Genomic DNA, 121896 nt, shown 5'->3' with positions numbered 1-121896 from the left:
TGCATTCCTGCCATGTGCACAGTGTTAACCTGGGCAGCTGTACTGTAGTTGAGTAGGCTACGGCTCATCTGGTCAGAACTCCCGGCTTCCATTGAGACCTTAAGACCTTTTACATCCTTGTGCTCTGACCCCAGCGTCCTACATGTAACTATACATTATATGTAGAGAAAAGTATTTCACAGTGCTATGAAGTATATGTGACAAATAAAGGTTAGTTCTTGGGATAGTCTCTAGATCTCTCACCAGACTAGTTGGTGATAATGCCATATTTTATATAGAAAAGAAATCTTATAAAATGCAACTTTATACTACTTCTACTAATGCATTATTTTTCTACATTGGTGCTCATGATGTATTACATTTAATGCCTGGCTGCTAATTTAAAGTCTAATTTGATGCCTGTGTTCACACCATCCATCAATCATACCCCCCTCGCTCCCTTAATTTTGTTGGTGTGCTCCAGAAACACTGTAAATATTTTAACACCTAAGTTAATAATTCACCCTAACTAAGACATACTGCCTTCATTTATTTCATCCTCACATTCAAGGTAATATTAAGCAAAAGTTCTGTCTTTGATGAATGACTTCCTTTAAGCTGTTTACTGCTTTATGGAGTAATTTGTGACATTTATCAAGTATGCAGGTACGTCAGTCACATTTTTATAATCAATTGGTCTTGTGGAAGCTATCTCACTTCAGGTGTTAAAAGAAGGATGGTGTGTATTTTTCTTATGACACCCTGTTAATGCATTTAGCTAATTTTTTGCTAAGTAACAGGATACTACTTAGATATTTGAGTACCATTTTACATTTTTTAATGCAAACAAATATACTAGCACATACAAGCACACTAAGACTAGAATAAGAATATACTAGTGTCAAAAAAATCTTTTTAATTTAAAATAGCTGCATTATAGTGAGAACTCTGACATGTATCAGCAATTATAACATGTATTAATGATAATCTTACAAATTAAACATTTTTAGTCATTTTATTTAAAACTGAAACATAATATTTAATGCTAATGTAATTGGACTACAAAATAAAAGATTAAGTACTAGACTAACAAATGCAATTTAAGGTTTAAACTGAAATAAAACATATAATTTGGTTCTAAACCCTGATTGAAAACATAAACCTGAATGATAGCATCTAATGCTAAAAACTAGATTAACGTAAAAAAAAAAAAAACTGTCCTAAACCTAACCTTAAGTGTTATGCTAAAAACTAGACTAAAACTTAACATTTAATGGTTTAAATGTTACCAAAACATTTATTGTTAGAAACATGACATAAGCACTGGGCTAATCCTCACCACATAATGCTTAAAACTTGGGCATAAACTTAAACTTACAATATAACATTTGAAAACATGCTGTAATGTTTTATGTTAAACCCTGGAACGAAACACAACATTTAATTCTACGCAGTGAAATAAAACATATCCTAGCAAATTTAAGAGTAAAAAAAAATCAACAGACTGGATTAAAACATAACATAAACAATTAATATCCACCAATAAAAATATATCATTTATTATTATGCATTTGCCTAACCTTTAATGATTATTATTGGGTTAACTCCTGTTCCAGTTACCAACAGCTGGCAATTAACAATAAGCACTGCACAGGACGAGAACATCCCACGAGAGCTGCAGTTTTGGAGATGGTCTGATGGTCTAGTCAATACAATTTATCCCTCCTCACAGTACCTACAGTTTCAATATCTTATTACAATGGCAGCTGGAAGTGGGTGGGATGTACAGTATTAGGCAGCAAGTGAACCTGTTGGAAGCAGAAAAAACGGGAAGCGTAAGAATGTGAGTGACTTCGACAAAGGTCAGATTGTGTAGGCTAGAGGACTGGGTCAGGGCGACTCCAAAACCAAAGCCCTTGTGACGTTTCCAGACTGCAGTGGTCAGGACCTACAGTACAGTACCAAAAGTGATTCAAAGAAGAAAAACTAGTGAACTGGCGACAGGGTCATGGGTGGCCAAGACTCACTGATGCACATGGGGAGCGAAGTCTGGCCCGTGTAGTTCGATCCAGTAGAAGATCTACTGTAGCTCTAATTGCTGAAAAGGTTAAGGCTGGTTGTGAAGAACAAGAAGGTGTCAGAACACACAGTGCGTCACTGTTTTGGGGCAAAAGGGGGACCTACTCAATATTAGGCAGGTTGTCATAATATTATGGCTGATCAGTGCACAGGTCCAACATTCAATCCCAAGCATCCTGTTTGTGTAGTTTTACAGTATACGTTTGCTAGGGTTTCCTTTGGGGTTTTTCTACAGTAAAAAAAAAAAAAATGCTAAAAGGTCAATTGGCTATGATAATTTGTCGATCCAGAGTGCAGTCTGGTATATCACTTAGTGTTTCCAGAATATTCTCTGGATTTACCAAGACCATGACCAGAAAATCATCTGACAGCCATAAACAATGCAATTAACCTCAGTTTCATAATAGACAGTAGCACATCTAGACGCACACTCAGCCTGTGTTGTGCTGATGTGTATTGCTGTTAAGAGCAGTGAACAGGAACACATTTGTTGAGCTGAATGTTTAATTTTGTGCATTCAGAGCACATTGAAGCCCCATTGGAGCTCCATTATAGCAGCAGTGAGGGGGCGGATGGAGGACTGAGTGTACTACGTGGGCTGCAGCTGAAGCACAGATGTTTCGCACATTCCTCTCAGAAACATGTACTGTGACCATGGAGCTGTGTGCACTTGTGCTTTTCAATCTCTTCTCATTTCCATTCGTCGTCAGGTAAAAGCCGTTTCTCGCTGCATGGTGATTTACTGTTGACCGTAAATGTGTCACTCTTCATTTTCTCCTGCTTTTGTGAGTGGTAAATAAAATCTCTACTACAACAAGTATATAACTGGCAAAAAATATTCATATAATTGTTCAGAATGTTCAAATTATAATGATTATTATTTAAAAAGGTATGTACCTGGCTTATTTTCATTTTACAAGACGCTGCCTTAATAATGGTGAAATTAAATGATAAACTGGTGATTTTGGTTAATTGTTTTTTTGGATAAATGATCTAAAATTTGTTTAATTAAAATTGGCTAATACAAATGTTTAAAGACCAAAGATTTTCACTGTTTTTGTCCACTTTTTCCATGCCATCATAGGCCTGAAAATTCAGTTGTTGTTTTTCTGCTTCTTTTTTCAAAGATATAGTTTGTATTATTGTTTTGCTTAATTTTTTTAAATGGTAATGAGATTTATTTTAATTATGTAAGTGTTGTAATAAGCAGTGAACAAACTTTTCCTTAAATAGTTTCTTTTTGTGCATTAATGGCAACATCGTAATTTTAATTCCAAGATCATCTAAAGACTAGATTTTTTAGTTTTATTGAGGAAATGTACAACTTGGGACCTCTAGGGGTGTGTTGTGGTGTCCCGCACCAGGACATTGGCAGCAGGTTCTTTATGGGGGGCCTTCGTGGATCTAACTTATTTGTCCTGGGCATCCCATAACCCATCCATGGTGGGTTGTGATGCAGTGAGTGTTCTGATGCCTTTCGTTGTGACCTGCATTAACCCTTTTTCAGTGATTTGTTCTTCATTGACTTTTCTGTGTGATCAGACCAGATAGGTTGGCCTTTAATTGGTCTAACTGATAATCAATATTAATCTGCTAATGTTTTGTGCTGTTAACATTATGGCTGGTCCGTATATATAAGCTCTGGGGGAAAAAATTAGACCACTGCAAAGTAATCAATTTCTTATGTCTTTTTTCTTGCAAGTACATGTATTGGTAAGATGAAGCATTTTTTTTTCTCAGTTTTATTATTTTTTTTGTGAATTGCTGACCATATTTCTTCTAAATTCTACACACAACACCCCATAATGACAACATATAAAAGGTTTACTTGAGATTTTTGCAAATTTATTAAAAATATAAAAAATTAAGAACCCACTAATACAAAAGTATTTACAGTGTTTGCGAAATTGGGCTCAGACTCATCTTGTTTCCTCTGATCATCCTTGAGATGTTTCTGCAGCTTAATTGGAGTCCACCTGTGGTAAATTCAGTTGATTGGACATGATTTGGAAAGGCACACACCCGTCTATACAAGGTCCCACGGTTAACAGTTCATGTCAAAGCACAAACCAAGCATGAAGTGAAAGGAATTGTCTGTAGACCTCCGAAACAGGATCGTCTCGAGGCACAAATCTGGGGAAGGTTACAGAAAAGTTTCTGCTGCTTTGAAGGTCCCAATAAGCACAGTGGCCTCCATCATCCGTAAGTGAAAGAAGTTTGAAACCACCAGGACTCTTCCTAGAGCTGGCCGGCCATCTAAACTGAAGGGAGAAGGGCCTTAGTCAGGGAGGTGACAAAAAACCCGATGGTCCCTCTGTCAGAGCTTCTGAGGTCCTCTGTGGAGAGAGGAGAACCTTCCAGAAGGACAGTCATCTCTGCAGCAATCCACCAATCAGGCCTATATGGAAGAGTGGCCAGAGAGTCTCATCAGACCTGAGAATTTTGTTTCACATGGTCTGAGAGTCCTTTAGGTGCCTTTTAGAAAACTCCAGGCGAGCTGCCATGTGCCTTTTACTAAGGAGTGGCTTCCGTCTGGCCACTCTACCATATAGGCCTGATTGATGGATTGCTGCAGAGATGGCCGGACAGCTCTAGGAAGAGTCCTAATAGTATCAAACTTCTTCCACTTACGGATAATGGAGGCCACTGTGCTCATTGGGACCTTCAAAGCAGCAGAAATTTTTCTGTAATCTTCCACAGATTTGGCCTCGAGAAACTGTGAATACTTATGTACATGTGATTTCTCAATTATTTTTTTTTTTAAATTTGCAAAAATCTTAAGTAAACTTTTTTTATGTTGTCATTAAGGAGTGTTGTGTGTAGAATTCCAATAAAAGAAATGAATTGAATCCATTTTAGAATAAGGCTGTGACATAACAAAATGTGGAAAAAAAATGATGCACTGTGAATTTCCGGATGCACTGTAACCATTGTTATTTAGAGTGTATATTTAAATGAAATGACAACATCACAACACATTAAAATAACCCAAGATCATGCAGTATTTGCACTAATTTAATAACTCAAATAATACAAAATGCAAATAATTTGTAAACAAGTTGTGTTAATGCTTTGGCTAAAGTGCGTTAAGAAATCAGTATTTTGTGGGATATCCCGATTTGCAATTACAGCTTTCATGCATTTTGCTATGCTCTCCACCAGTTTTTCCACATTGCTGTTGGGTACTTTATAACACTTTTTTTATTATTATTATTTTTTTAAGGCAATCAGTTTAGCTGATCTTCCTCTTGATGACATTAGAAGTGGAAGTTAGAAGTTTTCTGGAGTAAATTAAAGTGGTCTCTTATTTTTTTCTTAGAGCTGTACAGTATTTGTAAGAATATCATCAAGTAACTAGTAAACATTAATAATGATACTGATTAGTTTGTTGTTTATTTTTTTATATTGTTTAGTGTCACAGTAAAAGCAAATTTGTTGCAATCATCATATTTATGCTTTAATTATTGAAGTTAAAAGTGGTAATTTATAAACCTTAGTATAAAAAGTACTGGTTTTATGATGCAGATACAGTATGTACATTAATCCAATCCCAAACGTATTGAGGAATTTACGTCTGGAATGACTTCAATAAATACAGTATATATAACATTGGATGGTACATATTTGCATAAAGCATTGTTACATTTTAATTGTTAGAAATAAATGTTTATATTGTTAATAAACGAAAACAATTGAGATGAAATCAGGTGTATACAAACAGATTTTACAATTTTATTGAAAACCATTAATCAAGTTATCAAGTTAGAAGCTTGTGCTATCACATGCAATCTCCTAATACTTTATGACGGTCTATAAGACAGAGCAATAACCTTGTCTTTTAACCGTCTGATAATTACAAGTATCCCTCTCTGTTGGTCTACCTCTCTGTCCATGTTAATCTGATGATGATATCAGCGATGCCATTTTAGCCCGTCTCTTTCTGACAATTTTGTTTCATGTGCCAACCCTTCAGCTCGAATTAAAATATAAAGAGCTGCAGAGGTGGCAGAAGCACACAAACACAATACGCAAATACAAAAGAACAGAGCTGATTTTTCTGGATACTGCTCGAGTAACCGTCAATCACTTCTGTGTGTTAACCAGTCTACGCTTTCATAATGACTTGCCAGTCATTTCTGTAAACTCGGACTGCTTGGAATGAGGGGATTGTTTTGCTCCTGTCCTTCCCACATGGGGTATGGTTCAGTTGTGGTCTGGTATAAATGCTTATGTTTGTATTAAAAAATCAATGCACTTTTCTGTGATCAGCTATTGAAAAGTAAGGGGTCTCTATTTAAAATATAAGGTGTACAAGTACAGGTTTTTCACCAACAAATGTAGTGGGTAGAAGTAAAAAGTATCACATAAAGAAAGTACAATTACACTTAAGTACAGTAATGAAGTAGCTGTAATTTGTTACTTGTCATCATCTCATCCAAGCTATTATCAGATCATATCTGCAATGCTATAAGAACTGGAACAAGGCTTTGCACTAGTTTATACAATAGAGTTTGGTTGTGGGAATTTCTGATCATTCCATAACCAGGGTGTAGTAAGTTCAGTCACTGATGTTGCCTGAGGAGGCGCTTTGAGGAGGCATGTCAATAAGAAATATAACAATAACAATTTGTGCAAATCAGATTTTCACTAGACCCTTGGTTGTCATATGTTTTCAGGCTTTTTAAATGAAACATATTTGCAGAGATGATTTTTCAACGTTGCCATGACAAAAGTGTTGTGCACTAACAATTGGCTGTTGTGACACACTGCTGTAGCCAATCATCAATCAGCACATGGCTGTTAAATGCAAGATCCCATATTCTTACATAAAAAATTTAGTAAGGATAATATTGTGACATTAAAATTTGAACATTAATCAATTACAGTAAAAACAATTAAAATAAAGAATTCACCACACACGCATACACACACATGCCCCATTAAGCTAATGTGCCCCCCCCCTCCCTTTTTTTTCAATTTCTCACCCAGGGTCATAAATGGTTTAATGGTTGCTTTTAAGTATGAAGGGCATTAATGCCTGTGTGTGAAGGCATTGCATATGTCAGATCAGCACCACACAAGTCTAATTACAACTAAACATTTAGTGCAGCTTTTAATTATTTAGGCAACACAAGAGCAAGGGAAACTGGTGGACCTGTAACCGCTCCCTACTGACAAACAAGTGCTGTGTTTAACTCACAAATGGATTAAAATTTCTTTGGCCGGTTGTTGGGCAGGTGATTTAAGAAAACATGACCTGATAACAGCTGCCAAAACATCAAAATGGGTAACCATTACTGCAAGCTGGACAAACTACTTTAAGAAAAAAACAACCATCATTTAGGTTAACAATCTCAATGATTAACATTTAATGATTGGTTTGGCCAAGTAATAATACGGAAGCTGGAAAATAAAGGTGGTGAAGTTCTAATACAGTATATGACTCATGGTTCTTGGCACATTGCAGTTCGTAGCATGTCAAAAGGCTGCTTATGTCATATACAGTATTTTGTTCATACGGCTATGTGCTTGTTGCTTCTGTTTAAGTCCTCATCCTGTTACTGATGGTTCACCCTATTGCAGTCATTCCAAAACCTATGCATGTCACAAATCAATTCAAGAGTGAATGGGTTGTGCTAATAAGAATCAGATGGCTTAGAAAATGGACAAAATGAATATGAGGCAGGACTTAAACTTTCTGATGCAAGGGTGTCCAATGGTGTGAGTGAGTATTGTGTTATATGTTGGTTGTGTGTGTAGAGAGAGAGGGAGAGAGACGCATTTAGAATAAAACCGCGAATTTATTTCCTTTCTTTTTGTTTTGGTTGATGTTTTGTATTCCCGGGCCAGTTGTGAGGGTGGGCCACCTTTGTTCATTATCTGGGCGTGACCGTACTTGTTTAGTACTGTACTCAGATTCTCTTTGTTACAGAAGCCGGGTGCTTATGGCAGCGGTGGAATTCTAGTTTTATTTTTTTCTTTGAGTGGGTGGAACACGAGCACGTGTGTGTATGTGAGTCACTTGTGTGATTGCAGGCTTCTGTGCTGTGTAGGCCGGTTGCGCCATTAGGCCCCGCCGCCCGGCCTCGGTTGCTGAACTTGAGGCTCCGGATGTTCAGGTTGCTCATGAGTGTATTCCATGTGAACCACTGATCCCAGTAATTCTATGTTATTGATTTCTTTTTTTTTTTTGTTATAATTAAATTGTTTTAAACAGTATGTGTAATAAAATGTAATACTTTTGGATATCCTAGTCTCCTGCTTTATCTCGTGAACTGACCTGTGTGCCTTAAGACGAGATTTACTTAATTAGAGTCCCTGGCTTTTATCCAGGGTGGCGTAATCGGAATTCTAATTTTAATAAACCTTTTCTTGCCTCTGCCCTCCACCACAATGGCTAAAACTAAGGAATTGAAAAAGTGGAAATGTCTGTGGCAAAATTTGGTACATCAAGCAATCAATTAAGCATGACACCAGAGTACTTCGGGCAGCTTTATACTAAATATTGGTTGTTGAATAGCATTGTCCTTTCAAAACAAAACGTATTATTCATATTACTGTATTTTGATTGCCATTATAAAAAAAAAAAAGAACTTACTTTTTTGCTTGTTAAGCAACACAAGTAAATGAATTAAATGCAAATGATGCACTGTTAAGCCTGTATTCTGGCTGATTCACAGTGGATAATATTGTTGAGGCTAATTCTCTATTAACAGCCACCATCCCATTTTAATTCTCCCTAAAGAAAAAGTAATAAGATATTCTTTCAATTATGATTCCTCGCCAGTTACGCTGTATAGGACATTATTACTTTTTTTAATTATAAATAGAAAATTTTACTATTTTAAGGTGATGTAAATAACCTCTAGTGTGGCGAGGTGGTAAAGTGCTCGCCCTATTATCTGGAGATCGTGAGTTTGATTCCTGGATGATGCTGCAGCTGAGGGCCTGGAGAGAGCTGATTGTCCAAGCTTTCTTAATGGAATGGGTTGGGAGGCATTTAACGCTCTCACTTCAATCCTGGCACTACAGCCAGCCGAATTTGTTATGCCACCCCCAATGGTGCGTGAGCATGCAGTTTGAAAAGATGCAGTCGGCTGGTGTCATGGGGTTCAGAGGAAACATGAAAAAGTCTTCGACACTCCCTAATTTGGCAGCATCCTTGATGTGGGAGACCCTTAGCGACGGGTATGAATTCGATATGACTGAATTAGAGAGAAAATTTAATTTAAAAAAAACGTTCCAGCCCACTTCCATCCATACAATTATGTCTTACGAGAAGGCCACGGTCCACACTGCCCTACTGTGTACACTTGTTCTGTTCCTCACCTCGATTAGTTTGTCTAATTACATCATCATCTTTAATATATCATGGTCAGCAAACTAGTTAGTGTAGATCAACAACAGCAATTGACATGACACCCACAATTATCAACAACGTCACTTTTTGACATTAAGCAACTTGGATACTGTGACTCTTCACTCTTCCCCCAGAATCTGGGACCTTGATTTCCAAATGAAAAGAGGACAGAAAAAAGGACTTTGGTTTACTAAGTAACGGGCCATTTTTTTCTCCTTATCCAAGGTAAGACACTTCTGAAAATGTCTCTGGTTCAAAAGGAGCTTGATGCAACAACTGTAAACCATTACCTGAAAACATCTGTGCATGGTGGCTTTTGATGCACTGACCGTGATGCACTGACCTTTACTGCTCTTAAGTTCTTGAAAGGGCTTTGACTATGGGCTTGACAATTTTCTTCCTGCTTGTACCTTTTTTCCTTTTACACTTTTCCCTTCCATGAATATTCTTTGATTCAGCACTTTCAGCGATAGCTTACTCTCTTTGTTAAGGGTGTCAGTGAAAGTCTTCTGGACAACTGTCGAATCAGCAGTCTTCCCCACTGAGGGCAAAACTTGCATACACAGTTCTCTCTCCGGCATGTTTTCAGGAGGATGGAAACCTAAAGAAACTAGAAGTAACCCAAATAGAACAGGCTGAAATTCAACACAGAATGGATCGAGATGGAAACTTTGGAGCTGTTCCACCATTCCACCAGAGAAAATGTATTATTTTATAGTGCTTAGAGATCATAAACAACAATAAAAAAAAAAAAGGTTCTTCCTTTAGCACAGCTCTCAACTCTTCAGCCTTGACCCAGTATATCCTCCTTCCTCCTTTCACCAGCACCTCTTCATTTACTCCCTCTTTAAGCATCATTCTATTAACTCCCTTACCCCCCGCCATTTCGGCTAGACGATGTCAGACATGTCAGATTCAACTCTGTAGGACGTACACAGTCTCACACACATACACAGAGTTGCCGCAAACAGTCCTAAAACAGATAAAACAGGGCATGCTGTATAAAAATAGTTCTGCTCTGCTGTCCTCTCTTCCCTCTTTTCCTCTAGAGTGATGAATAATAGAGGGTTGCTTGTTCTCTCTCCCTCCCCCGGTTAATCAGGTCTCGCCTGGCTGCCCTCTCCTCTCCTCCACTCATCTCCCTCTCCATGCTTTAATAAATCATTCATTGCTTCCGGAAGACAGGAGCATCAGTGGCGAGTAGAAGCAGAGAGCTCAGCATCTACTGACCCATCTTCCTCTTTCTCTCTTCATTTCTCCTGCTCACGCATGTCCTGCCTCTTGTGTCTTCTCTGTCTGGTCTTTCTTCACGTCCATCGCTTTGTTTTGCTTACCGATCATTTTGACTCGTAGCTCTTTTTCTCTCTTTCTCTCTCTCATCAGAAGTTCCACAGGCTTTGCTTTACTGAAGTAAAACCCCCGGCAACACACAAACACACACCACTGTGCTTCTCCCATGAAGCATGTCACTGTATATGAATTATAAATGGATCCTAGCTGTGAATGAGTGTGTGAATGTATGTATGCACTGTATCATGCATTCCGATGGCATCTTCTCTTAGTGTTTCTAAAAGAATTAATGAAAAGAACACGCTTCATCTTAAAAAAGGTAATACACTGTAAAAGAAACACAAGTTTCCACTTTCATCTTCCACTTTCTTACAGTACTTTCTTTCTCTCTCCTTTTCTCTGGGTCTCCTGGGGAACTTTCACTTCCTCACTTCCATCTCCTACATATTTAATCTGCCTTTTCTTTATTTCTCCTCGTCCTTTCCTCTCGTTGTATTCTGGGCTCTGTCTTTCCTGGCCTACTCACAGTGATTGCAGCATTGACATCAGCCCCTTTATGGTGCACATGCACACACGCACGCACACACGCACGCACGCACGCACGCACGTATCCCCTTAGAACATAATGAAATGTCAAATGTCATAATCCATGTATGAGAAGCATGCAAGAAAAAGAAAAAGAGAAATAAAAAATACATTTGCTTTTATTTCTATTTTTTTAAATGTGGCAGTTATATTAACCTTCATATATACAGTGATGTGAAAATGTGTTTGGCCCGTAACTGTTTTTTTTTTCCATGTTTGTTACACTTTAATGTTTCAGATCATCAAACAAATTTAAATATTCATCAAAGATAACATAAGTAAACACATCATGCAGTTTTTAAATGCAGGTTTTTATTATTGGAGGAAAACAAAATCTAAAATTACATAGCCCTGTGTGAAAAAGTTTTTCACCAAGAGGTCACATCCAAGAGGTCACATCCAAGAGGTCACAAAGACCCCACAACAACATTCAAAGAACTGCAGGCTTCACTTACCTCAGTTAAGGTTGAGGTTTATGACTCCACCATAAGAAAGTGACTGGACGAAAATGGTTTGCAGGGCAGAGTTCCAAGACGAAAACCACGGCTGAGCAAAAAGAACATAAAGTCTAGTCTCAGTTTTGACAGAAAACATCTTGATGATCCCCAAGACCTTTGGGAAAATACTCTGTGGTCTGATGAGACAAAACTTTTTGGAAGATGTGTATCCCATTAAAAGTAACACCGCATTTCAGAAAAAAAAAAAAAACATCATACCAATAGTAAAATATGGTGGTGGTAGTGTGATGGTCTGGGGCTGTTTTGCTGCTTCAGGACCTGGAAAACTTGTTGTGACGAATGGAACCATGAATTCTGCTGTGTACCAAAATATCCTGAAGGAGAATGTCTGGATGGGCGGCACGGTGGTGTAGTGGTTAGCACTGTCGCCTTGCACGTGAAGTTTGCTTGTTCTCCCTGTGCTTGGTGGGTTTTCTTCTGGGTACTCCGGTTTCCTCCCACAGTCCAAAGATATGCAGGTTAGGCTAATTGGCATTCACAAATTGCCCATAGTGTGTGAATGGATGTGAATGAGTGTGTGTATGGGTGTGCCCTGCGATGAATTGGCATCCTGTACCCTGCCTCGTCCCCTAAGCCTCCTGGGATAGGCTCCAGGTCCCAGCGACCCTGAATACAGGATAAAGCGGTATAGACGGTGAGTGAGAGAATGTCTGGCCATCTGTTTGTGACCTGTGATAAGCTGAAGTGAACTTGGGTTCTGCAGCAAGACAATGGTCCAAAGCACACCAGCAAGTCCACTACTGAATGGCTAAAGAAAAACTACGATTTTGGAGTGGCCTAGTCAAAGACCTGAATCCAATTGAAATGCTGTGCTATGACCTTGAAAAGGCGGTTTATGCTCGAAACCTTCCACTGTGGTTGAATGACAACAATTCTGCAAAGATGCGTGGTCCAGAATTCCTCCACAGCACTGTAACAGACTCCTTGCAAGTTATCGAAAACGCTTGATTGCAGTTGTTGCTGCTAAGGGTGGCCCAACCAGTTATTAGGTTTAGGGGGCACTTTTTCACACAGGGCCATGTAGGTTTGAATGTTGTTTTTCCTTAATAATAAAAATCTTTATTTAAAAACTGCATGATGTGTTTACTTGTGTTATCTTCAAATAATATTTATATTTGTTTGATGATCTGAAACATTAAAGTGTGACAAACATGCAAAAAAAAAAAAAAAGAAATCAGTATGTGGGCAAACACTTTCTCAAACCACTGTATATATCTTAATTACATCTCTATACATTTTAAATAATGCTGGTATACTCTTTTCAGAAACCATTTATTCATCCATTTATCCTGAGTAACAAGGGACCATGGAGCCTGGTGGGACAATGTGTGGTATACCCTGAAGGGGTGCCAATCCATCACAGGGCCAAAGTACACACACTCAGGTACCAGTAATACACTCTATTTGAAAATGCCAGTCAGCCTTTACTGCATGTCTTTGGACTATGGGAGGACCCACCAAGCACTGAGAGAACATGCAAACTCCACGCACACAGATCGGATGCAAGAGTCGAACCTGAAGGCATTAGGCGACATTGCGAAGCCACCATCCTGTGCACAATTATAAGTTAGCTTGTTTACTGCTCCACTTAGATTGTGTAAGAGGTATGAGGAGTGTTCAAGTCAAACCAGGACTTTTGATTGTGAAGAAAAACGAAACACAATTATGAGAGAATAAAAACTAGTTTTATCCCCTGCTTCACTAATGCATGCATTCCAGTATTTCACTAAAGCTTACTTACCATTAATGTAGAACATTTTCTCAGTATGCCAGAGCCAAGATTAGTTCACTTGCTTCACATCTGAAACGCTGGCCTCCCAGGAACTCCTTTAATGGCCCAAACATGTGGAAAGTCAAGGGCAAGACTGCACATGGGATGTGGCAATAACTCCCAGCTGAGGTGTTGTAATGTGCCAGTGGTGCTTGTGAATGACTGTGTGTAGAGTTCCCACAGATAGATGTGTCTCTTACAGAAGCTGATGACAAGTTATCTATGGATATTCTAGGTTCGAGTGGACATTTGCTGGACATTCAAAAGGACCACCTGTAGTGGGCTTTTGCAACATGAAATGTTTACTGCATTGCTGTTACAACACAAAATGTTTCATGCATTTTATCATCTCATGGACAATTTATTTGCACTACCTCAATTTAGCTCTGTGTACTGGTCAGCGATATATTGTCACAGTATATTGCATTGTGTCGTGTTTGCATAAAGTGCACTTTATGTCTTTTTGTATAGTTCCTATCTAGTTTTGTTAATTTACGATATTTACTTATTGTATATTCATATGTAGCACCTTGGACTTTGAGGAACATTGTTTCGTCTCACTGTATACTGAACTGTATAATTTATAAATAACGATACAAGCCTACTTGACTTGACTTGTTTTAAGTCTGAACCATCTCAACCCACGTGAAGTTTTCTGTAAATGTCAGTCAATGTTATGTCATCAAGTCCCCGTCTAGAGTGTAAGAGTTAGGATTGCCTAGTGGTCAAAATAGGAACTGCAACAAAAGCTAACAGGTCTATTGGGGCAGGAAACAAGCAGTAAACCAACACAGTAAAAAAAATGGGGAATGGAATTTTTGTCTAATCGGGCAGAAATATTCCTTAGACATTGCTTTATAATAAATAATCACAATTACATCTAACTGATTTCTAGCAGACAATGTGTCTAAGATGTAAAGGACAATATTCGTTGCAAAGATTTAAAGAGAGAAAATGGGGTGGGAGTGCACACACCAGAAATGGTGAATTTATTTCCCAAGTAAAAATAACTGTTTTTTTTTTTTTTTTTTTAAATGTTCCAGTGCTTTTCGAGTTGTTGTTGTTAGGCAGGACATTTAGCTGAGTCCTTGGGTAGTTAATTACACTGCATTAGCTTGATTATATTAGGTGATGTAAGCCCATCTGCTGCATCGAACACAGTTAAACAAAGCCATGTCTCAAATGGTGAGACAAGATATGCGACACTATCCTGGAACCCATTACTGCACTACTCTAAAAACTCACTTTATCACAGTCTGTAGAGCAAGTGAAGTGTGATAGCCTCTCGACTTAATTTTGTTCGAGGCTGTGCTGTTATTAATTTTGACTGGTCACAAGCATCCTTTGTTTCTTCCTTATCTTCCTCATCTTCTTTGCTTTTCATCACCCCCCATCATTATGTCTTTTATTCTGTCACTCTGCTCTGCAGTGCTCTCAGTCGCAATTGCCCTTAATCTGCCTCCATTAAGAGCTCGTCCTCACTCCTCAGCACACACTATTCATTACTTCCAGTACCAGAGAGGCTGAGAACGCCCCCCCCCCCCCCCAACACCCACCGCTGATACCAAAACCTTTGTTTTCCCTCTTTTTTTCTGTCTTTTAAAGCCTTGAAGGGCTTATAAGAGCATTTTAGCATCTGAGAGCTGCTTGTTTTGTGCCGCTAATCCCTCTAAATGGCTACTTCAGCAATTATTTGATTATTTTTTCCTGTATCTTTCTTACAGTCATCAAATCTTGATGGAGATCAACAGATGCACAGTGTGTGCATGTGTGTATGTGTGCTGTTTTACTTATTTATACTAAATAATCTGATAATATGGAAAAAATTTCTTGCATGGGCATTCGTGTGAGTGGAGTGTCGTGTGTATATGTCGATTGAATATGTAGTGTGAGAGCATGAGCATGTTAGACCATAGAATAACAATTCGTTCCTCTTATTAAGTCTTTGTTCTGCTCTTCCTTGCTTCTCGTTCCTAATGAAGTGCTGGTTCAATTCCCACTGAGGTTAATGGAAAAAAGGAGCAAGGCAAGGAACAAAACTGCTGCGCGTACAGAAAAAACACTCACCTCCAGAGAGAGAAAGAGAGACTGGTGAAACATGATTACCAGCTTTGCTAATTCTTTTGTTTCGCCTACTGATGTACCTCATACTTCATTCAGCCTCCTTTTGCTCCTTTGCATAACTTTATTATGAAACAACCATCACTTGTTCCATTTGCGACCGAGAATTAATAACACCCATGATTGCTAATTAAATATACGCTCTCGCTGGCCATTTTAATAGAATCACTTATTTGTGCACCCAATCATGTGGCGGAAGCACAATGTACAGTTTATAATTACTGAGGTACTAGGTCAAGCACTTCAGGTAATGTTCACATCAACCATCAGAACATGGGAAAATTATGATCTGGATGATATAAACTTTACCAGTGGTGTGGTTGTCTTTGTCTAATGGGGTAATATAGTCACATATAACAGTCTCTAGATATTACTCAGAATGGTGAGAGTAAACAGACTATAGTATAAGTGTTATATGATAACACAAAAAACTCTTTACAGCCATGGTGAGCAGATAATCATCTCAGAATGCACAACATGTTGAATCTTGAGGTGGATTGGCTACAGCAACAGATCATGTTGATATCCAGAAATCTGATGCTACTATACAGAAGGCTTGAATTCACCAAAGATGCCCAGATATGTTTCTGAAATACTCAGCTCATTAGGCACCACCTAACCATACCAAGACACATTTTTTTCCCAATTCTGATATTTGATGTAAAGCTTTTGATCTGCATCTCTTTGATCTTGCATTTGATCTGCGTTTGCACTGCTGCCATATGATCAGCTTCAGCGAAATTGATAGCGGTATTATTATCTATCTTGTGTAAAATTGCCCTTAGAAAGTCAGTGATTGTACAGTGGGTTTAAAAAGTATTCAGATCCCCTTAATTTTTTCACTCTTTGTTATATTGCAGCCATTTGCTAAAATCATTTAAGTTTATTATTTTGCCTCATTAATGTACAGTACACACAGCACCCCATATTGACAAAAAAAACAACACAGAATTGTTGAAATTTTTGCAGATTTATTAAAAAAAGAAAAACTGAAATATCACATGGCCCTAAGTATTTAGACCCTTTGCTGTGACACTCATATACTTCTAATATATAATAATATTCTAATATTATAACTCAGGTGCTGTCCATTTCTTCTGATTATTCTTAAGTTGGTTCTACACCTTTATTTGAGTCCAGCTGTGTTTGATTATACTGATTGGACTTGATTAGAAAAGCCACACACCTGTCTATATAAGACCTTACAGCTCACAATGCATGTCAGAGCAAATGAGAATCATGTGGTCAAAGGAACTGCCCGAAGACCTCAGTGACAGTATTATGGCAAGGCACAGATCTGGCCAAGGTTACAAAAACATTTCTGCTGCACTTAAGGTTCCTAAGAGCACAGTGGCCTCCATAATCCTTAAATGGAAGACATTTGGGACGACCAGAACCCCTCCTAGAGCTATCAGGGGAGAAGAGCCTTGGTGAGAGAGGTAAAGAAGAACCCAAAGATCAATGTGGCTGAGCTCCAGAGATGCAGTCGGGAGATGGAAGAAAGTTATAAAAAGTCAATCATCACTGCAGTCCTCCACAAGTCTGGGCTTTATGGCAGAGTGGCCCAACAGAAGTCTCTCCTCAGTGCAAGACACATTAAAAAACACCTGAAAAACGATCGAAGAAGATGGTGAGAAATTAGATTCTTATTTTGGCTTTAATTCTAAGTGGTATTTGTGGAGAAAACCAGGCACTGCTTATCACCTGTCCAATACAGTCCCAACAGTGAAGCATGGTGGTGGCTGCATCATGCTGTGGGGGTGTTTTTTAGCTGCAGGGACAAGACGACTGGTTGCAATTGAGAAAAAGATGAATGCGGCCAAGTACAGGGATATTCTGGATGAAAACCTTCTCCAGAGTGCTCAGGACCTCAAACTGCTAAAAACTAAGGTTTACCTTCCAACAAGACAATGACCCTAAGCTCACAGCTAAAATAATGAAGGAGTGGTATCACAACAACTCTGTGACTATTCTTGAATGGCCCAGCCAGAGCCCTGACTTAAACCCAATTGAGCATCTCCTGAGAGACCTAAAATGGCTGTCCACCAACGTTTACCATCCAACCTGACAGAACTGGAGAGGATCTGCAAGGAGGAATGGCAGGGGATCCTCAAGTCCAGGTGTGAAAAACTTGTTGTTCTTTATAGAAAAACTTTTCATGAAATTATAGTTTTTACTGTCTGTTTGCAAATTAGGTTATAGTCATTTACATGACTCCAGGCTATCCTTCTCAACAAATTGAATGTTACAGTGTGGGAATTAGTGCATTTCATTAGTGGCTGCCTCATACAAAATGTCCTTGTTAGCGTGCACTCTCACACACACACACACACACACACACACACACACACACACACACACACACACTCACATCAGGCCAGCACAGCCTAAAAATAACACCGCATTACCATTGCAAGCAATTTACCATTATTTTCTATTAATTAAATAGTGAGACAGCATACATTTCTTTTTGTTTATAGCGACGTTTAATGTCACTGTAACAAGCTATGAATAAATCTCCCCTCTTGTTATTCCCTCTCCTGCAGCTAATAAGGCAGGGGGACAAAAAAAAGCTCACAGCTTATGTTATTAAGAAACTTTTCATATGACGGGGAACTTTCAGCTTTTTGTTTTCTCGTACCGAGCACTGATACTGATATCACTTCAACAAATACAAACAGGTTAAGAAAGAAAGAAAAAAAAAAAAAGTTTATTTTATGGCATTTGGAATTAACTTGCCTGTTTAAGCTGTTCTTATAGAAATAGTAACGCATAAAAACTGGTGCATAAAATACTGTATAAACCTTATAAAAGTGCAAAAATGTCAAAGCTGTTGTTTTTTAATCAACACTTTCTGACAAATCAGAAAGGAATATTTAAGAAGAATGTGGTACACTGTATATACTTGTCCAATAATCAATACTGCATGGGTATTTTTTATTTATTGCGTTGCTAAAAGCATTAGTTCTTGCCACAAAGACAGACAGAACAGAGCAAACGTTAAAATTAAATCAGTCATTCTCCTGTATCTGACTGTAGCTTGTGCTGAAGCTCTTGAGACAGTTATTACAAAACACTCTGAGTACTCTGAGTATCATGACCTCCATCTCTTGTTTCTCTCTTTCCCTGTCACTCATTCTCAGTAATAATCGGTTCTTTCAGCTATCTCTATGTCCGACCGCTTGCTTTTTTTTTTATTGATGTGTATTATCTTGCTATCACTGTATCAATCCATACTTATTATTTTTTTCCTCAATTCCCACCTCACACCATCTTGTCTCTTAGTGTTCTGACAGCGTCTGTAGCTTAAAGCTTATAAAAAAAAACACAGTTTATAGTATACCACAGAAGCTTTCAGAACACAGTTATAAGAGTTAAAACAACTCTTTTCATTTTCTTGCTACACTAATCCACCTATCTTAGCTTTTCACTAGTGCTTGGACACCATAAAGGTTGAAAGGTTTCTTAGTACTTCAGAGCAATGCAAGGACTGGCTACTTCGTGTCTGAAATGCTGGCCTACCAGGAAGTCAATTAGTGTCCAAGTGGTGCAGTGGGCAGTAAAAGGTCGTATAGTGTCCTGCAAAAAAAAAAAAAACAGAATGCCTATAGGGATCAAAACAGCCCATTCTGTTCACTGGAGCGTCTGCAGTGGGCTAAGAGCTACCTCCGCCAGGAACCGTCTTCTTTAAAAAGTTTGAACCATTCACATGTTTTACTGTGACTTATATTCTTATCATTGTACTGTGCTTGAAGTCTTCTGTAAATGTCAGTTGGTTTTAAGCCATCAATCATAAGAAAGTTCATCATGAGTCCCAGTTTGCCTTAAATGTCACTCGTATAATAACACAGAGAATATAGTAAATTTAAACACTATGATTAGTGTCTTGGTCCCAGGAAAGGCTTCTTGCATGGAACTTGGGTAAAATACTTCAGATCATGGAGCTGGCATCTAACTGTTGAACCCTGAAACTTTAGAAACTGTGATCTTTGGGCTCTTCTTTGTTTCTCTTAGAATCCTATACACTGTAAGTTGGGATAACATGGAGATAAGTCTACTTCTTGACAAATGTTGAACAGTTCCATGCCTTTTAAACTTCTTTACTTTTGCTTTGGCCCTGATAATTAATAATTCTATTGTAGCCATTTCCCAATTTATGCAGCTCAGCAGCGTTTTTCCCCCCTCATGTCAGCTCAGGGAGTTTTTCCCGGTACCGTTGTCTCTGGTTTACTCATTAGGGATAATCATTTTTTAATTTAAATGCAGAATTTTAATGCCTGTAAACCTGCTTTATGACAATGTCAATAGGTAAAAGTGCTATGCATACAACATTGAATTTTTATTTATTTAAGTTGAAAGCACTTTGATTTTACCCATGTTGACAAAAGAGAAAAGCATTTTCTTTATGTAACTTTATATTTACTGTATGCCCCATTTAACCAGGAAATGGTCAAGATGACAGTAAAAAAAAAAAATAAAAAAAATAATAAAAAAAAAAAAAAAAATATATATATATATATATATATATATATATATATATATATATATATACACACAATAAATCATAAATCATATTATGTACCGTCTATATTATTCAGTTTTTGCTCATTTTAATTATATAATAATAATTCTGCAGCTTAAGTAACTCTTTATATTTTGTCAATTTAAATATGCATAAATATATATTTTTTTTAAAGAAAGAAAAATAAAGACAGTGATGTAATCATTGCCACTTCTGAGCCTTTGTATTACTCAAACTGTTTACAGCAAATATTTAGACCCAGTTTCATGCTGCACATTTAAGTCATGCATTTACTGTAATGTTGGATTAATGAACAACAAGAATGAAAAATGAAGCATGCTGGGATAATGTCAGTGATGTGTAGGAGGAACGCTGTGAGTTTTCTCTAATACTCTTTGATATTGTATGATGTGGCATTGTCACTTTGAAATTCGTTTTTGAAATCCCTACACTGGGGATTTACTTTTACCAGTGCTGTGCGATGCTGTATTGATGCTTGCAAAATGAGAACTAACTGCCTAAGTTCATTACATCTCAAGCTTCTCATGGAATGAATTCAATATCCGTACTATTTTCATGCTGCAACACATTTCAACAAGTCGTCATTATCAGCAAGCGTCACCCTAAAAGGGTTGCTTTTAAAATGAGTTTGTGTAGTCACTATATTTGTTATTTAACATTGTTTATCCCTTTGTGGCAAATTCCTTATGTTTTCCAGCTCTGCTCTAAAGGGTAATAAAGAGGAAATTGCTAAAAAATTATCTATTGTATATCTATTTTAAGGTGTTTCTCTTGAATGGTAATATTTCACCATTCCATTGCATGTCTGTCCATTTAAGAGATAAACCTTTATAATATTTAAAATTGTGCATCCATCCATATTTTCCAGCTGGACTAAACCCCTTCTTTCAATATAAATAGAAGCAATTTTCTGTCTCTTTATTAGAACAGCAGTAATACAGTGATCTGTCCCCCAAAGATGTTCAGCGTCTATGTTTGACTAAAATTGATGCCTTTTGAAAAATTAAACAGAAGAAAGCATGGATTGTCATATGAGATTGAATATTTTATGGATGAAGTGGTAAACAAATTGGACGGTAATGAGATTGTTCATGACACCAATAAATGCAGATTAATAACTGAATGTGTTTCAAATTCATGGCCATCTGTTACAGTTATGCACTCGATTCAAAGGATGACACATTGAGGCAAATGGCTGTATAATGTTAGGCATAAGTGCTTACACACACACACACACACACGCGCACACATACCTGCATGTGCATGTTGGAGGTTGACAAAAGACAACTCAATCACATTTTTGTCAGTAAAATTAGCTCTCTTTTCAGTTTCAATGAAGAGGAAAGAGGCAAGAAGGACAGAATGAGAAATGGTTGCGGTACAGCTAATATGGATAGCAAAAAGCATGACAGCCAATTATATAGACGAGCAAAGGGATTCAATTCTCCCTCCAGCGTCTCCATTCAAATTATTCTTTAATCTCTCAATGTGAAAGAAATGCATAAAGGTTTCTGAGGAATGTTCTAGAAAAGCTCGATGTATGTGTGCATGCATACAGTATACACTTGATAAGAGCTGATACCTTTCTACCTTTTAATATCAGAAAATATCAAGAAGAATGTTTTGTTCACCTCTGTGCTACTATTTTCCTCCATGACTCATGACACTTTAGACTGCTGAGCATGAAATGCCTGCTATTTTTATGCATATGAGTAACCCTCTATTATTATTTTCCATTAATGTTAAAAATAACTACATAAGAATGGCAATAATACCACCAAGCCCCGAGAAGCAGAAAAAAGAGTAATGATTAAACTGACTTGCCTTTTATGAAAAATTTTACCTTTCCTGTCTCAGAAATAATACTCAACCAATAATACTAATACTAATACTAATAATAATAATAATAATAATAATAATAATAATAATAATAATTAAACTACAAAAGTCAAACATGATTTATGGCTGAACAAATCCCTAACAATTTCAAGTTGCTAACTTTAGCCTTTTTAAGAAATGATTGTTTATGAGTGAAGAATGATTTTATATGAGCCCCAAAAATGGCAATGTATTAGTGTTATACTGTCTCGCCTCAAACAATAATCATTTTAAGTGCATTTTTTTTTGTATTAATACTAAAATTTGTGTAAGCTTTTTAAAGCATTTGACCTGTAAAAATTGTTGCTTAAATTGTTTTTTTGGTAAAAGCTTAAAAAGCAAAAACTATTTGTTTTTAAATGTAAAAACTAAATTTACCAAATTTGATCAGAATAACAGTTAAAAATGAAAAGATTTGAATAAAAAAAAAGTTATGTCCCCTTCACAAAAGGGCATGAAGTTGTATTTAGCAAATGTGTTTATTTTTATATGATAAAAATATAAATGTCTATGCATATTTACAAAAAACAAAAGTAAGCATGGATCGAGAGATTAGCGAGTTTATAGCTGTTATAGTGTAAGAAGTGGCATTGATTTGCAAAACTTATCGACAAACATCAATTTATAAGCTATGCTGTGTATCTTCTTGACACACTATCAATTAAATCTATTTCAGTTCCAGGTAGCAACAGTACAAAATGCTGGAACAGTCAAGAAAGGGGCATATTTAAAAGTAACATAAATGCGCTGATCTTATACAAAATTCTTTTTCAATACAAACTCATGTATGTTGTCTGCCAGTGTGTGGGAATGCATGCTTAAATTGGTTACTACAGTACCTATCTTTATTTGTGCGTGTGTGTGTTGGGTGCAGGGGGTGTTCTCAGATGTAATGAACAGCAATATGGATGAGAGCTGAACTCATTTATCTGTGAGTTGTCAGGTGTGTGAGCTTGCTCAGCTGTCGCTGGAGATGATTTCACGCTGTCTGCACTATGTGCTTCATTTGATTCTCTTCAGGATGACGTCTGGTTCAACATACATACACCGTTTTTTTGTATATATATGTGTGTGTGTGGCGAAGTAGTGGGGTGGTAGTGGGTAGGAATCTTTGATGGTTGGGTGGATGTCTTAGTTCCCTCCATCATTATTAGCTTCATATATGTAAAGGTCAGTATCCAGGGGCCAAAATCCAGTGTCCTTTTACTTTTTGTTATCGTTTGCATTTTCTCAGTATAAAGCTGGGTTTTACAGTGTACAGTATAGCTGTTTATTAATGCTGTATAGTAATTTAACTAAATTTAAGTACATTTAATTAAAAGCTGATTTAAAAAAAGTGTAACATTATTCAATAGATTAAAATTTCAGATAGAAATAGATTTTAAATCATTGCAATACTTTTAGGTCTTATAATGGATATACCTGTATTTAGGATATAATAAATACATTTAACCAAATAAAATAATAAAAAAGATAAATAGATAAAATAACCTAACAAAATCTATATGCCTGGCAGGATGTAGATAATGTAGATTGATGTCGATAATTCTCATAAATATATATAAAATTGGCATGTCTGTACATTGAAAATATTTTTTTTTAAATAATTTGACAGTGTATTTCACTTTGGTGTAAGATGAGTAATAAAACACATCAAAATGGTTTGAGGAAATTTTTGTCACTCTGTTTGTCTGATGGTTTGTGCACGCATCACATAAAAACTACTGAGCAAATTTGAATGAGGTTTTCCAGATTTATTTAACCAATCTTGAGGTAGCATATAGGCTTTTTTTCATTGAAATCCGGCCCCGGGAACAGAAGATATGCTGCTTTGAAATTTTAATAGAAAACGCCCTTATATCATAAAAACAAATCTTCAAAAAAAAAAATATATACTTCATCTCAAAAAAGATTTTGAATTCATTCCATGAGAAGCTTGAGATGTAATGAACTTAGGCAGAAAACATTTTTCAATATGTGCTTATGAGTGTGCAATTAAAATCTACTTAATAATAAATATCTCCCTAATTTAGACGTGTCCAATTCCTCCCCGTCACTAGGGGGCTCCTACATTAAGGCTACTACTACCACTCAGTTGGGAGGACTGAAGACTATCACATGTTTCCCCTTGAACCACGTGACGGCAGCCAACCGCATCTTTTCAAACTGCTCGCTCATGCACCGCGTTCGGCAGACGGCGTAACACACTCGGAGGACAGCGCTATCCGCTCCTTCCGCTTGCACAAGCTCACAGACGCCCCCGATTGGCTGTAAAGCCATGATTAATGTGGGAGCACTAAGTACCTCTTACCCCTTCCCTCTGAGCGAGCTCGGCCAATCAGTTCTTTCCAGACCCTCGGATGCGAGAGGTCACAGCATCACCCGGGAACTGAACCAGCAATCTCTGGATGATAGGGCGAAATGCATCTTATGTGGGTGAAATAGAGTATGTTCATAAATAGTTCTAGTACAAATGCACTTGAGGTATTTGGGACCTTTTTTATAAATCAAAGTAAACAGGGTTGTGGCCTGCTTTCTGGGCTGATTTTCTCAAATGCAAACTTAAAAACTTTACTGGCAGTGTTTATTGTGATGCCATTGCTCTACCATGTAATCTTTGCATTGTGGTGTTTTTAAGGAAATCTGAGCATCAAAACCTAAAACCCCCCTTTTTTAAGCTATGCAACCACAAATTACATGTGGTGTCACTGTCAGTGTAGAATATCTTACATGGGCATCATATTTATAACACATTGATCTTATCACCTATTATGAACAGGCTAACTAGGGCAATGAACACGGTAAGGGTTCAAGCAATGTTTTTTTTAAATTATTTATTACACTGAATATTTTACACATTAATGTGGATATGGTTTGATGTGAAAAAAATTTCAGACATTGCACTGTATATTCAGTATGTACAGTATATTCACTATATACTGTACACTATGTTGGTATAATGTATTCACAGAATGGTCGGGATTGTGTGAGTCAGCAGACATGAGTTGAAGCTAGGATCTGCTATAAAGTGTGATGTGTGACTCACTAGGCTCAATCATCATTCCCTGTGAGTTGATTGGACTAATGCGCACTCTACATGCTCACTCTATTTCTGGCACACACACGCACGCACGCACGCACACACACACATGCCCACGCACCCTGTAGTCAGTAGCTGATCCCCTAGTATTTAAACAGTTTTTTGGTAGCTGGATGAGAGAAATATTTGTCATAAATGATACAGTGTGTGTTTATATCCATATCTATCCATCTAGATATACAGTTATTTAATTCTATGATTTTTTTAAGTGTTAAAAAACTAAATAATAATCATCTGATCATAGTGGGCCTTAGTATCATGTACTGTAAATACAACCTCAGATGACAAACCAAATATAACCTTTTAATTATATTTAATAAAGTTATTTAATAAAAATGAAGACAAACCGGAAAAAAAAACACATTTGGGATTTTACACACACACACAGACACACACACACACACAAACAAACAAACAAACAAACAAACAAAAAAGGGAGAGCTAAAACAGGGGGTACTAACTTTTGAACATGACTGTGAAAGCGACCCACATCATCTGCATTTCTGAGAGATTCATCTATCTCTGATCCTTCTTTCTGTAACCACCAGATGTGTTCTCTAGTCATTTCCATGGCATACAGCAGTGCTTGAAAAACATTTTCAACTGCCAAGATCTGCTTAAAGAGATGTCTATATTTCTATAAAGAACTAAGATTACCAGACAAGTTATTGTGAGCTGGAATATATATATATATATATATATATATATATATATATATATATATATATATATATATATTTTTTCCCCTACACTGATTCCGGCTAAATATATATATATTTTTTTTTTTTTTTTTTTTTTTTTTTTCCCCTACACTGATTCCGGCTACCAGGGAAGCTTTTTAAACTGAGCACTAAGTATGTGGAAAGTTTTAACATGTTATAACATTTCTGCAACCTAATAATTAGGCTACATCTATAATATTAGTTTGGCTGACAATATTGTTTTTATTCTTCTGTCCCTAGTTGGCACCTGGAGGAACATGTTGTCAACACAATCAGTATGCTGCAATGGGTGTAAAAGTATTTAAAAACATTTTTGACAACTGGTGGACGTATACAATACTTTGCATCAGTAATGGTGCACCTTCAGATCTTTGATCCTCCTGGACTTGCTTGAGGCATATTTTTTCCTGGTGCGACTTGCTGTAATTTGCAACCTTTATAAATGGCCTTGTCCTTTGACCATCATTTGATATTCACAGCTGTCCTGAATCATTCCAACAAATAATGTCATACTTCTCTAGGTAACCCATTTGGAATACCTCAAGTTTGATCGTATTTCCTCAAGTTCGAATAATATTGATCCAACAGTCTCTTTTTGCTGCCGAGCTTGGGGCCATCCATGACAGAGTTGGACTATTTACTGTATGATGCAGGCTGTGTTTGATCAGTACATATTACTGCATGAAGAACATTCCCAGTTAATAACATGAAATCATGTTTCCTTCATCCAAAATTGTTGCCGCAATATTGTGGGGCATTGTAAGAACATTCTCAAATGACTCAGGAATCATTCACACTAAAATTTCATACAACCCTAAGACTTGTTCTGTTGGTTAAAAAGATGGTCAGGGAGGAAATATCCATAAATAAAATTCCTTAATAATATTCATTATATAAAACAAACACTGGATCAATAATTTCCTAAAAATTCTATTAGAATTCGATCCTGAGCTTGGGTTATCATGTGTGAAGATGTCCAAATTAGTTGTTTTGTTTTCCTCCAAACCTCCCAAAAAGATGCTGGAAGGTGCAAGTAAGACTATATGGTCCTATGATTGACATCCATGACAACTAGGGGGTATTTCACGGCTCATGCCTAGTTTTCCTGGTAGTAATCCAAGATCCATGCCCTGTTCTGTTGGCATTCCTACACTAACAATCTCATACAAAATTTAAAGAAACATAGAATTAGACCATTATATAGACCATTTCTTAAAATACTTGTAAACCTCTTTAAATGCTCTTTGAATCAAAGGGTTTTTAGGCCTGGCATTGGCATAAAACTCTGATATTGCCCAACTTGGTGGAAATCGAATCACAGTGTAGCACTTGTCAAGGATGAAATCATCCCATGTTTAACTAATGGTGTCTAAATTAGCTTAGTCCTCTCTCTATCTTTGTGTTCATCTGTCTGGTGTGTAAACACGGACATGATGCAAATCTGAAAAGGCTATTAATCCATGTCGCGCCACACAGCTGCCACAACAACAGAACTAGACAAATGACATGTCAAACTGATTCTTGCTACGCCACACGAAACAATCCAACAATGGTACAAGACTAGGTGCATGAGACAATAGGAGGGAGAGAGAGTGCACGAGACAGAGTATACAGAGGAGTGAGTGTGGACATTATTAAATTGTCTGTATAATCCCAGAGGACATTTATTGATTATCAGTGTCCGTGTCGTGCTTTGTGCTTTATCCTAAGCAGCATGTACTTCATCCTGGGGAAATCCACAACAGAAAAGAAAGAAATTCCATTTCTAGTTTGCATATATATATATATATATATATATATATATATATATATATATATATACACACACACTCACCTAAAGGATTATTAGGAACACCATACTAATATGGTGTTTGACCCGCCTTCAGAACTGCCTTAATTCTACGTGGCATTGATTCAACAAGGTGCTGAAAGCATTCTTTAGAAATGTTGGCCCATATTGATAGGATAGCATCTTGCAGTTGATGGAGATTTGTGGGATGCACATCCAGGGCACGAAGCTCCCGTTCCACCACATCCCAAAGATGCTCTATTGGGTTGAGATCTGGTGACTGTGGGGGCCATTTTAGTATAGTGAACTCATTGTTCAAGAAACCAATTTAAAATGATTCGAGCTTTGTGGCATGGTGCATTATCCTGCTGGAAGTAGCCATCAGAGGATGGGTACATGGTGGTCATAAAGGTTCAGGAGATTGTCTTGACCAGGACCACCCCCCCAAATGCATTGAAGCAACTGCCATGTGGTTGGTTGATTAGATAATGGCATTAATGAGAAATTGCAGGTGTTCCTAATACTGTAATCCTTTAGGTAAGTGTATATATATATATGATTGGGGAAAAATAAAGTAAAGACTTTAATTTAGGGAACCTAAAGATTTACATAGGGAATAATACAACATTGTTGAAAGCTCTTTCTCTCTCTCTTACATTCTCTAACTGCTTCTCTCGCTTCATTTCTTAGTAACAGTAGCATATTGTGGAAAAGAATGTTTTTTTTAGTATCCTGTGCCTGTCTAATAAACCCTAAGAGCAGCCATGCATAAAAGACCTATTTATACATTTAACAAAAGGAAATAGAGCAGACAAAACATCTCAAGAGAGACCTTTATTATTTAGAGGAATCAGCCATGGTGCATCTGGTTAAAATGATACATTATTCATTCAACCTCAGGCTATAACGTTTGCCAAAAAATGATCAGCAATAGCTACAGTGTGTTGTTTTCCCAATATAAATGCTAGACTTTTTATATCATGTTGAATAGAAGAAAGTTGGATAATTTGCTTCTTGGTGCATATTTTTAACTTGGAATACTGCTCTAAAAGAGGATGGATCTGAATTAGCTGTTAAATGCAGTACATATGGTGTTATTTTAGGTCTTCGTCAATTATTAGAGTCATGACACAGACAAATGTTACCTAATTTATGTGGGATGTTATCTATTTTGCATGCATGAGGACATGAACCCTTTTATATCTGTTACCGCAGGGCTACAACCCCAAGCAGGAGTCCAGTGAATTGTACTAATTAAAAGATCAAAAACTGAAAAGGATGCCATAGGCTATAGTTCTATGTTGGGTTGTGTTGATGGGTTCCTGCCCAAAGGTGTGTTCATGCTAGCTTTTCATTACTGACTGTGTCCCAAACTTAATATTTATAATGTTTAACTCACCTCCAATTTCAACCTTTTATAGTCTAGTGTTAAATAAGCACATGCATTTTGAAAGCTGATGTTATTAGCTACTAGCCAAATGGACTAATACATACATTTGATTTAGAAGTTAATAAATTAGCACCTAAAGAGAATGATGATTATAAATTTATGTGAGTAACAGTAAGTAGCTTACTAGAAAACTGCAGTGTACAGTATCAGTGTTGTATATAATGTCATTGGCAAACAATTTTGAATGGGTTGCATGATTATTATGCGATATGAATGTACATGCAATATAAATGTATATAAAAATATAGATAAAAAAATATAGCTGTATTTACCCAGATTTAGACAGATTGCAAAAAAATAAAAAATAAATGCGACAGTTTTTGAAAAACTGGGACATACTGTAGCACCATGTTTTGAACTTGGTGCTATCACCAACACCATGTGGTGAATGGAGCATGACCACATGCCCAGAGGTAAAAAGGTAACCATTCTTAGTATATTTACCTTGTTACTATAATTAAGTTAATATTTCACATATATCTACTTTACCTAAGTAGTTTTATTAGTGGATACTTATTACTTTTACTGCATATATCCTACAAGAAATATCTGTGCTTTCTACTTCACTACATTTCTGCATGGCGTTGCATTATATAACAAGAGTGTTGTGTAGTATTTGCAGAATTGCATGATTTGCCTTCCCTCCATAAAAGGCTTAATCATGTAGCAGGTGTTTGAAATCTTAAGGAGAGAGAGAGAGAGAGAGAGAGAGAGAGAGAGACTGTTTAACATTGACATAAGGGCTAATGTGAACTATTGTACTACAAGCTCAGTACTTTTGAAACTTAAGTCAATTTGAAAGTACATTTCTACTTCTAGTTAATTAGAATGGAAGAACTGTATCTGAAAGTTAATAATATTTACTTACGTAATATTTTACATACGATATTTAAATTTTTACTCAACTGAAGGATTTGTGTACTTTGTCCACCTCTACACATCTGGGTTCAGCAGAAAATACAACCTGCTAGAAACTTACTCCTCACTTCCCATGGTTACATAGAGAAAATTTCTAAGTAAAGATTCCAACATAACTGTTCACATGGATGCTGAAAAAAAGCATTTAATCAGATTATCATTTTTTGACATGTCCATTGATCTGCACATTGTGACATTTTGAATCTGCAGAAGAAGTAGAGGAAGAAGATTTTGGGGAAAATTCATTTTATTCAATAGATGAAGATGACCAGGATGGACCCACATTATGTCATGAAACAAAAAGATCTGAGAAATTTCTGCCGTATCAAGCAGCAATCTTATAGCACTTACTGCAGTTGCTTAAACAGAAGGGAGGTGCAGGAGGACCTTTTACAGCTTATTAAGAATGCTAAACCTTAGTCCTCCACATAGGACAACCATGCTCTGAAACAATATATTTATACCAATAAAACAGAAACAGAAAATTAGATTAAATGTTCGCATTTGAACGGGGTGTCGAAGGGCCACACCTATACTGCTTTATCCTGTATACAGGGTCATGGGGAGAACATGAAGGCTCCATGCACACAGACCTCAATTTGCAAATGGCAATTAGCCTAATTTGCATGTCTTAGGACTTTAAGGTACCCAGAGTAAACCCACCAAGCACGGGGAGAACATACACACAGAGACAGGAATCAAACCTGGCCAGGAATCGAATCCAGGCCCTGGAGGTGCAAGGCGACAGAGCTAACCACTAAGCCACAGTGCTGCCACCCCTCTTATTTTGATTAAAAATTAATGCGGGCCAGTCTGCTTCAATTGAGGTGATGCATTTAAATTTTTTACCTGGACCCTGGAGATGCAAGGAGACAGAGCTAACCACTAAGCGACCGTGCCGCCACCCCTCTTATTATGATTGAAAATGTATTCAGGCTAGTCTGTTTCAGTTGAGTTGATGCATTTTTATTTTGCCTGGGCGGGGGTAGCTTGGTGGTTAAGGTGTTGGAATTCTGATCAGGAGGTTCCTGGTGCGAGCCCAGACTTTGCTGGGCTGCCACTGTTGGTTGGACCCTTGAGCAAGGTTGTTCACCCCAAGTGTTCAAATACAATCAGACCTATCCCCCTATCCTATTATTCAGATTCCTGCCACCTATCTAGGACTACCTCTGTAGTCCACGTAGAGACTGTTGACCCTAGTGAACATTTTCACCTATTTTCACAGTCGTGGGTAAACATTCATACACGCGTTCACACACTACAGGCAATTTTGGAACACCAATTAGCCTAATCTGCATTTCTGTCTTTGGACTGTGGAAGGAAAACGGTAACTGGAGTACCCAGAGGAAACCCACCAAGCATGGGGAGAACATGCAAACTCCATGCAAAAAAACAAAAAACAAAAACAATATTGTCAATGCAAACATATTCACCCTATGAGGAGAAATGTAGTAAAAAAAACAATCATCAGACATCCTATTAATGACTTAATTCAATTCGAATAGGGCTAGCTTGTAGCTTATAAATTGCATATTTGTACACCTCTGATTTTGGTCATGACACAGATAGAAGAAGCAGGCAGGCAGGCACTAAGACCATGGGCTGCAGTGTTACTCTGGAATATAGCTGAGGACAGAGATAAGAGTGAGAGAGAGAGAGAGAGAGATGAAGAGAGATGGAGAGAGAAGGAGAGAGAGAGCTGCACGAAGGAGCTGCTGAGCTTCGCTGGAGTTTGAAAGTCTTTGCAGAGGGAGTTAAAATGGCAACGGTGATATAAATACCCTGACTGTAACAGGATTAAAGCCATAACACTTCCTTCCCTGAGAAACTCAAAGAGACTGAAGAGAAGGAACCACAACACAGCCTGAACAGCAGGCTGGTGAGATCAGAGCTGGGAACTCAGGTAGCTGGAGATCATCACCTAACACACACACACACACACACACACACACACACACACACACACACACACACACACACTATAGATCATCAGACAAGCAAGCAAGACCACCATCACAGGAGCTAGGTATGATCTTATCTGTTATATTAAACCCTTTTACTGAGAGTAATCATACTCTGCATTCTATTCTATTCTATTCTATTCTATTCTATATGGGCTGGAAACATGGCAATATACCATTGTACCTTAATGATGTTCCTCTTGAATTGTTCAATTTAGCCACTGATGCCTAGGATGCTGTCACACTAATGTATTTATGGACCAAGATCTTTACAACAGGTCTTTAAGACATTAATAATATTCAGTTACGATTATATTGCTCTGAAAAAAAGATGTAAGACATTAGTTTAGTAGTACTAATTATGGATGTTAATAATATTCTATAATCAAGCAGAAGATATAATTGTAAAGGTATTGTTATTATTGTAGCATCTTAAAAATGGCAGTACTCTCAAGAGTACTTCATAAACCTTTAAGTCTTAGATTATACTGTAATAATCTTCCACGCCATATTATATTCCCATTAATTAAAAGTGGGGAAAAAATGTTTAATAGTACAAACAAGTATTTTGAATTGTAGCCCTTAGTTTTGAACATAAAAGTGGTACATTTATGGTGCTTAATAATCTTGTTCTAAATCATATTCCTCTAAAAGAAAAACAAAAAGGGTTCTGCATTAAAATCCATATGTAGTTATTAAAAAAAAAAAAAACAGGATTCTAACCTAGCTGTGTTCTTGTAGCTTTAAAAATATAGAAAGTTTCTACTCATTAAACCGCTCTCGAACACTTCAGATGTGTGAACACTCATCATCATCATCATCATCATCATCATCATCATCATCGTCATCATCAGCAGCAGCAGCAAAAGTGATGCAGAAAGTGCTCATGTAGGTCAATCTGCCCGTATGTTTTTCCATCGATCAATGTCCAGTCCTGCAAAAAAACAAGGGATTATTATCAGCTTTACTGTTTGTGGTGTTTTTTTAATATTTCTTTTTATTGATATATTTTTTAAATAATTTATTTATTTTAGCTTTAACTCAAAATTCCAGGTTGATGTAACGACGATGCAAGGTTCACGCTGATTGCACGCTGCATTAGGGTTGGGTTATTGGTGCTCTGCAGTGGCTGGTGCTGGCAAGGACGCGGCTGTAACAGTGCACTCTTTCCACTGGTTTGGTTTATCTGCACAAAATAACAGGATCTGCACTTGCCTTCTCATTTGGTGCTCAATCTGTTCCTAAGCACCGTGCAACCTTAGAAATATTCTCTCTTTCTTTTTCTCTCTGTTTCTCTCCTTATATATACAGTATATATATGCTGAATGCTAAAGGCATCAAAAATATGCAATAATCTCCTTCAAAAAGTTGATATTAAGATGTATCTGCTACTTATGCTCTGTAAAGCTTTATAATGGCTCTAATCTGAGGTGCTGTTTGTTAATTGGTGATTTCTGAGACTGGTAACTCTAAATGAAGAGTCTCCTCTGCAGCAGGGGTAAGTTTTAGTCTTGCCTTCCTTGGATGGTCTTTATGAGCGCCAGTTTTATCATGGTGTTTGATGGGTTTTGCAAATGCTATTTGACAATACTGACAATACAGAAGAGCTGATTTTTTGTATCTTAAAATAACAACTGACTATTGTTGTTGTTGTAGTTACATAATTACTTAATGCCATATGTGGTCATTCATAGTTAAAAAAAATCCAGTTCTAGAATGCGAAAAAATAAAATCAGAGTTTGTGTCCAAACTTTTGACTGGTAGTTACCTCTGCTGCAGAGGAGAAATTCATTTAGAGTTACCAGCCTCAAAAATCCCCAATTACCAGCACCTCAGTTTAGAGCCGTTATGTAGGCTTTACAAAAAGTAGCAGACACATCTCAATATCAACTGTTTAAAGAAAATTATTGTACAGTATATTTTGGATATCATCATTGTTTTACAATATAAAAAGAAATAAAGATCAGGAAAGACCATGGTGTTATAAAGCGGGTCCAACCTCATGACTTGTATTGTGTATATAAAGCAGCACTTTACCTTCCATTGTTTGTGACACCTGAGATTTAACACACTTTCAGACCCATACAAACACCTTAGCGCACACTGTACTCGATTAAACCATGTTTTAGATTCCAGCGAAAAGGGGATTATGAGATTGCATATGGTATGCACGCATCACTGGGTTTAACAGCTGTGGAATCTCATTTCCTTCTATTCGATGAAAAACAGAACAACAGTTCACTGGAACAAAGTGCGGTTAGGAAGGGCACAGTATTAGTGAGAGAGTGTGTGTGTGTGTGTGTGTATCTTGATAACTTCATCCCATGCTGTGCTCTGTTGTATTTCTCAGCTCCCGGTGTGTTAGCTAGATCCTGGCGTAGGTGACAAACAATTAGCAGCTACTTATGTCCTACACTGATTGCAATGATAATGATAATGATAATTCAGTAACGCTTGTTCATCCAGACAGGAATTCAGGCTCGGATATCTAGGCATGCGCTCATTCACTGTGATTAATGTGAGCGTTTGGGAATAAGTGTATAGGAGATTAAGCAGGAGAGGCTGTTCATGAAATTAGATGGAAAGGGATAAAGCGTGATATCTGTATATCGCTAGACAGTGAAACTGTTAGGTTTTATATGACACTGTGTTTTTATACACATGTGTCTTATATGTGTTTTATAAGGTCTTGTCCAGGGAACAAACAATAAAGACAGGAAGGGGTTAAAATCTCTTGCACTGTAAGTTTAGATTTGTTCACAGATTCATTAAATTGCACAGTTTGCCTTTCATAGTCAATGTGAGCTAAAAACATTCATACTGTGCTCAACAGTCTCAGAACTGCCGAGTTTAAACAGGATTTATTGAGCTCTCTGCCTCAACTGATATCATAAATGAGTGAAAAGAAAGTTTCAGACATGAACGAAAAAAATCAAGCACTGACCTCCTAAACGAGAGAGAGGCCAATATCTTGGTCATGACTGACTGACTCACTGATTCACACATTTGCTTGTGACTGAGATTCTCTCCTCTCCTGATCAGCGTGTCAAAGACCTGCTGACTCAAGCATTGACCTGCTGAATGACAGAGGAGAGAATTCCAGTCATAAGCAAAGGACTTGCTGACTCAAACAGTGGCCCGTGAATGAGAAAGGAGAGGATCTCAGTCATGAATGAATGAGTCAGTGATTTAAATCTTGACCTGATGATAACGAAAGAGAAGAAAATTTTCTCGCAGAAGATTCACCGATTCAAATACAGACCTGCTAAATAAGAGATGAGCATCTTAGGCATGGACAAAAAAAAATAAATAAATCATTGATTCAAACACTGATCCACTAAATGACAGAGGATAATACTTTGGTCATGATCAAAAGTTTTACTGACTCAACCACTAAACTGGTTAAAGATCAGAGAAAGAGCAGAGAATCTGTCATGTACAAATGATTTACTGATTCAAACCATGATCAAGAGAGGAGAAAATCACAGAAGCACAGGACCCACTGATTCAAACAGTGGCCCACAGAATGAAAGGAGAGAATCTGGGTCATGACAGAACAAGTCAGTGACTTAAAATGTGACCAGCTGAATGAGAGAGGCGACAACATCAGTCATGAGCAAAATATTGAGATGGCAATATCTTCTTCATGACCAAAAGATTCATTGACTCAGATACTGACCTGCCATATTAGAAAAGACAGAATGTTGGTTATGACGAACCAGTGACTTAAACCCTGATACACTGAATGAGAGAGGACAGAATCTCAGTTACAAATAAAAGAAGAAAATTCAAACACTGACTTATTGACAAAGAGAGGGCAATTTCTTTGTCATGACCATACGAGTCAGTAACCTTAACCCTGACATGCTATAAATCTATAGAAAATCCTTTTGCTGATGCTATATTCAATCAGACTTGGTTTCGAATGAATGAGCAGCAGCAACCGAACAAAATGAATATACTGTAACTTGATCCACTAGTTCAAAAAGTCTTCAAACAAGACATTTGTACAAGAAAAGGTTCGACGATACTGTACTGTGTAGGCTAAAAGGTGAGGAGAATAGTTCCTATTTCGCTATTCAACACCAGAATCCACTTAACAGAGCTATTCTAAAGAGAAATAAGTAGAAATATCAAAAAGAACTTAGTTAGCTTTGTAGCCTGGCTACAACACGGAGGCGGTTCAGAAAGACGCAATTACTAAGGATGTAAAGTGGTATTTAATGTTATGATATTAGATGTGTTTTTTTGCTGAAAGTGCTTCTGTGACTGGTTTTAAGTTTGGGTTTTGGAAGGCAGCTCTTCCTCTTTCCAGGATTGTGAACCATACTAACTTACTTTCACCCATTCTGACAAACGACAGTTAGTGCAATTAACGGTTTCTACAACAGCTTTTTTTATGCCGACCAACAATATTGCCACTGAACACTTCAATCGCCAGTTTTGTCAGGTCATAACAGACTAATACACTTCATTTATCATGATATTGGTTTGTAAAATATTGCCATTCCTCTGTCTGCTATACAGTATATGAAGGTATGTTGTATATTCTGTTTATCAGTACACGCCTGGTGCTGAGTTCCTGCTCACTCATCCCTCTGATGCTGACTTGTGGTCTTGACGTTGACTGCACAATCCTCACATCAGCTAAAAAGGGAAACTGCTTATGCTTGACTCAGTCATCACTTTAGTGCATCCATAGCAATGAACAGCATCCCAGAAACATGTACATCACAAATGAACCCATATAGCTCCTACTTTGTACATGCAATTTACAACACATTTTCAGTCCAGTAGAGAAGGAAGTATCTAAAGGGGACTCGTTTTGAGAAGTGGATGAGATCAGATCGAGTCCTGTTCCTGAGTAATGAGAGGAACAGTTCCCACAGTGTCATTCTTCTTTTTAGACTTTTCCCTCTTCTTCTATAATATTTCACTTTCTTGAGATGATCTGTTCCTCTATCAGTACCAATATCTAATAGTATTGGGTATTGGTAATACTGCGCTCTTTTACTTGTATTTATGAACAACATGAATGTACATCGATCTTGACATACACTGCCTAGACAAAAAAAGTTTCACAAACTAAGATTTCATTCAGTCTCCTATAGCTTTGATTATAATTGATTAGATTGATTAGAGTAGAAAGACTCTATAGATGTCACAAACTGGTCATTCAGTACATTCAGGTCATCAACCGACCTAATTTTATTGCCTCATAACGTTGCCGACCAACTGTTCATGAACAGAAACAGAAGTGCATTGTTCATGCACTTCTCTTCTTTTCTTGACACACCCACTGCTCTGGAATAGGGTCAGCTCAGCTGTTCAGTCCCAATTCTTTGTGTTCTTATCATATTGTGTGTGTATGGAAATGCTCTCACACACAACGTTTCTTTGTTTTTTACTAAAGATTTTATACCATGCTACTTCACCAAGCGTTTAAGTGATCTCCTTTCATTATTTTTTCCCTACTACCTTTCTTCCACAAAGTTGACTATTCTGAAACGAAGGCCTTTTTTTCTGGGCCAGACCGTGTATTTAATGGTCGTAATGATCAAAGCAAAGCAAACTGCAAACTCTTATACCCCTATCTCACCTACGCAGTTTTGCGTGGTGGACATAAGATAAGAGTTTTTGGCGCTGTAAGTATGATTCCATCTTTCCGCGCTAAAAATTAAACAAAAAAATTTTTTTTTTGCCGGTCCTCACGGAAGCTTAAGGAACTTCGCGGAACGCCAGCGGAACGTTGGCGGGCAATCTTGGCGACTCAAGTAACACTGTGAGTCAAACCGCATAGGTGAGATAGGAGTGTTAAACACGTATCATGTGTGTATGCATGCGCGTAAAGCAAAAGCAAGTGCCATTAGAGAGGTTCCTTCTTATATATAAGTGCTTTCTGATATCTTTGTCAGAAAGCACTGATTCCGTTAGTGTGTGTGTGTGTGTGTGTGTGTGTGTGTGTGTGTGTGCGTGTGTGTGTGTGTGTGTGTGTGTGTGTGCGTGTGAGTGAAAGTTGTCCTACGCAGTAGCCCCTTCCCTCCTCCTCAACTCTCACCTTAATATAATCGTGTCTAAATGTCTAAATTTTTAAGATAAAGCCATTCATTCATATATCTCAACGGACCACAGATATTTTTTCCACAGGGCAGCATACATTATCTGGCTGGTGTCACCAAAAGAAGACAAATTTATCCAACACAGCGTTAAAAGGCTTTATTCTTATTAAAAGAAAATCATTTAGGTACTATAATTAAATGTTGTGTACAGGACCCCTATATAAGCAATATTGCTACTTTTAAACCAGCAAAACGTTGGTTTAAAAGTAGCAATATTGCTTATATTTTTTGCACCAGAGAACATCTGCACACTCTCCAATACAGCAGGTGGCAGTACGCACCTAGTTAGTTTGTGAGCCGAAGAGAAATAGACAGGTACAAAGAGTCAAGTGTACATGCAGATAGTGGTGAACACAGGTGGCACTGATGATGTCACACCCTAAATAGTACTCCACTTTGTGTTTGTGGTACAGTTGGCTTTCATGGCTTAAAGTCTGGTACATTTGAGCGACGTGAACGCTCTGTATTGAAAAGGTGGTCTCAAATATGGTACGCTGATCCAGTACAGAGAATTCATATTGCACAAACATTCCAGACTTTAAGAGGCAGGTGTAATCAAGTCCCTACTGTAAAAGCACCATAAAGTAAATCACATCACATAATAATAGATGGATATGTATGTATTTGTCAGTAAAAAGGAAAAAACATGAACATAATAAAAGACTTTTGCACATCTTTCCTTTCAAGAATTCAACTACGCACTTATTATTATATATTGTTGTCTTTTTTATTTATTTATTTTTAATTACCTTTACTTGCCAGGGTAGGTAATTAGACTTCAGGCAAGCAGACAAGCATACCATAAAACTGGACAGCTTTTGTTTTCCTGGTGGGCTAGCAGATGAATTTATGACTTGGCAACACCTGGATTCAAAATATCCAGCCAAACTGTGGTGAGAAACGGACACTAATAAAGGGCGCAATGAAATAAAAGAGCTGTGTTCTTTTATGGATTAACAGGGCATGTATTTAATAAAGTGGCCAGTAAGTGTGTAGCGTATGCGCACATAAAAAATCAGACCCTGAATGTATATGCTATTTAAGCTGCAGTCTTGTGAGAATATTTCCAAACCGAAGAATGAGCTAAAAGCTTTATCATCAGCATATTTTAGTGCACCACCCTCGCTCCCCCCGCCCCCTCTCTCGCCCAAGGCTAAAAGAAAATAACCCTGCTAAGTTCTACGCAAATGGCTACTTTATAATATTGACTACCTTATGCTAACTCAAAAGAGTTTTTTTTTTTTTGTGCATGTGGGGGAAGAAAAAGAACGAGCACAATAAGTGAAGCCGAGAGACGACTGATTAATGTGCTCATTTGCGAACACACCCCGTGCAGCATGATTTAAAAAAAATTTTTTTTTTTTAAATCTCTCGCTCTGAGTCCTTTCCTTCATTATAATGTCATTTGGGAAGAATTATACAGCTTCCATTCTCCTCATAAAGTGACACCGCTGAGCTCGAGGCATTAGCGCGGTGGAATTACCGAAGCGGAGAGGTTCGCCGGAGTGCAGAGGTGGCAAATCAAGTTCTGGTCCATTAATAACAGGACGTAGTGTATACACATGCCGGATATCACAAACTAACGCCAGTACACACATTTTGTGAGCTAATCAGCAACGCCTACGCATGCTCCATTTGTGGCTTTTCATTGTGCCAGGGTAACAGTGTGAAAAGATGCTTCATTACTAAAACTCCAGCACAACCTGCGAAATATCAGCTCCATTATGCTTTATTACTGTAGCAGGAATATTCTGTATTCAAATTTGTGAAGGTCCAGCTATACAAGATATGCATGGGGAGCTAATATGCATGGGGCATGTTTGGTGATACCATATCAGATTTATTTTTACTTGGTTTGTGACACAGTACCACATCATTAGGGGATGTGTCTGAACATTTATAACAGCCATACTGAAACAGGAATCATATTCGCCCCAGCAGACAGTAGTACAACGCAGTGTCACGTCCTGGCTGTGGGATTGATTTCTTGTTTTTAATCCTACTCCTGTCTGGCCCTGGATCTGTTTTTGTAATTTAGTCATTTGGTTAAAATCTGCAAAAGAATATACACAAACATATTATTTAAACGCTTTCTTTTAGGAAACACAAGAAAAGGACAATTCTTCCATGCTTTCCCAGTGTCCGCTGGGGTTTCCCATGGGTACTGTGCAAAAGACGCTTCATTTCTCAGACTATCATATCGAATCGAAACCTCAGTGATAATGATTTTCCTAAGGTTACAAATCTGTTTGTCTTAACATTACGCATGTGGATGCATGTGGACTTTCACTAATAAACACAGCCTCGAGTTCACCAACTGTTTAAGTGATTTCAGATCATGAGCAATTAAAAAAAAAAAATCCGCCCACATTTCTTCTTCGAAGATGATGGCTCACCACTATCCTTCCAGATTTTGGAAACAAGGGATTCTCAAAGGCGAGTATTGAAACATAATCAGGGAAAAGCTTTAACAATCAACAATGCTGATTACAGTCAGATGCTTGTTAAGGAGCTGAAGACTAAACTTCAGATTAAACACAAAGGTCTGCTATCCAAAGGCGTTGAGGTCTTGCATGACGATGAACGTTCGATGCACACTTCTGCCCACACTGTTGAAGTAAAACATCCTACCTATAGTCCAGATCTTACTCTTTTTGGACTTTCGCTTTTGGTCCCTTGAAAGCAGCCCTACAAGGATGAAGATTTACTTCTGATGAAAAAGTGCCATTATTACTCACTCACTTGTCTTTTATACCGCTTTATCCTGTATTCAAGGTCGCAGGGACCTGAAGCCTATCCCACCTCTGGACAGGGTGCCAATCCATTGCAGGGCACACACATATACACACACTCATTCACACACTACGGGCAATTTGGGTACGACAATTAGCCTGATCCTCATATCTTTGGACTGTTGGAGGAAACTGGAGTACCCAGAGGTAACCCACCAAGCACAGGGAGAACATGCGAACTCCATGCACACAGATATGGGAATCGAGCCTGACCGGGGAATCGAACCCTGGACCCTGGAGGTGCAAGGCGACAGTGCTGTGCCGTTGTTAGTGAACTAGTAAATTCTACAGCCGGAGTGCGGATAATTTTTGACTCACCTTGGCATAATGGTTAATGTACAAATAAATTAGGCACATTTGCTAAATCAGTGCTGACCTGGCAGCTGTGTAACCTTCCCTAATTTGTCAGCAAATCTAGCCTTGTGGTTTACTAAAGGCACTAAGCATGCCTTGGCTGAAAATGCGTTTCGGCTGTTCCTTTATCACTCTCCAGGGAAATATGTCACAGGAATTTCACAGAGATTTTTTTTTTTGTGTTCTGCTCTAAATTAAAACTAGAAAATGGCATTTCAAATGAAAACGGCTGACAAACAGAGCTGGGGGAGACAAGGGCTGAGGAGGACACACGGAAAGGAAATGAGAAGGACATCGGTTTCGACGTGCATGTGTGTGTGTGGAGAGAGAGAGAGAGGTAGGAGTGACTACAAAAGTGTCTTTGGTGATTTGTCGTCCTGTCCTTGCAGGCTTCCCTCGTCTGGCTGGGGGTTTTATGTGCTCAGGAGGCAGTAATCAGAAAGAGAGGCAGTGCTGTAATGCAGCTGACAGCAGCCTTTTACAGAGAACTGGGGGAGGACGGAGAGGACAGGGCAATAAAGCTGAGTGCTTTTGTCCTGGACAACAGCGTGAAGAGGAAGTGCGTCTGTGTGTGGTGTTGTGTGATATGCTAACATGAGTAAACGACAGGTCCTTCTTCTTCATTTTGTTTCTGGTTCAGCGTTTTAATGATATCGCACAGCTAGGAAGAAAGAAAAAGATACCAAAGACTGAAACGATTTTCAGCGTTTAACCAAAAGTTTCGACTCCTTTGTAATCGACGCATCAGTAGCGTGTCCATGAATTCAGCTCTACAGCTGTACAGTGCAGGTCAGCCATCTCTCCATGGGTCACTCTGCATTATATTCGACTCTCCATCAGCAATCATCCAGGCACCTCCGTACAGGAGCAACGGAGCAGAAGTGTACTACAGCTGAAGCACCACTGAGAGCTTTACACAGTCTACATCTAATCTGCTGAATGGATCTTCACTTACTGTACAGCTTGATGAATTATACATTAGCGCTTGTGCTCATGAATCTTATTGACACCTCCTCAACTCGTCAATCCCACGTCCTTCAGCTGAACGTTAATCAAATTCAGGATCATTAAAGACTTGCATAAGGACGCTAAAGAAATAGTGAAGTACACACTGTTTTGTCCTTAGCATAGATTTAGTCCACACAAGACATAGTCTAAAATGTTAGTGTGTGTCATTTATGTCTTATCTTTCATGCAATTTGCCAGCTACATTTCACAAAGATAGGCAGTGGAGCTGAAAGTCACATGGTCAGTAATATAATTTCACGGTGGTGTAGTGGTTAGCACTGTGGCCTTGCACCTTCACAATGGAGGGTTCAAGTCCCGCCTCGGATCTGCGTGCATGGAGTTGCATGTTCTTACAGTGCTTGATTAGTTTTCTCTAATTAGTTTTTTTTTTTAACCAGACAGTGTACTTATATATCCGCACTATACTGTATGTAGGCTACTTTGTGTTGCTTCATACCTACAGAATTACTCATCCGTTTCGTTACAGGCAAATGGTCCCTGATGAGCCGTGCTGCAAATTGTTTGCCTGACTAATCATAGGATTTAGATGCTGATGCAGTCAGATAGGTAGACAGGCACAGTGCTGATGGGGAAAAGGTGAGGTTAAAGATGACAGACAGATGTCTCTGCAGATGTTGTGTGGTCCGTGCTGTCATAATGTTTTTTTTCCGTCCCTCCTGGCAGGGAGATGCAAAGCTCCTCTATGCCATCCTGTCATATCTATTGAAACGCCTGCATGCTGAAACAATGACACATCTGGGACACATCTGTAGGTGTTTAAGCTAATGTATTACTAACAAGCTGACAGAAACAAACATCTGGAATTAATATAAATATTGACACAATTTTCATTCTGTTCTGTCCATTTAACCATTTTAAATGTGATTTAGATAGATAGATAGATAGATAGATAGATAGATAGATAGATAGATAGATAGATAGATAGACAGACAGACAGACAGACTTAACTTCACAGGTAGTCTCTTTAGATACATGCTTTGTTTTTTATGGTTTTGGTTCCCAAACTTGTAATTTAAACAACTGCAACCAGGCCTAGACAGTTACTAAGGATGATTAATGAATGCACTATATGCCGAAAAGTTTACAGACACCTGACTTCCACACCTATTTGTATTTGTTGAACATTCCATTCTAGTTGTATTGCCTGCAACTTATACACTCTTCTGGAAAGGCTATATTTTGCACTATGTTTGTCGGAATATGTGTTCATTTAGCCAAAATAACATTCCCGAGGTCAGGCGCTGATGGTTGAGGTGCAGTTGGCATTCCATTTCATCCCAAAGGTGTTAAGTGGGGTTCAGGTCAGGGATCTGTACGGGACACTTGAGTTCTTTCAGTCCAAACCTCACTTTCTGCACAGGTGCGTTGTTAGGTTGTTAAGTTGTCCAGGTCGATTCCTGCCACTGGTTCCATGTCCTTGGAGTTTGCATATTCTCCCCTTACTTGCTGGGTTTCCTCCGGGTACTCCGGCTAATTGGCATTTCCAAATTGCCGATAGTGTGTGGATAAGTGTGTATGTGTGTGCCCTGCGATGGATTGGCGTCCCGTCCAGGATGTTACCCGCCTTATAAGCCAGGTCACCTGGAATAGGCTGCAGGTCCCCTGCAACCATGTCTGTATACGGGACTAAGCGGTACTGGCGATGAGCGAGTGAACGCATATCATATCGCAAGTTTTATATTAATGAACATGGTCTATGTTCGTTGTCTGAGGTTCATATCTGTTTAATTTTTGCTACATATACAGTACTGCTAATCTCAACCAGATCTCCTGTTATCATTTCTAAAACTTTTCAACAAATAGTCCCGCTTTCCAATATGTGTTTTCATATCCATTCAGAAAACATTAGGTATTCAGTCTGAATCATGCAGGGTTGCAGGGCATTTAGCAAGAGGAATGCAACTCCTGATGACATCAGTGTGAGTATTGATCAGATGCTTTACTGCCCTGCCAACTCTGTGAACTGGCAGAGCTACAGAGAGATTACCTAATGTCCTAAACGTCAAGGTTTTGGACAAAAATATGTGTATATATATACTGTATATGACTATCAACTTTCTTTTAGACAGCCGGCATTTGTATGTCCAAAAAGAGAAAGGTTAATGCTAATGGATTTTGGGAATTTTCTCTCTCTCGCTTTCATTTTTTTTTTTCCCAGTATACTTGGCTTGGCAACCTCTTTTTTGGATTTAGAGATTTTGTATACTGAGAGAATGAATCCACTGACATATTTTGTGGTTACAATGATAAATGTTTCAGTGCTTTACCAAACAATTGGAAGCCATCCAGCCCTTTTAAAGAGCCTCAACAGTCACCTTCTGCACTTACACTCCTTTGAGCCATGAACAGGCCTATAATAGGCCACATCACTGTTGCACAAGGGCCCAGTGTCCTGGCATCCAGTGTGTGACCTCTGGTGCTACTGTATTTCTCCTGGCGTGCAAGCAAAAATGCCTGGCCTTTAGATAGTAGAGGATTCAGGTGTCAGTTATTGTTGTGCACTGAGAATCATTACAAGATGACCACTGACCTTGTTCTTGTTTTTTGTTGGTGCAGAGCAGTGAGCTGGGACGAGCAGAAGTACATTAGGAACGGCTTTGGGTGTCTTCCCGCTGGTTTGGACTGAAGCTCCGGCCAGGACGGCATTAAAAATACATATCCCAAAGGAAGACTCTGGCTCCTCTATCTCACACACAAATAAATCAATACTCCAAGCTGTGATTTCTTCATCACTTTTCCCTCCAGCAACATTCTGAGTGGGCAGTGAAAAGCTCGGCTGAGCAGATTCTACTTCTGCAACACTGACAACGCTGTCTGAACTGCAAAAATGATTGTAGACGTCATACTTTTTTAATGGTCTGCCAGTCTCAGGATGCATCTTTCCTTTTCTGAAAATAGCCAATCCAAAAAGCTTATCCAATATGTATTTCTGTTAGCTTTTCTCTTTTAAAAAATCATTCCTATTATTCTCATCACCATCTACTTTGTGTTTAAATCAAAGTCCAATACTCTGACCTCATTAGTCTATGACAATACGTTTAGATTAGCAGTGAGAACTGACACACCTTCAGGAAAGTTAGCAATTAACGCTCTTTTTCATTTTCCCTCCCAGACTTCAATGGCTTGCTAATTAAAGCGCTCCATCACTGAAACTGACTCCTACCTTTCTTTCCATGGATTGCGAAGGTTATTAGCATATTTATAAGCCAGAGATTCACCCCATCCTGTGGAATGTGAAATGTGACATTGACCACTCGTTTGGGCCTCATGGCCTGGAGCAGATCGCTTCTGATGTGTAAAAGTAAAATGCGCTAGACAAGCTCATAAGCACAATAGAGGGAGAAAAGAAAGAGAGGAATTAAGAGGAGGGAGGCGTTCAGGCACACAGCTTTATTCCCTACCTGCAAGATGATTCATGCATGTATGAAACAACAATTTAAAGAAATACATTAAAGATGGATTACCCGCTCTAGAATAAAAACCAAGCGCTGCACTGAGATCTCCTCAACAGCCACGTCCCTCAAAAACAAGATGGAGAGCCTGGATGAATTGGAGCATCCACTTTTGGAAGACAGTCCCACCCACTCATCCAGAACGGGCAACAGCAGCCTCTTCAGGGGCATTTTTGTAAGATGCGAAGACGAAAAACACCTGCCGTCTCCAGCATGGACGAGCTATTCTGTTCCTATGGATTTATCCCAGGAGCAGCTGCTGGATCCTTGTTCACTCCCCAGCACGATCGAGTCTTTCTACACTCCTTCTGCTCCTATATGGGGCCCTGCAGACTCCCTGGGCCTCCACAGCAAGGAGTACCTGGAAACCACGTTCATGGATATCCGGCCTGGATCTCCTCTGAAGCGGAAGCTGCTGGCAGTAAGCAGGGACGTCCACAGCGTGTCCTACAGCATGGAGGATGAAGACGACCTGCTGCCAGACTTTGAGGTGTAATTTTAAGTGCATCTTTTTCTCCTTGGGTTTGTAGAACTTTCTTTTTTTACCTAACTAACTAAAGGGATTAACCTACACCATCCAGAGTCAAAACATTACAGCACAATGCAATCATATGGAAAGAAATCTAAATTGAAATAAAGAAACATTATTTTAATAAACATTTAGTGGCTTAGACTGAAACTAATCCTGAATAAATTGCAGTCTTTTTGCATTAATTGGCATTGATATAGTATTTTAAATATAAATAGTAAAATATAGGCGCAGTTTTCTTTAATGAGAGGCGTTCAAGTCAAACTGAGACTTGAATTGTCTCGTCAATGAAGCCCTAAAACTGACTGGCATTTACTGTACAGGAGGGTTTAAGCGCAGCATTTTGATGAGATTTAGAAAAACATTTTAATAGAACATTTTAAGGACAGCAGTATTTCCGTGAATAACGATCTCAGGCGAGGTGGCCCACTGCAGTCGTTTCTCGTTAACATTCAGTGAGTGGAACGAGTGATCCATCAAAATGTAAACAGTTAACTTGTAGCCAACTTGCAAAAAAGATTAATCTGTCTATGGTTACCGTACATACTTTTATTCACACATATTTTATTTTATTAGTAGTTTTTACTCTCATACCTGTGTTCTGTTATTCTACAATAAGAATAAAAGATCCTAGTTTGACTTAAAAACCCAGCATATTTATTATTGGATAATAGAGAGGAATCACGTAGTGATGTACAGTAGCGGTTAGCACTGTCGCCTTGCACCTCCAGGGTTCGGGTTTGATTCCCGGCCAGGTTCGATTCCTCTCTCTGTGTGCATGGAGTTGGCATGTTCTCCCCATGCTTGGTGGGTTTCTGCCGGGTACTCCGGTTTCCCCCCACAGTCCAAAAACCTGCAGATTAGGCTAACTGGTGTTCCCAAATTGCCCGTAGAGTGTGTAAGTGTGTGTATGCGTGTGTGCCCTGTGATGGATTGGCACCCTGTGCAGACTGTACCCCGCCTCGTGCCCTAAGACTCCTGTGATAGGCTCCAGGCCCCCGCACGACCCTTAATACAGAAAAAAAGCGGTATAGATGATGAGTGAGTGTTTGTGATATAGAGGGCAACTCGCGCTTGATAATGTAATAAGGCGTCAGGTAAGAGCAATAAGGGATGAGGCAGGAGAAAAGAATCTAAAAAGGAACTGAAATGCAAAACACATGGTGCTGTTACTATGGAAACAATACACTGGCTTAGTGATAAATGGTGTTAAATAAGCAAACATAAAATCTGGATAGAAAACTACAATTTATGATCGATGCATGTGTTAAATTCGTCAGAAAACCAAAAACGCTTGACACAAAAAAAGTGTTCGTTGCATCATCCAGAAAATTTAAATTTGCCTGTACTTGGTGGGAGAGATGGCGAGATGGTATACTCTCTTTCCTAACAGTCATCTGTCACCAAAGGCATCTGTGAGCTCATGTATGCAAAAGGGGGCAGATGGTGCTTTCTTCTAAGAGGTGTTACACTGCCCTGAGATTCAGCATGACTACAAGATTAAAAAGATGAATTTGGCTACTTTTAAAGTCTCAGAGGATGCGTGTGTTAGGCTTCACCCTCCCCAGTTTGAAGATGTTGTATGATAAGCTGTTTAAAAGGAAGTTGACCAATAGCAAATTCACTAGAAGATGGGGCAGATGTTTAAACAGGTAAACATTAGCATCCAACCTTGTTATGCTAATAATATTTAAATAAGCAGGATATGACCATATGTTTTGGGACATCTGACCATCTTAGTGCGTATTGCAATTTCAGATTTAGACCTCTTTTGCTGTTAAAATAACCTCCACTCTTCTAGGAAAATATGGCTTTGAAGATTTGTGCTTTTTCAGGTATAGATGTCAGGAGAGGAGCCCTGTTGTGCGGCCTGTATTTCAAGGTCAGGATACTTAAGTTCTTCCACTCCGACCTTGGCAAAACACATTTATGGGAAGTTTATCATACATGTTAGATTTAGTGAAGGAAAAGCATATACTGTAAAGACAGACTACATCATTTTGAACTTCGAAGATTATGGATGGTCCACATACAGTATGTTCACATCAAATGTCATATGTTTAGGCCAAAGCTAAGGCCAATACCAGAATTATTATAACTCAAGAAGTCAAGACAAAAATTGTTCAGTCAAGACGTTTATGTCACATTTTGTGCATGCAAAATTAAAAGATGACCCAAACAAGCCCAAGACTATGTGTAGCAAGACCAATACCCAAAACACTCATGCAAATAATCCGAGACAAGTCCAGGTTAATATGGAAAATGTCATCAGACCAGACTTCTCCTGAAGGTTTGCAGCTCTAGCTGTCACTGTTTATTACACACACCACTGTTGATTTTAATTTAGAGGTCATATATAATATGGTTGTAATTGCAATCTATCAAAACCTGGCCACTGAAGATTGGCAACACAAAATGGTAGATGTAGCTGCAAGGGCAAGTCTTATAAAATCTGGAGACCATGTTTTATTCAAGGTTTTTTATATGATTCCTAAAACTTTTAGATCTTCCACATCTGCCAATACCCCAGTCATAGACGATGATCAAATGATCATGCTTTTTACTGTAGTGTGGTAGTTACATGCAAACTTGTACAAGTTACAGTAGGTGTAAAGGTGTAAACAGCTGTTCCCTCACCAGCTTTTATTTTTCTCTGTGTTGATCTTAATAAGACTATAAGGGGGAAAAAAATCAGTTACAAAGTTAGACAAAGCTTTCCCACTTTTCAGGTTAAATATCAACCCCAAAAAATGATTAGGCTTGCTATGAGATACATTATTCATGATGTGTGTCTGGAAATAAATTTGTTGGAGAGACTGAAACGGAAGGAACATTCAGACAAGGTCAGAAAGGAGAAGAGAGATGGAAATTGCTGCAATTTTTTAAAAAGAACAAGTCACTGCTCGCCTGAAGGGAACCTCTGCCGCTGCGTATTTGGCATAACCTCATTCAGTCACATTAGCTCCAGCCGGGGCATTAAAAAATAGGATGCAGAAACAATTTAGGCGGAAAATATGATGCATTGGAATGAGTTTAATGAACATTTCACAATTATGGTCTTACTTTATCCACTAAAGAGTATCTACACTATGCATTCATAGCACATTTATATACATTTTCCTGCAAGATAATGAAAACCTGACGTGAAGATGATGCAGTTATGAATGGGCTGTTCAGGACTGTTGTAAATGCAGATTTTGTGTTTTTATGCTGCAAGTTAAAAACTGGATTTCAATGAGGTGTTAAAAGCCTTCTATGTGCACGATTTCGGAGGTGTAATGATACGCAAAATTAAAATTCAGCACAATACAGTTATGTTTCTATTTTCAACCGATTTCAAACAGTCAGCATTGTAAAAGTACAATTTAAACCTGCCAATATTAACTAATGCAAAAAAATCCTAAAAATCTGAAACATGCATTAATGCGTTATTAATGCATTTAAAAACATATTTCGAGTAGGAATGAATACAAGATGTATTCTGTATATTTGGTGTTTAGTGTATTTTTTTTTTAAATAAGGTACATTTTAATGTACATTTAAAATGTACAAATAAGTACATTTTTGATTGATATTTACTGTAACTGTTTAGATATAGAATTCTATATTCTGTGTTTTCTATTTTATATTATTGAAGATAATCGGAACTGTTACAGATTGGCCTCTCTACTCCACATATTCTATATGCATGAAATAAAGCATGATAAACCAGGACGGTGGTGTGACATTAAGCATTTTTCTTTTTTATTCATAAAGAAAAATAGACTATAAACAGATTTTTTTGTCACCAGCTTCTTTCTAAATGTTAATTAGCCAAAACATTGCAGCTTGTCATATTGTCAAAAAACAGGACAGCGCAAATTCCTCAGTCCTAAAGAGGAAACAAAGGGAAAACTTCAGCAATCAACCAAGCACATTCTACATTATTATTATCCTGTGCTTTATTAAAAAGTTTAAGCATATCAGTATTATTTCATTTCACCCTTTTCTTACTGATTACATGTGGCTGTGATGTTATCTGCATTTTGCCAAATCATAATTCTTGCTCTCTCTCCCAGGATTCTTCCAGTGACGACTTCACTGACACGGAAAGTGAAAGCAACTTCCCGCTTATGATCCCACAGGATCACCTCGGCCTGGCCTTCTTCTCTATGCTCTGCTGCTTCTGGCCTTTAGGCATCGCTGCCTTTTATCTGTCTCAGAAGGTACAAAAATCCTGTTACTATGTAAATACTTATCTAAAAAACAAACAAAAAATCTGCAAATATTAAATGTATTACAAATTTAATTCTAATTGAACGTATACCTGTATGTACTGTATATGGAGTACTATTCAAAAGTTCGGACATATCTTCTAATGCAATGGTTTTCTGTAATTAAGGAACAAAGACAGTCTGTTGGTTTTTTAAGACACAAAAGTCAGCTGTTCTGGAATAGTTATTGCAAGAACAGCATTGTGAAGTGCATTTGCAAGACCATTGTTATAAGCGCTATACTGTACAACTAAAATTGAATCTAAAACTAAAATTTAATTAAAAATTTTAATTTACAACCCATGAAGCACAATGATGCAAACTGGCTCTCATGAAGACCATCCTAGGAAAGCAAGACCAAAACTTACCTCTGCTGCAGAGAAGTTGTTCATTTAGAGTTCCTCAAACATCCCCAAATATAACAAACAGCACCTCAAATTAAAGTCATCATAAAGGCTGTACAGATAATTAGTAGCTGAAAAATCTCAACATCAACCTTTCAAAGAAGATTACTGAATTGCGTTTTTTTGACCCCTACAGCATTGTTTTATCCTAAAAGCATGGAATTAGGAGGTGTGTCCACATTTGACTGGTACAGTATTATCGAATCTAATGATGGCAGCAATGTGTATTATTATGTTCCCTCTAAAGATTTCAGTAGTCGCACCATCTTTGATGCTATCAAGAGAGGCATAAATGTTTCATATTTCATAAGTATGTATACATTTTTCAGGCCTCTCTGTGTGTTTTTTCTATCAATTTTCATGTGTATGGAATATCTTTACAACCAAATTAAATAACAAAGCCCAATTTAAATTCAAATTTTATTTGTGACATGCATAGTCATACACAAGTATGATATGCAGTGAAGTGTTTTTAGGAACGTTTAGGAACTGTTAAAAAAAACTATCCTGAATAAGAATATGAAATATGAATATAGTAAGACATTATAATACAAATATTACAGTATAGAGTATAGTAAAATTTACATTATGTACAGTAATAAAAATATAAAATAGAATTGAGATGAAATGGAAATGTCCAGTCATAAGCAAAGCAGCATAACAATGTGCAATTGAGTTAAATGTGCAAATGTGCATTGATGTGCAATGTGCTGAGTGTTATATGAGTGGGAGCAGAGTGTTTAGTCCTGTGTGGTGGTGTGATTGAGAGACCATATAGCCTGCGGGAAGAAGCTTCTCCTCAGTCTCTCTGTGTTGGTCTTCAGGGAGTGGAAGCGCTTTTTTTGACCGCAACAGAGAGAACAGTCCATTGTTGGGGTGGCTGAAGTCCTTTATGATCTTCCTGGCCTTGGTCTAGCACTGCTTGTTGTAGCTTGAGTGTAGGTCAGGGAGCTTGATGCGGATGATGCATTCTGCTGCAGTTTTCGGAAAAAAAAATTATATTTAAAAAGCAAAACAAAGCTCCAAAGCATTGTTTGTCTAAAGTATTGTTGTGTTTTATTTTAAATGTACTTACAGGTATTGTAATGTCATAATATTTTCACTCATGGTGTGTTGCTACACATAAACCATGTTTGTTTTTTGATATAAGCTTTATTCCGGATTTTTTTGAATTTTAATATTTAAAAATTCATATAACGTTCAATTTAAACAGAAAAATCTGGATACTTTTTACACTCATTTATTTATTTTCAGTTCAATTCAATTTTATTTATATACTGCTTTTAACAATGGTAATTGTCTCAAAGCAGCTTCACAATTTGAAAAGAAAATTATAGAAGTATGTATGAGTGACAACAAATGTGTTTATATAATGATGAGATGGTCCCTGATGAGCAAGCCAAAGGTGTCGTGGCAAGGAAAAACTCCCTGAGATGGCAATAGGAAGAAACCTTGAGAGGAACCAGACATAACAGGGAACCCATCCTCATTTGGGTGATACTGGATAACAGGAAATATATAACGGCAACATGTGTGTTATGGGTTGCTGGAAGTTCGGTATACCAGATGTTGTCTAAGTTAACATGGAGTCCAGTTCAGCACAGGGATGAGTCAGCAGGTTTAGAGGACAGAGGGGGGTCTGGATCAATGGGAGCTCAGGGGCAGCATGTGTAGATCCACACCATCAGGAAGCAGATTTCAGCTGGATGCCTCAGGATCCTCTCGCAGGGTTGGCCTTTGTCTACTGGAGCTGGCACAATCTACAGATGCCTCGGAATAGGTAGAAAAATAAAGAACAGTTGGAAAGAATTAGCGTAGTTGCCGTTCAGGATAGTAGCAGCACTATATAAAAGTGTGCATTTAAATGTACTGGAGTACACACTGAATTATGTGTATGCCAGATTAAAGAGATGCGTCTTTATGCACCTAATGGTTAATTAATTAAAACAAGTCCAACACATAGTTTCAGTGAATTGACTGATGGTAAAATTGGGCCATCTTACCCCAAAGAACCAAGGACCATAAACAAATGTTAACTAAACACAATTTACTAAATACGACAGAATAAATACTGTAGCTGTTACATTCCTGTACATAATCTTTGTTTGGAAATTGTGGCCTGACTGAAAAGATAACCAGTAAGAAGTAGATTTCAGTACGGCTTTCATCAGTTTGCTTGTTAAAAATATCTCCTTCTCTTGTTCGTAAAATAATGAAAAAAAAAATCTGATCTGAATTTTGTATGAAGCAAATGATGGAATTTATTGTAAACAGAAAGTTACAACTATATTAAATACCACAGTCAAATTTTCCAATAACAAGTCAACTCCAGGCGCCTGGCACCGCACTCCTTCTGTTCCCTAATGAAATCTAAAAACACAGAGAGATGCTACACAGGAGAAATAAGATTGAAATGTTGAATAATGAACCTGAGGTAGAAATAGAACAGGAGGCATAAATCATCGTATAGGGCAGCCGTGACGCTCGTTTCTCATTCGTTCAGTACAACAGCATTTTTGTGATTCCAATAAGGAAGCAAAGGAAATACAAGATTAAGTTCTGTATATTCATGTACTGTATGACACAATAAGTAGAAATAAGTTTACAAATGTATGCCCAAACTGTTTTTTTTCACCCTACAATATATAAGCAGTATCACACAAGCAAGAATGCAGTTTTACAGTAGGTAATCGCAGCCCTGACAATAACCATGGCAATCTAAAAGAAATTTATTTACTTGACATTTCGGACAGAATAATGCAAAACGTTTGGATTATCATGGCTTTGTTGGCTAGATTCTAAAGAAGGTGAGCGGTGCAATTTAATTGATTTTGCATCTGTATTCGATCTTTTGTTGGTCAATTCAATTCAGTAAATTAATGGATCAGTTTTTCATTTAGTATCAATTCATTTAGGTTTTTTTAAACAAATTAATTAAGTTAAATGTTTGAATGGTTTACAAAGGTGTGATGGTTAGCACTGTGGCCTTGCACCTTCAGGGTCATGGGTTTAAGTCCCGCCTTTGGGTTTGTGTGTGTTTGTGGAGTTTTCCTGTTCTCTCGGTGCTTGTCGGGTTTCCTCCAGGGACTCTGGTTCCCTCCCACAGTCCCGAGACATTTAAAGTACGCTATTTGACATATCTAAACTGCCCGTAGTTTGTGAGTTTGACTCTCATGACCCTGAACAGGATAGGCGGTGTAGAAAATAAGAGATGAGTGAATGAGATAAGCGTGAGGGAAAGTGGTCTGAAATCGACAAATTTCTTTAAAAAAATATAGCATGTAACACATGTAACACAACCTGGAGCATCTGTAAGATTTCTACCTTTTCTTTGTTTAAGTTCATGCATTTCATTGCTTATTAAATACTTTTACTAGTTTTAATACTGAATATACCGTAAAACATTACTGCTATTGAATCGAATCGAAAATTGCAATGTACAAAAACTGAATACCTGACTGGCTAGCTAACATCATGGGGCTTTCAGTATTTGGCTTTTCGTCCTTCTTTTCATTTGCACTAGACAAACTTTCCTAATTTCAGTCAAAAGTTATATTTTTTGAAATGTATTCTTTGGTACATCCACTGCTGATGTTGCTAACAAGCTGTTTGGAGCCATAAAGTGGAATTCTCCGTTGTTACCACGACACGATGTACAGAATGATACATAGTTAATTAAAAACACTCCTCGAGCTCTGCTTGATCAATTAAATTAGTGTGGCAGAAAATAACACTGTTCTATAAAAGGCATTAATGTGTGAATGTCAAATTAAACCTTTTTTTAAAGTTACCTTTAAGTGTTACTATGAAACGCAATTATTAGCATATAAAAATGGCATTAAAGCTGGTCTGCGAAACTGCACTGATTCTCTCGGGTCTACTATTGGGCAGCTTTATTATATACTGTAGAAAACTTGGGGAACTTTCCACAGTTTTTCATTAAACTAACAGTAAAATCCCAGTATGTCCTCGATTATTTATTTATCATAGAAATTGCTATATAATGGAATATTTTTCTTTGTTTAAGGAGATCCAAAACATTTTCTGTAATGCTTTAGTGAATTGACAGAAAGTTTTATTGTTCCTTAAAGTAAATAATCAAAAATAAAAAAAAATACTATTTCTATTGGCACACTACACTACACTACACTTCACTATGTAAGATAAAATAAACATCTATAAATATTTCTTTTAAAAAATATAGGTATGTTGAGACCGTACACTGTATATAATTTATTATGGAGCTGGCGAAAGGCAAAAAGTCACTCTGCAGCTTTTGGATACAAGCATATACATTATAGATTTATTCCTGTAACCCTACAGCTAGATAAACAGGATTATATAATTAGAGACCGTGGTCGTACTGTGTTACAAGATGAACGTCTAATGTTTCACTTAACATTATAAAAAATTTTAATACAACTTAGAACTTTCTGTTTATTTACTAAAGCTGCTCATCAATGGATGAATTTAAACCGTGACAAAACTATTGATTTTGTCACTGTGTACATATGAAAAAAATTTAGAAAGGTAATTATTGCATTTTATGGTTTACTTGTAACTGTCAGGTGGTGGAAATGCTGATGGTTACAAGTTACTTTATGTTTAAGAATTTTAAATAATCAAAAAACAGAAAGAAGCCAAGACGTCAGATGATGTGCAAACCGAGTTACTTGGACAAGAGTTACAAACCATAAACCAAAAATACTGTAACCTTTAACGTGATGGTAGAGAATTAAAAGGCTTGGTATAGACAGGTGCATGACTCAATGAGCTGACCTCCAAACTCCCCAGATCTTAATCTGATCGAGTACCCATGGGATGCACTGGGCAAACAAGTCTGATCCATGAAGGCCTCACCATGACACACCCACAGCACCCAATGGATCCACTGGTAACATTCTGGTTGCAGACACCACGGCACACCTCCAAAGGTCCTGTGGAATCATGAGCTGAGGGGGGCAAGCACTAGGGGAACATACATAATATTGGGAGACACTTAGCATTGTAATGTTATGGCTGGTTGATTTAGTCCGCAGTGAGGATTTTTAAGGGCAGCGTTGAAATCTAGGAGTTGTTGGCACCGGCCATGTTTGTAGATCACAGAGTAAAGATTAAAAGTGAGGATTTGAAATCGTGCCACAGTGAGGATTTGAAATCAGGTGGTTGTATTTGTAGTTCTAACTGCTCTGATTTATCCTCTAAAGTATGCTTTAAGTGGAAAAACATCATACGATCTGGATATTTGAAATTGAATATTCTTTTAACTACATAAATCAGATCAAGCCTTTTTTTTTATATCTTAGAGCTCTATGACTTGATCTTCCAAGCTGCTTCTTACATATAATTTCACACAGAATGCCCAAAGCTAAGATGTCAGGGTGATAGTAGCACAATCTGTGACCTGCACTCAGAAGTCTCCTGTTTCTCCCTGATCAGCATGCATGATCCAGACTTGTGTCGATTCTTCATTACCCATCTCATGGGGTTGGACCACATGGTAATATCCTGGTGTTCTGGTCAGTTCCTTATAGTTTTAATTAAATTCATAATGTTCAGCCGGTTATCATGGCTTTCCAATGGAGGATAAAGTGCTTTTGAAAATAAGGGCTGATAATGAAGACAATGAGGTTAGGGATGATGGAAGGTAATTAAACAGAAAACCAGATCTTGGAAACGAATAAATAGGAAGGGAACCAGGAAATGTCCGGAAACAAGACAGGTTTTCAAAAATGCAATATAGGTACAGAACTGAAAAAAAAACCCACCTATGTGGTGACTAGATAGACATAAAACAATAGGAAGCCAAGATAGAAATGTAATCTGGAAATATATATTTATACGTGTGCATAGTGTCATTACCTGATAATGAGCCACCACTGATAATAGACCAGACGATGAAAAAACAAGATGGAAGGAGTAAATGAAACAAATACAATAAGGAAAGCACATGGAAAATCGAGGACATATTGCTAAGTGAGGTACAGAGGAAAAACAAGGACAAGGGAAAACACAATCTTCTTTCTTTTTGTAACTGCTCATTATCACACTGGATAAAGAAGTGAATATTTCTAACTGAAACTGACGTCTTTGTGAAGTCTAATGTAAACCTGTCCTTTTTCGTTTTTTTTCTTTCAATTTTCTCCCCAATTTGGCTCCTATTTCTCACAGTAGGGGATATCCAAAGGTTAGACATGCTCCCACTGAGGCACATAAAGCCAGCTATCGCATCTTTTCTAACTGCTGTTCACGCACTATAACAGAGGAAACTGCTATCCGGATACACGAGCACCAAAGACACCCACAATACGCTGTGATCGGCAGGGGAATGAGTGTGTGCCATGCCTCCTACCCAGCAAGCGCATCCAATTTTCTTTTCTGTTGCAGCACTCAGGAGCCTGAAGCTGTTGTAATGAGTTGTAAAGTGAAGCTATTAAAATAAAGGAAGCTGATTAATATTTTTGATTCACAGCGCTGATGGTTTGTATGATTTGAGAGAAAAGCTCTCCTGAATTTAAATTTGGTTAATATATGCAATAAATAGTTGTAACTGAAAAAGTTTTTAAAAATGTAATAAAACCTTAGGCAGGAAGTCGGTCAATTGCTTATTAGAGCCATCAGATTGACAGACAACAGGATATAAGATTTAGGTCTAGTCCAGCTCTGCCAAATGGTGCCACTGCCAAAGGTTACGCTGGAGACAGATTAGATGACGGTCTGAAAGATTCAGTGTTAAATGCTGATTTGCCTCAGAGTCTAGGGAAATGACTACACAAAAGGGGTCAATATTAGCAATTAACAGCTCAGAGATTACGATAGTCAGATAGCGTCCTGGTTTTTAAAACCGCATCCTTCAAAACAGCACCAGGACCAATACCGAATGTAACAACAGCTCGGGTAACGCTTTCATACAGTACCTTAATTGCTTTTGCATTAGGTGTGTGTTGAGAATTTTGTCTCCTACCCCAGTGATTTCTGTCTTTAAATAATTATGCGCACAAACTCTAGCCGGGTATCAGTGCATTAACGTCGTGCCAGAATTACACTAATTACGACATGACAGCTTGGAGATTGTACTCCGGGCCGCTGGTCTCGTCAGACTTGGAGACGAGTCTTTTCTGTGGAAGTGCACACACAACCGTGACATGGATTACCTCCCAGAAAGTACACTTACACATCCAGCCTAAGTAGGGATAATGTATGCAAATTACATCTTAACAATGTTACACGCAGCTTGTTTGCAAATTTGGGAAGATGACAAGTTTCAACTTTTGTGGATATGCTTAAATTTCAGAGCTTTAATTGGAAGTCAGACGAATTTAGTTTGCGGTTTTATTACCCATGGAAGTGTGAATCTGTTTATTAAAATTTTCAACAATACACAGCTGGTAATTAGAAGTATCTTTAATAGTTCTAGGCTCATAATTGATATAATTTTGACATTTGAACTACTAAAGAGAATCTTCACGCTGTTAAACACAAATAAAAATTTTAAAATAATTAATATCTTCATCATCACCAGTTTTCAGCACTTTTCCAACACCGAAATCAAAAAGCTACTTCTAGTATCTGGTTATATTATTCATTTTTTTTCTGCTGCAACCATTTTCCACTGATTTTTGTACATGGAAATTCACTTGCATTTAGGCGCAAAAAAAAGTGTGTTTCCTGTTCATTATTTTATTATTTTTTCATTTTATACACCTCATTAGCAAAGAGAATTAGAGCAGACTGGCTTTTCTCACAGGAACACTTTCGAAAAGGAATTATTGGTTTATTTATTTTATTAAACTGATGAAGTAGCTTAAATCCCTACATTAACTTTTAAGTATTAACTTTCCAAATCTTCTTCTATACATATAATAAAACTGTAAAATTGGCGTGTCTGTACATTGAAGATATTTGCAGAATTGAAGATATTTGTGAGATGTTAGATGAGTTATAGGACACATCAAAATGTTTTGGGGAATTTTTGTCTGTTTGTTTGTTTGTGTACGCATCACAAGAAACTACTGTATTGGCCGAGCTTGAGGTAACATATAGGCTTTGTTTCATCACAGTCAGGAAGAGAAGATATGCTAATTTAAACGAAATACATCTTTATCAGAAATTGACCTTAAAAAAATTTGACAGATGGCGCTGTACATTTTTTTTATACGTGCTTATGAGTGTACAATTGAAATCTACTTAACGAACGCGATCTCATACCTTCAATCCGCACACTTCATGGTAACACGTAAAAATTTTTGTTAATTCCAAAAATCAACTGATGATCATGTACATTTTTTAAAACGCACTTATAAGTGTGCAATTAAATTCCATGTGAACACAGTCACAGAGACTCTCCCGTTTTCTTTTCTGTTCCTGTCCACATGGTTCTTTGAGTGTTTAAGTTTGCCGACCCCTGCTCTAAGTGTAATTACATCCCTGTCATATTTTAATGTGACAAGTAACGTTTGAAATTTATCTAAAACTGGCAAAAAAAGATAATATTGGTCTTTTTGCTATGGTTTTTCCTAAAAACATTAGTCGGTGTCTATAATTTTGTTGTCACATGTTCTATGACTAACACATCCTTTGATAAATCTGCATCCCAGCTATATATCTGTCTTTTTATCAATTCTAGTCTAACCTGGTGCTGAGTGATGAATTCATCATGCATGTGGCTAGATATCTAACACTTGCACTGATGTTTAGTCTGATCCTGACTTTTTGTTTTGCCAGACGAACAAAGCATGGGCGCAGGGTGACATCCAGGCAGCAAACAAGGCATCTCGTCACACTCTTTGGCTCTCCATCGTCTCCATCATCTTCGGCATTATTACCTACATCTGCGCCGTCGCCGCTCTCATCTCTTACCTGTCCGCCAAGCCACCATAAAGTGTTCTCAGTTTCAAGCCCCTCCCCTTTAAATGAAGCTGTCCCCGCCTCCTGAAGACACACACTGATTCTCGGCTCATACTCTCAAACAGATTTGTACCATGTATTAATACTGGGCTTTTATTCTAATTAACCTTCCCGGATTTTAAGGGCCTGGACTTGTAAAGGGATGGACGCTAATACGACAGATGGGAAATGGATCTCAGGAAGGATCTAACAGAAGAAATACATCCCGTGCTTTTTTTTTTGGAACGCTTACAGCAGTGCAGCAATGGCACGATGCCATGGAAAGAAAACAGCTTGCGTAGATGAGAGAGCTGGCTCCTCCCAAATGATTTCTGAGACCTGAGGGTGTGTTTGAAGGACTTGACAAGGACTGAAAGAACAAAACTTTCTCCAGGTCACGTTCCTCCTGCACCTCTAAAACACCGGCGCAGTTTTGGGGTTGTAACATCTGGATATCCGAAACAAACAAGAAAACATACAATAATTCAGTTTACTCAGAAATTTTCCGATGATCTGGCAAAAGGCAGGAGTACACCCTGAATGCACTGCCAGTACACACACATACTTGTTCAAAGTAAGTGTTTTTGAGAGGTGGGAGGAATCTGGTGGCACATGGACAACATGGAAAACTCCACACAGACAGTAACCCAAGCTCAGGCTCAGGAGCGAACATGGCACCCTGGTGCTGTGATTTACGGCAGCAATGCTACCCACTGCACCACTATTCCACCTCTGTCTCTGATTTAGTGAGTGCCAAAAAAGGTTTCTGTCGTAAAAGGACCATAAAGGACATCAAATGGAGCAACAGACAGACTTTATGCAGCAAACACTTCTTATACTGTATGAAGAAGCTTACGTAACAATGTTGTTGGAGAGCCCGATTTATGTGGGAGCCTGGAAAAACCATTCAGATAATCAAATATAATGCAGTATACTGTGGAGTTTCCTGAACCTACATTAAAACAAGGCACGGTAAAGTCAAACCACAACTTTTGATTGTACAGAAAAACAGAACACAGTTATGAGACTTCCTTTATAAAATAAATAATAAAACTTCCTTTATTTCTCTTTATTCCCCTGCTAATGCGCTAATGCACTTCACTTTCCCTAGTAAAGGTAGAACGTTTTCTCAGTACGCTGGAGCAGTGATCGGACTCCCTGCGTCACATCTGAAACACTGGCCTCCCAGGAACTCCATTAATTGCCCAAACATGTGGACATCACTTAGAGCAAGGTCAGAACTGTGGCAATAACTCTCAGTCGAGTTCCTGTAATGTGTAAGTGGTGCGGTGGGCAGTGTGAGTTTGTGTATTGTCCTGCAAAAAAATAAAAAAGATCGCCTTTGGTGGTCAAAGCAGGCTTTCCATTTAAGAAAATTAAGGGATTATATTAAGAAATGAAGGCAGCTTTTCCTCCCATAATTGTATTCTGTTATTCTGTACGATCAAAAGTTCTGGTTTGTCTTGAACACCTTTGCATTTTCCCCTTTCCTAATGCCTCTCAACTAGATTTAAATTCTACCATTAAAAATACAATTACTCCCAAAAGTGAAAATGGACATCGGGCAATAAATATAGAGATTTCATTTTTCCTTTTAGCTCTGCATTTATAACTAGAGAAGGTCCGTTTAAAATGATAATTATAATTTATAATAAGTTTACAACGGGAAATGAGTTCTCACTTTAATTTTTCGGTGTCTGGCTCATCAGTTGAGGTAAAATTCGCTCACAGGCTTGTTGTTGTCACGTCACTTGCCTGATCTCTGTGGTTACACTAACGCTGGTGAAGAAATCATCTCTGGTTTGCTTTATTGTACTTACCATCTTTTAATTGGATTATTTAAATGGGTTAAAACTGTGTCTATGTTGTTGTTCTCTGTTTTGACAGTGATGTCATGGACATCTGATTAGGCTTAAGTCTGTTTCGCTGTGATAGCCACTTGATAAACACATGACTTTTTCTGTGTGAGAAAAGCATACTTAATAATGTTTTAAGCATGTATGATTGCATGAACATTATTTTTGTTAAGCTGGATTTTTGAAAAAAAAAAATTTTTTGCAGGCAAAAACCGAAGACTATGTTAAAAACTAGCTTAAAGTGCCTTGAAAAGTGTTCCTTTCCCCTTTTCCTTTTTTTTTGCATATTTGTCAATGATTGCGACAGTGGCATGATTTTTGTGTTGCTTTTTCATATATTTTAGTGTGTTTAACTTTATCAGGTTCTACTAAGTGATTTCTTGATTCTACAGGTCTGGCCATATTCAAGCCTGTATATGGAAAGTAACTTAGCATTAACCAAAAATTGGTTAATGTTATATTAAATTAGCTTGTTGATCTCAATTGTTTAAGTGTGGCAAAAAATAGAAAGGGGGCAAAAATCTTTTCATGGCACAGTAAATAAAAACATTTCCACATTATTTTGGTTGAAATATATTTTTAGCTTACATACAAAATAATATTAGCAGAAAATCCCCTATTCGGTCATTTCTGCCATTTCAGTGACATCTGATGGGTTTTCCAGGACCGCCCCAGAAACGTGACCCACTTTCACTATGCCACTAAGAGATACCACTCCACAGTCCTGTCTAATAATAACAGCACTTGTACAGGATTTTTTTTCTGGACTCAGTCACTATAGTGACTTACTGAGTAGTTGAAGGTCAAGGACGCTCGAGTATCAACAACTCAGTGGTTCTTCGTCAGTCCTTAGAATTGAAGTTCAAATACAGACCTGAACTTTGTCCTCATTTTACCTTTTGTGTTTTTGTTTGTTATCTGACCTCTACAGCATTACAGTGTATTTATCCTCTAACTTGGATGGATGGATGGATGCTAAGCTCTATCCGTCTGATTACACACACGGCATGTGGTGAGATTACAGAATCGTGTAAAAGTTTTGTGTTTCCGGGACTATACAACAGGTTCGTCGTTCCATCCTTATGACAACTACATATACTGTATCTGCATGGGGATTGTGCACTGAGACCATTTTATAAAATAAATAAATAAATATATAAATAAACTGTCCTTCTTTAAATAAAAAAAAAAAAAGCCTTGTCACGCGTGGGTGTCTGCTCTCGCCTCGGTAAGCTCTTGTCAGCTTCCAGAAAATGGCCCTGCTTGAATAAATTGCGGCTAACAGGAGTGGTTTGAGTGACGCCGCTAATAAAAGGAGCGCCGAGTTCAAGCATGCTGTTCGTTAGAGTTTTGCGAGCCGCACAACATTGTGACAATGTCCTGTTGTTTGCTTGTCGTGTTTTTGTGTTCTACAATTCTCTACAGCTCACAGAAAACAATGATTCATCCTCATGTGTTTGGTTATATAATTACCATCAAGCCAGGGCTTATTATTTACAGCATAACTGTGGAGGTGGAATTCTCTTTCAAGAAAGACACATTCTATATATATATATATATATATATATATATATATATATGTATATGTATATATATATATATACACATATTTACACACATATATATATATATATATATATATATATATATATATATATATATATATACACACACACACACGCACACACACACACACAGTGAGGTCAATAAGTATTTGATCACCCTGTGATGTTCTCTTACTTAGAAATTATGGGGGGTCTATAATTTTCAGCATAGGTGCATTTCCACTGTGAGAAAAAGATTTTATCTAAAAAGACAAAATCCGGAAATCACATTGTATGATGTTTTAACAATTTATTTGTGAATTACTGTGTCAAATAAGTATTTAATCACTTGCTTATCAGCCAGATTTCTAACCCTCAAAGACCAGTTATTTTGCTTTTAAATAGTCCAGCTACACTCTGCTCATGATTCTAAATTAGTAGCACCTGTTTGAGGTCGTTAGCTGTCATAAAGACACCTGTGCACCCCACAATCAGCCAAAGTCTAAGTAGACACATGGGAAATCAATGATGCTAAGAATGGTGAAGAATCAGTCCAGAACTACACAGGAGGGGCTGGTCAATGCCATGAAGAGAGCTGGGACCATAGTTTCCAAGGCTACTATCAGTAATACACTAAGACGTCATGGTTTAAAATCTTGCAGCGCACGGAAAGGTTCCCCTGCTTAAGTCAGCCCATGTCCAGACCCGTCTTGGACAAGTTTGCCAGGGTCCATCTGGATGATCCAGAGGAGTCATGGAAGAAAGTCCTGTGGGCAGATGAGACCAAACTTTTTGGTCTTAACTCTATTCGCCATGTTGAGTATGATGAGTATCAACCCAATAATACCATACCTACAGTGAAGCATAGGGCTGGAAGCATTATGTTCTGGGGGTGTTTTTCTGCACAGGGGACAGGACGACTGCACTGTATTAAGGAGAGGATGAATGGGGCCATGTATAGTGACATATTGGGCAAAAACCTCCTTCCCTCGGTCAGAGCATTAAAGATGGGTCGTGGCTGGGTCTTCCAACATGACCCAAAGAAGAAATCCAGGAAAACCAAGGAGTGGCTCCGTAAGAAGCATATGGACTATTTAAAAGCAAAATAACAAGTCTTTGAGGATCAGAAATCTGGCTGATAACCAAGTGATCAAATACTTATTTGAAACAGTAATTCACAAATAAATTGTTCAAAAATCATACAATGTGATTTCTGGATTTTTCTTTTTAGATTCTGTCTCTCACAGTGGAAATGCACCTATGCTGAAGAATGTAGACCCCTCCATGATTTCTAAGAAACAACTTGCAAAATCACAAGGTTATCAATTACCTATTGACCTTACTGTATATATACACTGTATATTATACTTATATAGGGAGGCATTGCATCTGAGTCATACTATTCTAACCCTGTTTAAACATTCACTTTTAATCATTTTAAGATAGGAATATGCACACGGAATCAGTTATGGCATTAGCACACGTTATCATAGCCAATCCACCCACCTACATACCTGTTTTTAGAGGAACCCAGAGGACACCAATGAGACACTAGGAGAACATGCAGAACTCTGTACAAGCAATACAGGAATGAATCAACGGACCCCGGAGATATGAGGCAGCGATGCTACAGTACATACTGCACCACCGTAGTTGGACGAATTGGTATTTAACAAATTAGTATTTTGCATATTTATAGTCTTAACCTGATGCAGGGGTAATCTGTGGCAAAACTGGAGAAGGCCTGTTTGAACAAAATGTTTGTCAAAAAATATTTTCTCTTCTTGGATGTTCTTGGATCACTCATCCAGATGCCTGAGGCTGTGTTCACATTGCAATTCAGGTTTGTTTTTGGTAAGATTGGATTTGCATGTCATGACCGTTCAAGTAACTTTTATCTAACTCCAAGGTGAAAGCGTCTGTCCTCTGTAACGTCTTATCAATACGTCTTTGCTTGCGCTATCTGGGTTAAAACGTAATATTTGTGCAAGCAGTCATTAATTTAGAACAGCGGATTTGATTTTAGAAAAAAATATACAGCAAGTCCCCGACTTACAAACATTCAACTCCAAGTTAAGAATTTCTCGCAGATACGAACAGGCCTCGCATTACAAACAAATTGCGGAAGTAGGTCATATGTATTGTGAAAAGAACAGACACTGCAGTGCAACAGATAGAAATAATTACAATTTTGTATAAAATGTATAAAATGTCCAAAGTCTGGTGTATTGCAAAAGAAACAAGTCAAGGGTTTCAATGAATCAGTCCGTTAGCACAATAATAGTAGATTCCTGTCCTGTAAAACTGTCCGAATGGTGAATAATACTTTACGAGTTCATTCAAGCAAAGCCCTCCCCTGACATCTTTACATCAAAGTTATATTAGGATTCACTTTGACTTACAAACAGATCCGACTGTTCCAAACATGCCCCCCGAACAAAACTCGTTCATAAGTCGGGGACTTGGACCTACAGTACTTGGGATTTTGCTTTGGAGGATGCCAAGCAGTTAATCAGCTGTATTTTTGAAGTCAAAGGAGGAAGAAAGCCAGACGGCTCACCTAGTACTGGCATTAGCTGCTAAAACAGCTTGTTATAAAATCCCCACTCTGCAGGGCTGAGCGATGACGTCAGCGAACACACCACGTGTGCACAGGGGTTGTATTAAATTCCGATCTGACCATTCTCATTCAACTCACGTGATCACATATCAGCTATACATCCAATCTAGGACCATTTACGAAATTGGTTCTGATCCAAAAAACATTAGATTCATGCGTTCAGACAGCTGTAAATAAATCAGAGCTGTGTCACATTAGAGCAAAAAAAAATCTGTATACAGTCACTTCAGTCTTTTCTTTGGCATTTTGAAATGCATTCACTAGCTCGAACATTACCACCAGTGAACTCCACTGTTTCTGGAAGGCAGGGCTTTATGTAGACGGGCACGGATAAGAGGTGTCTAGAGTGTAGGAGTACACAAATCATCCGATTGTTTTTTTTGGTTCAATTCTAAACAGTTAATCTTATTGTCTTTCTAAAAATTATGTAGACAAAAAGTGTCTCGTCCTTGTCCAATAGAGGTCAAACGCACTAAGTATTCATCCCTTTTGAACCACTTTACATTTTGTATTGTTATAACCTGAAAATTTTTGACTTGATCTTTTTGGATTACGGCATTGGATTACGGTTCGGAAGATCCCAGGTTCAAACCCCACAACCACCAAATTGCCACTGTTGGGCCCTTGAGCAAGGCCCTAAACCCTCAACTGCTCAGATGTATAATGAGATAAAAATGTAAGTCACTCTGGATAAGAGCGTCAGCCAAATGCCTAAATGTAACATATTTCTTAGCCGATCGCCAGCAGGTTGTTATTTATCACCGCTTTTGTGCCAGGGAAACAAAAAATCTTTATATATGGATTATAACTTATTAGGCAGCATTGTGGCCTCGCACCTCTAGGGTCGAAGGTGGAGCTTGCATGTTCTCCCTGTGCTTGGTGGGTTTCCTTAAGGGTACGCTAGTCTTCACCCCTGCCACATAGAAATGCAGATTAACTGCCATTTCCAAATTGCCCATAGTGTGCATGTATGTGTGTGTGAGAGAGTGAGAGAGAGTGTGCAGCTCTCCTGGAATAGACTCCGACCCCCCCATGACAGGATAAGCGGTATGGAAGTTGAATGAATACAAGTTCTTAAGCCTTTCAACACAAATTCTTTAAATGGGCACAAATTCAATTATTCGAGTTTATGAAAAAACTTAACCGAAGAAAAAAACTGAAATTTCTTCAGTGGAAAAAAAAACAAACAGTTTCAAGGCCCTCTTAGCTTCTTCTGTCATTAGGTACTCAATAAGAATTTTTCAGTGGTGAAATGTTAATATGATAAAATATTTATCTATATTATAAATATAAACTTATATAATAAAACTAAATATGAAATTCTTGCTTTCCTCTGTATTACCTCCTCTTGAAATGTCATTGAAGCACTACGAGATATGAAAAAAATTGCAAATACATACTCTATAAGGTCATACAGTATCTTCTCTGTCAACACTGTACACACATCCTTTGCTGACTCAAAGGGCAAAATGTCAACTATTGTGAGAGTTTCAGGTCATAAAGCAGTAGTCGAGCAAACCTGTCCTAGGAGATATGTTCTGAGCCGTGTTCCTGGCAAGCGCTGAGGAAGTGGGACAGATCACAGTATGAAGCGGCGTGCTACATCTAAAGCTACCAGACCAACCTCAGACTGGAGACGAGACATAACACAGACACCGCTGCGTTCATGGAGATTGCAAACGGCTACGTACTGACATTTGAAGCTCGGGTAAACAGGTCAAGGTACTTTGTTGTGGATTTGGTAAGAGGTCTCCAAAGGCTAAGAGACGTTTCAACGAACCCTGTCTCAAAACATTAAATACATGTGTAGCTGCGAGTATAGGTATAGGTTAGTAATTACAAGTCTTTAAATGTCAGGTAGGTCATTTTGAAAGCCTTGGTACTAATCAACCCCCCAAAATGCTTTGCATGAAGTACCATCTTTATTCTGGAGTTCTAAGGAGGACAGTGGTACCATGTCATCTTCCTCCTTCAGGTTAAAGAATGAAGGTGAAGTACTCTCTAATTTTATATATTAAGCAGTAAATAAATAAACAAACATTATGCAAAACCTGACCTGATTAAGTTCCATTTAAAAAAAATAAAAAATAAAAATAAATTATATATATATATATATATATATATATATATATATATATATATATATTTTTTTTTTTTTTTTTTTTTTTTTTTTCGCAAGGGTGTTTCAGACCACCTGAATTATTTCCATATTGAGGAGCTATAATTAAGTAAATTAAGAACACCCGAACAAACCACATGCAAAACTCATTGTGTTTCTTTAGTCTGGTAAGGACTAGATAAACAGGCTATGTAAAGAATAACGCCTGTGAGAGTGCTGCTACAGAAAAAAAAAAAAAAAAAAAAGAGTTTGGAGTTGATGCAACTCCGAAGTTGATCAAAGTTAAACTTATTAGAGCTGTCTTACTGTAACTCTAAACAGCAAACATGAATCGTAGATCAAAGAAAAACATTTAATATAGAAAAGGAAAAAATACAAGGGATAAAACGGTCTCATAATATTTTGGAATATCGTCGCTTCACGGAATCCCTATAAAACTGGAAGATTCGTTCAGACGCCTTCTGGCTGACCGCTATACACTGCTGCATCTGTGTGGAAGAGAAGATTAAAGTAAATAAATTAATTCGAAGAAAAAAAAAATCATTCAGTGAAACTAGGAACACCGAATAAAAAGTTACCATTTTATCAGACCATTTTATCAGATACAGTACCAGTCAAAAGTTTATAGAAGTAGAAATGTTTTCAAATGCACCTTTTTTTTTTTGGAATTGTTGTTTGTATGTGACCGAGACATTTGCACGGTACTTTAAGTAAAACAGCTGTTAGGTTTTACTGAGTGTGCTGGAGAAAATCTTCTGGTACCTTTGTTCTGCTTGCTTCTGAGGACTTTTACCAGCCTCAGATTTTTATAGGGGAGATTGGGGAATTGTTTTTTTTTTTCCCTTTGTTTAAAAAAAAAAAAAAATGGCTGAAATATTGGTACATTTCTAATACATTGCATGGAGTCTCACAATATGGGAAACTTTAAAGCAGTAATGGAACCAATTCAAATATCAATTGGCTCATTTTTTTTTTCATTATTCTTCTTGGCTAAAAAACAAGCCTGATCTTTGGAAAAATCTTTGAATAACTCGTACCAGCATTCTTAGATTTAAAAAATGTGCAACACTGATCTCCAATCTCCAATCTTCATACTCACTTACCTCTTTCACTGAGAAAGAACCTTTTGTTGATGACATCATGACATTGTGTTCTTTACTGTCGATTGCAAAAGTCATTAGTGCTCGGCTTTCCTGAAATTATTTATAAAAAAAAAAAGAAAATCTTAGCATTGATTTACTTTTAAGTGACATTAAGACAATGAGGATTAAACTGATCTTAGGGGGGTTCTGTGAACTTCTGTGAGCGCAGGATGTAACTGTAAAAAAAACTCTCGCACCTTTTCCTGCTGAGCCGTGGGGTCAGTGATAATTCGGCTCTCGGCATCAATGGCACAGGTGACTCCGCAGAATAGTTGGCTCATGGGCAGCCCGGCGTCCATCAGCGCCATGCATGCAGCGTTCAAACAGCACGCTAACAACTGAGCGCCAGATAAGGACTGACACACACACTAATATATATATATATATATATATATATATATATATATATATATATAGTATATACATACATATCACAGACATATGAACACCCTGCATAATATAGATTACCTAAGTAGCATCAAACATGGACTTTAATAGAAGTGAAAGACTTAAAGGAAAAAAAAGGAGGGAAAAAAGAGCAAGTCTACAAGCAATAAACTAAGGGCCATACAAAGACCTGGTTGGTATTTTCAGGTATCCTGTACACATTTTAGCCTCAGATACATGTTCTTTAAGAACAGATTAACCACACAAACACATCATTAGTTTATAAAGCAACGAGGAAGGATACCGAGCCATCATCGTGCACCACTTGCAGCACGAGCGTCAGGGAAGAGCGGGGATGAAGAGTGGAGAGCAGAGCAGCCTCACACGTCTCCCGCACACACTGCTCCCTCGTGCGCTCCCGGACACCTGAGGAGAACATTTCATGAAACCTTTTACTGTAGCTTTTATATCACTGCCACCCTGAGGCGAAAAGTTGCAATCACATTTACTGCACATGGCTTTACATAAAATAGTACTTTGCTCTAAGCAAGCCTGTCATGTGGCTGATGTGTGAAGCGCGACCAAATTATGTACAAGGGGGAATATCACCTTCAAAATGCTTGAAAGGGAAAAAAGGCTAAAGATGCTCCGATCTATCTGCCACTTAATTTTTACAGATCGGTTGTCTTTCAATTGGCCAATCACATAAACCAATACTACTGTAATGATTCGAAATACCAGAGTAAACAACTACATCAACATTTCATAGGAATATTACCAAGTCTCTTTAAAAAGTGTTAAAAAGTGTTTTTAAGGCAGACTAGGGCAGGCATTGCTTTATAAATATCAGAATGTCTGCGTTTTTAAGATCTATCCAGAATGTGTGCAGCCGTGGTAAACCCGGGCTGCCACGGCCAGAGCTTTATTTCTCTCTTCATTATTATTTCTGTGATTATAGTTTTGGACTTTTAATAAATACATACATACATACTACACAGCTCTAAATAGAACACTTAAAATTGGTTAGATCCCAATAACACACACACACACACACACACACACACACACACACACACACACACACACACACAAAAGGCACAGATCAAAGCACCACTGACAAAAACTCCTGCTCTTGTCTTCATAATAATCAAAATATTATTGAGTGTAAGCAAGTGCATTTTTATAGAACATAAATTTAAATATACAGTGAAACCTCGGATTGCAGGTAATCGTCTCCCCTGCTGGGTCTTTCGTCTCTTTTACTGGTATAATCAACATCCGTGCACGCGTGTACTGTTTTTTACAACACTGTGACCACGTGTGTAAAATATATTTTATTTTGTGTTTACAGCACACGTGTACCGTTTCTTATAACACACGTGTGCGCGCGTGTAGAGCAAAAGAAAGTGTCATTAGAAGGTTAAAAATCCATTTTCTCCTTCAGCCTGTGCGCGCAAATAATTTAACACCATGCCGGTTCACACTCGCTCTCTCTCTCTCACACACACACACACACACACACACACACACACACACACACACACACACACAGGACGAAATACTTGGGATTCTGTTGGGATTTATTTTTAAGGTAAAGTGCAGGTTAATTTGTTTTATTTTTACTTTATATTTTATGTTAATTATTTTTATGTATTTATTTTTTGGGGATGTGGAACGAATAATTTGAGTTTCCATTATTTCTTATGGGAAAATTAAATTTGGATTACGAGAGTTTTAGAACACGAGCACGCTTCCTGGACGAATTATGTAATCCAAGGTTCCACTGTACTCTGCTTCAGTTCCCTTCACACATACCTTTATATATTATATTTATTGGTGTACAGAGTGGGCCAGAGGTCTGGATCTATAACCAAAATTAATTTAAAAGCATATATTATAGCAAACTGACAGTTTGGGTTCATGACACTTGTATGTACGCATTTCTTAAAGTAACAGAACTGCAGGGGTTACACGAAGCAATGATTTCCTCCTTTAGTGCACCGGTCGATTCTGATAGACTTCTAGATACAAAAATGAATATTACCTTTATTCATAAATTGTTATGTTTTGTGGGATGATTTATAGATTATACAATTCCAGTATAGATCCATAAGCACATTGGCACTAATTTTTACCTTTGTTGTACATCTGATTCCTCTTTAGACATTCTTATTTAACACATATTTGGCTCAATTAATGATGCTGGATAAAACGTGCAGTAGATTAATTTAGAGCTGGTAAAGTGCACCATAAAAAGGTATTTAATTCTTAACATCGCTCATAATTGGCACATACTGGGCATGCCGGCTTTGGGCTGGATCAGAACCTCCAGAGTCGCTCGGTCATAGATCTCCTTGTTGACTTTAACCTCAGCTGGTCCGTACACTCCTGCCAACACACTGGTGTCTCCTGTCAACACACAGTCCACAAGAAACAGAGTGCAAGTTTTTTTTTTTATAACAAGGTTATAACAGGTTAATCATTCTGTAGTAATGAAAGCTTTACCTGCACAATATTTACTGCTATTTGTACAAGAACTTTTCCTTTGCTGCTACTAAAATATGTTTTTACTGTTTGCACATTTGCACTTTATGCCATCCTTTTTTTTTTTAAATAGCTCTAGTCATAGCTATTTCTGTTAATTTTGGTTGTTTTGTGATCTGAACTGTATTTGGTTGAAATGTCAACAAAAGCCCACTTCACTTGACTAGACTTGTCTTAAACTGTGCTGTTAGAAGGGACTTGTTATTGATTCGGGTTAGACGGTGACTGCGTGTTATACTATATAAGGATAAACAAACACACCTTGCATAAACGTGGCTGAGCCGTCAGGTTTGGATAATAAACTCTGCTCGCTGCCGAACTCCCTCAGAACCGGACTGCTGAACTCCAGCTCCATGCTAGCGTGCTGCGTGAGAGCGAGTGTTTGTCGCGTCTTTTACTCGTCATCGTTATAGGCGCTCAGTGATGACGACACTGACGCAGCCTTTAAAATCCGAGTAAATCATAAAAACTACCTTAAGAAAAACTAAATAAATAAACAAATAAATGAAAAAGTCAACGTTAAATAATTTAATTAGGCGTTACTACTTAATGTAGATTTGTATTTAACAAATTAAAATATCAAATAAAACTAAATAACATCATTTCACAACATTATAAAAAATTATTTGGGTAAAATAATAAAATAATAAATAAATAAATATCTATAAATAAATATAATATACAATGTTTTAATTATTATAATTACGTTTTTGTGTTGTAATTGAATAATATTATAATTATTATTATCATTAATAATAATAATAATAATAATAATAATAATATGCACTTTGTATAATACAAAAAACTAAACTGAATTATTTTTACATCCACTGTTGAAATAAAACATTATTATCATTATTATTATGTTGATGATAATGATGATGATGATGATGATTATTATTATTATTATTATTGTTGTTGTTATTATTATTGATAAAAATAAACATGCTCAAAAGGCACACAGGTTGTGTAATGTGCCTGGGTGAATATGGCACATATTCTTGCCATATCCCACTCCTCGTTGTTTGCAACTGCATTTATTATTATTATTATTATTATTATTATACACACATAAACACAGGCACACACACACACACAATGAGAGAGTGAGGAGAGAGAGAGAGAGAACACAAAGCTGTTTTTTGACAACTGAACATTTTTATTGTGTGAAAGCAAAAAAAAAAAATCCCTAAGACATTTAGACATTTATTAAGTCAGAATAAATACAATTTCTGAATACAGATTAATCTACTTCTAAGCAAACACACTGACTTATCATAACATACTTACTGGGATGATCACATAAAACACATAACAGAAATTCTGATTATGTTAAGTGGTTCATCTTCTCCTGTATCAACCACATTGCAATCACTAAGCACTCAGATGCAATACACAATAAATTGAATCAGTCCTCTTTCTTGCATTCACTAAGTCCATGGCATCACCCAGGGTTTTGTTAGGTCTGCACAGACTGTACGTCCTCTCACTGTCCTAAATCTTTAAATGCACAGAATCAGTTAAATAAATCAGTTAGCATATGGCCATTTTTTTAAGGGTAAGTTTTAACCACTTATCCCAACAGAGCCATTTGTACTTATTAATCTGACAGCATACTATTTAACAACTATATATTATTAATTACTCATTAACTACTTTAAAACTAAAATGGAAAGTAAGGTATACAGGTCTATCAGCAAATTATTAGTAAATCGATTACATAAAACAAGTCATTATTCACATATTATTAAAAACAATCTAAGTACATAATGTGCTCATCTTTAAACATAGATGTAAAGATACTTACACTACAGCTTTGACTTGTCAGAGGCCTGAATTCTGCATACACGTAGTAATCTTTTTCAAAAAGAGTCTTCGAAAATAGCATTCCAAATGACTGTTTCTTGACACTAAAAAAAATAAGAAAAACAAAAGGATAGAAATGAAAATGAAATAAACATTACCGGTGATGGCTGTGAGCAGTCCAGCAAACAGACACAACACATTCATCTCTCCACCCATACCAGACTGATCACTGAAACTAAATAGAACCACCAGGTATTAATTTATACATATGCAAGACAGGATATTTTTTAAATATTTTTTTTACAAAGCTTCCTACCACAATGTCCCCAGATTGATGGAACACTGAAATTAGTTTCATTAACACAGCTTTCTGATGCCATCTTTTAGGAATTAATCTTTTAATAAATACTTTAGTTTTAGGATGATCCTCTGAATTAAACCTGGACAAAAATTAAACCCGGACAAAAATTAAACCCGGGCCCTGGAGGTGCAAGGCAATATGGGCAAACATTTATTTTACCAGCTCACCTGTGTGTGAGATACAAACCTGTTCAGGTGTGAGTTTGTGCTTGAGCAATTCCCTGTAGCTAAATTTGACGTTAAAGTCAAACTATAAGAAACTATAGAGTAAGATCCCACTATACTAAACATCAACAAGGATTTTTTTTCTTTTGTAAAAATGACTATGCATATGTAAATACATTCTTAAACACTTAGACCTGAACATAAGTATAAACAGACAGAGCTATAATATGTTGTTCTCTAATTGCAACAGGAACTATAAATCACAATTTAAACATCCGTATGCAGGTACTTTGAACCCGAGAAAGTGCTGGTTTCCTGTCACTGGTTGTGGATGTAGAACCAGTGGTGTAGAAAAGGCAAGGTGTCAGTAGCCAGGTCTGATGAAAAACAGAATTAGTTTTCATGTGCAGGGATTGCTATTCTAATAATCCTGCCTCTGATACATTCTGATAGAAATTCAAATAAACATTAGTCTCACTTGTTTTAAAGCCTTGTAATAATAATAATAATAATAATAATAATAATATCAGATCATAATAGCTTAATATACTATATAAATATCTTATGTTCAGATTCTGTGGAACAACCAAAAGCCTCAGTGGTCATAAAAATATATATCGAATTACATGAATGGTGTGTTAAAGCTGTTGATTTATTTCTAGATAAATCAGGGAGCTGCTGTCAGTGGAAATTACAGGAAGAAAGAAATCATTGCTTAAAAAGCAGCTGATGCCAAGAAGAATCATGAATTATGGTTAAGTGCAGGTTAATGTGTATATATATATATATATATATATATATTACTTTTTTAAATGGTTGAATTGTTTTTATATGCAAAAATATAATTATAATTGATAATATGGATTATCTGCTTTTCCATTATGGGAATGAAAAATTTGTATCGCAATGCAAACTTTCACGTTATGAACTCAGCTCCAGAACTAAATAGATCCATATGCAGAGGTTCTGCTGTACTTATTTGTCACTGGTTATTTACCTACAATTTTCAGGGTTATTTCTATAAACAGGAAATCTCTGTATAAAGTCTTAGCATGGGGTTCCACTGGTCAAATACCATCCTACATAAATTGTATCAGAAAATACAGGATTAGTACATCAAAAATAAAAATTTTTTGAAAAGGTTTACAAAGCAGTTCCTATTTTTCTTCTTCAGTTGTTACAATGTTATGCAGTTTTCTTAGAGAGAACCTTCTCTGCACTCCATAATTGGCAATGTTCATTTATTAGATTAAAAAACAGCAATAACAAGCAAACTGATTAGGTTTTTAAGCAAAAACATTTTGAAGCCTTTAAATCTTGTATTGTAAGAAATAATATTAAAGTCCTTTAAGGAAAGAAAATCCTTTTACCTTTTATTTATCATGTCTCATTTCCCCAAAATAAAAGAAATCTACTTCAAAATAGTACAAGTATAAACCCTGTCAGTGACTTTTTATTTAAAAGATGTACATTTAAGATTCCTGTATATTTTATTATTATGAGACAATTTTTTACATGCCCATTTGTTATTTTAATGTATTAAAATTATATAGTACAGCATGGTGGCGTAGTAATTAGCACTTTTATATATTATAAATTATATTAGATCATATTCCTTTTATATTTCTCTTGTGCTTGTGAGTGTTATTCCTGATCATATCCAGTTAAATTGTATATATATATATATTTTTTTGAGTTCTCTCAGAGTTCCTCTTTAAAAAAAAAAAAAAAAAAGGTTTGTCATTGATCACGTGACCTTCGCATACGTCATACGTAACCGATCCTCCAGTCAGCAGGAAAGATGGCGGCTGTGAGACGCGTGCAGGGGCTGTGGGGACTCGGTGTCCGTGCAATCCGTCAACACTCAGCCCTGAAAACCTCCAGCGTCCTGCAGCAGAGAGCTTTCCGCCTCGATGTAAGTAAACCTCGTATGTATTATATAAGCTCTGACAGGTGCGGAGTTTGCTGACTCTCCTTGGTGTGCATTATTTACAAGGACTCATTCCCTACCTAAGAGCAGTGTACAGTAGTGCGTGTGAGGCTTGAAGATTTTTTTTAACAGTAAAGTCCGGGCTAGATGTTTATAACTGATGAATATTATTGATACAAGATGACGAAGAAAAGCGTTATATAATTTATCCTGAAGCGCTACGCGTCTCCATGACGCTTGCCGGTGGTTACTGCGCATGCGCGGTTTACATTCCCCGGCGCAGTTGCTGATTGGTTGATTTCAGGAGGCGTGAACAGTAAGCTTGTTTTAGTCGTCGTCTCAAAGATCTTTCTGGGTTGTTTTAAGTGCAAACACGAAATTGTCTTACTGCGATATCACAAGGTCGTTTTTAAGACATTTAGTCAGACCTTTAGCTTTGATTACAACACACAGTGTGATTGGCATGTGTGAAAATGATTCTTTACTTTTTCACACTCTGGGTGACCCAGACTACAGTTGTTGTTGGTCTTTTGGCTGCTCCCAACATACCCAGTCCGCACTGCAACTTGGCACAACCTGACGCCATTACACACAGTGGCTGGGGTTTGGGCACTGGCTGGGAATCGAACCCGGGCCTTCTGCATGGCAGGGGAAGCGTCTACCACTGAGCCACCAGTGCCCTGACCCAGATTACAGACTAGGTCTGTATTAACTGAGCGTAGTATTACTAGTATAATAGCATTTCCTACTTTTCTCAGAATGATGCCATTTTGATCCTACTCTCAGGAGTAGGAATAAGAGCCTATAATACCTAAGATACCTAAAATAGGAAATCATTCCCATTTCCACCAAACTGTAGGTATGCTCCAAGGGTGTCCTAATTGGTTAGGGGTAGCGAGGATATGACGTTCAGGCAGAGAAACGAATGCGGAGGAGAGACGTTTTTATTAACGTTGAGTGACACGGCGCTTATAAAAGATACATTTGGACAAAAATAAAAAAAAATTCAAATTTTATTTGTCACATACACAGTCATACACAGTACGAAATGTAGTGAAATGCTTATATGACCGCCAGTGACCTTAAAAAGAGAATTAAAGCTTAAAATAAGAAATACATATGAATAAAACAAATACAATAGAAAAAATTAAATAGAAAAAATAAATTGAACTAGGAAAAATAGAACTAAAAATAGAAATATGCTGTACATAAAATAGAAATATACTGTACAAATAAAGATGTACTGTACAAGAACATTTAAAAAATTGAGAAATTTTGATATTTTTGGAAGAAAGATGGTGTGCAAATATGCATAGAGAAAAAAAAGTGTCTTTGTGCAATGGTCCAAAATGTAAACGTAAACATGTAGTGTAGATGTGAAGGTAGATGTGCGTGGAATTGTCCATAGTGTCCATTGATGTAAAAAGATTGATTGATTAATTGATTGATTGAGAAAAGATTGTGTTAGTTCTGCATAGTGGTGTGGTTGAGAGACCTTATCGCCTGCGGGAAGAAGCTCCTCCTCAGTCTCTTTGTGTTGGCCCTCAGAGAGCGGAATCGCTTCCCAGACCGCAACAGAGTGAAGTCCATTGTTGGGGTGGCTGAGGTCCTTCACCAGAGCCTGACCAGCTGAAGCAACCCCAGGTCATAACACTGCGTCCAGAGGCTTGTGCAGGGGGCACTATGCATGATGGATGCATTAAATTATGTGCGTCACTTCTTACTCTGATTCACTCATCACTCTGGAGTAGGGTCAATCCGAACTCATCAGATCTATTTTTCCAAAATCTAGTCTTTATGCGAAGCCTTTTATTTTCTTGTTAGCTCAATAACAGGTGGTTTTCTTATGACCACACAGCTGTTTATTCCCTGTCCTGTGATTTATTTATTTATTTATTTTTTTATCAAATTGTGTGTATATGAAAATGGTTTTTCACTGTTGATTTAGTTTTTTACCATGCAATACCAAGTGTTTCAGTGATCTCCGTTCATGATTTTTTTTTTCTGACCACATATCTTTCATTAAAATGACGGTTCAGCACGATCTCTCTAGGTTTTCATAATGTGTAGAAAGTTCTTAGCCCAGTCACAGTAATTTAAAATCTCCTTAGTTGTTTTCTTTGCTTAATGCGGCCTAATAATTTCACCCTCACCTGCCTGCCTATTTAAATGTAGATAGATAGATTTTGTTATTGTACTGTCAGAATGAAGTCTTGAAATCTACTGACTTTTACAAAGCATTGAATCTTGTACAGAGAACTTTGCCGCATAAATTATTATACATTTCTGTTCAATAACAAAAATATAATAAATTAATACATTATTAGACTTATGTTACATGTAGCACAGTGCGAGTTGTTACTGTAGAAATAACTGCATTTATATATATATTATAACCCTGGTGTCTTGACTTCATTAGAGATGTTAATAATTCATATATTCATAGCAGTTAAGTAGTTAACAGATTAAAAAATAATAATCAATAAGGTTGGTTTTGCATAATATTTCTCTGTAGCTCACGTCTCTTAACTTGTAAACCACAAGAGGGCACAGTTCAGGTAATGCGCTGTATTCCACAATGTATTTTCAATGCTTTGTTCAGGTTAGACTTAAACTGGGAAAAAGTGTCCTATCAATAATTATCAATAATCGATTAATCATTAATACTTAATGTGTTTAGCTGTAAGTTAAGGAACTTAACTGTGGTATCTGGCACTTTCTGAAATGGGTTATTTTGTTTACTCCTGTTGACTGTAAAAGACATTTTTTTTTGTTTAAGGAAACAGCCTTTTAAAACACTCAGCACTTTTCTGTGTTCAGTAGACCGTCCTTAATCTACATATCTGCCTTACTTTAGTAGAGTTACGTTTCCTGTAAGAGCTTTTTATAGTGATCCATTGGGTCCAATTATATTATAAATAATAAATGGACACCTCGCTAGGAATATGTTATAGCCTAAACTGTATAATATTGGTGGAGGTTATGTATCTGGAGGACCTGTATCTTTCAGCACAAATTGACCTAATGTCTTTAAAAAAAGGGGAAAAAAAGCTAAATCTAAAAATTGCTGTCTGCTTACATGCTGTTTGCTTGTGAATATGATATTTTGGGCCCAAGCATGCTCATAAACTCATGAAAATAGGCAGCCAGGTTGGAATCTGCTGCCATTAGGATTCCCGAGAGTCTGGACCCTGGTCGTGGCACAAGGCCCTCACACAAGATTTTGCTGCATAGCTCAAACACACTTGTACTTATGCACCTGGTATAAAACCCGGTACACATTTAGAGCTTATTGAACTAAACAACTTCCGCATTGCATGTCATGGGTTCAACTCAACAGTAAGTCAGTTATTTTTGGTCGTTTGCAAAATGCACCTTTGTGATTTGATATACTCCTCCTAGGGAATTTATGCGCAATTTACACCACCAAACCGGACCGATGTGATCTTAAGACATTGAGGATGCAAAATTGCAGAGAGATTATTCATATCTCAAACGGGTCAGCCGTGACGATGCCTCAAAGTTATGCTGAAAAGTGGTTAATGACTTTCTGTGTGACATTATATTAAGTGACTTCATAGTTTGATGCCTTTTTTGCAGCATCTATATATAATGTTTCAAAGTTTTTGCTTTAAACAAGCCACTCAGATTGTCCTACAAATGTGACATCATATAAGAAAATAGAAGCTAGGGGCGGAACGCAGCAGTAGGTCATTTACATAGACACATAAACAACACATTTGGAGAAGGAGTGAAACATAGGAAGTTTAGTTTATAAAAGCATATCCAAGCAAGTATTTTAGCTAGAGCAACAACACACACATACTTTAGGGGACATGTGAGACCTGTGTTAACTTGTTAAAAAAATAGTAAAATATGGGACCTTTAAATATAATCTTTTAATCTTCCTCTTGTATTTTTAGGTCTGTGTTCATTCTTGATTTGGGAATTTTTTCTATAGCTCATGGACAGTTTTTTTTTTTTTTTTTTTTTTTTTCTTTCTTTTTTTCTTTGATTCTTCATCTTCCTGTTGTCATGTGACAGGTCGCTCGGAGACAGCAGACGTTTGATTCATCCATGGAGAAGCCTCAGTTCCCAGGAGCCTCAGCCGAGTTCGTCGATCACCTGGAGTTCATCCAGCCCAACGTGATCTCAGGAATCCCTGTGTATCGAGTCATGGATAGACAGGGCCAGATCATCAACCCGTCTGAAGATCCACAGGTAGAGGGATGAAACTTTCACCAACGTTCACGTAAAACATCACACACGCTTTAGTGTATGAAGTCTGTATTGATGTTGAGATTATTTTGCTTACAGAAAAATGATTGCAAAACTGTACAAAACTGCCTTTCGCTGTATAATTGGTTAAAAGAATGTGGTCTAGTCAATGATTGGTTAGAAACATGGAGCATAAAGGCGAGACTTGAATTATTGTGTTTTTAGCCCAATTTAGCCTGATGATTGTTATTATTAAATCTCATGTCAGTCGAAACCACATATTATTAGGTGATTTACTGTATAGATAATGTTAAAATAATAAGAATGATTGGAAAACTGTTAACCAGCTTTTGTTATTAAGCTGGGATAAGGATTAAGAAATCCCTGTGATTGGTTGGTTTTAATCTCATCTATGATTGGTTAAAAATCTACAGGTGGGAATTGTATCGAATTTTAAAGTGCAGTTTAAAAAAAATTGTAAGTATATAAGAGTATTGCTGCGTATAGCAGTAGTGCCGTGGTGTGTGACTGTAATAGTGTATTGTATCTATACATACAGTGGGGCAAAAAAGTATTTAGTCAGCCATAAATTGTGCAAGTTCTCCCACTTAAAAAGATGAGAGAGGCCTGTAGTTTTCATCATAGGTATACCTCAACTATGAGAGACAAAACAAGAAAAAAAATCCAGAAAATCACATTGTAGGACTTTAATAAATTAATTGGTAAATTCCTTTGTAAAATGAGTATTTGGTCACCTAAAAACAGGCAAGACTTTCTGTCTCTCACAGACCTGTAACTTCTTTAAGCCTCTACTTCTTTAAGAGGCTCCTTTGTCCTCGACTCGTTACCTGTATTAATGTTTCACATTGCAAACATCTGTTTGAACTCGTTATCAGTATAAAAGACACCTGTCCACAACCTCAAACAGTCCCACTCCAAACTCCACTATGGCCAAGACTAAAGAGCTGTCAAAGGACACCAAAAACAAAATTGTAGACCTGCACCAGGCTGGGAAGACTGAATCTGCAATACGCAAGCAGCTTGGTGTGAAGAAATCAACTGTGGAAGCAATTATTATAAAATGGAAGACACACAAGACCACTGATAATCTCCCTCGATCTGGGGCTCCACACAAGATCTCACCCTGTGGGGTCAAAAAAATCCCAAGAACTGTGAGCAAATATCCCAGAACCACATGGAGGGGACCTAGTGAATGACCTGCAGAGAGCTGGGACCAAAGTAACAAAGGCTACCATCAGTAACACACTGCCCCGCCAGGGACTCAAATCCTGCAGTGCCAGACGTGTCCCCCAGCTTAAGCCAGTACAAGTCCAGGCCCAGTTTGCTAGAGAGCATTTGGATGATCCAAAAGAGGATTGGGAGAATGTCATATGGTCAGATGAAAGCAAAATAGAACTTTTTGGTAAAAAACTCAACTTGTCGTGTTTGAAGGAGAAAGGATGCTGAGTTGCATCCAAAGAACACCATACCTACTGTGAAGCATGGGGGTGGAAACATCATGCTTTGGGGCTGTTTTTTTGCAAAGGGACCAGGACTACTGATCCGTGTAAAGGAAAGAATAAATAAGGCCATGTATCGTGAGATTTTGAGTGAAAACCTCCTTCTATCAGCAAGGGCATTGAAGATGAAACGTGGCTGGGTCTTTCAGCATGACAATGATCCCAAACACACTGCCCGGGCAACGAAGGAATGGCTTACTAAAAAGCATTTCAAGGTCCCGGAGTGTCCTAGCCAGTCTCCAGATCTCAACCCCATAGAAAATCTTTGGAGGAAGTTGAAAGTCCGTGTTGCCAAGCGACAGCTCCATAACATCACTGCTCTAGAAAAGATCTGCATGGAGGAATGGGCCAAAATACCAGCACCAGTGTGAAAACCTTGTGAAGACTTACAGAAATAGTTTGACCTCTGTCATTGCCAACAAAGGGTATATAACAAAGTATTGAGATGAAATTCTGTTATTGGCCAAATACTTATTTTTCACCATAATTAGCAAATAAATTCTTTAAAAATCCTACAATGTAATTTTCTGGATCTTATTTTGTCTCTCATAGTTGGAGGTTTCATCACAAACCGTCCAAGGAAAGAAATTTAAATTAACTGGGAAGGGCCCATATATTGTCTGAAAGGGGTCGCCACAGCAGACCATCTGATTCGCATATAAGCTTGGCCCAGGTTTTCCGCCAGATGCCCTACCTGATGCACTGGATACAGTTGAGGGGGTTTGGGCCCTGGCTGGGTATCGCACCCAGGCCTTACGCATGGAAACTGGCCTTATATAATTCTTAAAAAAACGACAGTAAAAAGAAAAAATCATTAGTTCATCTTAAAATTCAATAGGTGGCACTGTGCATTTTTAATCCATGCTTATAAGTGTGCAATTAAATTTCATACGTACGAAACTGTGGCCACATCTAGTAGAACAATATTAGTGCAGGGTCTAATACTGTAGTAATGGAGCATAGTGAGACACAGAAACAATGGGAATTTGGAAAGGTTGACTACGATTGTAAGAAGTATTTTATAAAACTGAGGAAAAGGAAGAAAGTGTTTGATGGGTTTCTAAAGGGTGATGGGATGAGAAGATGAGCGAGATCAAGACCAGAAGGTGGCAGTAAAGCAACATGGTGGATGGCAACCATCGATAAACACCAAAAAACACAAGACGTCATTCAGGGTTTCGCAATCTGACAATAAAAGAGATTTTTTTTTTTTATACCTTGTACATATTTTTAGGGATTATTTTCATTATTTATTTAATGCACATCCTCCTTTTTTCCCACTGACATGATCACACTTGAATGTTTCCTCTGCTGCTTCTGAGCACTCACAATTTAGCAAAAATAAAAAATATAAGAGAAAAGATTTTATTGCAGAAATGCACCTCTATTTATTAATTAATTAATTTATTTATATTTTCAACACAGCCTCCCATTTTGGTTGATAATTTGATCACAGATCCAAATACTCCTGATTAAATGTAATATTGTGGTTTGCTGTAGTGCTGCAAAATGAATAAATAAAAAACACAGAGTAGGAAAACATTATATTGAAAAGCAACATGTGTGCCGAGATGTAACCATGGCAACAATCGTGTGGGAGTAGAAAGTTAGCTAATAATTTTGCAGTCATTTGATTATGACTGAGGGGAAAAAAATACCCACACTGGTAAAGGAGATAACAGCCAGTGAAGCTTCCCAACATCAGCGGTCAGGCCTCCCTGCCTCGTCTCCTATCTCGTGATTTCAGGACGCTTTGTTGGTCGTTATCTCCCGTCTGATGTGTATGTGTTGTACCAGTGGTGGTTATGTAGCACACTGATTTGCATCATCACTCTAAATATTCCTCAGATAAATGAAATGTTCAATAACGTGCGCCAAATTCTTCTTTCATAGCTCTCCAAAGATACAGTGTTGAACTTCTACCAGAAGATGACGCTCCTCAACACGATGGATCGCATCCTGTACGAGTCTCAGAGGCAGGTAAGAGTTCCAGCTGGGTTATTTCTTTCTTTGCCGATGCTCTGAACTGAAACCTAGGCCACGATTTGCCACTGACCGGTTTGTTTGATTGTGGATTTCAGGGTCGTATCTCTTTCTACATGACCAACTACGGTGAAGAGGGCACTCACATTGGAAGTGCTGCAGCTCTCGACTCCACCGACCTGGTGTTTGGACAGTATCGAGAGGCAGGTGAGAGTTGAGCGAGTCTGATGGTAATCACAAAACGTTCAGTAAAAGTTGCCTTTTTTTTTTCTTCTTCATATTTACTTAAAACCTGTTTAAAAAGATCAATTGACAACAGGATGGTGAAAAGGCGTGCTCTAAATCCTTTAGACAACCTTTGAGTTTTTTTATAATGAATAAAATATAATTGATTATTTATCAAAATAAAAGTAATAATAAAAAAAAAAAAATCTAATTATGGTGTTAGCAAACAGCAACAAAAATGTTTTGCCAAGATGGCTGCCAAGAGTATATCGGGATCTTTGTTAGACAAGTACAGTGTTTTGGTTTATTTCGTTAGAAATTAAATGAAAAAAATAATAATTAAAAGAAAAAATTATTGGTAATCTGGTAGAAATCCCGCCTTCTGCGATTGGTTAAAAGAATTTGGGCTTATCTCGGATTGGTTAGAAACCGGGTAGATGATTATTATTATTATTTATATATATTTTTTTTTTCATTGTTTATGCAATTTTTTTTTTTTTTTTTTATCTTTTTGTTTTGCTCAGTATATATTTTTTTATTCCCTATTTTCAGTCTAAACTCTGTTTAATGTATAATTAAGAAATTTTGCCTTTATTCGTCACATATATGTCACTGAAAATAAATTCATTATTGTTCGAACATCCCAGCTTTTATTTGTTAGCAGGCAGGGGTCAGATCTCAGGGTCATTATAGCGAGCCCCTGGAGCAGACAGGGTTAAGGGCCTTGATCAAGAAGACAGCAACCTGGCTTGAACCGCCGCCCTTCCGATCAGTAACTCGGATTGTATTTAGAAAAACGTACACTTATGTTAGCAAGCTAGTGTGAGGTTAAGAAATTCGCCTGCTGCATTATGATTGGTTAGTTTATTCTTCGTTATAGTTGAATTAGATCGCGGTGCTGTGTGTTTCCTCATGCTCTAGGAGTGCTGATGTACCGCGGTTTCCCTCTGGACCTGTTTATGGCGCAGTGCTACGGTAATGCGGATGACTTGGGGAAGGGCAGGCAGATGCCGGTGCACTACGGTACCAGAGACCTCAACTTCGTGACCATCTCGTCTCCTCTGGCCACGCAGCTTCCTCAGGGTGAGAGAGAGAGAGAGATTTCCCACGCACTCTATGAGATGTAGGACGATTGCTGCAGTTGTGGGGGCGGAGACAGGCTCATTCTGATGTTCTCATATTAATTCCTTATAACGTACAGGTTGTGTTTGTACGTGAGTCAGACACAGTGATGATTCTAATCTAGTAATGATGTCACACTCTCACTCCCGCCAGATTTCACTGACATCAGAACATCTGTATGCACCTCAGAATCCATCACTACTGAGACTTTTTCTGATTCAGGATGTGCTCTGTTGGTTTTGCTTTTATTTTTGTCCTAATATCTTTTCTGTTCCGAGACGTTCCCTGTTTTTAACTTAAAAAAAAGTAAAAAAATTATTTGTTCTTACTTCTGGTCATTCGTCTTTTCTTGTGTTTTCTTTCTCTCTCTCTCTCTCTCTCTCTCTCTCTCTCTCTCTCTCTGTCTTTTTGTCTCTCACTTTCTTTCTAGCTGCCTTTTTTTTGTGTACTCTTTTTTTTTTTTCCATCTTTACTTGTGGCCTCTTTCTTTTGCTTTCTTTCTTTTTATTGCTTTTCTTACTTTTGATTTCTTTCTATTTGTCTGTCTTTCTTTCTATATCTCTTTTTTTCTGTCTTTCCTTTGTGTACTTTTTTTTTTTGTCTCTTTCACCTTTTAAAATTTATTCTCTTTTTATGATTTTCCTTGTTTATACTGTGTATCGGTTAATTATGTCTTTTCTTGTTTCTTTCTTTCTTTTCCTGAGCTCATCATGACTAGTCCATGACCATGTCTATGGATGTTCACAATGTCAGGATGAAGCTTCTAATGTATTAGTTGCGTCGTGCATGTGTGCTGATATTTTGAGCTAAAATGTGTGTGCGTGTTTCCCTTAGAAAATAAGAGCAATAAGAAAGTACATTAAGTAATATATGATATCAATATCATGTCTGACCTGCTCATCTTCCTGTTTGTTTTTAGCTCAGAATATCAGCATTGATTTTAGACGTGATGTAGTGGGAAAGTAGGCGCACCCTGAGCGTATTTTTATTTAATTATTATTATATATTTTTTTATATTATTTTCCTTTCCCCTTCAGTCAGGTCGCGTCCCTTATTGTTATCATGCAACTGTTGCGTTTCAGTCACATTCTGTGTTAATGTTCAGGGTTGAGAAAATACAGCTACATAACTAATACTTTTTATTTTTTATTTTTTTTATACTAAATCTTTGTGTGTGTGTGTACACATCTTCTAGCGGCGGGAGCAGCATATGCTATAAAGCGGGAGAACAGTAACCGTGTGGTGATCTGTTACTTTGGTGAGGGAGCCGCGAGTGAAGGAGACGCCCATGCCGGCTTCAACTTTTCCGCCACTCTGGAGTGTCCAATCATATTCTTCTGCCGCAATAACGGCTATGCTATCTCCACCCCCACTCACGAGCAGTACCGCGGCGACGGCATTGGTAAGCTCCAGCTGCACACATATTTGTACATACTTGTGGTTGTTCTTTTGCTTTTCTTTCTTTCATTTATTTCCTACATTGTACTTTTTCTTTTTCTGTCCTTGTGTAAATCATTTTTTCATTATTTTTTAATAATATATCTTAAATTCCTTTGTTTTTAATTGTACACTTCTTAATTTTTTTATTTGTTCTTTCTTTCCTTCCTTCCTTTTTTAATTTCTTTCTTTTTTATTTCTTTATTACTAATTTACATGCTTGTTTTTTTTCTTCTGTCTAAAATCTTTGTCTTTTTTGCTTTTTCTGTCTGTTCTTGTTCACTTCTTTTTTTTTTTTCACATATTTTTCCCTTTTTTCCATTGTTTAATTTTTCTTTTAATTGATCATACTTTTTGTTAATTTTTTTTCCCCCTTGTGTACTACTCTCTGGTCTTTTTTTATTATCTCGTTTCTCCTGTGTAAATTTCTCATCTCTTGTTTTTCTTTCCTCTTTGTGTATTAGCTGCTCGAGGTCCGGGCTACGGCATGTTGTCAATCCGTGTGGACGGTAACGATGTGTTTGCGGTGTACAACGCTACCAGGGAAGCGCGGCGTAGAGCGATTGCCGAGAACCAACCTTTCCTCATCGAGGCCATGACCTACAGGTAGAAACCAAGCTCAAATAAAAAAAAGCTAAATAATAATAATTGTAGGTGCATGTTATTCACAAGTTCTGACGCGTGTCTTTAGTTACACAGTGTCACTGACGACATCAGACGTTTCGTTGATTTCTTTGTCTCTTGTTTATTTTCAACATCAAAAACAATGGTTGTTAGAGTTTCTTGCATAAATCCACTGTAGTCACGACAAGTCGCTTGCTGTGTTCTATAGCTTCGATAGATTACAGTTACAACAACTTATTTTACTGTATTCCTTTTAGCTTACTGTCTCACGGTCAAAAGCTTGTGTGCTCCACACCTTTCTGTATCCTTCCGTGTCTTAACAACAACTACAACTAACGTGCGTGATAGACATGGAACTGCATAACTGTGGGATGATATCACAGAACAACCCATGAAATGATGTCACAATACAAATTATAAGTATGATACTTAATGCTTAATGCTTAACTAATAAACTGAAATAAGATGAACATAACAAATCACAAGAATGAAATATGGCCCTTACAATAATAATAATGAAACTGTGAATGGGGTTTTCAAGCTGATTTTCTTCTGCAACCCAGGACTCAAAATATATCCTGTGTACTTTCTCAGATTTTAGTATTCAATTTTCACACTGATGATTTGGAGCCATGTTCAGTGCTCTCTGTAGTGCCCTGCTAACCTCTGCCTTTCTCCGCGCTTAGGATTGGCCACCATAGCACGAGCGACGACAGCTCGGCTTACCGTTCAGTGGACGAGGTGAACTACTGGGACAAGCAGGACCACCCCATCTCTCGTCTGCGCCACTACATGACCGCGCGCAGCTGGTGGGGTGAGGACGAGGAGCGTGCGTGGAGGAAGCAGTCGCGCAAGCTCGTCATGGAAGCCTTCGAAAAGGCCGAGCGGCGTCTCAAACCGAACCCGGAGTTATTGTTCACCGACATCTACAACGAGATGACTCCAGGCCTGGCCAAACAGAAAGAGTCCATGTTAAGGCACATACAGCAGTATAAAGAGCACTACCCACTCGATCTGTACGAGAAGATCGAGAATTAGAAATACACTTACTCTCACCACTTTAATTCAGGGGGTTTGAAGAGGTAGGGATGATGCTGCAGCTAAAATGGGAAAAAATATTCAAATAATCATAAAGCACAGTTACTTTCTTGTAGATACCTTTGGTTCATTTAAATCTGGGACTGGGAAATTCGGAAACTAGGAAGTGATGCATTAAATTGTGCAGCTTGTTTTTCAGGTCGAGTTAGGATTGAGACATAAGTGTTGCGCGTGTCGTATGCACTATTAGCTATTTTTCCATTGCGCACTTGGAGAACACAACAGAATGAGTGTGTATATAGTTGTTTTTATCAGTCTACCACTAGGGGGCACTGCATTGTGCCTTTTATGATTTCAACACTAGTGTGGCAGCGCGTGAGTAAGTGAGATAATGTTACGATCATACCACTGACTGATCACTCCACAACCATTGTCGTAATTTAACCTTTTCAGTATGACTCCTTATCACATACTGACTGGACATCTATGTAAACTTGAAGGAGGTGTAAACAGTGATCTTTTTAATATTATTACTAAAATACAACAAATTTCCGATGACCATATTTAGCCTTGGTGACTCTTTTCACAGCTGAAAATGTGATTATAGTAAAATAAAGGCATTAATGTACTGCGGGGTTTTGTTCTGTTAAGGTGACTATAATGGTGAGTCGATGTAGCGTGTGACCTTTGGTATGGGTTATGAATATGCATTAAATGTTTTTTTTGTTGTTTTTAATTGATTTATAACAAACTGCTGCTCTGTCTGAGTTTCTTCACTGTTACATTGTAGACGGGATGACATTTGGTCAGATGTTTGGGAGATTAAATAGATTATGTTTGAATGACGAATAAAATGCTTATAAAACATCAAGCTCTACACGACCTGTGATTAACCGTTATTGCATATATATAATATATATAATCAAAGGATGGCATATAAAGCAAAGCAGCCTGTAACCTGTGTGCTTTACGAAAATATACAGCATCTTCTTACAACACAAATAACCCAATAAAACATATTTATCATAAAATTCATACATCTTCAATGCTAGCAGCAGACAGTAGCAACCAATAATGCAGCAAAATAAGCACTGCCTGTAGTAAGTAACTTAGGTTTCTATTCTCTGTTTATTCAAATGTTCAACCCAAGTACGAAAGTTGAAATAGAATTTAAATGTTGCTTTTCTTTTTTTTGCCATATTTAATGTGCCATATAATTTAATAGGTTGCCAAATATGAGCAGAATTTTCACCACAAATACATGTAACCTGTAGCTTAAGCAATTGCCAGGCACTAAAAAAAAAAAATGGAGGCAGTCTTTGAGTGAACAGTTTCATGTTGGTGAACACAAATTTGTGCTCACACAGCACTCTGGACCCAATTGTTCATTCTCTGCTTTCCAAATATAAGCCTTCCAATCAGCATATTGATTGTTTAATCCAGATTAAATCAGATAGGAAAGACTTACAAGATGCATCCAGAGAGAGAGAGTATGTTATTAGCATTGGACAGTATGCTATTACATTGGCTTATGATAAATATATATATATATATATATTTATATATGTTTGGAGAAGAGTCTGAAACCCTGTAGTTTTTACTGCTTCAGGGTTAAGAGGAGGTGAGAGTGTGGCCTTAATCAAAGGGACTAACAAAAAAGCTGATGAGATTTCCTTTCTAATGTGACCTCATACTGGAAGATATCCTCAGCCTTTTTGCTCAGCTCCATACACTGACGGGGCAGGGTGACGTACTCGCATAAATACTGCAATGCCATGTTCGTAAGAATGAAACAAAGTTTAAGGTATGACTCTAGAGGATGTCTGTCTGAGACCTGTGTTAACTTAAATGTTATTAAATATGGGATTTATGAATGTTCATTACATGTCATGTAATGTACAGTAAGTGGTACTTTTTGACAGGTAGCCTTGTTGACTGAATCCAGAGCCTTGCATCAAATAAATAAATAATAATAATAATAATAATAATAATAATAATAAAAAAAATAGTTTATTGTTAAACCCAGAGGTGGGCAAAGTTCATAAATCCTGTACTTAAGTCAAAGTCCAAAATTACTCGCTTTCATATTTACTCAGAAAAATAAAATAAAATACAGGGCTATAGGAAATAGTAATAGAAACTATAGATTTTTTAAATAGAAAAATATTATTTGCTCATAGTAGTCTTTTTCATATATGCTGTTTTCATCACTGTTTGCAACCTGCTCCCCTTTTGATTTCAAATAGCTTTTGCATTATAAGATGTGTCTCAAAGAAAGGGCAAGTCAAACACTTACAACAGTTTGCGGGGAACAAAATTCACGCTTCAAATACTACATCCCATGATTATGTAATGCAACGGCATGCAGAAATGTAGTTAAGTAGATATTCAGATAATTCCTATAGGATGTAGTGGAGTAAAAGTAAAAAGTATCTTCTATCAAAACTACATAAGTAAATTACAAATACTGTTTATTGTCCACCTATCCACCAGATGGCAGTAGTGATGGTAATGGTAATGGTAAGGACTTGCATGTTTAAAAAAAGCGGAGAACGAGCAGCTGAACGCAGAAAGCAGAGAGCATGTGTGTCATTAGTTTTAGACACAATCGCTGCAAAAGAATCCTAGCTGCAGTGATTAAGACCAGGTAGAGGAGAGGAGGAAGGGGAGGGGAAAAGGGGGCGGCTGTGACACACACACATACAAACATGCAAACACAAAATAAAAAAAGCTTTTGAGAAAAAACATTGGCTCAGCTGTGATCACGTTACTCGCGGTGTCAAAACAAGAAGCACATACTGTACGTTACCACATGATACTCAATGATATTTGGTACTCATAAATCAAGACTCGCACGTTTATCAAGACGAAATTTATTTAAATTATATAGTCTTGCAGAACGCTTGTGTACCTGGTCAGCCCAGCATTTGTAGACCCCTTACCATTATATTTATAGACAGATTAGCTATAATGGTAAAACCACCTGCCTACTATTGTGTACTGTAGGTCCTCATTGTGTTAGCAGAACAGCTCCGACTCTTAAAGCATGGACTTCACAAGACCTCTGTACATCCTTGTTTGTCAAGCACATTCGAGAGATCTGATGATTCTGGAGGCCAAGTCAACACCTTCAACTCTTTCTCAAACCATTCCTTAACATTTTTTTCAATGTATTGCTGGAAGAGGCCACAGCTTTTAGGGAATAACATTGACTTGGTCTGCAAAAATGTTTAATTACTCAAAAGACGAACAATATTACCTTGTAACATTGACACAGTAAACTACCAGAACGGGGGAATTTTGTAACAATAGACAGCATGTTACTTGGTGCCATCCTATTAAATCTCTCTTGGAATTTTTTTGCCACTTTTTTTAAACTCGGTCCCCATTTATGACCTCTTCTGTATGAGCAGAAATAATACCCAATGCAACATCCTTTTCAATATTAGGAACAAGAGCGTCTGGAGCTATGCCCCTTTAACAAATGCAAATGTGCATTTAAGGTGCAAGTTTTTGTACTGCATTTTTTGGTACATACTGTATTTAGGTGTTGGACAAGAGCACCAAGACTGGTCTGTAGAGAAGCCTCAGTCCTGGAAGTGGTTTTGCTGACTCATACTTTCTGAACTTTGTCTACGAAAACCAAAAATCCAGTTACAGGGTGGATTATTAAGAGCCTGTGGGCCAAATTTGTGTACCCGGTGTTGGGGGATTTTTGAGGTAAAGGTCGAACTGAAGTTAAAGAGCTCCTGTGCATAACTGTTTTTGTTAACCGAATGTGTCAGGGCCAGTTAACAAACTGAAGATATGGTTTTAGTGAAGCAGTTTCAGGCAATATGCAATTTGGAACAGTTCATGGAGAGTTCTAGTATCTTCTAGGTTCTATACTAGGAGACTAGTATATCCAAGCACTTTAATATGATAGGGGTCAGTGCTACAGGGCGCTAGTGACCTATGCATGACACTGGTAAGGTCTTTGGGATTGGAATTATGGTAGAAGTTCTAAAAGCATAAAGAAACTACAGCTTGCCTTATGGAGGTGTTAAAGATGTTGTTAATTATGCAAGATAGTCGTTCTGTATGTTCCTTGGCCTGCACACACCTGCCCTGGAATGTTTTGAGCCCCTGCATCAGGCCCTGTTTTCTGTTGGTTGACTTGCTTTGAAGTATGTTGCACCATAACTGGATCAAGAGTATCTGATCATTTTGAAATGGTTATTGATAGCATTTGGGAAGTCAGTGCTGTAATTGCAGGAGGGTGAAGCTGAAGTCTGTGATGGACTGGAGGCCTTGCCAGAGATGCCTGGGATTCCGTAAAGTCATGAAAGGTACAATGGATTTTTCACACGCTTGTATTCTTTGCTGTTTTTATGGCCTCATTTAAATTTGCTTTTGCAGATCTGAAATCTGAATATTTGAATTACAGCAATGTGAAATATTTTGTTCGACCAGTCCATTCCTGTCTCTGGACATGAGGGCAGCATTCCGCACTCTTTAAGATCTAAGGTCAACCAGGGTTTCTAAATTGCATGTATAGTATAGTGACATTCTTGGTGGTGACAGTATTATCTACACACTTGCTAAAGTATCCAGTCCCATTCTCAGCAAATTCTCAAAAGTGATTGTGTTAGTCAGCAGTGGCAGCTTGCCTAAAAATGTTTTCAATTAATGCATTTAAAGCAGGCATGTAGTGTTAACAAGGCTTTACTCCAGACCTTGATCAGCCTTGCAAATGGTTTGGTGTAAGTCAAAAAGCCTCTGTTCAGTTAGCTTTAAGCATGTACTTTTCATAATGACAAAGTTGAATCTAATATAATAAGCATCAGCTTTCAAGATGAAGGCAGGAGGGCTGCTCTGAATACAGAGGTTGATGTGGTCTAATTACACAACATATTTAGTTAAATTGTAATTGTGCGGTTTTTGTTCATTGGCCATTTAATCAAGTACACCTATGGTATTGGTTATAAGTATATAATAACTAGCCCATGTTGATCCTGTATGTATAAGTCTAACAGGATCATCACTGACCTGGTATTTTGTGATGGTGCACATTAGGAGTGAGTGGGATGTTGGTATTAGTGTATCAAGCATGGTGGTTTCTAATGATAAATGGGTTACTCCTTTATAAAACACTGTTACCTTATTACTCCATCTTGTTTTTGGAGGATTATAGGTTAGAGATATTTCCACCGCAAAATTACGATGTCATGTTGTCATTATTAAGGGGATGGCGCTCTTGGTTCCCAACCCAGCAGTTACACTGTACAGACTGTCCTTCCGTCATTCAAATTCAAATTCAAATTTTATTTGTCACATACACAGTCATACACAGTACGAAATGTAGTGAAATGCTTACACGACCGCCAGTGACCTTAAAAAGAGAATTAAAACTTATAATAAGTAATAAATATCAATAGAAGAATTATGATAGAAAATTTAAATTAAAAAAATTTAAAATAAAATTTAACTAGAAAAAATAGAACCTGAAAATAGAAATATACTGTACACATAGAACTATAATGGTGTGCAAATATGCATAGAAAAAGTGTCTTTGTGCAATGGTTATTAAAGTGTCTTTGTGCAATGGTCCAGAATGTAAACGTTAACATGTAGTGTAGATGTGATGTGCGTGGAGTTGTCCATAGTGTCCATGGATGTATAAAGATTGATTGATTGATTGTGAGAATTGTGAAAATATTGTGTTAGTTTTGCATAGTGGTGTGGTTGTGGTTGAGAGACCTTATCGCCTGCGGGAAGAAGCTCTCCTCAGTCTCTCTGTGTTGGCCCTCAGGGAGCGGAATCGCCTCCCAGACCGCAACAGAGTGAACAGTCCATTGTTGGGGTGGCTGAGGTCCTTCACGATCTTCCTGGCCTTGGTCCAGCACCGCTTGCTGTAGATCTAGTGCAGGTCAGGGAGCTCGATGCGGATGATGCGCTCAGCTGATCGCACCACCCTCTGTAGAGCTCGTCTGTCCTGCATGGTGCTGTTCCCGAACCAGGTCGTGATGTTTCCCGTCAGGATGCTCTCTATGGTACAGGAGTAGAAATTCCTGAGCACCTTGGAGGGCAGTCTAAAGTCTCTTAAGCGTCTGAGGTGGTACAGATGCTGCCGGGCCTTTTTTACCACGGTGTTGATGTGACAGGACCATGTCAGGTCCTGCGTGATGTGAACACCGAGGTATCTGAAGCTGTCCACTCTCTCCACTGGGCTCCTGTTGATGACGGGGGTCTGGTAGTTCCTCACCTGCTTTGTACTGAAGTCCACTATCAGCTCCTTTGTCTTGCTGACGTTCAGGAGGAGATTGTTTCTCTGGCACCAGTTCTCCAGATTTCCAACCTCCTCCAGGTAGGCCGTCTCATCATTGTTGGTGATCAGGCCCACCACGTCAGTGAAGTCAGCAAACTCGTCATTGTCTCACATCTACTTAAATAAGAGGGTAAGGCAAAGATTCCAGTTATTAAAACTTATCAATGCTTTCCGTTCAAGGTTAGTGTCTTCCCAGGCACTGGGTGCAGGTGTAAACGTGGTACATTAGTTCATTTGTAAAAAAAAAAAAAAAAAAAAAAAACATGCCCCACTTGTGATTTACATGAAAGAAGAGAAGCGTGCAGTATATTATTATTATTAAAAAAAAAAAAAATTCATGGAAACAGAAGTTTTTGTATATCTTTAAACTAAATTTGGACAGATACTCTATGAAAGGTGAAAGGTTCCCAAAGAGATTCATTACTGGTAATGACACGTGGATTCATCACTACAAGCCTGAGAGTAAACAGCAAAATCTAGAATGGAAACATCCTCAATTGCTGACTAAAAAAAGTTTGAAAGTCAACCATCAGCTGGAAAATTGATGCTTACAGTTTTTGGGGATTCTCAAGGGCCAGTATTGGAACATGATCTGGAAAAAGTTTCAACAGTCAACAGTGTTAGTTACAGTGAGATGCTCATTGGAGATCTGAGGCCTAAACTTTGGATTAAATGCTTTAAACTGCTTTTCAAGGGCGTTATAATCTTGCATGACAGTGCACACTTCTGCCCCACACTCAAGAAAGACTTTATTTTGAAGTGTTAAAGCATTCTTCCTATTGTATAGTCCTGATTTTGCTCCAGCGGACTTTTACCTGTTTGGTCACCTGAAAGCAGCCGTACAAGGATGAAGATTTACTTCTCATGGCAGCTTTTTAGACAGCTCAGCCTAAAACCTTTTTTAAATAAAAGAATATGAAAGCTTGTTGGACAAAGTGCATCTTTTTGGTACATGGTTTTATTAAAAACCAACAAGAAAAATGATGTATTCTTCTTTTCTAAAAGTTAATTCTACAGTCAGAGTGCAGAAGATTTTGACTTACTTCTTATAACATCATTTACTCCAATCCCTGACGTAATCAAAAACCAAGCACTGCAAGGATTTTGTTTAAATTTACAGTACACCCCAACAGAATTAAGGGATTTGTTGACTCGTAACTCAGTTAGACCATTACTTGTTTTTTGAAGGTGCCCTGTTTGTTTATTGTTTCTAATATAAGAAAATTGTATTTCTTCAGGACAGACAGGCTTTGACCTCCCACAAGAAAAATAATCTCGTCTCCTGATACTCAATTGTTTTTCATTATCTCCATGCCCTTATGAATTGCTGATTCAGTTTGAATGTGAAATTGCACGTGTCACTTTGTACAGGTTTGTCACGGTAGCTGTTAATCAGAAAGGTAAAGTGGGTCAGTCTGAATAAGGACTGAGTACACAAGCTCGAGCTAATGTAACATGGCACTACGAACCAATTTGATGGTCGGCTGGTGAATCCGTAACATCTTTTGACAAATCCAAGCACACACTTTTTCTACTTGACTTGGAGCATGATTATGGAATGGAATACACTATGATTAACTGACGTAGGCTTTATTCCAATATTGCCCTTCTTTGTTGACTTTGCCTCACCATTTTCCAGTGAGGGAGTTCTAGTCACATCATCAGGGCAACTCTATTGCTTTACCAGCTGAAGTAAAACTTGTTAAATGATGTTTTGAAAGCCTGAGGCATCAAGGCAACACAGCAGGGGAGTTAAGGGTTATTTTTCCCCAAAGTTTAAAATGTTTATTTGATGTATTTATTCTTTTTTTTTGTCATACTAGCAAAATTCCTCCAAGATCTAAGCTGGACCAATTACTCCTTACAACACACTAATTGTTTATACCGCTTTATCCTGTGTCCTGGTGCCTAACCCGGGAAAAACTTGAGGCGGGGTACACTCTGCTTGTGGCATGAAATTAAGCCACCGTAAATCCTCAACCATTGCTAAGTAAAATATTAAAATATTTGACATTTAAGATGGAGACAGGAATTTCCCCAAGCAGTACTGGAGAGAAAGAACAACACTGATTTAAAGCCTGTATTGAAGTGTTGTTTACCCTTAGCGATTTTTTGCCAGGAAGAAAAAAATTGTCGTTGTAAGTTAAAATTGTAAGACGGAGTAAACTGTGCTTATGATACAAATGACATTTAAACTTACAAAGCACAAACTACATTCATATCACTGATATAACTAAAATGTTTGTACTGGTTAAAACACTATTGCAGGGTGGGGCTTCCATGAATCAGACTTGTGTGTCCGGTGTATCATGTGGGTTCTTGATCAGATCTGAGGAGTTTGGACTCATTGCCTGCTTTGCTCCATGTGTGTGGCTTACTGTGATGTACTGGGTGCTCTGGTGTCTTTCTGTTATGGCCAGCACTGACTTTTGCAGAGATTTGTGTATTTTCTGTGGGATCGGACCAGATGGTCTGGCTTGAGCAAGCTTTGGATTCGTGTCTGGTGATCAATGTTCACATCACTTGTCAGTGATGTGGCATAAAGCTATATACAGTATTATTGTATTCATTCAGAGCTGGAACAATGATCAAATAATGTCTTCCCATATTTTTGTGTACCCCAGTAAGTAGAAACCCACAGTATATTACTATAGTAATATACTACTGCATACCTCAGTACTGGGCTCATAATAAGTTAAATAAATGATAATGTTGTTAGTCTTTCAGCTGCTTCCATTGAGGGATCGCCACAGTGGACCTTTCAATTTGCACAACAATTCAGCTTTTACACTGGCTGCCCTTCATGATGCAACCCTCCCATTTAATCTGGGGCTTGGGACTGAGATTGCAGCCAGTAGCTGGGGTTTGGGCATTGGCTAGGAATTTAACTTGGGCCTTCCGCATGGTAGGAGAGAAACCAATGCCACCAATGCAAAATAATAATGATAATATCATTAATAATAATAATAATAATAATAATAATAATAATAATAATAATAATAATAATAAAAATAATAATAATGAGAAGACTAAAATATCAAAAGTATTAAATTATGATTAGAGATTAAACTTGTATCATTTAACATGCAAAGAAACAATTGTTAGGTTACTTATTTACTTATTTTTGGACAAGTCAACTGAACTGGTTAATTTGTGACAGCAGGGTGATGTCAACATTTAGGCATTTGGCAGACACCCTTATACAGAGTGACTTACATTTTTACCTCATTATATCCTGAGCGGTTGAGGGTTAAGGGCCTTGCTCAAGAGCCCAACAGTGGCAACTTAGTGGTTGTGGGGTTTGAATTTGGGACCTTGAATCTGAAGATTTCGGTCTTCTTATCACTTTGGCCTATCTTTATTACATTTGTATAGTTTCTGAACATGCCCTAAAATATAAAGTTGATTAGCAGCATTATGTGGAATGAGAATGTTGTATCTGGTTACAACCTGACCTTCGCATACTGTCTATGTTCATCATATTTTAATATGAAAATTTTAATTATCACATTAAATTTCCTAAAATTTTCTACTAAAAATAGGTCAGTTGATGGACTGTCTACATCAAATTGCCCTCAGATATTAATGGGTTTGTTTGTGTTTATGGTACCTAGGGTGTATTCCTACCGACTCACAGACACAATATGGCAGCTTTTTCATAAAGTGTAGTGGACTTAAGTGAGCTTTAGAAAGAATGATCCTTGAGGAAACAATGTCAAGATTTTTCATGAACAATAAATGCTGAGCAGCAGAGTAAGTGTTATATAACAGATTTGTTAAGAGGCTGGCTTACTGCTTTAAACAATGTTGCTTTCTTCTTTTTAAAGTCATGTAAAGGCTTAACCCTTTACAAGAAACTGACTTCCTTCTCAAATATTTGGAAATTAAAAATGTATGGATTCCCCCTCCACCCCATCCTTATCAAAATGTCTGCTTAAGTATCATATATGGTTCTTTGTCTGTGTACCATATTTTTTGTTAAGAATGTATATAAATACAAAGTCACATTTATTTAAAGGTGTTTTTTTTAGGTACTAATACCAACTTACAAGTAACCAAATTTTGTTCTTCTCTATATTAGGGGTAAAAGTGCCATATTTTATTTTATAGTTCACTAGAAATCAATAATGAGTTTTTAAAATCTTAATTCATGATATCATAAATCTGAATTCACATAACCATTAAAATCACTTAAAATAAGCAGAATGTATGAGCAGAGGTCTTGAGGATAAACACTTACTAGTAAAGTTACTACTTCAATACTTTTATACTGTTTTATATAAAGTTTTTAAAAATATATTTTCTTTTTTTATTTTTAATATTCTGCAAGAACATTACAGTACACCTGCAAATAAACTCATTAATGATTAAAGTTTAATATACTGCTAAAGATGTTCGATGTTCGATAGGTTATTCTGTTACCAAAATACAGTGGCATTGTGTGCAAAGCTTATGAATGATTTTCTAAAAATGCAACTCCAAATAGAAATGCATTGGTAATATGTTTTGTGTACCTATAGTATTGTTATATGAAAGTTTTGATATTTGTCATGCTATTCCTGTTGATAAATGTACTTATGTAACCTATATACCAACCTATATCATAATGATTTTATAATTACCTTTCATTTGCAGTAAAAAATTTTTTTACATTAGTATGTTAGCCTTTGACGACACTCCTAAATGCACAGTTTAAAATTAAAAAAGTCCTATAGCTAAAGCCATATCTACAGGAGAGACAGTGTAGGCAATTTCTTGGAAAAATCCCACAGCACATACTGTAACTCCTCAAAACTTCAGATACATAACCACAGGAACCCTTCTGAAGGATCACCTATCTTAGTAACATGTCTATATATTTATACCTGTCTGGAACATTTATTTTGACAAATTGAGGTTAAGCAACAATGTAATTGTTCTGCAGCACTCATCCAACAGCATTTTGGCAAGCTAAGGGTTGCTACTTGGCACTACAGTACAAGGTAATGCTGTTTATCCTCCTGGGAAGCTACAGTAGATCTAGCACTACATGCAGGATATACAGTACTCCTGACAATTCACTGGCAGTTATCCTGTAGTTCTTTCATCATCAACCCAGTTTTGCCACCACCATCAAAGCTGAGAAGGCCTATCTAGAAGAGATTTAAAGACTGGAGAACTGCAAATAGAACTACCTCCTCCAGAACATCAACAAGACAAAGGATTTGATAGTGGACCACTTTGTTAAAATGAATGGGGCCCCAGTAGAGAAAGTGGACACTTTCCAGAACATGGGTGTTCACATCACGCATGAGATCTGCCATGGTCCTGACACATAAATACTGTGGTAAAGAGAAGAACCCTGTCACTGACTTTACCACCTTAGATTCCTAAAAGGACATTAAATTGCCCTTAAAGTTGTTAAGGAAATTGAACACCTGCACCACTGAGCCCATGACGGTGCCCTTTCAAGCAGTCAATTCTGAGTAACTGAGTAAATTTTCTCACTTTGTTAGGGGAAGACCTTGAATACTCTGCAACCCAGATGAGGTTAAAACACTTGCCATGGATGATAATAAATAAATAATGAATAATAATGATTAAATAAATCACAATAAACTGTAAAAATAATACATCACTTTTAATCTTGTCTGTTTCTACAGTAGCATTGACCTCAGAACTGAGCTGAATCTATTCACTTGGGCAGAAGCTGACTGACACTCTTATGCTTCCATTGTGTCTGAGCACTAAAGTCACCTCCAGGCTAGTAGCAGAAGAGAATTCCCATCCATTGGAAAGGCTACAGGCCCATTATCCAGCTTAAAGGTGCTCTTGTGTCTTGCTCTTTAGTGTTTACGGCTTCTCAGACTCACTGCAGATCTTTCATCCACCCACTCGCTCTCCTTGTATTGCTCTCTATAGAGTACTACAAATTCAGAAAAATCTATTTCTCCTGACAAAACCAACACTCCCAGATCATTTGCTTTAATAAGATGTGGCGTAGTAAGTAATTCCTTCCCTCCTCCGCAGGTTTTAATATTGACATGAACCCTGCCGTTGTCTCTAATGGAGGATTTCTCAAGTCATGCTGACACTCTGTTTTCCCAGGATGGGGGGATAACCTTACCGAAGACAGGCTTTGACAAACACATTCACCTGCTTTTTCTAGTCACAGCTGCAGAATAGTAGTTATGAAGCTGTTCCTGCATGCTAAGCTCGTTTACCAGAGATTGTCCGGTGTGATCAATAAACTGATCAATGATGGCTTATTCAAGAATTAAGATCTCTAATGAATAGAGGAATACTGCAGCATGTTTAACCTTAAAGCAGATTGTCTTGACTTTACATTCTGTATGGTTATCACAGATACAAATTTGGACGTGTTTAAGTGCTGAGACAGGGATTGAATAAATAAATAAATAAATAATTATTTGCTCCAAGTTTTAGCTTCTGAAGAAGGCCCGTCAGCATCTTTACCACTTTAGAAGCTCATAGGACTATAAATTGCCCTTCAAGAGGGCTAAGTAACTTTAACACCTGCGCCATAGAGAGCACTTAGACAGGAAACATTACAACTTGCTTTGAAAACAGCACCAAGCAGGACAGATGGTTACCAGGGTGTGGGGCGATCAGCTAAGTGATCAGGTGATCATCTAAAGCAGGTTGTGATGGACCAAGGCCAGAAGGATAGTCAAGGACCTCTGCCACCTTAACAATGAACTCTTCTCTCTGTTGCAGTCAAGGAAGTACTTCCGCTTTCTAAAGACCAACACAGAGAGAATGAGCAGGAGCTTTTTTCTAATTAATTATCAATTATATACCGGTAAACCAGTGAGAAGATCATGGGTGCTCAAGGATCATCCATGCTGCTGAAGCCAAGGTCTAGGCTGTCTGGCCTGATCCCAGCCAAAGCAGAACACATCACTGAAAAAAGTCGATCCTGGCTATGATAGAAAGGGACCAGAATACCAGTGCACCACAGCACACAATGCACAGGGCCAAGAATGCAATCCACTGACCCAGCGTCCAAACCCCACAGATTTCTCCACTGCATCTCATGATTAAGCAGCCATGGGATGCAGTGGACAAACAAATCCAATCCATGAAGGGCCCACCCTGCAACCCACAACACCCAATGGATCCGCTGCCAACATCCTGTGGGCAAACACCATGGCACACCCCAAGTAGTTTTGTGGAGTCATGGACCAAGGGCCTGGGGCACAAGGGGAATCTACACACTACAGGACATATTTTTGCATCGTTATGTTATGGTTGATTGTATGGTTGATTGGTGTACATAAGATTACCAAATATATAAATATGGATTGTTTTGAAAAAAGAAACATCTAAGAAGAGCTTTTAATTTTTGTGAATGCTTGGTTAAAGTACTAACTATATAATGGAATATATGAACAGTTTGACAGCAATGTGAGAACTCCATTTTTGCAGAAAATGCAGTACAGTTGACCCTTGAAATCTTTTGATGTGTTCAAAAATTGCTAAAAATGCCTATTTTATATATTTTAAACAAAAGATATGCCCCAAAATATGCTACCAGAACATTTTAATTCCATTTCAATCTCATCTTAATACATTACCCTTAAAAAGTTAAACCCATATACTGTACAGTTATGTCTCTAGAATGTAAAATACATGTTATCACTATGTGTACCGTAATTCAGGCAAGCATGTTTGCTTTGGTATGTGCTGTCATTTTCTTTGGTATAAGTAGGGTAAATACAGTAAGAATTTTACAAGGGTGTTCAAAAGTGCAAACGGCAAAGCATTTTTTTTAAAGATTGTTTCAGTTATATCAGTGTGAATTTTGTGTGATTGTTTTTTTTTTTCAAAAAGCTATAACTACTATAACTCCATCTCCCACAGTTTTGTCAAAAGGGTTAAATCAGCCTCCAAGTGTGTTTGTGGCTATTTAGAGTAAGTGTGCAATTTAGTATAAATTACATGCTGTTTAACGATATAGCCGTCATGATTGTGATGTAGTAAGTCAAACAGAAAGTAGTGACAACTTGGCAACTTAGCTCAAGGAAAAACAGTGTTGAAATTTGCTGCACAGAAAACCTTTTTAATTATAAAGATAGTTGAATAAGAAAAATTATAAGCAATACAAAAACCTCAGTTCACAGCATTGTTAGCCTCCTGCTCTACCAGCTTCAGTGTCGCTTAGGTACATAATGCCAGCTCCCAATTATAGTGCAGGTACAGAATGCATCTTTTAACCAACAGCTTTCCACGCACAGCGCTGACAAAACCAACGCTCACAGATCATTTGCTTCAATAAGATGTAGCGTAGTAAATAATTCCTGCCTTCCTTCGCAGGTGTTAATATTGGCATGAACCCTGCCGATGTCTCAGATGGAGGATCTCTCATGTTATGATGACACTCAGTTATCCCAGGATGGGGGAGTTACCTCTGCGAGAACAGGCTGACAAATACATTCACCTGCTTTTCTCAGACATAGCAGCAGAACAGCAGGTATGAATCGGTCTTATACCCACACACCATATCAGTTTAAACTGCTATATTTTATAATAATAATATAGAGTATAATTTTATACTACAAGGTTTACAATTTCATTTTGTACGGTACATTCTGTAAATCCTGTGTAATTTTGTATATAACATGTATAACATATATGACAATATGAATAACATGAATAACGACATATTCAGCAAGTGGCGTAAAAGGAATAAACCACTTCGGGATTGTAGATTAATCAACTAATTATTGTATGTTATAATCAACTATCAAAAAAAGAAGGAAAAAACAATGACTGGACTATTAACTCCTTTAACCAAAGTTACAGTTGATGTTTGACGTTAATTTTAATTTTAATTGTGAGGTTGTGTAAAAACTACAAAAATATTATATATATATATATATATATTTTTATATATATATATATAGTATATATATATATATATATTATATTATTATTATGTTGTATATAACATGTAAAACATATCCAGGAATAAACCACTTCAGAATGTAATTGTAAATTAATCAACTGATTATGGTAAGTTATATATTTCTATTATAATTCTATCTAGTATGACATCAGCATAGTGCTTGTTTTTATAGAGATGGACTTTTGAAATCTTCTGTCAAAAAATGAAGCATACCGGTGTTTGCTTTGAACATGGTTGAGTGTGCTGGAAACACACATGTTCAAGTTGTATTCGTCAATGGTATAACAGAAATAGAAGACTTCAGGATGAGCTGTTATTGAAAAATAATCCACTTTAGTGTTGTAACATTGTCTCCGCTCCATGTCTGGCTGCATTGCATAAAAGCTTTCATTCCACATGATCTTACACTTGAATGCCTTTTCTTATAAATGCTTTACATTAGTATTAATTTAATTGACTCTTTCATGAGCTCACATTCGATCATTCAAGAAACACTGCGTATTGTTTTTTTTTTGTGTGTGTTTATTGTTTTTTGGTCATTTTCATCTCTTTCTCATTGAAATGAGCTATGAAGAAAAACAGAAGAACATTTACAAGAGTAACATGCAGAAGAGGCTTTGTCTCTGTGTATGTGTGTGTGTGTGTGTGTGTGTGTGTGTGTATGTGAGCAGTGTGGCGATGCAAACAGCAGGACCAGCATAAATACTCTGCCTTAGTGACATGTTGTTATACTGTGCATTTCTACGGAATATCAGTGACCACACCAAACATATTTTCTTCAAGTAACGCAAGAATATTATCATGGCTTATGAGTTTATATTACAAACGCAAGGAAGGTGAAAAACGTCAAGGCAAAAAGTGGTAAAAAAACTAATGTTTTTAACACACCCGGCAGGTAATAAGAAATGCTACAGGGCTACAAAGAAACCGATCATCGTGATCTCTTCCGTTGCATGCCGAATGATCTTCTCAGTTTCTTCTCAGAATCTCAGATAATATTATTTATTTATATATTTTTTTGAGGGATGAGATTCATTAATCTGAGCTGGTAGGTCAACATTTTAGTCAGGACATTACTGTGTAAAATAAATACAGTAAAATAAATAAATAGATCAATAATAGTATAAATAGAAAAAAAAACATTTTTACAGTGTCGGGAATGATATCAGGTGGTTCCAGGGTCTCTAAATTATAACTCCAAAACTCAGTTTTAAACACTTTTTCTGTCACAAGCAAATCTGTGAGGTTAAACAAAAGAAAGATGATACAGACACTTCTTTTGTTTTCGAAGTAACAATTACAGACGAGATTCATTGCACAATTCCACACTTTTTCAATCAAGTTACAACTCAAAATCAAGGCTAAATCTGGGATGAAAAGTTGCACGTGCTGATGAACTCTAAGTAGGCAGAACATGCAGAGATCAAACAAATAACACTGGGACCTGCTGGAAATCATTTTAGCAAAGAATTGTTAAGCTGCGAAAGCTTCAGAGAAAACAAAGGAAGCGTAGATAATTATTATTAGCGCATAGAGTCAAATTAACAGTGCGTCAAGTGTCTTGGAAAAAAAAACAGCAGAAATGTCACAGGCTTCTAAACTTCTTTCCAACTTGATGAAGAGAAGCGTATAATCATGCAGCAGGACAGTTATGAAGGAGCTAAGATGAGACGAGGCCAAGTGTCGCTTCAGACACCTGCACGGGCTGCTTGGGCTTTTGTTCGAGTTGACTTCATTTCTGGCGTTCTTTTGTCAAACGCTTTCGCTCTGAGCTCGAGTCTTTTGAAATGCAGAAGGATTCAGGGTAAGAATTATATAATCATCCTGTAAGCAGAGAAGTGTCTCATAAATAACGAAAAAGGATGTTCTCCGTATTGGTGAAGTTTTAAATTTAATGAAGGTGTTCATGTACGTCATTAGACATTCATAGCTAGTAAAAATAAACACGCCTCAATTTTTATGCGCTGGGGAGTTTTTGATTCGGATTTCTGATTTTTTTATTTTATTTTATTATTTGTATAACAGCGGTGCTGATTGCAGTGCTGGAAAAAATGGAAAAAACAATGACTGGAATGACTTTTTTTTAAACTATTACCTCCTCTAACCAAAGTTACCACGGCTGTTTGACAACATTAATTTAAATCATGAATTTGGCTTTTTAAAAAAATATTTTTGTATAGAACATATAACGTATTCGACAAGTGGCGTAAAAGGACTGAACCACTTCAGGATGTAATTGTAGATTAATCAACTTCGAGATAGTAGAGCAGTTACTTCGAATTGTGTTGCTAAATGTATGCCTTACATATAAATAGTGAATACAGTAGTTATTTTGCAACATTAGCAACATATATTGATATAATTTATTTATTTTTTTTTATATAAGTTATAATTTACAGCTCTTTTATTCCATCCTTCTTACTGTAGGTGCTACCATCTGGCTGTCCATAATAACTACTATTTATAGAAATGTTTAGCATTTAACACTGTGCTCTTAACACAAGGCGGTTAAAGAGATATTACCTCATAACGTACCAATTCTTATAAGTAGTTGTTTGATTTTTGACTAATTTCAGACAAGAAATTTTCTTATCCTATTGGCACACAAGTTTTTTTTTCCTATAAATAAATGAGAATATAACACTACAGTATTAAGCTTAATCTCTGTAAAAAAATAACTTTTTGCAGGTTTAATAATCTTACACTTGTCACTTGTTTGGATTTTTTTTTATTGCCATAGGTGCAAACTGTGACCATGTCTTAGCCAGCTAAAATATCTTAAATATAGGTTAAAAGCAAATGGCCAAGACAGTTGGGTATTAAAGAAGATAAGCAGGATATTTATATACGTTTCATATGAATATTTAAGTGGTCACATTCCCCTTAAAAGACACCTTCAATTAATGAGAAAAAACTGCTAACTCTGACTATGAAAGATGAGCACATACACTAAAAGACACTAATTAGAATCAGAGCGTGAAGTCAGGTTAATGGCGTGTCAAGTAGATCTGGGTTTAAAACAAACAAACAACAACAACAAAAAAAACAAAATGGTAAAGCTGGTCAACTTTGCGTTAATGTTCCCAAAATAAGTGCTGTATTCACAAATTATAAACTGATAAGCTATTGATTACCGTCTAATATAAAGATATGATGCGTTACCGGGGGAAAGTGATCACTAAGGATATGAACAGTGATGAACGACGGCAGATAAACGATCTGGTTAAACAGTGTTAAGACTGCTTTAGTATACAAGACAATAGCGATTCCCCCTAAAGATTTTTACAAGGACGGGATCTTGTGCTTGATTAGCTAGATTTAGCCGAGCACTGTCGACAGCAGAGAGTAATTGTGCACAGGAACTCTTTTCTACCCGTAAAAAAGGAGAAGCTTTGCTGTGGCATGCAGGTAACATTACGAGCTGTTCTATTTCTGAAGGCACCGCCGATACCTTACGGACACTAAAATACTTCCGATTGTTTTGTCATACGCCATTTATGGTGGCTGTAGATTAGCATCTGAACAAAACTGACATCATTTATGGCACCTTTTCTCATTTTAACAGCAGAAAACCAACAATTTAAAAATGATAAACTATACTAGGGATAGTGCTTTATGAGAATTTCGCTAACACATTAGTACTGTGAAGGTTTTATTGCAGACCCCCCCACCCCCCCCCCCCCCCCCCCCGAAGCTGCCACTGGGCTAATATTAGCTTTGCATCTTCGCCTGAGAGGTCTCCTTTATAGAGTCCATGGCTTATGTCGCGACACGAAATCCAGCTTACTTGAAGCGATTATGGCCGACACTTCCACCCCATTTAAACACCGTTTTTTTTCCTGCCTTTGCTAAGCGTGTGCACAGACTTCCTTTGTGGCGTTTTAATGTCTTAATCTCACTATATACTCGGTTATAAATACAGTTGTTACATTGCTTTGTTCGGTTTACTGCTAGACCACTCCATTTTGAAGCCTATGATTGTTCGGGTGTAAGGTTTAATATTTACAATACTATAACGTCCACCACCCCACCCACCCCCAAAAAATTAAATAAAATGTAGTGCCACTCATATTTATTTCTCATCATAAGAAGACTGCTATATGATCACTCACTGTGGACTCCAACACGGCTACTAGGCTGGGGATGTGAGTAAATATCGCAGTGATTCTCTGTAACACCTTTAGAACCTGTGTTTTAGTTAAGCAGAGAACAAGAAGTCAGTAGGTCTGAACTAGCAAGAAAGTGAACACAATGGACATTAAATGAAAAGAAGACAATGTGTTAAGTTGAGATAAACAAAACAAAACAAAACAAAACAAAACAATAGGAACACATTCCCTTTGAACAATATGTAGGTGTTAATCTCTGAAAAGAGTTCTGTCTGAGTTTATGTACTTAAAGATCAACTAGACTGAGATGATTCGTCCTCCCTCGTTCAGCGGGTACGCACCTATCCAGTGTTTTTTTCTTTTGTTGTTGTTAATAGACTTCTGTGCTGGGAAGAGTCAGGGACCTCGCATCACTTCTGGTTTTGTGTGTGTGTGTGTGTGTTGAGACCAGATGCGTCAATGTTCCGCTGTTTCGCTTCCTGTCTTTTTTTTTCTTCTTTTTTTTCTTTTTACAATCATAAACAGCTTAACATACAAAATACCAAGAGATATTGCCTTGTTGAACCAATCTGTGCTTTGAAAGATACAATTGTGGTAGTCAGTTAATTTTTCGCTGTAGTTTGCAGGAACGGGAAATCACATGAGGGTAAGGTTTCCGAGATGCTGCCTCTTCGTTCCTGCGGGGCCTCGAATTATCCAAGTGCCTGAAATACATCACGACAGCCGTAAGTAGATGAAACCCACATTCTGAACATATTATTGTATTTTCTGAACCTTGAGTTACATCACATATTTGAGTCAGCGAGTCCAAAAGTTACACCGAAATAATTGTGCACGTATTTAGGGCTGTAGCTGCTTAAATTGATTTTTCAGGGTTTAGCAAATCATCTGCAACGAAATTCAAACCTTTTGTGTTGCCAGAGGCATCTTATTAATTTGGATTTTATTCTTTCGTATCGTGCACTGACAGTTTCTTAATGGAGCCACGAGATACTAAAATGGGATCATGAGATTGTAATGTCTGAGCTCAATGTTGGCAATGTTGAGTGTGTTTCTGTACAGACAACATAAGCATAGTGTCTCCACAGCCCTAGCTAAACAGGATTAAACGTACATGGAGTGTTGGGGTAATTTCCTGTTTTATAGATGTGATTTAACTTCTATCCAGATTGGCCATGCAAAGTGTTTTCACTGTGCTCAGGGACAATTACAGTTGAATTACATACTGTTTTTTCTTCAAAAACACTTTTTGTCTGATCATTACAGCCTGCTCTGAATATACAAGTGTATGTGGTTTTTTTTCTAATCGAAGAGCTTGCCATATACCTTAGAAATAAGATGTCATACTGTTGCTACTTGCTGTATTTAGTAGCGTAGCCCATTTATCAGTGATCCTCCCGCAGATATTTCCTGAACTGCACAATGAAAAAAAACGAATGCTTTAGAATTTAAAAAAATTCCTGCAACCTTGGTCTGCCTGAAGCTCAAATAAGAGCCAGCGTACTTCAGTGCTTGTCTTCTGCTAGGATGCCATGTTGTGAATGAAGCGTGATTACAGTATATAACTATGTAATACAATTGTCCAGGTTTGTAGTTAAAAGTTTCTGTACTTACTAAAAAATTCTTATACATTGCGGCTCTATTACAAATGTCATTAAAAAATGAAAAAATGATTTCACGAATGCAAAAAGGTTTTGCAACATGCTTGGGCACAACATAACTGATGCACAATACTAGATGCCCAAATATGATTTAATCTGCTAGTTTTGACTTGAATTTGAATTCTGAATGGATATTTCCAAAGGAGTGAGCACATTCCATAACATTTAATACTTTAATCTCTGCATGGAAGAACTGGGAAGGGTTTGATGCACAATGTGTGTGTGTGTGTTAGTTTGTTTACTAACCAGTGTTGTCAGATTTCCATGTTTGGATCTGTGAAGCCTTTTTTCCCTTCGTTTACCAGGACAGGCTTTTCCGTCCTTGTGTGCCACACGAGAATCTGTGTAAACGTAGCACAAAATAGAATGCGTAATTGAAACCGTTGTTGTGCATCTGAAGGGTTTAAACTTTCATGATTTTACAGATGTAAATTGTATGATTCTTTTCTCTAACTCAGACACACATAGAGCTCTCAGCAGAGATGTACCAGCAGCAATCCTTTTCCAGCTGAACACTGCAATAAAAACAGTGTTCTCAAACATATCTGAATTTTAATTCTTCACTGTGTCTATCAACTATTCAAAAATAATAAGCAATACATGCACCATCATGCTGCACAATTACTATTATAAATATGCAGCATCATGCTTCCTCTGAAACACTTGTTATTGCCCTGAGAAATAAACAGTGTAGCGTCTGCAGAGTTTGAGCTGAGGAAGTCAATAATAATACATGCTTAGATGTAGACGGTCCTTCATATTGATTTTTCATAAAGGATATAATAAACCATGTCTTTCTTTTTCTATGTTCCTGCTCTCTCGTGCCCTTAGCGCCCAAAAGTTGACAGCTTCAGCCCACTTGAGGTTAAATCAGGTTAAAAGGCAGTTGATTTCATCCAATTCACTTCTGAATAGCAGGAATTCATTATTTGTGCATTTTTTAATTTGGTTACAGATTAACTACAATTACAAAATGGTAATTGATAAATTTCCTTTACCCGCTTAAACATACAGTACATAACATACATAACATATTATACTTTAAACTAAACTGTAAAGATTTGTGAAAAATGTAGCAAGAGTAAAACAAAGACTCATTCCTGATTCAGTTTTATATGAGGGGGTGTGAAATTTCACTCCAGGCACTGCAAAATGTTTTATGGAAGGAAAACAGTGCGCTAGGTTTTATACATTTCCATTCCATGTGTTTTGTTTTTCAACTTGGTATGAATTTTTCATGAGACCAAGGTTGAGTTCATTCGAGGTTCACTTTGCAAATCAAAAATGCATGTGCACAAACAAATGTGAGAAAACATACCTGAGGACCTAAGGAAGTCAAGGTCTAAAATCTGACATGACAGTATTTTAATATAAAAAAAAAAGTAATAATAATAATAAAATAAATAAATATTTAAAAAATAAATACAAAAAAAGATATATGCAGTATAAATATATATGGAGGCACGGTTGGGCTTAGTGGTTAGCAGCACAGTCGGCTTGCACCTCCAGGGTGTTTCTATGTTCTCCTCCTGCTTGGTGGGTTTTCTCTGGGTACTTCAGTCCCCCCCTACAGATTAGGCTAATTTCCCATTTCCGAACTTCCCGTAGTGTTCGAAGGAGCGTAAATGTTTACTTTAGGTGCTATCAGGGTTGTAAAACTGGAATAAATACAATGGAAATCACCATTGGCCTCCACGGTCTCAAGTTGGACTACAGAGGTTTCTTGATGGATGAATGAATGGATATAAATTTATACTCACTTCAAACAGTTATCTATGCCCTTTTTAAAAAAAAAAAACTCAAATCGAATTTAAGGCAATGTGAAGTATTGCACCATGATCTATCTTTATGCATCATTATCACTTTATTCATCACTTTACATTACTTTCCTTATAATAAATACTCTGTCGATTTGGACTCATCAGACCACATGACCTTTTTCTATTGCTTCAAAGTTCAATGCCTATGCTCTCTAACAAAATGAAGCATTGAAGTGGTTTTTTTTGTGGTGAGTTCTCATCCCATTGTTTTTGCATGAAAATGTTCTTTGGAAGGCTCCAGATGGTGACTGAAATGGTCTAGTGTTAGGTCAGTCACCCACATGCAACACATGCAGCAATCTTTAATCCGGTTATAGGCCGTCTCCCCTTCTCTGCCCGACATGAGATTACAAGACTGCACACAAGAGTAGAGCAGGATGTTCAGTAACGATAGCGTTCAGGAACATATGACAGACAGTTCATTAGACCGTTCAACTGTCAAACATTTGTGAACTTTCCACAACCGCTCTCGTTATTGAACACAGCCCTGCAATAACAGCTAACCTTGTTAGCAATCTTAAATTTTGCCTCCTAAATATATTTGAAATATTTTGGGTTTAGGAGCCAAAGCCTTCTTAAGATTTATAATTTATTTTTCTGGAGTCCTGTCTTACTTTCCCAACATATCTAATCAAATTCTTTTATGTATTTTGCTTATTTTATGAGATAAAAATGTAATTCGCTCTGGATAAGGCCATCTGCCAAATGGCTAAATGTAAATGTAAATACAAACAGAATTAAAAATCTTTTGGCTAGGCAGTGTAGATAAATATTTAATTTATAAAAAAACATAAATTTAGGTTCTAGTGATAGGTGCACGAGTAAATATGACATTATTATTTTTGTAATCTTACCCACTGCACGAATAAAAAGCTCAGATGTACTGTCTAATTCCTTGTTTTATTTGCCTGGAAACTTATTAGGCTAAAAAACGTTAGCATTTTTATAACATACGGAGAGGTAATTAGCTGGTTAAGAGCACTAATGAAGGTTAAGAAAAAGAACTGCTCTTCAAAGAAAGTTTTTTATTTTATGTGGCACAGGGTGTGATTGTGATCGCAGCTCTCCCTATGAAGTGTGGAATTTTACTGTTCTTGTGCAGAGATGGTGGCGTAAAGTGAAAGGGAGAAATGCAACACTATGTCCGAAGACAATAAAACATTTTCATGCAAAGCTGATGAGAAGTGGCTGGTGGTTACGCTCAAATTTAAAAGATTTGCTTTGATTTTCTTATGTAATTAAGTACATGCACAATTTTAAAAAATATTTCAATTTTTTTTTACATTAGACATATGGTCTTTATTACCAATATTTAATGCCTAGTTCCTTTTCACCCTCCCTATGTATGACTTGTCTGATATGATATGTTTGGTGGAATTAATAAGACGTACTGTAGGTTTCTTCCTTTTTTTCTGGATGGTTAACCAAGCTTGTCCACAGATAATAGCTCTGCTTGTCCTAGCCACCTGGGCTCCTCATTTGGCAAACATGCTGCTATACGATTCTTAGGTTTCCCATAATTTACTACATAGTTCAAATTCCAATATAGGGAATATTAAAACTGTTACGATGTATAAAGTTTCTTTTTTTGCTTACCTTAGTGCAATTAGCAGCTTTCGGTTCCAGGTCGTTGAGAGTAACAAGCTCTCGGAGCAGGCTGCTCTCCTGGTAGCCCCCCTTGACCCCCCTCAGTTTGAAATACGCTTGTGATTTGAACAGGATGAGCCGCAAGTTGATGGCAAATCCCGCCATGTCAATAGCAAAAGGCCGGTGAGGATCAAAGACTGTTTTCCATCCGTACACTTTGCCTGCGGCGTTGACCTTGGGGGACTCGTAGCGCAAACCACCAGCAAGCGCTACGGGCCAAACGGACACCTTACGTGTAGAGCGCATCTGTACAGACAGAAAGACGAGGCATAGAGTGAATATTAATCACTGTGTGCACAGTTGGATATTTTACTTGCTTACTGTTTTTCAATACTCAGAAACTAAAGCCTTTGGACATGAATATATTTGCTGGGGTGGTCAAATAATTATAAAAAAATATAGATTAATCACATTCTGTGTAGCTATGCATTTTTATTTTAAGGTTTTCCTAACCCCAGTGAAGAGCGGTTGCAATTGCAGCATGTAGTTCTGCAAGATCTACAGTGTTTGTATTTTTTTTTATTTTAGTGTCTAATGATTTTTTTGCTTTTGGATTATCCAATGCACCATCATGAGGCCCTGGGGACCGTGCATCGTACAGGATCTGCATTAAAAACACAGCTCAGGTGCTAATACTGAAGGTAGTGTGTTCTTAAAATCTGTTTGGACCGAGAGTCAGTTTCTAATAATAAATCCCACACAAATTCAATGTATTCACAGGTAAATGTCATCCATCCTTCATAAGATTCAGCACAATATGTGGTCTAAGATGCTTTTCTGCTCCAAACTGTTCTAAAAAAAATGGCAATTTGAATTCCTGTTGTTTTTCCAGTCAGCTTGTTTGAGTCTGAACATTCGCCTCAGACTCCTCAACAACAAGGGATTGAATGTTTTTTTTTGTCCCTGAGCCACTAGGTGGTGGAGGCGTTGTGTTTTTCCGGTTTACTGAGATTCTTGTTAGAATATTATCTTAAGTGTTTGAATTACTTACGGTATTTTTATCATTGCAAAGAGCAGATGAACTGATTAGGTCTTAGAATTGAAAACCAAAATAGTGTCAGGGTCACAGCAAGATTCTTAAACAGCTTCTGTGTTTTAAGGATATTTTAAGATTGTTTAAGGCAAAAAAATGTATAACATGAAGGACTCGACTTGTTGGTAGTTGAAGCATTCTTTTCTACGCCATTGGTGCTGAAAATCCCAGGAGATCACCATTTTGTGAAATACTTCAACAAGCATGTCACATGTCCCCTCTACTCTGATAGATATAAACAATGACTGAAGCTCCTCCTGTATAACTGCATTATTTTATGCACTGCTGGCACAGGATTGGCTGATTTTTTACATGAATGTGCAGGTGCACAGGTGTTCCTCATAAAGTCCTCACTGAGTGTAAATCAGGGTTTGTTGAGCCAAAAAAAAATGTTCCCCAGACAAAAAAAAAAAAAAAAAAATGCTACAGTCTGTGCTACTGAGGTCTCCTTCTCTAAACTATTTTCACCCTAATGGCTGAAGTGGACAGGTTGTGCACACAGCCTATTAGAGACATCCAGACAGTCTGTAAGCCCGGATCTCTGAGGACTTGTGAGACAGACAGACCTCACAAACAGATAAAGTGGTACGACAGGACTCAAACAGGTTTCAGACTGAGAAGGAAAAAGAGGCGCTCTTTAATCTTTATGTATCCTCCTTGCTCGCTTTCTCCATCCATTGTGTGCTCCACGACATGAGTGGTTCACATCATGAAAGGAATCAGACTAATGAACGGTACGAGTGGCGCTCAGGGCACTGCGGTTGTTTCGTGCTTGCATCGACTCCACCAGCCAGAAGCACCTGAAAGTTTTTCTCAAAACGACTGAAAAACCTTTTTTTTTTCCCCATTGTAGTTTATTTTATATATAGTTTTTGCTTTAGCCATATTCAACAAAAATCTCATGGCTGTCTCAGTAATATGAATAAGGTGTCTGGCTCACATCTTACTATTTCACTGTAATTCTGTAACATATTCTTCATTACTTTAACAGTTCAAGGATCACTTTGTGACAAATCATAAGGCACTTGTGTCATTCAAGAATAAAAATATATGCTCTCATATATAAAATAATCCCTATTGGAATGTAGAGTACCGCTACAGGGCAGTCTCAGGGGAAGGTTGGTAATGTCAGGCTGGCCTAGTTTACTGTACAGCACTTTTCTTGTTTTCCTGTGCCTTTCTTAAAGCTGTGCCTGCTTTCTGCTCTGTTGAAGAGATGAGAAAGATCTGATGAGGCAGAGTGGCACTTCTGAAGTGGGGACGGTCTTCAGGGAGATATGCATAAACAGTATACATGAATGATATGTCTGACAGTGCGAGTTGAGGATTGTGCTGATGTCAAAGAGGCAGCAAAGTAGTGAACTTTGAAGACAGTCGTCAGAAACAGACTAACGCTCTCGGTGACTGTGTTTCCGGCATACGGCTTTTCTATATTCTGCCTACAAACCGAGGAAGGATGGACGGAATGAGTACATGGCGTTGCTGGAAAAGATAAAAAAAAAAAAAACAGTGACTGCTGCAGCAACAGAGAGTTGCTCTACTTTTATTCTCACACAGATTGAGGTTTAAACCGTAGGACATCAAGATATGTGTCCTCTGGGTCTGAGAGAGAAGAATGAGAGAAACGATGACAAAATTCTTATGAAGATCGGAAATTCACAAGTACTTTACTCATAATTACTCCTTTAAAGAATAATGTATTATAATACTAACAGCCAGGCAGCTTGCTGAGTGTTTTGTCCTCTTCTACAACAAGATGAACATTCAACAGGAGAGCAGGTTCTGATCTTGCGATTCACCTTCTAACACATATACCCCTTAAGATTTACACTTTGCAAACACTTACTGTAAATGGATAATCTTTACATGTATATTGTAGATCTGTACACCTAGAAACAGCTAATGTGTTATCACTGACCTCATAAACCTCATATAAAGCACTGAGAATTCACATGAGAATTTTCCTCATTATGAGCTTATAATAATAAAACTATTTAAGGTGTCTTAAAACAGAAACCTATTAAAAATCCCCTGCCTTTTAGCAGTTATAACTACTTTCCACCATAAAAAAAAATTGGTAAATATAGATATACTGTGAAAACAATAGGTTTTGCTTGGTTATTGCAATGTAACATATTTTATTTCTTTTAAATGTTCCCTGATTGCACAGCTTTGATCTAGGCCTCCCTGTCTTTAAACATATTCAAAATCATTACACATCCAATAACTACACTTCCAATGTATTCCAGTAAAAAAAAAAAAAAAAAAAAAGAATTCTGTATGGAAATGCAATCATGCTGTGCATCACTGTTTGTTATTGTCAGAACGAGCCAGAAACAACAATTGTTCTTCACGGTCGTGGCCATTTATTTGCAGTGACTCCACCGGCACTGTTCTATTTTAGGAGAATCGAACACTTCAGGCTCAAACTTGCCTTCTCATTTACGCTTTCACATCGCCCGTGGATGCTTCACCTCCTGTCATCAGTGCATTAAGCACTGTTTTGATACATACTGAAATATGAAACAGTTATTAGTGAAAAAAAAAGTGTCTGGAAGGCATTGATTTTTTTTAAAATTTATAATTAAGGTCCACTGATGGTTGCTACATACAATTTGTGTTTTTCCACGATGAGAATGTGGACACGTGAGTGAAACAGCAAAGAGGAACAGCATAGAGAATGACAGATACATAAGGAAGCTGACAAAAGAGACAGGCAGGTTATAAAAGAGACAAAAAAGATGGTAGGTGAATGATAGACTTGTCATAGAGACAGAAACCCATTAAAGCAGCTCAGAGAAAGGATGAGATCTGCGTATGCACAAAACAGGCTAAATGAGAAGGTGTTAAAATTCATACATGAGCTGTAACAGGGATGTTTGTACTTATGAATGCGATTTGAGACACAAAACACATTTGTTTAACGTGTCGGTTACTGTGCTGATGGAAAGCTTTCATGTTTTCCATATATTGTTGGGTTTTACACTCATCTTAAAATGGATTCGAATGCTTTTTTTCTGTCATCGCTCTACACACAATACTTTGCGATGACAAAGTAAAAACAGGTGTTTGGATGTTTTGTCAATTTATATAAAAAAAACTGTAATATATGATTTTACAGGTATGTCAGCAATGACAGCCTCAAGTCTGCTTGTGAGTGATGCTACAAGCTTGGCACACCGTTCTTTTAATAGTTTCTTCTATTCTGCTTGTGCCATGCTATGACTTTTAATTCTAACAAATTGTAATACACAAATGTGGCACAAACTGTGCAATATGTGGTAGAAGAACAGACAGCACAGACCGACTGGATGCTAATCGAATGTTGATCGAGAGATTTAGGTATGTTTGTGTGTGTTTTTCCGTTGACATTTAATGACATTTTTTGTAAAAACCGCCAAATCAATAATTTTATTATCCACTGTAGAAAAAAAAAGCCTGGTTTTAGTTGACATTAAAGGTTTCTTTGTGCATTAGGTGTGTAACAACACACAAAATGAAATTTACTACTGTATGTGATCATGATGTCTCGACATTATGTTTTTAAATATAATTTGACACAAAATATTTAACAAAATAATTAAATATTAGCTCTTTGTCCAAACTTATCACTTGTATACAGGGTTGCCATGTCTTACTATAACTTCAATCTCTACGTAGCAATTTTTTGCACTGAGGCAAAAACAAAGCTATTCTGTTGATATTTTATAACAAAAACCTTACTACATACTACAATCTGTTGAATAAGGTGTTCGATATATATTAGCAATACAAACAAGTATCATTACGAACTGACTTTTTAATCAACGTTGTGTAGAAAGGTGACAAACTCAGCTAAACAGAGATAAGAAAACTTCTTCTTCTCCAGCAAATAATTTTTCTTTATACAGACCTGACAGGTTCCTGAGCTAAATGTGTTTCAGATTACCCAGAGTTGTAGGAGGAAGAAAGGATGAGAAGTTAAAAATAGAGATGGTAAATAAATCTTGGTATATACTGTAGACCGCCTACATAAGCAGGTTTAATAAAAGCACAGTAATTAATCCACCCATGTCCTGGTGTTGTTTTCTAGCAGAGGCAAATTCATAACTCATAAGAAGAGATAGATAGATAGATAGATAGATAGATAGATAGATAGATAGATAGATAGATAGATAGATAGACAGACAGACAGACTTCCATCTCTTCTTGGTAGAAGAGTCTCATGGCCACACTCATGGCAATCTGTTTAGTCCCGATTTTGTGAGTTCTCATTGCATTGTGTGCATATGAAAATGCTTTTACTTTCAATATAAAACATAGCTCTGGTTTTTACTGTTGATATTTTACCATGCAACTTTACCAAGTGTTTAAGTGATCTTCATTCATGTTTTTTCTTTTTTTAAAAAGGTTGAATGTTCAGCACTATACTTTCAGGTTTTGCTAATGTGTCAACAGGCTCTTAAGCCAGTTCCAGTAATTTTTACATTTCCTTAGTTGTTTTCTTTGCTTGATTTAGCCCAATCATTTAACTCTTCTGGCCAGGCAGTGTATTTAATTTACTTAAGTTAAACATGCAAGTTGAACCAATATAAATAATAGTATGTTCATGTTAAACTTATTAAATAGATATAATACCAATTTCATGGGTGTGGCCTGGGGTGTAATCATAACCTTTGATATACTGTAAACTGCATCTTGCTTTAGTGCTTTATCAGATTGTTCAGGGCTAGTAAATGGGACAAAGACTGATACAAATGCGCACATGCCTGCTCATAAGCATAACTGCAATCAATGTAGAGTGCATAAAGATGTTAATCTTTTTTTTATAATCATATAATTATATAGTATTAATAGTAAACATATCAAACCATTAGTAATCATGGTTATTATGATATAAAAAAAGAAATGGAAAAAGAGCTGAAATGTTACTACAAGCTCTGTGTCACCAATCAATTTTAAAACACATTTAAATGGATAATTGTTATGCATGCGCCTCTATGCATGCTCGTAATGGTCATCCAAAGGTCTCCTGTAATTACTTCATATTTTCCTAGCTTACACTACACTGAGTAATGAATGTATGATGTTTAAAAACTGATGCTTCTCCCACGATTGTGCCATTTTTTGTTTTGGTGAAAACGAACAGTACTTGCTGACAGCCTTTGGGTACTAGTAATTTATTTTTTATTTTTAAGCTCATTAAAATACTGCACTTGCCAATTACTAAGGCCAAATTTTAAATAAGCAAATGTATGCATGTGTATAGTGTATGAAATATATGTAGCAGTTACCAATTTTGATTAATACTAATGTAAATTTTATTAGGGCACTGGTGGCTTAGTGTTTCGCCTGCTTTGCGAAAGGCCTGGGTTCAATTCCCAGCCAGTGCCCAAACCCCAGCCACTGAATGCAGAGCCGGTCCCAAGCCCCGGATAAAATGGGAGGGTTTTGCCAGGAAGGACATCCGGCGTAAAACTTGTGCCAAGCTTGTATTGTATGTGAGGACTGGATGGTCCACTGTGGCGACCCCTTGCCGGGAACAACCAAAAGACCAAAAACAACTACTGTAATGTATATTGTATTACAACTGCACACCCTGACATATATTTCTTTAATACTACACTAATTTGTACTGTACATACTGTACAGTACATCAGCTATAAAAGGTTGCCCTTTTTCCAGGATCTGTCTCTTGCACTTTATAAGACTTGGTAAAACCTGGTAATTGAAACAAAAAAAAAAAAAAAAAAAAACTTCTACAAGAATCTCCTTCAATAAATGTTAAATAACTACATCAACACTTTCCGACCAATCAGAATTCAGAACTGTGACATAACTGCAAAGAAATTTTAATTTGACTTATTCAGTAGAAAGCCTAAAACAAACTAAAGTGCTTGTGTGTAGGACTAGCACTGAGACTCAATCCTTCTCTTAATACAGTAAATACATACAGTGCTGTAAAAAAGAATTTTTTCCCTTTCCTGGATTAAAATTTTTTGCATATTTGTCACAAATAATGTCTCTCACTGTGGCTCGCTGAAGTCCCAAAGCCTTAGAAATGGCTCTGTAACACTTTTTTATTTTTAGATCTTTTAGCGTGCTTCACTTTGAAAGAGGGATTATTAGTCTGGCAGTAATCAAGCTTAGGTGTGGCAAGTGAAACTTAACTCAGCTTTTCCAAAAATCACAGTTCATTTATCATTTATGGTTTGGAGGGCATTTATTCGCATACTGTAGAGCCAGGTTGGTTTGGACAGCTTCCCCCCCCCCTTAATAAATAAAACCATCAGTTTAAAAAATGCATTTTATGTTATATTTTTTGCAGCTGTTGTTGTTTACATGATGCACACATGATTAGCTAAAGGCTTTTAGCAGACATGCATAATAAGAAAGTGCCATTTAATGTTAGCTGATGAACCAGGCTATGGACTGTAATGATCAGTAAGTAAGCCCAGAAGTCTCAATGAGCTTATCCTAATAAAAGGTTTTGAAGTGACAGGAGGTGTCTGACTCGGAGCATTAGCGGTGATCCCAAGACAAAGGTAATGGCAGAGTCATCAATACAGTATGGAGAGACGTTTTTGCGATCTCCATCTACAAACAAAATCACATCCTTCACTCATGTCTGGCATATAATCTGATCAATGTAGTCCTGTTGTTAAGGATGGAAATGTTCACATGCAAAGTTCGATTTTACCCCTATGAAGGTTGATTCATCAATTGTATGTACTTTTTTATTTGAATGTAAAAAAATGATGGTGTTAAATAAATAATTAAAGTTATTTTTTCCTTTACTGCGACGATGTGTATGGTAAGGGGTTTACTATACATCCAGTTGCTGCATTAAATAATTTAAAAGTGCAGCAGCCGTAATAACTTTACCATGACAAGAAACCTGGTGCATTTACTTGGCTAGTGTGTTAATTAATACATTTTTGATTTGTCCGGGACATACCCATATCTCACTTTATTTGCACTTTGCACACAGCTCCATAGTATTACGTGGCTGCTACATATTTGATTGATTCCACAGGAAAAAATAGGTTGGTGATATAACCATAAATAATTTCTCTGTATATTTAGGCAAATATTTATATAGATTATGTTTGAAATATGGAAATTAAAAAAATTCTAAAAATAAGCATAACCCTGCTTTTCAGTTGTTCTAAATAACAATAACAGGAAAATACAACAAGAAGAGAGATGCACACACTGGCAAGGATTTACAGATAAAATGGATCATGCATCACAACAAGCAATATCACACCAGAGGGAGAACCCTGTTGCTGGATGTACAGTAGCATAGATGTGATCCGATTGAAAGCATCATTGCCATGCCATGTCCAGACATGGCAACAGTTTTTTGCAACAGTTAATTTATTGTCATCAGATTGTAATTTGTTTCTTTATTTATCCAGTTATTTTGCTCTGCCAACACATATCATTCCGCAACTAGTGGAATTAACTAACTGCAACTGGCGGCACTAAATCAAGGCACTGCTTTGTTTATAAGTAGCATATCAGCCAGGCGGCACAGGTGTTTAGTGGTTAGCACCTTGCACCTCCAGGGTTTGGGTTTGATTCCCACCTGTGTGTGCATGTTCTCCCCGTGCTTGGTGGGTACTCCGGTTTCCACCCACACGCCAAAGACGTGCAAATTAGGCTAACTGGCATTCCCAAATTGACCATAGTGTGTAAATGAGTGTGTGTGTGTATTTATATGTGCCTGTGATGGATTGGAACCGTATCCAGGGTGTACTCCGCCTTGTGCCCTAGATCTCCTGGGACAGGAGAATATCAGCTCTGTTAGCTTCCGAGTTCCGGTTTGGATCCCAAATAGCTTTAAATAGAAAGCTACGTAGTGCACTAGGGTGTATGATCCATTTTCATACACACCAAGTAGTGCC

At 37.4% G+C, this 121896-nt stretch overlaps 4 protein-coding genes across 7 annotated transcripts in view; 2 read left to right on the top strand and 2 right to left on the bottom strand.

The window, feature by feature from the left end:
• Window positions 1–2717: 2717 nt before the first annotated feature.
• Window positions 2718–62165, top strand: tmem91 (transmembrane protein 91). Of its 3 annotated transcripts, none has more exons than XM_053500737.1 (4): window positions 2718–2768; window positions 44915–46300; window positions 50398–50544; window positions 59721–62165. In XM_053500737.1, the coding sequence occupies exons 2-4, from the start codon at window positions 45890–45892 to the stop codon at window positions 59874–59876; spliced, it is 714 nt and encodes a 237-aa protein (XP_053356712.1). In that variant the 5' UTR covers window positions 2718–2768; window positions 44915–45889; the 3' UTR covers window positions 59877–62165. The 3 variants fall into 3 exon arrangements, with proteins under 3 accessions (XP_053356712.1, XP_053356713.1, XP_053356711.1); XM_053500738.1 differs by lacking the exon at window positions 2718–2768 and adding an exon at window positions 31804–32006 and having other exon boundaries at window positions 44920–46300; XM_053500736.1 differs by lacking the exon at window positions 2718–2768 and adding an exon at window positions 31804–32006.
• A 6194-nt stretch (window positions 62166–68359) lies between these two features.
• exosc5 (exosome component 5) lies at window positions 68360–72486 on the bottom strand. The gene is made up of 6 exons (XM_053500778.1): window positions 72356–72486; window positions 71846–71959; window positions 69855–69976; window positions 69361–69501; window positions 69125–69214; window positions 68360–68509 (listed from the first exon to the last, which is right to left on the bottom strand). Exons 1-6 carry the CDS (start codon window positions 72447–72449, stop codon window positions 68414–68416), a joined length of 657 nt encoding a protein of 218 aa, XP_053356753.1. The 5' UTR covers window positions 72450–72486; the 3' UTR covers window positions 68360–68413.
• Window positions 72487–76190: 3704 nt separating this feature from the next.
• bckdha (branched chain keto acid dehydrogenase E1 subunit alpha) lies at window positions 76191–88984 on the top strand. Its single transcript, XM_053499771.1, has 8 exons — window positions 76191–76340; window positions 80400–80576; window positions 83987–84073; window positions 84175–84283; window positions 85223–85384; window positions 86619–86825; window positions 87325–87466; window positions 88171–88984. Exons 1-8 carry the CDS (start codon window positions 76227–76229, stop codon window positions 88520–88522), a joined length of 1350 nt encoding a protein of 449 aa, XP_053355746.1. The 5' UTR covers window positions 76191–76226; the 3' UTR covers window positions 88523–88984.
• A 19062-nt stretch (window positions 88985–108046) lies between these two features.
• Window positions 108047–121896, bottom strand: part of b3gat1a (beta-1,3-glucuronyltransferase 1 (glucuronosyltransferase P) a) — a 133863-nt gene continuing 120013 nt past the window's right edge. For both annotated transcript variants that reach the window (XM_053499794.1, XM_053499795.1), the window contains 3 exons: window positions 112924–113220; window positions 109754–109848; window positions 108047–108550 (listed from right to left, as the gene is read on the bottom strand). In XM_053499794.1, coding sequence (XP_053355769.1) covers window positions 109762–109848; window positions 112924–113220 — 384 coding nt within the window. In that variant the 3' untranslated portion in view covers window positions 108047–108550; window positions 109754–109761. The remainder of the gene's footprint in view (window positions 108551–109753; window positions 109849–112923; window positions 113221–121896) is intronic.

Source organism: Clarias gariepinus, chromosome 7 (assembly GCF_024256425.1).
Source record: "Clarias gariepinus isolate MV-2021 ecotype Netherlands chromosome 7, CGAR_prim_01v2, whole genome shotgun sequence".
NCBI lineage: Eukaryota > Metazoa > Chordata > Actinopteri > Siluriformes > Clariidae > Clarias > Clarias gariepinus.
This window is presented reverse-complemented; position numbering and strand designations above follow the sequence as displayed.

Excerpts from the sequence above, each read along its gene's own strand:
- bckdha (XM_053499771.1), top strand. The coding sequence starts at position 76,227 with ATGGCGGCTGTGAGACGCGTGCAGGGGCTGTGGGGACTCGGTGTCCGT. Across the intron at positions 84,284-85,222 it reads TGGACAGTATCGAGAGGCAG|GAGTGCTGATGTACCGCGGT; the intron begins GTGAGAGTTGAG and ends CTCATGCTCTAG. Across the intron at positions 86,826-87,324 it reads GTACCGCGGCGACGGCATTG|CTGCTCGAGGTCCGGGCTAC; the intron begins GTAAGCTCCAGC and ends TTTGTGTATTAG.
- tmem91 (XM_053500737.1), top strand. The coding sequence starts at position 45,890 with ATGGAGAGCCTGGATGAATTGGAGCATCCACTTTTGGAAGACAGTCCC. Across the intron at positions 46,301-50,397 it reads ACCTGCTGCCAGACTTTGAG|GATTCTTCCAGTGACGACTT; the intron begins GTGTAATTTTAA and ends TCTCTCTCCCAG. Across the intron at positions 50,545-59,720 it reads CCTTTTATCTGTCTCAGAAG|ACGAACAAAGCATGGGCGCA; the intron begins GTACAAAAATCC and ends TTGTTTTGCCAG.
- exosc5 (XM_053500778.1), bottom strand. The coding sequence starts at position 72,449 with ATGGAGCTGGAGTTCAGCAGTCCGGTTCTGAGGGAGTTCGGCAGCGAG. Across the intron at positions 69,502-69,854 it reads TGGTGCACGATGATGGCTCG|TTGTTAGCGTGCTGTTTGAA; the intron begins GTATCCTTCCTC and ends TCTGGCGCTCAG. Across the intron at positions 69,215-69,360 it reads CCACGGCTCAGCAGGAAAAG|GAAAGCCGAGCACTAATGAC; the intron begins GTGCGAGAGTTT and ends AAATAATTTCAG.